At 39.7% G+C, this 114,223-nt stretch overlaps 3 protein-coding genes and 1 pseudogene across 4 annotated transcripts; all 4 read right to left on the bottom strand.

Moving 5' to 3' along the window:
* Positions 1–42,281: 42,281 nt before the first annotated feature.
* On the bottom strand, positions 42,282–43,710 carry LOC143540691 (ethylene-responsive transcription factor ERF043-like). The gene is made up of 2 exons (XM_077033680.1): positions 43,189–43,710; positions 42,282–42,779 (listed from the first exon to the last, which is right to left on the bottom strand). Exons 1-2 carry the CDS (start codon positions 43,678–43,680, stop codon positions 42,453–42,455), a joined length of 819 nt encoding a protein of 272 aa, XP_076889795.1. The 5' UTR covers positions 43,681–43,710; the 3' UTR covers positions 42,282–42,452.
* A 10,873-nt stretch (positions 43,711–54,583) lies between these two features.
* LOC143540682 (putative glycosyltransferase At3g07620) lies at positions 54,584–57,192 on the bottom strand. The gene is made up of 4 exons (XM_077033675.1): positions 56,576–57,192; positions 56,362–56,492; positions 55,904–56,252; positions 54,584–55,318 (listed from the first exon to the last, which is right to left on the bottom strand). The coding sequence occupies exons 1-4, from the start codon at positions 57,056–57,058 to the stop codon at positions 54,584–54,586; spliced, it is 1,698 nt and encodes a 565-aa protein (XP_076889790.1). The 5' UTR covers positions 57,059–57,192.
* Positions 57,193–57,730: 538 nt separating this feature from the next.
* LOC143540717 (sugar transport protein 14-like) lies at positions 57,731–60,610 on the bottom strand (annotated as a pseudogene). The gene is made up of 4 exons (XR_013136634.1): positions 60,453–60,610; positions 59,705–60,027; positions 58,477–59,102; positions 57,731–58,179 (listed from the first exon to the last, which is right to left on the bottom strand). The product of XR_013136634.1 is annotated as a sugar transport protein 14-like (transcript).
* A 6,157-nt stretch (positions 60,611–66,767) lies between these two features.
* Positions 66,768–83,982, bottom strand: LOC143540718 (sugar transport protein 14-like). Its single transcript, XM_077033702.1, has 4 exons — positions 83,766–83,982; positions 69,800–70,122; positions 68,345–68,971; positions 66,768–67,414 (listed from the first exon to the last, which is right to left on the bottom strand). The coding sequence occupies exons 1-4, from the start codon at positions 83,905–83,907 to the stop codon at positions 66,968–66,970; spliced, it is 1,539 nt and encodes a 512-aa protein (XP_076889817.1). The 5' UTR covers positions 83,908–83,982; the 3' UTR covers positions 66,768–66,967.
* Positions 83,983–114,223: the final 30,241 nt, after the last annotated feature.

Here is a 114,223-nt window from a genome sequence, read left to right on the forward strand (position 1 = left end):
AGCAAATTATTAGTACTGTAATATAAGCTAAAGTGACGTTTTGATGGCGCTCTTTACATGCATGCATCAACGCATCACCGCTACTTGCTTACAGGGTCGTTGGAGAACCGCATTTGTTTTAGGAATGGTATGACATCAGACGTAGGTTGCTGTTGATGAAAGTTAGTGTTGACAACAGTTTTAGCTGAGTGTCTTGTAACTTACCGTTGAGCTTAGTTCTTGATGCATGTGTGTTGTTTGATTTACTTAAATGCTTGACGTTTCTATTTGCTTTGAGAATTAAGGTGCTACCTTACTTGAAAATTAGAAAAGTTCATGAGACTTTACGATCCCGAAAAGTCGAAAAGACTTGAACAAGAATACATTGGTATTTCTACTTTCTAGCAATTTTGGCATCCTCATTTAAGGTGTAAATTCAAACTCGATTATCATATCCAACTATATGAGCTATTTTTGTGTTGTTGCTTGGATGTTTATATAGTTAGAAAAAAAATGTTGGTGACATTAATGACTAATAAACTAACAATAAACTTCCCAATAAGGAAAATATTCTCTTGTTCTTAACTTCTAACCTAAACTTTTTATTGACCAATCATTAATGAATATTGATATAAATCCAATAACAAACATTCAAACAAATTTGTCGAGATTCAGTTTTTGAGTTAGGATCAATTCGGTACGGCTTGATTTTTGAGGGAGACATAACCGAAATTGAACCTTAATTTTCGATTAATTTTCAAAGAAAACAAAACATAACAGTCGATTATTAGTTTGACTCAGTTGTTTTTCTTTTCTTTTTTTGTTTTTCGGTTCACGTTATCTGATTAAGACTCATTAAACTTTCCAACCAAGTCTAATCTTGCATTAAGTAGTCTAGTTACACTTAGTGGTAGACCTACACCAGGTGTCGAACGACTTTTGTGAAATTTTTTTTAAGTACATATATGTTAAAACCCGATCGACCTCTATAAAATTTTGACACCGACCATTTTTAAATTCCTATAAAGTTTTCTCCTAGCTAGGTCCGCCACTAATTACACTCAATATTAGTTCAACTCTTTAAAAGTTAATAATAATAATAATAATAATAATAATGATGATAAGATGTACTCCAGGAGATGATGAAGCTCCCTCCGTTCACCGTCATGTTGTTACAAAAACAAGAGGAATAGAATTATAGACGTCTGCACGTGCAGGTTGTCCTTTGAAAAACAGATACATGAATGTGTGGTATGTATTTGGCGGCAAAGGCCCGCCGGAAAACGCCAAGTGGTGGAGGACCCGACACTGTTCCCCACCGACAACCACCATATACATCTCTCTTATCTTATTCTTTGACCTTTTTTATTTATTTTTAGTCAAATTTGCTGTTCCAATGCATGATTTCATTGTCACCTTCGATGATCTCTCCCAATTTCAAAAGTTATTCATTGGAAATTAGTGTAAAGTGTTAACTTGTAATAATATGTCACGTTTAAGTCGGTTTGTTTGACCAACCATTTTACCACCTTGTAGTTTTTCAATTCTTCTATTTTAAGTGGTGACTTTTTTGTGTTTAAATTACTGCAGTTTTTAAATTTGAAGAGTCTCATTTTCCTACTCCCTGGCTAGACAATGTTGTCTTAATCGGGCTTACGTGACTACAGAGTTTGGCTTGGGCATTCCCCCGGGAAACCATACATCTGGTTGTCACTTGTCAGTCGTTGTGCCGGTAAACACACAGTGGAATGAAAACCCGGGCGGGCTCAGGATTCGAACTGACAACCTTGCACAAGGCCTACCTTAAATTCTTCATTGTCATAAATCATAATCCACCAAAAGTGATACAGGTAGGGATTGATCGAACTTGGGTCTCCATTCGAGAATCCAAACTTTCTACCACTAGGCCAAAAGTGATGGTAACTTTCAATTACAAATATTGTCCATTGGCTTTAAATTGACTACTTTAAACATGGGTGTTACGTGACAGAAACTCAGTCGGTATCAATTTACTACAGTATCGATTTGTACCATATTGAGAACATTAAGGGTTGTTTGCGCGACTTAATGAAAGATTAGGTTACCATATTAAAAAATGGTTAGGTCAATGGGGTAATTAAATGAAATGGGACATCATATGTAAATAAGTGTGGGGGTTAGCATATGAAAATTTTGTGTGAATAATTGTGTAAGTAATAAACACCGAAGGATACTATTTTTGCATGGGTTTCAAAACTACACTTTATTGCGGTTTTGGTCGTTATGGTTTCTTTCATATAGCTCATTCGGTCTAAAATACAAACTCATGACGAACTTTTAACAATGATCACCTTTTATCTACCAACTACAAATACTTTCCATTAGCTTTAAAACCGCGCATTACAGTGGAAACTTGGCTAGTATCGATTTTATTCGTTATGATACTGGTTTGGTTCGTGATGGTATCGGTTCGCGCCATATTAAAAACTTGCAGGGTTAAGGGCTACCAATAAAGTTGTAAGGTTAATTGTGTAAGTAATAAAACTTGAGGGTTACCATGTTAAAAAGTTGTTTGGTACCATATGTGAATAGGTGTGTACGATTAATTACATAATTCTTAAGGGTTAGCATATAAAAATTTTGTGTGGCTAATTGTTTAATGAATCTTGAGGGGTGTAGTATGCAAATATTTTTAAATAAATTTTAAACTACAAATCTACCTATACTAATACAAGAAAATAATTCTGACACATGGCATTCTGAGATTAATTCTCATTGTCAAATTCCCGTCAAAATCACTTTTATTCTATTGATGGAAAAGAAAAAAATTTTGATTTATTTTTTCCTTTTGGGCACAAGATCCTATGTTCGTAAAATAAACTCACCAAGCCATCCATGATTCATTTGACTTGTGTTATATTATAAACAGAAATTCATTTATTTGACTATTTAGCATCTAAATATTTAATTTACCTTATTTAGGGACTAATCGTTGTTTAACTACATGCCATTTTCACATGACTGTACTTTTATTAGTCAACCTAGTCTTACGAGCATCTCCAATAGCAAGTATTTAACTATTTATATATACAGACATCTTCACGTCATCATTGTATCGCCATCTTATCTCGTCTCTCTTATTTTATCGCACCATCTTTCTCCTCCACATGACTCTTTTTTCTCAACGTAGATTTCAAACACTTTACAACCTACCCGTTACATATCAACAGCTGTTAAAACCGCTTTTAACTTATCAGAAAACCGTTGATAAGTGATAACAACCTTTTTTTGTAGTAGTGTCTACATCAGCATTACATTTGATTTGTTCATTTCTTCTTTAACCAACCCTAAACTCTTAAAGAGTATATTTATCCTCACTCGAATCCTAAGTCATGATGGTATGAGTAATAAAGCAAAAGAATAAATCAATTGAAAGAGAAAATGTTTTTTAAAGTGTCACCCCATATAGACAGAGCATCTACGATAAAGACTTCCAAAATTATTAAAAAAAAACATGTCTAACCAACTAACACATCGTAAAAACATCTATTTAATTTAAAAACAACAAAAACTCACCTAATAAGTAATCCTAAAAATATTTAAAAACATTGTTACGTCATCAAATCACCCAAAAACAAATTTAACATTTTTTTTATTCAAGACCTGCAAAAATAATGATTTAGAAGTTCTTGTCAGACTTCCTTAAAAAATGTTAGATAAAAACTACTCACATAATAGATAAAAAATTAAAAATGAATGACTTGGGGGCTGTTTGTTTACATCTGAATGGAACCATTCAGATGTAAACATCTTATTCATTTAGACTTCAGACTGTTTGGTTTCAAAAAGTATAACATTTGAATAGTTAAAATTATGTCTGAATCATTCAGACTTACTGTTGTTGCTGAATAGGACAGATGCTCAATCAGATCTGACTCATTCAGATCTGAATAAACCAAACAGCCCTTTGGACAAACACCTAAAAACTCCACATAAAAATACTTATTTTGAGGATGCTCTTAACAAGTGATACTTTATCTTACATTTTCTTGAAATTCCGTGATCTAAAAATTTATTGTAATTCTCTTTTATTTATTATGTTTTTCTAAAAATAAAAAATATAATACTATAGATAACAAAATAATTATTTTTGTAATGTTTTTCAACAGTTTTCCAATGAAAATCATAAACACAACTGATAAATGTATTTTTTTTAATTGGAATTTTGTTGGAAAGTTGACAACAATTTTCCAAAAAAATATCGTATTGTTAATATTTTGTTGCAATACTGTAAAATCAGGTCTAGCGTTTTATTTTGTTTGAAATTTGTTGGAAATTTTCGTAAGACAATGAGCTGTTTTTCTAGTAGTGTTGCAGACCCAAGCTCCAAAAACTTAAGAAGTTACTCAGATTATTAAAATAGCTAGCCAATATGTTGGCGCACAAAGTATTGAAAATTAAGTACAACACCTAATATATGTTGTTGTTCTGATAAATAGCAGTAACCGTGACCGTATTATGACTACATGCGTTCCGGCTATACCATCTTTTTGTGGGCGCATTTAAGAAGCTACATTATAATTCATGAATAACGTGGCTTTTTATTTTATTTCTTTCATGCGTTTAGATGTGTTGTAAAATTGTAGTTGACTTTCTGGTCCAATGACATAAAGGTAATGGTTACGGTTTGGAATCTTAAAGTCTCAAGTTTGAAATCTGACTCAAGAGTTTTTCCCACAATGATATGTTTCCTTCTTGTTGATGTTCTTGGGTGAGTCATGCCTGGAGCATCAAAATCAATATGGACGATTGACATTACATCTTAGAAACACTCACCCGGGTATTTGGGATGGTTCCAAACAAGGCTCGAAAAAAATATAATAAAAAGAAATATAAGTAATCCCTCAGTGACACCACAATACCAGGGTATTGAGTATATAGTCGGGATGTCAAATCACCTAGGGGGCTAGACCAATATTATTTATGTGGTTTCACTGAGGAAATATACCCAATGCTCGGGTATATCCCTGACGAGTCAAAAATATTACTGGTTGACATGATTTGAGTACTGAGGGACCATAGAGGGATAGTAATGAGGGGTTACAAAGAGAAGGTTTAGCGACATTTTACCAATAGTTTCTCTATAGGGGTCACATGATTCTGTTGGCCTCTACAAATAGCGGATGTGTTCATACTACTCGCTCTCAAACCGACCCGACTTGTTTGGTTAATAAATATTGACTTATCGACCTTCTAGTTGCATTTAAACAATACACATTTGTGACTTATAATATCGCATTTTGAATTATTTATGCAATACATATAAGATAACTAACGTGAGTTGAAGAGGTAGGTTCCCGCAAAGCCCAGTTGGACCCACAAGACTCACCTTGAAGAGGTACGTCTACGCAAAGACCAGCTGGATGCGCAGAACCCACCATGCTCAGAGAGATGAAGACCTTACACGCAGTAAGCAGCTGTTCCCGCAGGAAAGCCTCCCTTGGTACAGTACTCTGCCTGTCCCCGCAGCTGTGGGTACAAGCCAAGAAGGAAGGCTACCCGCACTAACAGTAAGGCTACACGCATAAGGCACTAACTCTTATACTTCAGTAATGTCACCTGAAGAAGGAATGAGCAGGGCGGGAATATTCCCGCCCAAAAGAGCCAGTCCGTACGCTTCTAGAAGATCTTTTGTACTATACCTACCAAGGTATGGACAAATAGACAAGATCTGACAAAAGCAACCCATGAACCAATCACAGGGTGATAGCTCACTGACAATAGTACGAGGAGGAGCACGCTCCAGTACAAAATGTCACTATCAGCCGCTGCCTACCCACCAACTCCCATCGTGGCACGAACGTAGCCCATAGTTGGTGGAAAATGAATATTATATACAGCTGGCCGTACCTGCTTGGAAACCTACCTTCGGCTATAAATACTCCAACACACTGGAACGGTATCATCATCTTCTCTCTAGCTATTTCTCTCTATATACACTTATATTCAGAGCAACCTAGTCTGATTCTCACGCCGGAGGGTGGTCACAAGGAGGAACCCCCTCCTTCTTAGTGACGAGCTTACTGTGTCTGTTTTGCAGGTTGAAAAGAATAACCATCTTTGCAGGACCTAACCCTCATGGGAAACATCTACTTAACCCTAAGATTATCCTTAATCAGTCGGGGTCACTTAGTGTTTCTTCATTGGCGCCATCCGTGCATTAAGCTAGAACTTACTCTTCTTTCTCTCAGTTTTTTCAAACTTCTGGAAAGATGGTTAAGGTTACTCCGATGCCAAAGCCACCGGGTAACCAAGAAACTCCGGTAATCACTACCCCAGCTACTAGGGGGAACACCGGTGAATACACGATTGTTACGAACACTACCTCGGTTATCCAAGCCGGGGCAAGTGTAGTAAACAATCCTCTCCTGGGATTCATTGATACCCAGTTGGGGAAACAACAGACGAGACTTCCCCGACAAACACCAGAACAAGTTAAAGCTTGGGCGGAAGCACGTCAGAAAGAATTCCAAGCCGAGTTGGACGAACGTTTACGTTCACTCCAACAGGCCAATGACAAATTCGGAAGCACTCGACAACAGCTCAACATGAGCAATGATTGCGAGTATGTGGATGATGAAGATTGGGAAGAATCTGACAGTGACGCAAACCCACGTCATAAGGCGAAAGGGAAGCGTAAAGAAGCAGACTTCCACTCGAGAAGAAATTTCGAAGAAAATTTCAAACCAAAGAACACGGGGGGAAACCCACGTAACTTCTCCAAAACTTTCAGACCAACTGTTGCGAATGCGGGAACGTCCAAATTTGCAAGGGACATTGCGGAAGCAATCGCTCCAAGGAGTACCAAACAGATGTCCAACATAGGCACTTACGATGGCATATCTGACCCGGACGATCACATGAACAGATTTATAGCGGGGGCAACCGTCAGTAATTGGACGGAACCCACATGGTGTTACATGTTCCAAATGACGCTCGTCGGGGCAGCCAGAGCGTGGTTTGATCGTCTACCGGTCCACCACATCTACGATTGGGCAGACTTCCAGCACAAATTCAGCCAGCACTTCAGTCAACAAAGAAAATATACTGAAGAGCAATGGACGATCCTTAACTGCATCCGAGAAGAAGACGAATCTTTGCTAGACTTCATCACTCGCTTCAACTCAAAGAAGCTAAGTCTGGGCACTATTAGCGAAGATCTTGTTCGCGCCGCTTTCATCCAGGGCGCTGAGTACCCAGAGCTCATCCGCACGTTGACAGGTAAAGACGGCATGCCACCCACGTGGGATGCCATCATGACGGCAGCTAAACGCTTTACCGAAACGGAGAAGCAACTGGGTAGAAATCTTCCCCAGAGCACAAACCTCTACACTCAGAGAACAAGAGAAAATAACGTCCGTACCGCTCGACATAACAAAAGGAGGAAGCTTGATATTTGGCAGTCAAGGGTAAACTTTGACACCTCATCCAACTCCCGCCCTCTTTTAGGCGGAAGGGACAACATGCAGTCGTCGAACCGGAATCCCAGATGGACGCGACTCACCAAAAGCGTCACCGAGATATTTGCCACCGAGAAACTCCCATGGCCAAAGGCTCCAATAATCCGACAACGTCATAACGCTGATCATAGCAAATCCTGTGACTTCCACGGGACAAAAGGCCACACCACGGAGGAATGCACATCCTTGAAGGATGTCGTCGAAACATTCGTCAAAGATGGGAAACTCACACACCTCGTGGCGTCAATCAGGAACGGAGGGAGGAAAGACAATCAGTACAAGGGCAACGGACGGAAGCCCGTCGACATCAGCATTCACATGGTTGTAAGGCCCCGTTACCGGTAGCCCTACTTTCGTGTTGGATTTACTCATAAACGCAGTTCTAAATATCAGAGTTAATTAAAACATTCGCGGAATATAAAAGCTTTCATAAAACATTTCATAACAAAACACGTCTTGTCTTAAAACATCATTTTGTCTTTCAAAATAAACGAAATATTAAACTTAAACGTCTTGAGTCTTCCGATGCCAGCCTCTTAATAAGTGTCACGTGTCTCCTCAAGCGAGCTGCCTCATCCTACTCACCTGCGTGCATACTAAAAGTCAGCTACGCTGAGTGAGTTCTAGTTAATCACATAATCATACAATACCTTCTTACATTTCATACTTAACCTCTTAACTTCCTTTCATACACACATAATTGCATATACTTTCATTTTTACCTTCATACTTTCTTTACATACATAATCATACGTTTTAAAGAGCCTTTCGCCCTATAACCTCACAGATATTATAAGGGTCTGGTCCCTAACATCACAGATATTATAAGGGTCTGGTCCTTAACATCACAGATATTATAAGGGTCTGGTCCCTCTTTCCTCGAATATTAGTAGGGTTCGGTTCCCTAGTTCTCGAATATTAGTAGGGTTCGATTCCCTCTTCGTTACCATACAACCATACATCATACCTCGAGTATTATTAGGGCCCGGTACCCTCTTCGTAACCATACAACCATCCTTTCCTTCTTTTATTAACTTTATCACATTCATACACATAAGCATACATGTCATACTTACCTTATACTTAGCGTTACAACCTGACAGTACGTGCAATATCCGAAGATCGTTCACGTACCGTCAAGCCATCATTTATACATATCACATTATTCACATAAGGCATACACTTATCTCTTAGGATAAGCGTATTAACAAACATATCGAGTATGCACACAGCCCCGAAAACATAACACATAAATTGGGCTAGAAACTCACCTGAACTCTGCCTCTTCCTCCGATAGTTGTAAATCCCTTCTTTAACTGAGCTCGGCTGACTGTATAAGTTACACGTATCAATACTCGCCTGATCTAATCTGGCGGCCTAGTATTAGCTTACTTTTACTTATCGTTTATAATTTATTTTCTAATCGAACTCGGCTTTAGGCGAAGTTAAACCTTAGGCGAACTTAGCTTTAGGCGAAGTTAACCCTTAGGCGAACTTAGCTTTTAGGCGAAGTTGTCATCAGGCGAACTTAGCTTTTAGGCGAAGTTGTCATCAGGCGAACTTAGCTTTTAGGCGAAGTTGTCATCAGGCGAACTTAGCTTGCAGGCGAAGTTCATCAGGCGAACTTAGCTTGCAGGCGAAGTTGTCGGCTGCAGCTACTGTTCGTCCTTAATCATCTTCGTTTCTTAACCAAATAACTCGATTTAGGTATCCACGTAATCGTCTGACCAGCGCCTACAAACCCCAACCATCAAATCGGCCTAACATCAATGTTTAAGGGGTGCGATTTAGGCATATAGGTTACGGGTTCTTTTAGGTTAACAATTAACCTATCAAATGCTAATCAATTCCAGTAATATTTGCTGTTTTAGGTTCGTTTATAACAAACTAACACAGATCTATGATTTCCCAAATCAAACCGAACCTATACGAACGATTTCTAACTATAAACGTACCTTGAACGAGTCGAACTACGAACCCGATTAAGCCTTGATGTTGTTTTGGTCCGTCACGACGTTCCAGCACCAACAAGCTCGGGTTTTCGCCTTCGGATCTTGGTTCGGGTTATAAGATGGTGTTGTGTGTGTTTTGTTGGTGTATGGAATATATGAGAATGAGGATTAATTGGTGATTAATGGTATTTATATTTAGGGATCATGGGCTTAAGCCCATGGACTCTCCTTCCTTCTTTCATAACCCAAGTCCATAACCCATATCCATTACCCAACACTAGCCCGATCCATACCAACTCCTACTCTATTTATTTATTTCCCGATAACCCGAGTAAACTTTCCCTCTATTATTAAGTAATACAATTAATATTATTTTGGAAATTTCGGGATGTTACAAGTCTTCCCTCCTTAAAGAGGTTTCGTCCCCGAAACCTAACTTATTCCCTATAAAAGGAAAACTTCTTATATTTACACACTTTATTGAATCGCCTTTGCTTTCTGGGTTATCCCTCTTACTCCTGACTTGTAGTCATCGAGCGGTGATCATGTGTTTTAGCTATTACGGTAGCTTGTCCATGAAGCCCTCGATGTACCAAGTCTCGTATCGCCTTCCCGAGGAACCTTGTTGTATATAATAACGCTAACTCCTAAGGCGACGCTTTACCATCACACAACTATTTATCATAACCAACATGCATTCAAGATAAATTCATAGGTCGTTCATACAAAATCACAAGAAGTCCCAAGTACTTCATAACATAAAAGGAAATCATTCAAGCTTGTTAAACAAACATAGGTTCAACTGTAACATAAAACACTCTTCAACCACTAAACATAAAACAACTGTGACATGCCATTTATTCTCCGGCAACCTCCTCAGCAGCTAATAGACCATTCTTTCACGCGTCTCCTCTTCCTTCCCCCACTGCCACGGCTTCTCCACACTCCCTAGCTATGTGACCTGACTTACCACACTTGTAACACTTCTGGTCCTCGGTGCATTCACGGGAGATGTGCCCCTTCCTCCCACATCGGTAGCACTGATTTGGACCAGCCATGCATTCCCCCAAGTGCATCTTCCCGCACACCTTACATGCTTCCTTTCCTGCCATCTTCTGTGTCTTTCTCCCTGCACGCTCCACGGCATCCCTAGCTCTTTTAGTTCCTTTCCCTTCTTCCTCATCTTCCACTTCCACATCATCCGCCGCCAGATCAACATAGACCATCTCCGCCAGCTCGACCGCAGACTCAAAGGTAACAGGTTTGCTGGCCCTGACTAACATGCGGACCTTCTGGGGAAGTCCTCTAACGTAGCACTTGATCCGTTTCGCCTCGGTGTTCACCATGTCAGGAACCAGCCTAGACATGCGGTTGAATTCGGTGGTGTACTCACGATGTGTCATCATACCGGCCTTTAAATTTAGGAACTTCATCTCCGTCCTTTCAACCTCGGCATCTGCACACAACTTCTTCATCACCAACTCTTTCAGATCGTCCCATCTCAACGCCTTGATCTCATCCCTAGTCTTTCTCTGCTCCACACTTTCCCACCAATATATAGCTTCTTCCTCAAATGACTGAGTAGCATACCCCACAGCTTGGTCGGGACGACACTCGCTGATTCGGATAATTTTATCCATGGCGGTTATCCACTTAAGAGTAGCGATTGCGTCTCCTAAACCAGTCAGCTTAGGCGGGTCACAACCTTTGAAGGACTTATAGTTGCAACCGCCTCGGCCCCTCTTCCTGTCATCAACTTTCACAGACCTTACCTCACTTGAATCACCCCTTTCCCTCTCATCATCTTTCCAACCATTACCACCTGCCCCTTCAACAGTTCTTTCAAGGCTTCCAGCAGACCCTCCCGGAGTAATATTCTTCACAGAAGTGGCTACAGCTTGAACAATAGCTGCTTGAATTGCGGGATACAGTTGAACTCCTTCATTGTTTTCCGGGTTTCTTCCAGCTGCGCTTCCTTCAGCTTCGGTGTTGGAAGCTGTCTCAACCGAAGGTTGCTGGGCACGACGAGGCCTACCGCGTCGTCCAGTGCGACCTCCAGCTCCAACAATGTCTCCAGTTCCAGCCATCGTATTCTAAAAGGGAAAACACAAACATCATCACTCAAGGAACAATTTAGTACAAGGATAGCAAGGCTAACAGGTAATAACAGTGGCCAGCTGTGACTAGCTGATCACGTTGCTTTCCGTGTCCTATACACTTCCCTTTATGAGTCTATTTGTGCTGGTTCTACTTAAGCAGTTAGTCAAATCAAACAATCAATTATTCCTATCCCTATCATTCACATATCTTTTCTTTCTCATTAACATATAACATTTAATCATACGCTTTACCTTTACTGATCTTGCTTGAGCGACACATGGCATTCTTGAACTGGCATCTTCTTTCTTTTCTTACTTAAATTCCATTCTCTGTTCGAGTCTAAGCATGTAGGATGCTTAAATCTCTCGAACTTTGCTCTGATACCAACTTGCAAGGCCCCATTACCGGTAGCCCTACTTTCGTGTTGGATTTACTCATAAACGCAGTTCTAAATATCAGAGTTAATTAAAACATTCGCGGAATATAAAAGCTTTCATAAAACATTTCATAACAAAACACGTCTTGTCTTAAAACATCATTTTGTCTTTCAAAATAAACGAAATACTAAACTTAAACGTCTTGAGTCTTCCGATGCCAGCCTCTTAATAAGTGCCACGTGTCTCCTCAAGCGAGCTGCCTCATCCTACTCACCTGCGTGCATACTAAAAGTCAGCTACGCTGAGTGAGTTCTAGTTAATCACATAATCATACAATACCTTCTTACATTTCATACTTAACCTCTTAACTTCCTTTCATACACACATAATTGCATATACTTTCATTTTTACATTCATACTTTCTTTACATACATAATCATACGTTTTAAAGAGCCTTTCGCCCTATAACCTCACAGATATTATAAGGGTCTGGTCCCTAACATCACATATATTATAAGGGTCTGGTCCCTAACATCACAGATATTATAAGGGTCTGGTCCTTAACATCACAGATATTATAAGGGTCTGGTCCCTCTTTCCTCGAATATTAGTAGGGTTCGGTTCCCTAGTTCTCGAATATTAGTAGGGTTCGATTCCCTCTTCGTTACCATACAACCATACATCATACCTCGAGTATTATTAGGGCCCGGTACCCTCTTCGTAACCATACAACCATCCTTTCCTTCTTTTATTAACTTTATCACATTCATACACATAAGCATACATGTCATACTTACCTTATACTTAGCGTTACAACCTGACAGTACGTGCAATATCCGAAGATCGTTCACGTACCGTCAAGCCATCATTTATACATATCACATTATTCACATAAGGCATACACTTATCTCTTAGGATAAGCGTATTAACAAACATATCGAGTATGCACACAGCCCCGAAAACATAACACATAAATGGGGCTAGAAACTCACCTGAACTCTGCCTCTTCCTCCGATAGTTGTAAATCCCTTCTTTAACTGAGCTCGGCTGACTGTATAAGTTACACGTATCAATACTCGCCTGATCTAATCTGGCGGCCTAGTATTAGCTTATTTTTACTTATCGTTTATAATTTATTTTCTAATCGAACTCGACTTTAGGCGAAGTTAAACCTTAGGCGAACTTAGCTTTAGGCGAAGTTAACCCTTAGGCGAACTTAGCTTTAGGCGAAGTTAACCCTTAGGCGAACTTAGCTTTTAGGCGAAGTTGTCATCAGGCGAACTTAGCTTTTAGGCGAAGTTGTCATCAGGCGAACTTAGCTTGCAGGCGAAGTTCATCAGGCGAACTTAGCTTGCAGGCGAAGTTGTCGGCTGCAGCTACTGTTCGTCCTTAATCATCTTCGTTTCTTAACCAAATAACTCGATTTAGGTATCCACGTAATCGTCTGACCAGCGCCTACAAACCCCAACCATCAAATCGGCCTAACATCGATGTTTAAGGGGTGCGATTTAGGCATATAGGTTACGGGTTCTTTTAGGTTAACAATTAACCTATCAAATGCTAATCAATTCCAGTAATATTTGCTGTTTTAGGTTCGTTTATAACAAACTAACACAGATCTATGATTTCCCAAATCAAACCGAACCTATACGAACGATTTCTAACTATAAACGTACCTTGAACGAGTCGAACTACGAACCCGGTTAAGCCTTGATGTTGTTTTGGTCCGTCACGACGTTCCAGCACCAACAAGATCGGGTTTTCGCCTTCGGATCTTGGTTCGGGTTATAAGATGGTGTTGTGTGTGTTTTGGTGGTGTATGGAATATGTGAGAATGAGGATTAATTGGTGATTAATGGTATTTATATTTAGGGATCATGGGCTTAAGCCCATGGACTCTCCTTCCTTCTTTCATAACCCAAGTCCATAACCCATATCCATTACCCAACACTAGCCCGATCCATACCAACTCCTACTCTATTTATTTATTTCCCGATAACCCGAGTAAACTTTCCCTCTATTTTTAAGTAATACAATTAATATTATTTTGGAAATTTCGGGATGTTACAATGGTTCACGGCAACATCAGAGAAATAAAACGACGAACAACAGAGCCAAGTGCGTGGAAGGAAGCAGAAGTGCGCTTCCCGCGTGTGCCAGGGGGGGCAACAAAGAAGGCCCCATAGTCATCAAAAGCCAGCTGGGGCACTACATCACCTCACGCACCCTTTCTGGTAATGGCGCTTCATCAACGGTCATGTATAGGCAGTTCTTCGACAAGCTAGACGACGAAGACAAAGAACGCCTAGAAACAGTTTACGCCTCGATGGAAGGGTTCGACGGCAGCACAAACACCCCCTTGGGGATCATATCTTTCCCCGTCACTCTCACGGACGGGAAGTACTCTCGCACAGAAGACTTGGACTTCGTTGTAATGAGGAAGCCACAACACACATACGACATTCTCTTCGGGAGAGATGGGATGGCAAGATTTAATGCCGTGGTGTCTTCGGTCCATGGGATGATGGGATGGCCAACAGCCGAGGGCGTCGCTATGATCACGGGCATTCCCCAGGTATGCATCGCATCTGTCTCATCTAAACCCAAACCAAAAATGGCTAAACCAACCACCTATGAGCCAGAAGAATGGGCCTTCAATGACAAATACCCTGACCAGGCCGTTACCATTGGCCCAACGATCACTAATCCCACACGCACCTTACTCAAACGCTTGTTGCAAAAAAATGCCGACATCTTCGCGTGGACACCAGCTGACATGACTGGTGTACCTCGAAGTAAGGCTGAGCATAAGCTCAAGTGTGACCCGGCGTTTGCGCCGGTCATACAAAAACGTCGCGTAATGAGTGCTGAGCAGGCTAACGCGTGTAGAACCCAAGTCAAGGAACTCCTTGACGCAGGCATCGTACGCGTTAGTAAATATCAAACATGGGTTGCAAATCCCGTCATGGTATCAAAATCCAACAAACAATGGCGCATGTGCATAGATTTCAAAGACCCAAACAAAGCATGCCCCAAGGACTGTTACCCGTTACCCGAAATTGACCTCAAGGTAGATTCATTAGCACCGTTTCGCCTTAAATGCTTCCTTGATGCGTATAAAGGGTACCATCAAATCCACATGGCTGTTGACGATCAGGATAAAACCGCATTTCGGACGCCCGATGGCACATTTTGTTACCAAATGATGCCATTCGGACTAAAGAATGCCGGATCCACATACCAACGCCTGATGGACAAAGAGTTTCATGCCCAAATCGGGAGGAACTTGGAAGTTTACATGGATGACTTGGTCATCAAAAGTCTTGAGCCAGAGGCGATGTTGAAAGACATCGAAGAAACTTTCAACACGCTCAGAAAGATAAACATGAAGCTCAACCCGAGCAAGTGTTCCTTTGGGATGGAAGATTGGAAGTTCTTAGGAGTCATCGTCACCAAAGATGGCTTCAGAACGAACCCTGAAAAGGTTGAAGCCATTATGAAAATGGAATCACCTACTACCATCAAACAGGCTCAGACACTGAATGGACGACTAGTCGCACTTAACCGCTTTTTGGCAAACCATGCGGATAGGTCGTTCCCATTCGTGTCAATATTGAGAAATTGTTTGAAGAAAACGCACTTCCGCTGGACACCAGAAGCGGAAGCAGCCTTTCAAGAGATTCGGTCACGCATGATCGAACTCCCAACACTCACAGCACCAGAAGTGGGGGAGGAATTAATTCTCTACCTCTCCACCACAGACAGAGCAACTGGGGCAGTCTTACTAGTAGAACGAAAGGGCATCCAGATGCCTATCTACTATGTAAGCCGCGTCTTAACAGACGTGGAAACCCGGTACTCCACCCTGGAAAAATTAGTCTTAGCGCTTGTACAGGCTTCACGCTGGCTAAGACGATATTTCCATGGCCACCCAATCACCATTCTCACAAACTTCAAACTTGCAAATGTTCTAGGCAAACCCGAGTTGTCAGGGCGCCTAGCCAAATGGGCAATTGAGTTGGGAGAATACGCGATAAAGTACAAACCAAGACCGGCCACAAAAGGCCAGGTCTTGGCCGACTTTATTGCAGAAGTCCCCGCTTCGCGGGAAAAAGAGTGCCAGGAAGAGGCTCAACCCTCTCCAGCACAAGACATTAACGATGTCTGGCGACTCTATACTGATGGAGCAGCCAACAACGAAGGTTCAGGCGCAGGGTTGAAACTAACTAACCCAGCAGGCCAAGAATACACTTACGCTATTCGGCTGGATTTCCCAAGTACGAATAACAAAGCGGAGTACGAAGCATTCTTGGCCGGATTAAGAATTGCGCGTAAGATGGGGGTGAAAAACTTGGAAGCCCACGTGGATTCCATGCTAGTAGCCAACCAGATAAACGGGACGTACACGGCCGTGAACGACACAATGGCCCTGTACCTCGCACAAGCAAAAACCCTTATGCACGATTTCAACGATTGCAAAGTTGTGCACATCAAGCGAAGCGAAAACAAATATGCGGATGCGCTAAGCAAGCTTGCATCGTTAGCCTTCACCCACTTGGGAAAGGACATCCGCGTTGAACTTCTGGGAGCACCATCAGTCCCGCACAAGGAAATTTGTGTCATCCAAACCGGCATGGAAACATGGATGACGCCAATCATAAATTACCTTGCGACGGGTGTACTACCAGAGTCAAAGACACAGGCAAGAAAGATACGCTGTAAATCACTGAACTATCAACTTGTTGATGACATACTTTACAGGCGTAATTTTCTTGGCCCACTCCTCAGATGCGTTGACGACCAAGATGCCGACTACCTCCATAGGGAAGTACACGAAGGCATCTGTGGAGTACACGCAGGTCCACGAGCAGTTGTAGCTAAGCTAAACAACGCGGGATACTTTTGGCCGGGGATGCACACGGATGCGCTGGCCTACATCAGAAAATGTAGGTCCTGCCAGCTCTACGCACCCAACACGCATCGCCCGAAGAACGAACTCGTTCCAGTCACTTCTTCATGGCCATTCCAGAAGTGGGCCATCGACGTTACAGGCCCATTTCCCACAGCAGCAGGGAACGTTCAGTTCCTCGTGGTAGCCATCGATTACTTCACCAAGTGGATAGAAGCAAAACCCCTAGCCCAAACAACCGCAAAACATATCAAAAAATTTATTTGGGAATTTATTATTTGTCGTTTTGTACTTCCACAGAATTTGGTGAGCGATAACGGCACCAACTTTGCTGATCAGAAGCTACAAAAGTGGCTGAAAGAGCTTCAAATCACCCACACATTTACCTCAGTGGCACACCCGCAGGGTAATGGTGAGGTGGAAAGAGCAAACAAGAGCATCATCGACGGCATAAAGAAAAGACTCTTGGACCATAGATCCGGCTGGGTGGACGAAGTTCCACATGTCCTTTGGGTAAATAGAACGCTGAAAAAAGCAAGCACGGGCGAAACCCCATTCAGCCTCACCTATGGCACTGAAGCCATGGTTCCAATCGAGATTGGTCTACCCTCAACAAGAGTCATAACTCAACCAGAAGACAATGATGCGGAAAGACGGTTAGACCTTATGCTGACCGAAGAGCGCAGAGACTTAGCCGCAGCGCGTGAAGAGAACTATAAGCGACAAATGCAAAAGTACTACAACAAGCGGGTGAAACTCTGCAACTTCAATGTTGGAGACTACATACTGCGTAACAACGAGGCTTCGAACCAGGAGCGCCCAGGAAAGCTGGCCCCGGTCTGGGAAGGGCCATACATTATTAAAGAAATTCTGGGAAAGGGCGCATACCGGCTCGAAAGGCTCGATGGCACCCCCATCCCAAGAACATGGAATGGAGCTCAATTACGCAGATGCTACATGTAGATCAATTCCAAACTTGTAACGAACAGGCGTAGAGCCACTTCTAATGGAAATGATTCTCCTTCACACATTGATGCTGATAGCCTTACCTTTATACTTATGATCTGACCACACTGATATGCCGGTATTCACCGCATAAATAAGTGAGGGAGGAAGTAAGTCGTTGCGTGTGAAAAGCGACACAACCCGCATAAACACAAATAAACAGTAAAAATCTCTAAGGAAAAGATGAGGAAAACCTCCACGCAGGTCAGATATAGATGTAGTTTGGTCATCCTACTAAGTGAAAGTCACGGTCCTACCTGCACAATCATGATAGAGGAAACAGAACATTAACCTATTATCTGACACGCGTCGAAAAGTTAACTTATTCAAAACACTTAGAAAATTGCTAAGTTAAACTAAAATATGCATGAGCAAATCATATAATGTTTATAAGGCAAGACATTAAAAAAAAATTTATATTCACGATGAAAGCTGTTCAAACATTACAAAATGGCTAGGTATCTACCCGCCTACAAAAAGTGCAAATCTATCCTAACGGCGTGGAGGAATCTCAAGATTCAGGCTTCGGGACCACTCCCTCCAAACCCACTTGAACCCGCACCATCAGTTGGCTGCGGTTGTTCAAGGAAAGCTTTGAGAACAGCTAGCCCGTCATCAGCAGCAGCAACTTCATTCACCTTCTCCACGACCGGATGAGAGAAAGCAGCATACTGGTTCACAGCTTGGTCATAGGCAGCCTCAGTATCAACGTCGTGTAGAGGAAATCTGGAAGGCGAGATGCCTTTCTCTGCAAATCCTAGGCCAAGTAAGAAACCAGCTTTCTCTCCATCCTCATGAGAAGCGTTGAGGGCTGTGCTCATGGCATCATCATAGGATGTGTTCGCGAAAATTCGATGCACAACCTACAAAAAAAAAAAACTTTTCTAAGTATAAAAAGCAAAAAAAAGCAAAAAAGCTAAGAATATTTGAGCTATGCGTACCTGCGGCAACGCTTCTCGTAGAAGCCAGTCCTTATTGGACAGAGCCTCTTAAAGGGTAGCTTGTGCTTGATCGCGGGCGCGTTCGGCCTCATTCTTGTTTAGGTTGGCAAGCAACACTTCCTTGGCAGTAGCCTCCTCAACGCCTTCAAGCTTGAGCTCAGTGCGATCAAGCACACCCTTCTGATCCAAGAGCTCCTGTAGCTTCTTGGCATCCTCCAAAGCCAAAGCCTCATGAGCCTGCTGAAGCTTCTCCAGTTTAGCTTTCAGTTCTTCATTCTCAGCGCGTAGAGGCTCAGCAACAGCTTCAGCTTTTGTGGCCCTTTCAGTTGCATTACGCGCAGTTTCCTTAGCCAACCTAAGTTGCTCATTAACAACTTGGGAAGCCTTGGAATGGGCCTCGTGCCTAGCTTGCATGGCCTTTTCCCTCTCAGCAGCGGTGGCGGCAAGCTTCTTGTTTTCTTCCCTCAGCGATCGCACCTGAGCCCCCTCCAAGCTACGCGCAGTCCTTATCGTTTTCACGACAAAGTAATTCGACACGCGGCTGTATCCGGGCGAGTAGAATTCAGAGCTCGGTGGACAACCGGCCTTCCTGGTAACTAACCATTGCCTCCCCCAATGCACTACTTGGAGCGGCATGGCGCGTCCAATCGACGCAGTCTGCAGCCGTCCTGAGAGTTGTTCCTCGGCGGATATTCCACCTTGGAGCATAAACCTCATTGGAATCCGAAACTGAGAAAACAGAAAACAGTTAGGAAAAAATGACAAGGATGGATAACAGGCCAAAGTAACCCCACGCACCTGTAGGGTCGATAACAGGCCGATAGCCGCTAAACCCATCACCCGAACCTAAAGGATATCCATCCAAGAGGTCAAGGAGATGGGAAGGAGGTAAAGATCGGACCCCCTCATCAACAGAGGTAAGTCTAGAGGTCCCAACTCTAAACATACCTGAAGAACCGGCCAAGGACGAAGTAGTCGGTGACGCCGAATGTGACACCGTAGAAGCCACAGAGGTAGAGACCATCGGAGATGAACTCATTTGAGCTGAACTCATGACCGTTGCAGTCGCTGCAGATGAGCTCATCGCAGATGAGCTCATGGAGAAAGTCACCGCCGGTCCGGTGAATGACGTGGTAAAAATGGCACTGACGGCTGGCGAAGAAGTTGAACTGCTCAACGCAGCAACGAAAGTAGACGCCACCGTTGGCACAGCAGCCATGACAGACGACGTCATCACCGGAACAGTTGCTTCAACAGTAGAAGCAACAGAAACAGGCGCAGCCGCCTGGGTCATCGCCTCGGATAGGTTGACCAAACCTATCGTCGTGGGTCCTGAACCAACTCCTCCCACACCACTCGCAAAAAAAGATAAGTCTACTTCTGCATAAAAGAAAAACCTTAAAGATATCAAAAACAAAGGCGGAAGGAGATGCGGAAAAGGTACACAAAAAGTACACTTACTGGTTTTCTTGATCTTTAAAGCCCTTATAGGCGGAGATGGACCCGATGAAACTGGCCTCTTCACGCCAGTTACCTTCACAACGCTTGGCGCCTCGGAAGTGACAGCCGTTGTCTCAACCTCTGAGACAATGGTCTCGTCACCACCACCAAGGTTTCTCGCCGCCTCCTCACTCTCAGTTTCGGAATCAGACTGATCCCCCAAGTCAACGAAGGGAGCAACCTTCGTTTTGCCCTTCACGCTAGCCGCCTTCTTTTTCCTTACAATAAAAGGCCCATCTGCGGATCCCTCATCAGAAGATGACAAGATCAGAGGAATTCCAGCAGAAGTTTGAGCATGAAGAGGACGAGGATTAAAGAACTCATTACCTGGCCGAGTGGCGCTTAAAATCTCATGGCCTGGCGGGTAGACCTCTACGAACATATCCGCAGTTTTCTCCAAAACGGGCAACTCGTTCTCATCGAGATCACGAGTACCCAACCGCGCTGGACCACCAGTCTCCCGCGGGTGCAAAAGCGACTGTAAGTCGTTCCTTTCTGAAATAAAAAGGATAACAATGTTAGAAGGACAACCCTAAACCAATACAAAAGACGGGGCATACCATAAGGAATATAGTTCAAACCGTATTCAAGAACGGTGGGTATTTGCGGCGTCCCAGACCCGACGTCCTTCCACACGCGACTCATCCCAAGCATGACCATCCCAGATTCCGCGAAGCGATAAACAGGAGTCTGAATCTGGGAAATCTTGGTGAACCATCCCGTCTCCTGATAATTGAAAGCCGGAAGATTAGGAAGTGCCCTCCCATTCTTGAACGACATCGCGATGGGAACGAAAAACTCACGCTTCCAAGAGCGAAGACTACGCTCAGTAGTACAGATCTTCAAACCCTTGATCCGAGTAACAAGGGTATACCAACCCTGGACGCACCTCCAGGTATAGAAGGTCATCAGGCGGTCGACTCGAGGCTCGATATCCAAAATACAGCACACCCATTCGAAATGGCGAACTTTAGCAATTGCCATTGGGTGCACCTCCGTCAAATGAACACCGTGTTTCTCCAAAACACGGTATACGAACTTCATTAATGGGAATCTTAGATTCCCATATATGAAGAACGAAGCGTAAACCCCTATCTTGCCCTTAGGGGCGTCGTATACCGTCTGGTTGGCCTCCGGAAACTCCGGCTCATAGGGCTCCAACATGAATTTCTTGACGATGTAATGGTATACATCGACAGAAAGAGTACACTGACACTCGCCAGCAGTACTCTTATCGTCCTTATCGGACGTTGACGTCGGGTTATTAGGGAAAACGTCGGACTCTTCGACGTTAACCTCTGGGTCATGAGAAGAAGAAGACATTTTTTTTAAATGTTAAGGATGAAAGAAAGCGGTTTCAGGAGAATGCTCGCCGGAAAAGATGAGAATTCGCCGGAAATCGCTTAAAAGAAAAAGAAGAGTGAAGTGAAGGTAATGGACGAAATACACCCTCTCCACCTTATATACTCATCGCAATGAATGCGATGAATTTAATGCGGATGAGAGAGAGAGCGTAGGAGCAATGACACGACGACACGTGGATAGAGCAAGCTGGCAACAGATGTCAAAAGGGCGCGTGCTATAAAACTCGGCCCACGCGCCTGAAAAAGCATTCAGATTGACCGCATGCTGTCACGTCGTCACAACTTCCTAAACATCCTGAAACCGTCAGAAGACGCCAACGTCCTCTCAGCCGTTTGGACTGTTCTTATCCTTTCACCAACCCTCCGAATTTCAAAAAGATTCAAAAAGATTAAAAAATAAGAGGGAATATACCCCCTTACCTTGGAAAGCAAGAAACCATAAGACAAGTGCGGGTACAGTGTCAAGGCGAAACCCTTCACATACTTAGCACTTGCAGGGAATTGAAGCCAAGAAGATCGATCTTATGGGCCATGCTTGCGGAAAGAGAAATAACACCCCCGCATGGCGGGAACGTTGAGAACTAGATTGTTTGAAGCTTCAAGGTGGAATTGGTTGTTTAACATAACTGATCACTATTTCTAAAACTACCAAAACCTCGTGGAGAATCTACACAAGTGAAACTCAACGCTCCCGACTTGCGAAGAGGTTACATACCTACCCGCATCATACCCAAAGATCAGGCAGAAAAGTCGGGAATTTTCTGCAAGTGACATTAGGAAAACTGCGGGAAGAATCCCCATGGAGAACCTTAAAAAACGAAAACCCCTTTTAAAAGCCCCTTGCTTAAAGTCCAAAAGTTTCCCTCATTAACAATTCATGAGAAGAACAATGGACTGGGGGACTTGAAGAGGTAGGTTCCCGAAAGCCCAGTTGGACCCACAAGACTTACCTTGAAGAGGTACGTCTACGCAAAGACCAGCTGGATGCGCAGAACCCACCATGCTCAGAGAGATGAAGACCTTACACGCAGTAAGCCAGCTGTTCCCGCAGGAAAGCCTCCCTTGGTACAGTACTCTGCCTGTCCTCGCAGCTGTGGGTACAAGCCAAGAAGGAAGGCTACCCGCACTAACAGTAAGGCTACACGCATAAGGCACTAACTCTTATACTTCAGTAATGTCACCTGAAGAAGGAATGAGCAGGGCGGGAATATTCCCGCCCAAAAGAGCCAGTCCGTACGCTTCTAGAAGATCTTTTGTACTATACCTACCAAGGTATGGACAAATAGACAAGATCTGACAAAAGCAACCCATGAACCAATCACAGGGTGACAGCTCACTGACAATAGTACGAGGAGGAGCACGCTCCGGTACAAAATGTCACTATCAGCCGCTGCCTACCCACCAACTCCCATCGTGGCACGAACGTAGCCCATAGTTGGTGGAAAATGAATATTATATACAGCTGGCCGTACCTGCTTGGAAACCTACCTTCGGCTATAAATACTCCAACACCCTGGAACGGTATCATCATCTTCTCTCTAGCTATTTCTCTCTATATACACTTATATTCAGAGCAACCTAGTATGATTCTCACGCCGGAGGGTGGTCCAAGGAGGAACCCCCTCATTCTCAGGGACGAGCTTACGGTGTCTGTTTTGCAGGTTGAAAAGAATAACCATCTTTGCCGGACCTAACCCTCGTGGGAAACATCTACTTAACCCTAAGATTATCCTTAATCAGTCGGGGTCACTTAGTGTTTCTTCATGAGTATAAACCCATAAGTAAGTTTGAAAAGTTAACAAATACGGACTAATATAGTTAGAGTGATTTTTTTACAATAACGTATATATGATTTAAAGTGATAATGATTAAAAGGGTATTAATGATTATTAGCCATTATACATATTTTTACTAAAAAAAAGTAACGTGACAGAAAATATCTCCTAAAGGCATTACATTTTACAATAACCTTATATTGGGACATTTGATTATTTATTCTTAGATTGGGACTTATAATTATTTATTCTGCATCACTAATTTGGAGGAAAAGTGTGAATTATCTATGCGATTCCCTATTAATTCCTTCTTCTTGGTGATCAAAATGAGAAGGTCAACTTCATAATTAATGTCCACGTGTGAAATCCCCTTGTTATATGCTACACACAAAAAAAAAAAGAAAAAAACTGGTATAGTTTTTTATTGTAGTTCAAAACGTGAAATATAATAAACAAACTGGAACTATTTTTATAGAGTACTGATAAACAGATGTGAATAACATTCTATAATATTTTCTATGAATATTGGATTTTAAAAATCTTTATTGAATTGTATTAGCTGATAATAATCTAATTAATTTTATCGCCACTGGCGGTCCCAAATTCAAAAAGTTGGTCCACAATGGTCCCCCGTTAAATATGACTTAACGGCGTTATAGTTTTTTTCTGAATTTCAAACCAATGTTTTAGGGCTTTTGATCGTTAGGAGAATACGAGTCGAATGATATAAAACTTAGCTCCAAACAATGATTCAAACAACTTGATTTTGGTTAATTGTAAGTTTAAACACCCGAATTGAAACATTGTTTCTACATTTTGAAGCACTGTTTCGAACTAAGGTTTACACCAATCAACTCGTATCCTCCTAACGATTAAAAGCCTTAAAACATCGGTTTGAAATTCAGAAAAAACTATAACGCCGTTAAGTCATATTTAACGGGGGACCACTGGGGGCCAACTTTTTTGAATTTGAGACCGCCAGTGGCGATAAAATGAATAGGGATTATTATCGGCCAATGCCATTTAATAGGGATTATTAAAATCCAATATTTCTATTTTCTATGCTTTTAAACTTAACCTTAACTTCTGTTTTATTTAATTGGGTAAGGCTAAACATATTCTCTTCTCGGTACTTCTCATACCTCACCCTAAACATGTTATAGTTCACCAATTGAAAATTTTTAAACAGTATTCTTTACTTGGTTTATTTTTAATTAGAATAAATAATAGATTGTTATAAAACCGTATACAAAACAATCATTAGTTAAAAACTTCTACTTTTATATGAACGTGTCGTTTCGAACCATTTTGCTTTAAGAAAGTTCTAAAAGCATATTCTTATGATATCCTTAATACGAGTCTTTAATAACCTTGTTGATCAACACTAGAATTTGGACGTACCAAAATGTCAGGTATACGAAGTGACTTAAAAAAAATCTTTTAATGTTATCTACTATCTGATACGGAGTACTTGTTTCTTTACATGTAGAGTCACTTTGACCCATCACACAATTTTGAAGATAAATATGAGAAAAAAAAAATCTTATATGCGTTGAATTCCCAAAGAAATAACTATTCGATACTGAGAGTGTAATGAGAATATTATATAATTACCTTAAAGACTTTTATAAAAATAGTTGTTATGATGAATCTATTGAAGGAATGAGAATGCCTCAGATAGACAAGGACATTAATGTTTCCCACCCAATATTTTAACAAGATACACTCAAATAAAACATCTTCGGTCTCTTTAAATATAAAGTCAAAATGTATAGCGGGTTGTTTGGTAATTTAGTGTTAAATTAATAAGAGGTCTGACTGTTTAAGATATAGCCTATGAATCACGTGTCTCTTAGTATCTGAAACTTAACCATTCAGATATTTCAAGAGTCGTTAAGAGGTATAACCAAACGCATTCAACCACTGACCGATTTAAATGTAGCCTCTCAATATTACTAAGAGGCTACCAAACATAAGAGTGATTCAAATAAAGCAGTTATTATAACAACAAAACTGGCTAAATGCTATGGACTGATTATTTTACTCTCGTGCGATAGTTAGATTCGTTATACGTAACTTTTGGATAGGGTTATAACATTACTATGCATGAACCATTGGACACGACTAAATAACTCCATAGCCTTAGGCGTTATGAAACCAAAAGTTTCAAATGCGAAGGGTATAAACATGTGTTGATTGTCAAGACACGCATTCTCGTTTTATTTACTTTGCATAAAGCAGCTTTTATACTTTCTGAACAACTATGAAAGCGCTGCTACCCGAATCCATAAGAGGAAAGACCCCTACACAAATAATTTTTTTTGTCTAGGTAACTCTATATATACATATTTTTATCTCTTCATGAATAAATACAACTTTTAAGGTTAAATTCTTGATACAACAATCCATACAACACTAAATTTTATATAAATAGTTGAATTTATTAATGTTATTATTCATCACTATCATGGAGATTCGTCGGCATACAAGATGACACATTTGTCTTCCAAGTTTCAACCCTGCTACGAGTGTCACTATTAGCTTAGCTTATTATAATTGTTATTGTTTATATTTTAAAATGAGTGCGTAAGGTAGGCCATGTAATGAATCAAAATATCGGTTGTGTGACAAGGCGACCCGCTTGCGGGACATTCTTTTTTGAGCAATAGCTTTGTTAAACACCTCTCCCAGTTAGAAAATCGTGCATTATAATGATGAACCATGAACGGTAATATACAAATTGGCTTGTTATATGTATGTTGTAAACTTAGAATATTACACAACTTTTACCCAAATAAAACTATTTATTAAACAAATAAGAGGACTTTCAGTTTGGGGTAGGGACCCCTAATGGGGCAGAGGCGGTGCTTCACAGCGCGAACCGGTTTCTTAACTTCTTTCACGCGGACGGTTTTTTAGCTATGCTTACTGTGGACTTCTCCAACGCCTTCAATATGGTCGACCGCACAACCCTTCTCCGGGAGGTTCATCATCATTGCCCGTCTATCTATATATGGGTCCAGTTCCTTTATGCCCAGCCGGCTAGGTTGTACGTTGGTGATGACTGTATAGGGGCTACTACTGGGGTTCAGCAGGGAGACCCCCTTGGGCCCCTCCTCTTTGCCTTAGCATTACACCCTCTTGTTCTCCGGGTACAAAATGACTGTAACCTCCCATTTCATGCTTGGTACTTGGATGATGGGACTATTATTGATGGTGCCAACGAAGTCGCTAAAGCCCTAGACATTATCAGCTCGGAAGGGCCATCACTGGGGCTGCAACTTAATATTAAGAAAACCGAGGTTTTTTGGCCAGCGTGTAATGTGGTGAAAGTCAAAGATGGGCTTTTCCCTAGAGGGATTGGTAGACCAGAGAGAGGGGTAAAGCTCCTTGGTGGGGCTGTTAGTCGAGATCCCTACTTTATTAAGGAGTTGGCGAGGCGGAGAGCATCTCGTGCGGTTGATCTTATGAAACTCTTACCTTGCCTTAGGGATCCCCAGATTGAACTCCTCCTGCTTAGGTCTTGCATGGGGGTTGCTAAGTTGCTTTTTGGGTTACGAACATGCCACCCCCATATGATGGATGGTGTGGTATCCTGTTTTGATAAGGGGCTTCGAGAAGCCATCGAAGACGTAGTTGTATGTGGAGGCCCGTTCTTTGGTGATCTTCAGTGGCGACTTGCATCCTTACCAATGCGCTTGGGGGGTTTAGGCCTTCTTTCGGCTCATGATGTTGGGGTTTACGCTTTTGTAGCGTCGAGGGCTCAGTCTTGGAAGCTACAGAATCACATCTTAAGGAATAGCGGAGTTGTCGATCTTGACTCAGACTACGTGCAAGCCCTGGAACGCCTAAATGGCGCTCTCCCAGACTTTGACATTGGCGGTTTCTCTAATAAGGACACCGCCCCACCAAAGCCTCAAAAAACTTTGGCGAATGCCCTTTTTGGCAAAATTGCTCAGAGCCTGGGAGAAGTTTTTGAATTGTCCCCCCGACAGAAGGCGGTTATTGAATGCTTACAAGCTCCTCATGCCCAAGATTTTCTGACCGTTATCCCGATTGATGGCTTGGGCCAAAGCATGTCTGCGGTCGAGTATAGGGCCATTCTTAAGTACCGTTTGATGGTCCCAATGTACCCAGAAGACGAAACATATCTGATATGCCGTAAGGCTTGCCTGGATAAATTCGGAGAGCATGTGGTTCATTGCAAGGAGATGCCTGGGTTCAAATACCGACATGATTGGGTGCGGGACGTTCTTTGGGACATCTTAAGGCGAGCTGGGATATCAGCTAAAAAGGAAGCCCCCGTAAACTTCCTTACAGTCCCCACGGAAGGGAGATCCACTCTACGACCGGCATATTTGCTCGACTTTGGTTGGGCCGGGGGAAAACACGCTTGTGTTGACCTCACAGGGGTATCTCCCTTAGCTGGTTTGAGGGATAATGGGGGTTTGTAGCTGGGCAAGCAATGAAAAGGGCTGAAACGAAGAAGGTGGAGAAACATGCTAAAGCCTGCGAAGAGAACCAACATGTTTTTGTCCCTCTGGCTTTTGATACCTTTGGCTCCTTGGCACCGTGTTGGTACATGATGTCAGTAGTTCAGTATATAGTGTCTGTAATCGAGTCGTTTAGATTTGTATTTTGTATTAAGCGAAGTTAGCTAACAAGTTCGCTGATATAGGTGAACTTGTTAGATAAGCGAAGTTAGTGACAACTTCGCCTGAACATGCCAGGCGAAGTTGTCGTGGTTATATAGCCTTAGGTTACGGCTGAGTTAGTAACGAAGTTTTTAGTTTACGTGTTTACGAGTTGTGTAATCAGTGATTGATATCACGTGTTTCCAGTTGCAATATACAACGTGTCTTTGCTTATTGTAACGTGTGTTCGATCGTGTTAAGGTATATCGTCTTCTACGCTCGTAACGTCTTACGTAGGGATTCCGCACCTATATAGAACGAGATATTCCGTGTAGATCCGGCTGGGAACTTACAATTGGTATCAGAGCTGTTGCTCGTGATTGTGTGGTTCGGGATTATCACGCGGGTGTAGAAATCGTTTCGTTCGACTATTCGCGGGACGAGTTTACCGAGTTTTTGTGTCCTACTCACCTCCCACCATCATAAACAACCCATTACACCTTCACATACCTCGTAAAATCCAGAAATCAAACCTGCAAAACCATCGTGTTCATCAGGCGAAGTTGCCGTCACTGTTTGTAGGGTTTAGGCGAAGATATAAGGTTAAGCGAAGTTATCCACAACTTCGCCTACCTTCTCAAGTTCGCTTATCTCAAGCGAAGTTACCCAAAACTTCGCCTACCTCACAAGTTCGCTTACCTTAAGCGAAGTTTTACACAACTTCGCCGAATCAGGCGAATTTAAAAAAAAGGGAGCGAAGTTCAGAATCAGCGAAGTTCAGACTTAAGCGAAGTTATCCACAACTTCGCCTACAGTACTGTTAAAAATAAAATTTTTATTTTTCGGGTTTCTTTGTGTTTCGTGAAAGATGTCTTCAATAAATATTACGGAACTGGTGAAGATGGAAGTGGAAGCGGGTTCAGCTACTAAGGCACCGAAGATGCTTAAGGGAACCGATTTTGTGGCGTGGAAGGATCGGTTTGAGCAATATGTCAAATACCAATATGCTAAGATGTGGGTGTGCATACAAGATGGTTACATTCCACCAACTGCTGAGTATGAGGGTCGTGATCAGATTAAAAAATACAAAGAGATGGAAGAAGAAGAAAAGAAAATGTATGAGGCTGAAAGCAAAGCTCATGCAGCGATAACAATGGCTCTTCCACAAGAGATTCTTCACACCTTCAGGAAGTATAAAACTGCTAGAGAGCTTTGGGAAGCACTTGAAAACCGTTTTGAGGGTAATGTGGGGATTCGTGCATCAAAGATTAAACTACTTAAAACCCAATTCTCGGTATTCAAGTACTTGAAGAATGAATCACTTGATGATATCATCACGAGATATTATCATCTGATGACCGAACTCAGCAACTATTCCATTACTTACAAAGAATATGAGATCGTTGAAAAGCTTCTTGATGCTCTCCCACCGAAATGGGAGATGTACACTGTCTTGATGAGAGAAGACAAAGAGTTTGCCGACTATGACTTGGAAACATCAGTCAACAAACTAAGAACTTTTGAACTTAACATGGTTCGAAAAGAGACACCAACTGATCAGGTTCAGGATCCAGGAATGTATGGTGCAAAAGTTAACTCAAGTTCAAGTTCGAAGTCTGAATCGTCTGCTTACTACTTAAAAGGAGACTCGGGCGCTAACTCAACACATGAAGGTCATGTATCTCTCAACATGAATGGTGATGTGTGTTTTGTAGCTGGTGGATCAAATGCTTCTAAACCTCAAGCAACCAAGAGTAGTTTTTCCCCAAGTGTTTCGAACAACAACTACTCAAAGATGCCCATGAGTGTTAAATCTGCTGAACAGCAGTTTGCTCTCTATGCATCTTTCATTGCTTCGTATGAAAATTACATTCAAGGTAAGATTGTTGATCCTGCAACGTTAGACGAAGACTATGATCAGATCGATGCTGATGATCTGGAAGAGATGGATCTGCAGTGGCAGATGGCGATGATTGTGAGAAGGGTTAAACGGTTTATGAAGAAGACTGGTAGGAAGTTTGTTGGTGAAAGACCAGGTTTTAACAAGTCAAATGTGCGATGTTATAACTGTCAACAAAATGGACACTTTGCGAAAGAGTGCACAAATGAACGTGTAGAACGCATTCAGAACAGGTCTACACAGCAGAGTGGGGGTGGTAATGAGAATAAAGCCATGATATCCAGACAGAACGGGGAGTACAACTGGAATCTGCATGTTGAGGAAGTGTTTGAACAGGCTAATTTGGCGAACATCGAAACTGCAGAAAGTGAGAAGGTGACTGGAGAAAATCAAGCTTTCATGGCCGATGTGACAGATCAGCTCTCCGAGGTAAGTACTAAACTCCCTTGTCCTACATGTGAAAATCTGTCTGAACAATTGACAACTATAACTGATCAGTTTGTTAGTTTGGATGCTCAATTTAAAACATTAAAAGAAGATCATCATTTCACTAAAGCTAGAGAAAATAGTTACAAAGTAAAAATAAAAGCTAGTGAGAAAGATATCAGAAGTCTTAAAGCCAATTTAGCTGAGAAAATACAAGTAATTGATCTTAGTTATGAAGTGTTAGAAGAGAAAACCAAACTAATAGCTGAAAGGGATAAACAGATAGCTGATCACCAGGTGAAAGTGGTGGAACTTAACAGAAAACTTGAGCAATTCAGAAATTCCTCTGCTATACTTGATCACCTCGTTAGTGATCAAGGTTCCCCTGTTAAAAGGGGAGGAATTGGATATCATGAAGTTCCACCACCTTACAATCATAATTACACTTATGATCCTAGTAATCAGAAATCTGTTGATGTTGATTTTGGTCAGACAGTTCCGGTTAAGGTTACTATTAAAGAACCAGAAGTTAGTAAAGGCGAAACAAGTAAGCCTGTTTCTAGTGTTAAGATTTCTGTACCTAGTCCAGTCTCATCAAATTCGGACAAGACATCCAAGTCGAGTGAGACAAAAGAAGAGGCAGTGTTACCAAAAAGTGGAGAGAAACATAAAACAAATGAAAAGAATTCTCCACTAAACCCGTATGTCCCACCATATGTGAGACAAACGGGCAGTAATGCAGCCTCAACATCTAAAACAACTATTGAAAAGAAAGTTGAACACAGGAGTTGTTTCAGATGTAATCAATTAGGACACCTAATTGCAGATTGCCCTCTGAAGCAGAGATTCAGAGGTGTGAGGCCTTCGAAAACTGAGAACAGAACTAACCGTAATCACTATAATGGTAAAAATGAAAACTCATCAAAGTTCAGAAATAGGACTAATCCTGGTTTTCAAAGAAATCAATCTTAGTTTTTCAATACTAACAACCAAACCATAAGTAATAATTCATATAATTTACGAAGGTATGGATGGCCTCATAGTCAATCTACAAGAAGGTATCCTTTTAGGACTTACAGAAATTTTTCCGATACTAACTTTGGACAGCCAAAGTACGGGATGTATCGACCCAAGACCAATAGGTATTGGGTCCCCAGATTTTAATCCTCTGCTTTAATCGTGCAGGAACAGTTGAACAGGGCTGCAAACAATCTATGGGTTGTGGATAGCGGCTGTTCCCGGCACATGACGGGTAACAAGAGTTTGTTACACGAATGGAAACCTGTTCAGGGAGGAAGAGTGAGTTTCGCTGGAGAGAGCGGTGGAAGGATCACTGGAATTGGGACGGTGACTAACGGAAAGATGACGTTAGAGAAAGTAAATTTTGTTGAAGAACTGAAGCATAATCTGCTGAGTGTATCGCAGATTTGTGACAAAGAATACACAGTGCATTTTACCAAGAATGAAGCGATCGTGCTGTATCCTGGTTTCAAGATACCAGAGGATTGGATAGTTATGAAAGCTCCTAGAGAGAAAAGAATACGTATATTATGGACATGAGGTCGACTGAGATGGCAACAGAAGAATCGTGTCTTCTGTCAAAAGCAACTGAATCGGAATCCGAATTATGGCATAGGAGAATGGGGCATATTCATCTTCGGAAAATGAACTACATTGTCAAGAATGGGCTGGTGCTGGGTGTTCCCTTGAAGAATTTCAACTTTGAAGACCAATGCTTATCGTGCAAAAAGGGAAAGCAACACAAGAAATCCCATCACACCAAGAAGGTTAATTCAATAGTCAGTACCCTAGACCTACTTCACATGGATCTCTTCGGTCCCGTGAATGTAAAAAGCCTAGGTGGAACAACATACTGCTTGGTGATCACTGATGATTTCTCTCGATACTCTTGGGTATATTTCCTGAAGTCAAAAGATGAAACGGTCCAGATGGTAATAAATTTGATTACCAAAGTTGAGAATATTATGGGGAAAAGAGTTAAATACATCAGGAGTGACAATGGGACTGAGTTCAAGAACTATCAGATGGAGATCTTCTGCTTACAGAAAGGAATAGAGCACCAGTACAGCGCTCCGTATACTCTGCAACAAAATGGAGTGGCTGAGAGGAAGAACAGAACATTAATTGAAGGAGCCAGAACCATGTTGGCTGATTCGAAACTTCCTGTGGTGTTCTGGGCTGAAGCTGTTGCAACAGCCTGTTATATCCTTAATAGAGTTTTAACTGTTAAAAGACTGAATATTACATGTTATGAACTTATGCATGGGAGAAAGCCCAACTTGAGTGGTCTTGAACCATTCGGGTCCCCGTGTTCGATATTAAAGACAAATTCTAAATTTGGTGAAATTGCCGACGAAGGTATTTTAGTCGGATACGTTGTTGGGACTCCCAACAGACGAGTCTTTAATACATCGACCAGCAAGGTTGAGGTGGTGTGTAACACTGATATCACAAGTTACAAATCACCAAAACCAAGCACGGGACCCGCTGGGGTTTTCGACTATGATAGACTTTTTAAATCTTTTAACATACCTTACTTGGATTGTGCAGAAGTTGATGAAAGAATAGCTACGAAGATGATTTATGATGAGGAAGACAATTATGTGCAACGACCGAAGTATGATGAATGTCAGCCTTCCTCGTCAAATGCTGTTGATACCCTGCTGCCTCTACAGAAGAGGAATTCTTCAATCCGTTTCACTCTCAACAACAATCACCCATTGATGAGCTACCTTCGAACCTGGAAGACAATCTAGATGTCAGTTCGGTTCCGACTACGAGAGTTCACAAAAATCACCCTTTGGAAAACGTGATAGGTGATCTGTCCGACGGTGTACAAACAAGACAAAGCTTGATTGAGCACACCTGTGTTTACACAAGCATTAAAGATACGGGCATAATTAACGAATGCTTGTACACCTGCTTCATCAGCCAGATTGAACCAAAGAACTATCAAATGGCTCTCAAGGACAGCTCGTGGGTCGAAGCCATGCAAGAAGAGTTAGCCCAGTTCAAGAAAATGGAGGTATGGAATTTGGTTGCAAAACCGAAGAATGTGCATGCGATTGGCACCAAATGGGTTTTCAAATGCAAGAGAGATGAGAAAGGGATTATTATCAGGAACAAGGCGAGGCTGGTGGTAAAAGGTTTTAATCAGCAAGAGGGGATCGATTACAATGAGGTGTTTGCTCCTGTGGCAAGATTGGAAGCTATTCGATTGTTTTTGGCATTTGCTGCACATAAGGAGATGCAGGTATTTCAGTTAGACGTGAAGAGTGCGTTCCTTAATGGTAAAGTCGATGAGGTTGTGTACGTTGAGCAACCTCCGGGTTTTCCTGACCCAGACTTTCCTGATCACGTGTACAAGCTAAGTAAAGCACTGTATGGGCTACATCAGGCACCTCGTGCCTGGTACTCAACCCTATCCGACTACTTGCTTGAGAATGAGTTTGAAAGGGGAAAGATTGATAGCACATTGTTCTTTAAGAGAAAAGGAAGCGACTTTCTTCTGGTGCAAGTCTACGTGGACGACATCATCTTTGCTGCATCAAAAGTCGCCATGTGTCAGGAGTTTGAGGCCGTCATGAAAAAGAGATTTGAAATGAGTGCTATGGGTGAACTAACTTTCTTTTTAGGACTACAGGTTGATCAGAAGAAAGATGGGATGTTCATCCATCAGACTAAGTATGTCCATGATGTTCTCAAACGCTTCAAGATGGAGGACAGCACTCCATATGATACTCCAGTCTGCGTCAACCATAAATTGGGTGCTGATTCAGACAACGATGCAGACGTGGACCCAACCCAATATCGGGCAATATTAGGTTCTTTTAACTGCTTCTAGACCTGATATTATGTTTGCAGTTTGTCTTTGTGCTCGCTTTCAGACAAACCCAAAGGAATCTCACTTGAAGGGTGCGAAGAGGATATTACGGTATCTCAAGGGCAAACCTAAGCTGGGGTTGTGGTACACGAGAGGAGGAGACTTGGAGTTGGTCGCCTACACAGATTCTGATTATGGAGGGTGCAATCAGAGTCGGAAGTCAACAACAGGTGGATGTCAGTTTCTTGGAGGCAGATTAGTGTCATGGCAATGCAAGAAGCAGACCTCAGTCGCCATTTCAACATGTGAAGCAGAATACATGGCAGCATCCAACTGCTGCTCCCAGGTTCTTTGGATTCAACAACAATTGCGCGATTATGGTCTGAATTTCACTCATACTCCTATTTGCATTGATAACACTGCTGTTATCTCAGTAACTAACAATCCCGTAAAACACAGTAAAACTAAACATATTGACATCCGTCATCATTTTATACGGGATTGTGCTGAGAAGAAACTGATTGTGCTCAAAAAGGTTGACACGTTAGATAATTTCGCTGACTTGTTTACTAAAGCGTTTGACAAAAATCGTTTTCAAAACCTTGTTGAGCTGAATGGGATGATCAATCCCGAGTAACCGTGTTTTTGTCTTTATTAAAAAAAACGTCACTATCGCTTAGAATTATGTCGGTTGCCTCAGTTTGAAGGACATATCTTCGGATATGTTTGGTCCTCATTTCTACTTGTAGAATATAAGGATAGCCATTAACCAGATGACTGAAAGTGACCGGGGCGGTTTATGATGTGTTTTTATTCTTTCACTGAAAATTAGTCGATCATACTTAGTTAGAAGGACACATACTTGTATGTGGTCGGTCCAGCTGATCCATTGGATCTTCAGGATAACCGTTTACCTGAAAACTTCAATTTGATCGGGGCGATTGAAGTTAAATTTTTTTTTCGGGAAATGAAATTATTTTTCAAGTCTACTACTTCGTAAGAAGTTCCTTTACTATGATTAACAGAAAATTGATCCAACCTTGGAAAGTGATAGATATACTGATTCTGTGTGCTTAACTAGTGAAGTTATTAGGCCTAAAAGACTTTAGAACAGTCAATGTATGTCATGGTAGCTTTTTATGGTGCGTAAAGATGGAAGTGATACTAAGTAAATCTACTCGATTTTACGTGGAAACTCCTTAAGAGTTGTGCATGTCTCCATATATATCTTTCAGTATGATAGGCAGAAAAGCGATTACCCAGTCATACACGAGCCCGTGAGTGTTCTGATTCCCGTGAAGATAGCGTGTCAAGAAACTGCAGTGATCCAGATTCGGGACTTGCAGTTATTTACTACTCTGAAGTTGTGTAAATACATAAACAAAAAAAAAATGTGTGAGTTATTGAGACATTCTAGAGTTCATAATGTTAAGACTTCTCAATCAAGATACAAGATAGAGAACGGGAAGAAGAGTCTAAAGATCGAAGAGTAATTACTATTTAATCAGACATTACGGGTCGAGGTCAACTCGGGGTGACTTGGGGAAAGCCAAATACGCCTTGAGAATAGATAGGAGGCATCATAATCTCTGAGTTGTTGCCCATTTAAGTTTTGAGCTTAATTGAATCTAACCCTTATCACAGAAACAATGAAAACCATTCTAAGTTATTTACCTGCTTACAACCTGTTTCTTTATGTCATAATACAGCTGAACACGGATCTGTGTGACAGTCACTTAATTAGTATGATTCCTGTTCGGATCTTTTCTAAAACATGGTAGTCCCTATCGAGACTGAAATTTGATCCCGTGTACTTTATAGTTAAAATATTTTTCTACTTATGTAGTTGTTTGATTTTATACCTGGTTATTTGGTCTTGATCGTTTCATTTAACGCCTTAAAAGTTGTTTTAAAACTTAATTGCAAATTGTTCAAATTTTAGGGTTTGTTTTTGAAAATTTTAATATCGGCGAAGTTGTGCCTAACTTCGCCTGCAATAGGCGAAGTTATCCATAACTTCGCCGGTACAACTCTGACCCTATATAAAGGAAATTAAAGGTCAAACTGTTCATTATTTCAAAAACAAGCGAACTTATCTTTCGTTAACCCAGCGAACTTATTTCCTAAACCCTAAGCGAACTTATCGTATCGATCTCATCTGTGTTAATCTTTTTCGATTTCAACTCCGATTAAAGGTGTGTAGGGTTAGTGTGTCGAATATTCACCGTAATTGATGTTATTCAGAGGTCGTATCGACTCGTTTAGTGACCTCGAACTTTTGAAACCTTAACATCCGTTTTTAAACTTATTTTTACGTGGTCATACTCAACTTAATCGTCTAGATCGTCTTAAAAACGTGTTTTACGAGATCCGCGATCTCCAAATTGACCAAATCAATCCGTTCGAAAACCTAACCTGTTGCCGATTCATATTCGGCGAAGTTACAGTTTAGGCGAAGTTATCCGTAACTTCGCCTTATAATTAATTATGTAACTGTACTTGAGGCGATGTTGTGGTTAGGCGAAGTTATCATTAACTTCGCCTGGACCTTTTTACTTAACTATTATCCGGCGAAGTTCAAGTTGAGGCGAAGTTGTTCCCTTCGCCCCACCTCTAACTTCGCCTATACAGAATAAATCAAAACTTCGCTCATGGTAACAGGCGAACTTGTGATTTGCCTTGACGTTTATCTAACTTAGTCTGTTTGTTGCAGATATGGCTGCTGTAGCTGGAGCAGGCGGCGCAGGCGGTGATGATGGTGGTGACAACCAATGACAGTTCTTCCCGGGTCATAACATGTACATAACATTAGACCCGGAGGCGAGCGGAGTTGATGATTTCCGCAAAATCATCACGTTTCTTCTACGCTCGCATATATTCCACGTGATTACCACAACGCTGCCGATATCCTTGCCTAACATTGAGGATTTTTGGCAGACCGTGGAGTATGACTGTCGCGTCGAGCCCCCGGTGATGCGCGCAACGGTCAACAATCAGATTGTTCAGTTCTCATCTGAACAAATCCGGGCGGCTTTGCGTTTTGGAGATGAGACAAGAGACGACCCGACAGATTTTGTGGCTCCATTCCGTGATGGAGCGTTTATGAGAATGGGATACTCTGGTCCCTTGGGGGACACTCAGAGATGGAAGGGGTTCTTACTGGACCAGTGGCGCTTTCTCATGCATGTCATGATCGTGTGCATGTCAAGGAGAAAGGCTGGTACAGATGGCATGGGCGCGACCATGCAGTCGGCGATGACTGCTCTGACTTATAATAAGCGTTACAGCTTTAGTCAGATGGTCTTCTACGAGATCGATCGACAGAGAAGAGCGGTGGCGCGTGAGAGATTTATCATGTATCCAAGATTCCTCCAAATGATCTTGAATCATGTTGCTCCAACGCTACCTCAGCGCCGCCCAATCAGATACTTGGAAAGTGTGAGCAAGAGGATCTTCGCCCAATGCAGATCTTCCAGTGCGAGGAGTAAACCTGAGCTCCGTCCTCGACATACTCCTTTATTCGGGTACTTGATCAACCCAGAGTATGTGCCAGCTCGTGGGGACGAGTTTCGGGATCCTCAACCACAACAGGCTGGAGCTCCTCAAGCTATACCTGCTGCTCCTGTTGTGTCACCGGAAGAGAATGTAGACCTTGATGCTGCATTTGGTGGTCAAGGCTTCTTTGATATGGATCGGGTTGATCCTGAAGAAAATGTGCAAGTATCATTTGAAAGGGTTTCGAGTGTGAATGTTACTAGAGCACCTACAACGGTGGCTGACTCTGATTCTGAAGATGAGTTGGCTGAAGCGAGACGAAATTTGGTAACTCAAGAACGAACTCATGGGAAAAGGAAGAGAACTGATGATGACAGCGAGTCAGATTATGAGGAAGAAGTGCGTCACTTGATTCGGAGATCAAGAAGGGAACGGGCAGGTGCAGGTTCGGGAGCTGGTGAGAGCTCAAGGGTGGTACGTTTCACTCCACCAGCACTGTCCGGTATGACCATGGTTCCTTCTTCATTACCTGTTACAAGGCCAAGCGCCACGGATGTTCCCGTGGTAGCTACCTCATCTGCATTTGGCCTCCCACCCACTACATTCCAACTTTCGGCTCCTGAGATTGTATCGTTGCCACATCCAACTCTTACTCCAACGGAGGTCGTGGCACGATTTATTGAGTCGACAGTTGTGGCCACGACAGGGTTATCAGTTACGATACCACCTGCGGTTACGTTTACGCCTACTTCTGAGGTCCCAGTTACATTGGAAATCCCTCCTCAGTATACTCAAGATATATCACATCTGAGGTTTGATTTCGATGCAACCTTATCAGACTCTGAACGAATAGCAGCATTTGAACGGGTCGTGGCAGAACAATCAAGGGTGAATCTTATCCAGACCCATGCTATTCAACGCCTCGTTTCAGAGAATCAGATACAGTCGTCCCTGCTGATCGAACATGGCAAAATCATTGATGCTTTGAAGGTGTTCTTGGCATCTCAGGGGGAGACGAGCTGTAAGGGCGATGAGCTGAGGACTAAGAAGAGAAATGATCGAGACGATGATCCCAATGCATCGAAAGGTGCAGGTGGAGAGTTGCCAAGAACTGAACAAGCTCTTGGGACTTCCACAACTCAGGGGGAGTCAACAAGTGCAGCCGGTGGTGATGATGTGGTTGTAGTGGATGTTGAGGAGATGGATGATGAGTTTATAAGTGATGATGATGTTTTACCAGTTGAAGAGATAGAGAAGATTGGTGCAGAGATAGTTATTGATAATGATATTGAAGAGGGAGAGATTGTAGAAGAGAATGTGGAGCATGAGATTCCGGAAGTCGATAAGGCAGATATGAGTCAAGAGATTGGGAATGATGAGACTGAATGGGAAGAGCAGCCTAGATGGAATGAAGGCTATGCTCAGTGGTTCGTAAAAACGAAGAAACCAGCGGTCCCTACTATGTTTAAGAAGAGTTACAACATTAGAGGCTATGCTGAAGCGAGAAAGGGGATTATATGCTGGATATATGATGAGCAGTTGAGGCTCTTTGTGATTAAGAGGTATGATGGTGTTCAGTACTTCAAGAGGCTGTTGAGATCATTGAATACATTGCCAGAATGTGAAGTGAAAGACTTAGCCAGATTGGGGTTAATAAACAGAAGTGATGATAACATGGCTAGAGTCATTGGGAAGATTGTTTGGAAGGAAAGTATAAAAGAGAAGAAGTTCGAGCTGTTGAAACCACAAAAGGGAAAACTCATTGAAGACAAAGATAGAGGGATGAGAGCAGATGGCAAGCCTTGGATGATTATGAAGTATAAGCCGATCCGGTGTCTAAAAGAAGTGCCGATGAAACAAATGCCCAAGGATGTGCTGAAAGAGCTGAAGTGGTGGTATGTAGATTGTGAAACAGCTGAAGCAGTAATGGAAGACGAAGATGAACAAGAGCTGCTGAGAGTCTATGATCCGATGCATCTAGTGAACTTGTCTCAAGCTGATCTGCAGGTGCTGAATGAGAAGAAGATATTTTATATTCCTACTTGGAAAGACGAAGCGAAGAAATATCAAAGAATTGTATCAGTTTGTGTACGTGAAGGAGTTCATGCTTAAAGATGAAGATACAAGATTGTTGAAGATTACAAGACACGTGTTTGAAGATAAAGATTGAAGCTACTGCCAAGGGGGAGTCTGTTGGTACATGATGTCAGTAGTTCAGTATTTAGTGTCTGTAATCGAGTCGTTTAGATTTGTATTTTGTATTAAGCGAAGTTAGCTAACAAGTTCGCTGATATAGGCGAACTTGTTAGATAAGCGAAGTTAGTGACAACTTCGCCTGAACATGCCAGGCGAAGTTGTCGTGGTTATATAGCCTTAGGTTACGGCTGAGTTAGTAACGAAGTTTTTAGTTTACGTGTTTACGAGTTGTGTAATCAGTGATTGATATCACGTGTTTCCAGTTGCAATATACAACGTGTCTTTGCTTATTGTAACATGTGTTCGATCATGTTAAGGTATATCGTCTTCTACGCTCGTAACGTCTTACGTAGGAATTCCGCACCTACGTAGAACGAGATATTCCGTGTAGATCCGGCTGGAACCTACACACCGGAAGCTATTCGTTTCCTAACCAGGGTCCAACGGGTTGTGCATAGCAATGTGTCGACTCCAAATGGGCAGGGGTATGTCTTTAGCAGGTTAGGGTTTGTAATTCAGAAAGGGGTGGCGGCGCAGCTTGTTGCCCGCCTACCTGCTATGTTGATGTAATATCTATATTTCTATATAATGAAAGAGATTGAAGATTGGTTTAAAAAAAAATAAAAATAAGTGTTGTTTTACATTCTAGGTTATTTGCTTGATGACTTGCTAGATTTTGTGGCGATTCAGAAATGAAATAATTTTAGGTGGTGTCAAAAGGAAAAAGGTGAAATTATTTTGGAGTCTTTAATTAGATATTAAATATTGTGGTAAACTAGATTTACATTGGGTTGTTGATGGGTGAAAAACTGTCTTACATAATTGTAATAATTGTAGTTAGGGGTGTGCACCAAAAAAAAAATTCAAAACCGAAAAAACCAAAAAAACCGAACTGTAAAAAACAAACCGAATTAGAAATCAGCGGTTTGGTTTTGAACTTTAGCAAAAACCGAAATAACAAAAAGAAAATCAAAATAATCATAACATGTTAAACGTGACCATTAAAAGAAAATCTGCCAATGACTTTTTGTTTAGTTTTAACACATGGTTAATTACATATATATTTGGTGTCTACACATAATTACTAAATAATAATACCTGTACTTTTAGTTTTAATTTAAAATCTATCTTTTATAAGTTTTAATAATATTTGAGGTTCAAATATTATATATTCTATTAATCATTGGTTTAAATAAAAAACAATTATCATGCTCAATTTCATTATCTTGGGTCAAGTTTATTTTGGCCCAAAACGCTTTGCCTCGATTAACAAAACCGAAAAAACCGCATCCAAAACCGAACCGAATCCAAAAACCGAAAAACCCAAAACCGAACGGTTTTAAAAAGTCATAAAACCGAAAGTTTGGTTTTCAGTTCGGTTTCAGTCAAAAACCGCACTAAACCGCATCACGCACATCCCTACTTGTAGTTGGTTTAATCATTGGTTAGTTAATTGCAAACCAAACATCAGACCTCTGGTCAAATAGTCAGAGGGGTTTCTTTCTAAGAGGTTTTCGGTTTGTGTCTTAAACGTCAAACTAATAATGGACAACTGAAATTTCGTCTTAAAATTCGAACGTAATGTTTCTTATGAAACAAACTAATAATTATCAAAAGTAAGTTTTTCCAAGACAAGTAAAAATATAAACCTTTTTGGTTTCCTTTTTCGGTACTAACAAAGAACGAACTTCGAAGACATGTGGCTTTTTAGCTACGTGACAAATAAAAAGGTTTCAGTATTTTCCCGTTTCTGAAAGGCAACAAAAAGCAGTCTTTATGTTGGTGGTTCCTAAAAGAAACTTTCTTTTTTTCATGAAAAAAACAAAGTTTGGCTATTGATATTTTCTATATTCAGGAATGGTGTCTTTATTTGGACCATGATATATCATAATAAAAGAAAAATCGCATAAAATCTTACCTTTAAACCAAATATACTATAAACAAATGTGTAATAATAAACAATTATATATAGACTCATTTTTCATACTTAGGCCATACGTAATAGTTAAAACCACTTAAAGGTCATTTTCCTAAATCATCATCACTCATTCTAGCATATGGCAATGTTAAGACCTCGTTAAAAACGAATTTTATGTAAGTTAGCAGTTAAAAAAACAAAATATTAGGTGAATTTCATTCATAATTCTCAAAATAGAAAAAAATAATACAAAATTAGTGGGCATGGTTTCACTATTTTTGGAGAGAATCTAAAATAGTTATCTTAAGCAATAAATCAAAATGTTAATTTATCATAAACTTAACTTAGAACACTTATTTTTCTTCTTTTCTCTCTCTTTTTTTTTCTTCTTTTTTTTGTATTTTGATGTCATGATCATTAAAGATAATCAAATATAATATACCAAATTGCAAATATATTGTGTCAAATATAATCATAAATATATACAACTCACAGGAGTTAAGATGAAACAAAAGTGGAGCTAGCAACAAAAAACATGAAATCAAAATCAAATAAACAAAAGATGAAAAACACCAAACAAAAAGAAAAAAGAAAAGCACACAAAACCATCTTTTCTTTTTGAGTTCTTTTAATCTTTATTAATGTTGCCATAATAAGCCATCAAAGAACAAGCCACCGGAAGTAGACGGCGGCTCACCACCGAAATAATAATCTGACTGCCACGGCGGCGATGAGTGGTAGTCCCAAACCGAGTCCACAAACACGAAATCGTCCCTTGACTCAACCGAGTCGTAACTCGTTCCCAAACTAGGTAATTCAACTATCTCACCCAGATCATCAGCTGGTGCCGTTGATACCTCGTCCGATGTAAACAACGAGGTCGTAGATGCCGAGGATGTCAACGTGGACGCCGCGGAGTACGAGGAAGAGGATGACGTGGAAGGTGTAGATGGCGGAGTTGTTACCTGTTAGACACAATGTAATTAAACAAAAGTTAGATGTATTATTATGTAAATATGAATAAAGTATAATACAACTTTATACAATTATACATAGAGTCGTCTCTAAGAATTTAAATGTATTTATCTACATGTAAAAAAAATAGCCTTTATATATATATTTAAAAATAATTGATAATTGTAAAAATAATAAACAAAATATAGTTATTGTTATTGTGAACTTTACTACTTTTTATAAACATAAATATGATTAAGTTATTTATATTTTAAAAAGGCCCTAAATTTTTTAATTGTTTTATTATCTATATAAATAAATATTTAACTTTTTAAAAAAGTATTAGGCCCTGTCGAAAACAGGCTCTAGACGGTGGCTGAGCCCTGTATTTTTACACACACTTAAGAGTTTTAACTTTACCGTAATGGTAGGGTTGAGGTGTTCCATAGAGGCGGCTTTGGTAGCTGCGGCTTGAATGTCACATGGAGAACATGATTCGGGTTGTGGCAAAAGATGTTTGAGTTCGGGGAAATTAAGGATGGCTGACATACCCTTGATGGAAAGTTCGGCAACGTCGTGTGCACGTGCGGCCATTTCCGGGTTAGCAAACGTCCCGAGCCAGATCCGAGACTTTTTCTTGGGTTCTCGGATCTCAGACACCCATTTTCCCCATGCCCGCATCCGAACACCTCTATAAACCGGATGCTTACTATTATTATTGTTGTCGTTGTTGTTGCTGCTGTTTTTGTTTTTTGCCTTGTTAGAAGTAGTAGTACAAGTATTTGCATTTGCATTGTCATCCAAATCCTTTCGGTCTCTCTTCGCTCTTTTCGGGTTTGGTTCGACTACATCGGGTTGTTTAGCAAATGAGTCGGATGATAATGTAGTGGTGCTTGAGTCAGTTCTTGACATTGTGAGTTCTAAGAAGCTTGATCTAAGAGAAAGAGAGAGAGGGGGGGGGGGGGGGGTATGAAATGTAGGTACGAAAAATAAATGCACCCACAAGTATTACAAGTGTTTGGTGTGAGAGGAGTTTATATTATATATAGTGCATATAGTTAGAGATACGTGTATATATAAATATAGATATAGAGAGAGAAGAGGTAGCAATCAGAAACCGACCGAGGCAGCTCATAAAATTATTAAGGGTATGTGAAATGGGAATTGAACCAAAAAAAAAATATAATATTAACAAAAATATTTGAAAAATGAACACAAGAGAATAATATTAGATAGAAGAATAGAAGATGAGTTAAATATTTTTGTTAAGGATTATGTTTAGGTAAATAAATCACAACATTTACCAGTTTCTTAAATAATAAATCACAACATTAACCAGTTTCTTAAATAAATCTATGTGATATATATTGGACAAGATATTATTTTATATCCAGTAATTAAGTACCAAAACTAATTTTAGTTTATAATATTTATTTTAGAAAATATGTATTATTAACCTTTTATTACAAACTGACCATAACGATACGTCAACTTTGTATACTACCAAATTTTACGTTTGTAGTCGGACGGATTTATCTCTCCATTTGTGATATACATGTTTCGCCCTGATGACTTCTCATAATTTAAACTATTTTTAGTATAACCATTCCCTTATAATACATTTTTTAAGTGTATAAATTTGAATATATATTTAGTGTTAAGTTATTTGTGGTATTATGTAAATAACTTACAGAAAAATTTAATGCATTACATAAGATATACATGTTAAAAACTTATAATATTATTATTGTCATGAGTTTCTCTTAAAATTATTTCATGCTATTTTAATATTTTTGTTAATTATTAATCTCTTCTTGGTGTTTACTTCTAGTTCCCGAAATACAAACTGATGCAGGAGCATCTTCTTATTTAAATTCTGATTTTTATTATCATTTAATATTTTGTGTTTATCTTGTTTCCAAGTTAATCTCATTTTATTTTAGTATAAGTTAGGGTTTAAGATTATGTATTATTTAGTTTTGATAGTGAATTTGAATTATAAGAACTTTGTTCTTGAACCTTTGGTTCGATTTTATCGTCTTTGTTAATCATAAGTGTCTTGAGCCATTGATCGCTTCCGAAACTGCATCAAAGGAGGTGAAGAAGCCTGGGAACCCGATAGACCTACGTGGTACAAATTTAGATACGGGTGAGACGACCCATCAGGTTGAGGTGTTTGGGCGGGTTATTGTGTCAACAAATAAGGAGCGGGTTGATGTTCCTTTTGATCCAGGCGGGTATGTCCGAAGGCAAAACTCAAGGACGAGTTTTTCGAAGATGGGGAGTATGATGCAGGAGCAACTTCTTATTTAAATACTGATTTTTATTATCCTTTAATATTTTGTGTTTATCTTGTTTACAAGTTTATCTCATTTTATTTTAGTATAAATTAGGGTTTAATATTATGGATTATTTAGTTTTGATATTAAATTTGAATTATAAGAACTTTGTTCTTGAACCTTTGGTTCGATTTTATCGTCTTTGTTAATCATAAGTGTCTTGAGCCATTGATCGCTTCCGAAACTGCATCACAAACCAAATTAACAAATAATATTTATTTATATATATTTCAGTCGTTATCGTAAATGGTTCTATTATTAGTTAAAATTCTGGACCATTTATATATGGCCCCGATAATTGAAGTCAAATTTAGATCCCACCATAAGTTAATTTAGACAACTTAATCAAAGTTCAGATTTAGATATATTTTGTGTTTATTTCTTTCTTTAAAATTAAATATCTTTTAATTGTTTGTGAAATTACTTTCTCATTTAAAAACATATTTTAATCTATTTATAAAAAAACATTAACACTAGTAAACTAACAAACTTTTATCTATAATATATATAAACGAAGACACAAAAATCCTACGTGTCGTGATGTGGTCGCTCCCCCTTTCTTTGAAGTCACCAGATTTGCTTGGTTTTTAATGGAAGCTTCTCATGCATTTGACCCGAATTCATGGTTATGGGTCTTACCAAACCCAAATATTCCTTAAACGGGTTATAACATCTCATTAAATTAAAAACTAATCTCACCAAATATTTGATGTAAAAATCCTATAAAGTATGGATATATTAAAAATTAATTTTTTAATTTTTTTTAAAGATATGACTTATAATTAAATTAAAAGTTAAAATACCTTTATTGTGACAACTAACATATGTATGTAACGTACACAATATAACATATTTGCATATTGTTCTCTTATGGGCATAAACCCACAATAAAGGTGACAAATTTTATTTATGTAAAATAATAATACAGAGCTAATTTCCTAACGAGTCATATGATATTTTCAAATATATAAAATCTCATCTATGAACCAATGGGTTTTACCAATTTAATATAACTTTTAAACCGGGTTATAATATCTAATTTATTTGTGAAACAATATTCATCATCAAATTATAAGTATATAATTATTAACTTCCTTACAATACATAAAATTAAAATCAAATATATATATATATATATATATATATATATATATATTAATCTTAAAAATATATGAACAAAACCTTCATATTTTTTCTCAAGCCACCAGATTGCTTGATTTATAAATGATGGTTTCTTATGCATTTGACCCGAATTCACTGGTATGGGTCTTACCAAACCCAGATAGCCATTAATATCTCATTATATTAAAAATAAATCTCACCAAATATTTGATATAAAAATCCTATTATTTAAGGATATAATAAAAATAAATATCCAATTTTTTTAACAAAATATTATTTATAACTATAAAATAATTTTATAGTAAAAAATAAGCGGGTCATGGGTCTCATCAAACCGAGATAACTTTTAAACGGGTTATAAAATCTCATTTATTTGTAAAACTCTTTCATCATCAAACCCTAAGTATTATTATTAATTTACGTCCAATAAATAAAATTAAAATACAATAAAAATATATCAATGTTAGAAACGTAAATTGTAAACAAACCCCCATAATCAAACCCTGATTTAAATTTTCAATATGGATATAGTTACACGATTCTTTTCTCTTTTAAGTTTAACTTAAATGAAAAGTTTAAAAAAATAATATCCAAATTATAACAAATGAACATAAACAAATAAATATAAAAATTAAGTAGATAATTCATTTAACGTTTAATTAAAAATGAACAAACACAACATAAATTAATCAAAATAGGTTCAAGTATATTATTAACTTCTTACAATAAATAAACTAAAATCCAAAAAAATACATTCACAATATTAGAAACGAAAAATTAAACAATCCCCCGTAATACGGGGGACAAAAACTAGTAATATATATTTAAAAAACAATTCTAGCATAACTCACAAGTACTACGATAAATTCTAACAAAGGCCAACCAAGACCTCAATGCTATTTGCGTACCTCTAGTTGTTATATGCTTTATTAAAAACCAAAATATCACATCTACATCCCAAAATAAGTGTCACCAAACAAATATTCTAAGTTTCATGAATAAATAGTTAATGCATTATACATATAAGAGTTTCATGAATAAATAGTTACCTAAAAGTTAGAATGAATTACAATTCAAACTTTTACCGATTAGCTAATAATATTTGATACTGATAATGTGATTATTGGTGACCTTAGGCCCTTAGTATTCATTTGGGTGTGCAAGAAACCAGAGGAAAAAAAAACTTAATTAGAAACTAATGGTTTGGTTTTGGTTCGGTTTGGTGTTTGTGAAAAAAACGAACCAAACCTATAAAACCGATTTTTTGAATTACTTTTTTGTTAAATCGTCTATGTTTTATAAACTTGGATATATGTTTTGTTTTTAACATCAATCGGTTATGTTTTGTCAATTCGGAGGAGATTAAATTATTTTAAATGTCGTATCTCCAATTTCAAAATATTATGTGTCTTTCTTTGTCTCGAAACTACTAGCCCGATTGCAAAAACTGAAAAAACCGAATACATAGCCAAATTGAACCAGGAAATCAAAAAACCGAACCGAACGGTTTTGAAAAAACAAAAAACCAAAACTGCGGTTTACAAAATCGATTTTAGCTCAAAACCACAACACACACATCTTACATAGAAGTAACAATGGATGTTTTTAACTAACTACTGACTGGTTTTTATCACAATCAAAATGTTATAAATTGTAAAACAATATAAATAAAAGTTATATATAATATCATTAGTCATATTGTCAGTATGAATTATTATAATTCAGTGGACCGTGTAGTTTGAATTACTAAATTTCAATTTGTTTGTATATAATGGTTAGATGTTAATTTCATCTCTATTGTTAGCACATACTTTTAGAAAGCAAACACTATTAAGGCAAACTAAAATAGTAAGTAGGGATTTGCGTCGGGCTAAAACTGAAATGGACCTATATAAGGTGGGTCGGTTTCAGTCTTTTCCGGTTGTGCTTGAAATGAATATATATTTTCTAGGCTATGATGTTTCACATTTAGGTTATTAGTTTTTACCGTGACCGTGACAAATCCAAACCGGACCAAAGTCATTCAACCTCAAAAGTTACAACGAGAGCTAACCCAATATGCTTAATCGGTCAGGTCTCTAGTCACATCTAGTTACTTTATACGACTTGAATCATGCTCAACCCGAATGGTAAGAAGCTCTATAAATAGTTTTAAAACTGAATATTTTCTAAAACATGCTAAAATAAGAATAAGTTCACCTAGCCAAATTTGGAAACATTTAAATTTCCCTCTTAAAATATCGATTTTTGTGTGTTCCTCACAATACGGTGATGATCGAGATCTCAAGGCATAATGAATGGTGGTGCATAGGACATTAAATTACAATAAGGTTTGTACTGACCATGCTTCGGTTATAAATGAGGTGTACTCTTCCTTTTTATATTATATGTTTCCTGTGTTAGAATATATTTTTTTTACCTTTGATCCCTATCCTTCTTTAATGTAAAATAATATTTTATTTGGTTATGCCGTAATTTTTTAACTTAATTAAAATAATAACAATAACTTGAAAACTGGTATAAAAACCTATGTTTCACAACATTACAATTTCTTATATCTCGTACCTATTACACAAACTTTCTTTTTTTTATCACAAATATCAAAATTAATAATACCTAAAACCTAGAATTGTATTCACTACAAGAATCCTCATTAAAAAATTTGACATACAATTTTATTTTATGTATATAAGTTTAATGTTTTTCTCCAAAACATAATTACATTTTCCTCATGAGGGTAATAGAATATTTTGATAAATAATGTAAAAAGCATTATTTTCTTATGACAATTCAAACGGTCAGGTTTTTTTTTTTTTCGAAAAAATAAACAACTCGCTCACATAGCAATGCAGCCTCTTAACTTTCATTGGTTCCACAATTGCATTGCATCATCACAATCATTTGTGAATTGTACGTAGGTGATGCGAGACTGAATCATCAAGATAAGAAGTCCTTACCATGAAAGTGAACAAATAAACGCGTCTATGAGCACATCATCACTATCATTTGTGAATTGTTGCCACAAGGCAAATCCAAATTCATGTCTCTCCATGTAATATGCAACATGTATCTAGCATTCGTGTTTTGAAAATGAAATGCAAAACTCGTCTAATGTATGTTAATTTGGTAATAGATAATCTTTTAAAAATTAGTAATGGTTTTGCAGCTCCTAATAGGTCTAAGTTATTAAATGATAATATACTTTCAATTTTACCTTGATGGTGTTATATGTTAGGATTGTGCTATAAAATATGGTTGCAGTCTGTGATTATAGGTCAGCTAACCGAACCATGTAAACTCTCTTGTGTTCGTTCTCTTATTTATTTTCTTCTTTCGTGTGTCTTCGGTTCATGTGTGCCTTATTCCTAACATTATATGCATCCATTTTAATGTCATAATTAGTGAAATAAATACACTTTTCAAATATGTTTCATCGTGATACATATGATAACTTGCTTCCAGTAAAAATGTTCATATATGCAACATGAACTTTCGAATTTTGTTTCCTTATGTGCCATAAGCATCCAACTTTTGTTGTATTTCCCGAAAGGATTCTTTACTTCTTCACTTGGATGAACAGTAAATAATGAGTATCGAGTTTTTGGAGTGTTGGCATGATGGTTGAGTCATTATTAGACATGAGCCGGTGGATGAATAGCTAGTAACTTTGAACGTATTTTCCTCTAGTAAACTCATACTAACTGAAAAGTAACCTAGGATTGCTGGAGAAAAATACGTTCAAAGTTGAGAATGTCTGTCAGTCTGTGAATATTTACCTTCAAATACATATATATTGCTTTATTTACTTATCATCTACCCTTTGTTATTGAAATACAATTTTGATCCAAAAATTTATTTTAAGCTTTTATAACTTGATTGTAAAGAAAGTATTGTACCGTATATATATTTGCTTTATCTACTCACCATCTACTCTTGTTATAAAATATCAGTAAATAAAGCAATATATATATGTATTTCATCATAGTAACTTATATGCAACCTACTTATTAATTAATTATATACGTATGCATTGGGTCAAGAGCTATAATGGGCTAGTGAATTGGGTCCACTCCTACATAAAAAAAAAAAAAAAAAATTTCAGTTCTATTTCGTCGGTTTTTTGTTCGGTTTTGGTTACAACCTGGTTATGGCTCACCCTAAGCTATGATGTAGCTTCTAAATTGGTCTCTAGAATCTGTGTACTGTTGATGGGCTGCAAAACAAATTCAATAATTGCCAATGGGCCCGTTGTATTATTCAATTATTAAATATTCTTGTATACATAACTATTGCAATTTGCAACTACATTGGCCCAATTGATTTATTTGTGAGATACGTAATTTTATGGGCATTTTGCAAAGCCCGTCAGCCCCATAAAGCATATTCCATAAAAGTGGAATTTAATTTGATTATGTTATTTTTTTTATAAAAAATTATTTTAAAAGTAAATAAATAACATTTGGTTTTATAAGCAATGCAATATTTTGAATCCAAACACACCATCAATATTGAGTTTTTTTTAATGCAATAGATTCAACAGATTCAAGGGTGTTCAAATTTGGATATCCGAATTCTAAAAAATATTTATGATTTAATATTACTATAAAATACTTAAGAATTAAAAAAAAAAGATGTTTCGGATATCCGAAAATCTTGAAAATATTTGAAAATTATCTGAAATATCAAAGAAATACTCATTATATAGTATTATCTTCAAAAATTTCAGATATAATATCTGAAAATTTTCAAAATTACTATTCTAATCCAAAAATACAGATATCCAAAATTTTCGAAGAAAATTCGGATTCGTATTTTCAGACATGGATTAGAGGATTATTTTTTTTGAAAGCTACTAATTAGATCTTCATATCCTGTGTTTACGATTGTGTTTCTGATCTAGGGCCGATTTAGGACGAATCTTTATGTCATAGATTTGGGTGATAATTTTATGTTTGTTGTCTCAACGTGACTTACCCTACATGTTTATACAATCTAGAATTCATGATTACTTTTTTTCTAACTAAAAACTAGAGTGATGGTGACCACGAACTTGTGGTTGTGAATTAGTTAGCGGTGATGATGCGAAGTGTTATGGTCACACATTTATAAATAATGATAATAAATGGTAAGAGTTTATACTTTATGAGAGTAAAATTTTTGCAACTTTTTAGAATGTTTATATATATGGTCCTAGCTATTTCCTCAAACGTAAAGCATCTGGTACTTAGAACGAGCAGGTGTTTCGAAAATCTATTAAGTTCGTGTGAAATGACCAAATTCTTCTCTTTAAAGAAAAAACAAAAATAATTGTCTACTGACTAAAAGGACCAAAAGGGTCGTCAGTGACGAAGGTGAGGGTGGATTTATTTATTTATTTTAATAAGTTGAGATCACAGTGTAATTTCTTTAAAGTTACAAATACAATTCGAATATTAACACATAACCCATACGTATTAGGTATAGTTTACTTAGGGTGTGTTTGGGATTCCTTATTTAAGTTGAAAAGGACTTATTATAATAATTCAAAAATGACTTATGAATTTATAATAAGGAGTTTCCAAAAAAGTGTTTGGATAAATAAAAGTCAATAAATTGTTTTTTTAAAAAGTGTTTTTTTTAACTTATTGATGGAAAATGACCAAAAAAGGACACTTTTATATAAGTGGATAAGTTGTTTTTAAAAAGTGTTTGGGTGGAATAGAATGGTGAAATTGGTATTCTAAACTATAATGAGATAAGTTAGCATATCCCAACTTATTCAAAACCCATTTTTTGGCCTTATAAATAAGAAGAAAGTTAAAAGGACTTATTGGTTCCCAAACACTATATAAACATAAAAAGAACTTATTTATCCTACATAAGTCATAAGAAGAGGAAAATAATGAATCCCAAACACACCCATATTTATAAAATATGGTGACTTATGTTAGATTTTTAGCATATGCAACAAGGTCTATACATGATAATTGATATCTTTCATGTTAGATTATAATATTATTATATGCATGGGGTTCCTTTGAATAAATTAAGGGTTGATATTTGATAATGTGAGTAGAGTATGTGACCTCACCCGGCCCAATAAGCGACCCATTATTAGTTGGTGTAGGGTTCATTATTTTAATAGGTGTGGGCTGATCTCTAGAATAATACTACCAAACTAGTTTGCAATATAATTCCAAGTCTAATCATATAATACATATACTCAATACTTCTATTCATGATGTGTCCACCTGTTAATTATCAACCGTTAGTATTGAGGAGTGACAGACCCACATACATCATAGATTTACTGGTATGAGGACAGTTTTATAGCTTAGGGGTCGATGATACGGGCTGAAGCGACGCGTGACCGTGTATTAGTTGTTGTAGGGTTCATTTGGTTGATACGCATTGTTGTTTCCAAAATATCGACTATTTACTCGTCAAAACCTATGAAACACGGATTAGTGTTGCTAAAGAGCTAACAACATCATTGATCACTAAAGCTGGCTATATTGCAAGTGTTGCCTGTTTATCGTTTATACAGTTACATATCTACATGAGGTTTAGTTGACAGTAAGATTTGTCATTAAATTACAAACTATAATATAACGGAATGTATTAGGCGCTTTAAAAGTAGCCTGGGCTACCCCTTAGCTTTGACGGCAAAGTGTAAAATAGTACAAATTTTTTCTCTTCACCATTTTACGTATAAGATGCTCTCAAGCAAATATCAGAATATCCCTATATCCAAAATATTTTTTAAATACCTCTAATGCTTGGGGAAATTAATAGGGGCAGATAAGGGACATAATTAGAAAATCATTTAATTATTTTTGATATTTGAGAAAAAAGAATTGATTAAAACAATAAAAAAAATCGGTTGCCAAACTGCAAAACCAAATAATTTTTATGGTTTTGGTTTGTCTTTTTCTGAGTGTATAAGCCATTGAAATCTAATATATTTTACACATTTCTGACTCTTGTTTTATTTACTTGGTTCACAAGATTTATAAATAAAAAATGCTACAAAAGATAATAATATGACAAATTAGGCTTCTCCAAACAACTGTTCTATAAAATATCAATCAATATGAAAAGACATATATATGATTTTTTATAGTTGGTTTAATTTATTTACTTCTTAGTGGCCAGTAAATATAAAAACTAGCAAATACGTCAGAACCGTCAAATACAACACACTCGATCCACCGTGTAACGACAACACCCAAAAAGTCACCACCCAAGAAACAAAAACATACAGATTACAACCGAAATCCTCTCCAGTCTTCCCATGTCAACCCTTTTCTTTTGGACATATTTTTAACCCAAAGGAACCCCGTTGACTTTATCTCTTCAATCAAACTCGGTATCTGAATCGAAGTCCCATTATGAATTAACATGTTTAGCTTCCTCCAAAGACACCACATCGTAACCAAGCAAACCGCATGGAGTGCCGTAGCTTTATCTTTAGGAAATAACGAATATGACTGTAACTACACCAAATCCCGAACACTAAAGGCATAAATTGAGGAAACCTTACACCATTGGGAAATCAAGCACCACACCTTTTGAGCTACTTCGCATGAAATAAAAACATGATCAACCGACTTCTCTTCACTACCACAAGCTAGGCAAACCAAAGGTCTTGTCGAAATGTTTCTCCTAGCCAAAGCATCTAGCGTCGGAAACAATTGAGCATCGCCCTCCAAGCAACAAACCCCACTTTTTTAGGAATCCAAATACTTCAATCAAAGAATATTGAAACGGGTATGACCAAAGAATATTGACAAGGGATAAATGAAATTATATAGTTTCATTATCCATTTTAGATATTTCATATAATACATGATAAATGGTTATAAATAAAGAACAATCAAATTAAATAGTCGAAAAGCTAAAAAATCGCATCTAACGGGGTCTTAATCACTCAAAATCTTGTGAAGGATACAAGATACAAGTTATTGTATTTATTGTTTTCGCTGTCCCACACAACTTACATGCTAAGACCGCTGTTAGTGCTAGTCTAGTTAGACGAAAATATCACCATAACACCTTTATTCTCTCATATATATCTCTCTATTTGCTATCTTTTTCACAATGCTTTTTTTAAAGCACCCACACGTCTTCAATAAGCTCACACATCGTCTAGATTCAAAATAATGAGGGGACGAGTTGCATGAGTGATGGCAAGTCGAATCAAGTAAAAAATAGTCCGGGTAGAAAACATGAAGGGTCAAGGATAACAAATTCTTACATAAAACCCAAGTATAAACACCAATAAGCCCAAATAACATTAGTTAGTGTTTAACGAGTCTGCACTCCCGTGTCACCTAACTCGATTAATCACTGGCGTTATTATCTCGATCGACAAGTTAATCAAATACACAAAATATACGTCGATAACACAGTATTAGCAGTGATATTACAACTGTACAACTCCATCTAGGCTTAAATTGGAATAACCTATTGTACCAAATTGAGTGTAAGATCATATGAAATAAATCATACTTAACACCCTTAACATTCCATAAAAAATGCCTTTGAACTTTCTTCACCCCATGCTGCAATTCGCGATATCTTGCATCACCGATCGCCATAAGTATATTTCTCAACTCGGGTATATCTTTTTCGGTTACAACAACCGAAAACGATTCCCAGTTTAACACCTCAAAAAACGGAGGGACGAAGTTGTCCGATATAATTACGGGCACACACTCGTAAAATATCGCCTCTACGACCCGCGGGCTGTTTACTTTGTACCCTTTCGGGCAAATGCAAAACTTGCTGCTTTTCATGTTTTCAATGTAGTTCATTTTGCTAGCGACTCCGGGTGGCATCGGGCCGAGAATTTTTATGTCGGGATCTTTGTTGTTCCAGTATTCGAGTAAGATTTTACGTAAGTACCCGTGTATGCTTCCTGCGTAAAAGGCTAAAATCTTCCGCTCGGAAGCGGGTTTTCCGCCAAGGTCACGGAGCGGGTTTCGGGCAGACCTGACGTAGCATTCGGGCAGGGAGACGTCTCTCCCGATCTTGAACCCGGTGGTGACATCGGCGTTGCAGAGTGCTTTCATGCAGTGTTCCATATGGTGCCTTGTTTCATATGGAGCCTACAATGTACAAGTTATATAAAAAGATTCGGTTCAATTTCAGGTCGAACTTCAAACCCGTTTAGCTAAACGGGTTGTGTTCGTTTCAACCCAGCAGGTTCACGGGTTGACTTGTTTAATCCATTTATTATTTTATGGTCAAAATTTAAAACTTAAACGAGAAATTTACATAAGATTTTATAATTAAAATGTAATTGTTATATATACATATCTATTTTGTGATGCAAATTTATAATCTTAAACTATTAATATGCGAAAAAAAAAGTTAAAATTTTTCGGGTTAAACGGGCCGTGTTCGTGTCAACCCGCAAACATCTGTGTCATGTTCATGTCGGGTTAGAAACTTCAAGCTCAACTCGTTTAGCACCCCTACATAAACCATTATCATTTTTATCTTAAAACGGGCCAAAATTAAATTAATAGTCGAAACGAGTTGAATGGTTGCTTTATTGTATATAACTTTGTGAATCATTACCTTAACAAACTAGATTATTATTGAACTAGCTTGGGTGAACCCAATCTACCTGACCCGTCCCGGCCCGTTTTGCTACCTTCTAATCATTAATCAATGCACAAGAAACTCACCCAATCATGGCAAGCAACAAGAAAATGATCCGCTCCACCGGTTCTATTCCAAAATGGGTATTTAGAAGCGATTTTTTCTGCATAACCCTTCAAAAACTGTCTTAAAATTGTCCGATTGTGAGAATTACGAACATATAACTTATGTTCTAGCATCCGTGCACTAAATGGCATATAAAACAAGTGAGCTTTCCGTGGGTCTTTAACTACAAACCGTTTATTACCCTCCATAAGCTTCATAAACCACCCCTCAGAGGCATATAATCCCTTAAGTATCGGTTGATGAAATATTGGTTTATCCCCTTCTTTGTATACATACACTTTGAGCGTACGTTCCATGAGTTCATAGCTCCTGCGTTACACGTCAACACGTTAGGTAGTTGTACATTTGTATATTTGTACGCGCTATAACTAAATATATAGAAAGTGAGATTATTATTATTATTATTATTATTATTAACCTTTTGAACATTGATATGTTACGGAAAACAGGAGCATAAAGTTCCTGATCCGTTGCTCGGGAGGGCGTTTTGGTAATTTGCACCTTTGCAGCAAGAATGTCTTGGTCCCGTGGCGAAGACCATCTCGGCCTCTGCAAAAACAATATGATACCAACTACATAAGAACATTTTATACAAATTTGTTAAACAGATTCAACAAATTAAGTAACGATACCATAGCTCTAGACGACTTTCGGTTTCGGGTCAACAAACGGTCCATTTGGTCAATGTACATAACCGATTTCGGTGGCATCAAACACCTCATTCTCTTAACATCATCACCTTGGAACAAATTATACTTCTCATTAATCGGAAGAACCGGATGAAATCGATTAACAGACTTATCGACAACGGGCTCCTTAACCGAACTTACAATCTTCGGGCCGAAAGAAATATTATTATTTACAGAAACCCCATCTACAGATAAAATTTCCTGTACTGATTCATCATTTTTCTCCACAAAAACATCATCAAAATCTCTGCTTTGATCAAATTCAAGATTTTCTTGAAATGCTTCTAAAGTGTCATAATTTGAAGGGTTATTGTGACCAAAAGGAAGCATAAATAAATGGATTGCAGCCACTAAAACTACTAGCAAAACCCATTTTCTTTTTACAATTTGATGAATAATTTGGAAGTGAATTGGGGGTTTCTTCATACTGGATAAAGATTCAATTTTTATGATACAAATTCATTGTTAAAGCTTAAAGAACAACTCAGGAAGCTCAAAGTACAAACCTTGATGATTCTTGAATGGGATCTTGATTGAAAGTGTTGATGAAAGTGAGTGAGTAAGCAGAAGTGATTCTTGTTCTTGTTGTTGGAAAGTAGAAAATATTAAATTAATCACACGGGTGGGACCCGATGCATATTTGGAAACAACTTCAATAATGATATGGTCGTCAACAAGTAATTTATTAAGTAGTTGCTCTAAAACCGGATTCGGTATCAGTTTGCATCTTTACGGTATGGCTTTAACACCATGCATTAGATCCATTAGTTTTCAACGATTCACCCAGATGGATCAGGAGCATTAGCGACAACAATAGATTTAAGTATTAGAGTTTGAGTTTGAGTTTGAGTTTGAGTTTGAGTTAGTTTACTTAATTGTTTGAAATTATTATGGTTAGTTTATTAGGATAAGTTTCAAGGTGTTTGAGTCATAGTTGGTTTAGGTTTTGAGAATATATAGTATGAATAGTTAATGTAATTACTTGGTTCAACTTGATAAACAAGACACCAACTCATCATAGACTCGATGAGTCGATCCAATGGAAATTACATCCAACATAACTGATATATTTAAAAGTATGAATCAAGATATTCCAAATCCTTTATTTAGAGGAGTCCATCATTTAGTTGATCATCTTCAGGCTCACAATATGATTTCCATAACCAATGTTTTCGCCATAACAAATGTACCTCCTCAGTCAGAACTTGTTTGGTCTCGGGTAACAGGAAGTAGATGAAGCAAGTCATGATCCCAATCAACGCGGCAAACAACAAGAAAATGCCGTATCTAAGATAACATAGCGACACGAGGAAGCATTGTGCAACCAAAGCCGTAAAAAACATGTTGACACAAACCACCATACTTAGACCCGCCGACCTTGTTTCTAAAGGGAACAATTCACTTGGAACTAGCCAACCTAACGGCCCCCATGATCGCCCGTAAGCCAAAACGAAAATGCATATCATAATCACAAGAAAAATCCCAATTCCTTTTGGTAACTCAACACCTTGTCCGAACTTAAGAGCTAAGGTTATTGCCACAGCCACCTGAAAATCAAGAAAAAGTTTCAAATTTTTTGGTTTAATTTGAAAAAAATCACCAAAAATCTAGAAATTTTTCAAAAATGTAAAACCTATGAAAGATTGCCTTGACCACTAATCAAAATTAAATCAAAAACACAACTTTTGCAATTTTGTTGCCTCCAAAATGCTTCATTAACTCATTATATTCTCACGTGTTAACATCCTAAATGAAAAAAATGTTATCGAAAGAGCCCTAAAATTTAAAAATCCGTTTAGGCCTCCAAAAAGGTTAAGCAACCTCGGTAGAATAGAACAGATTACCATGCATATAGATCATTTCAATGCCAGCTTCCAAGAAAAATGCCCTTCTACCAAATTTATCAACAAACGCCATCGAAATTAACGTAGCAATAATAAGAATACCACCCGTAATTGTTGATGACCATAACGACGCGCTAGATCCAAACCCCAAGCTTTGAAAGATCACCGGTGCATAAAACAATATGGAGTTATTTCCGGTAAGTTGTTGAAATGCAGGTATACCCAAGGCTCCAATAATCAATTGCGGTCTATTTTTCCGCTTTAAAAGGTTTCTAAACGGATGTTTTATAGCTTTTGCAGCCTCACTTGCTAACAAGATCTTGAAATTCGGCTTCTATGTTCTTTGTACCTCTAACTTTCTCCAAAACACGTCTTCCTTCCTCTAATCTTCCTTGTTCGACTAAACTGTATGGTGTTTCGGGTAGGAAAATCCCACCGATAAACATTAATGTCGCTGGAACTGCGGCTAACCCGAGTGATAATCTCCATCCCCATGTGTGTTTCTCAGTTGCATTGTTTATAAAGTTGGCAATAAATACACCTAAACAAGTTGTTAACTGAAATAATTGGTTTATTGAACCTCTTATCTTTGCTGGTGCCATTTCAGACAAATAAAGAGGAACTGCCTACATAATCAAGAAACAAAAAAAAAAAAAAAAAAAAAAATTGTGAAAATCACCAAATTAACCATTTTGACTAGAAATTAGAAAAAAAAAAGTACTCATTTTTTTACTAAACTAGCCGTGGACCCCAATAAACTTGCGTTAATTTTTTTGAACGACCAACAAACTGGTTTATTATAAGTAAACCATCAAGAGACCAACAAGTAGCTAGTCCGCCTAAGTGGCCGCAAGATTTGCAAATTCCTACGCCCGTGGCATGTATTAAGTTTTTAAATAGTTTTAAAAAAATTTAAGCTTCTAATCATTTTTATAATTAAGTTTTAATACCGGAAAGTTTTTTAATTTTCAAAATTTTTTAAAATATTGAAACTTATAAGTATCAATTTTTTTTTATAATTTTACTTCTTTAACTGTCTTTTAAAAATGAAATTTTAATAGTTATTGTATATATTTAAAAAAATAAATTTTAATACCATTAGGTTTTAATTATTTTACAAAATAATAATAGCTACTAAACAACTTTTAATGGTTATTTAGTCATTGTTCAAAGGCTTTAAGTACTATTTCTTAGGCTTAATCAACAAGAACAATTTTATAAAACTTACTTGGTTCCCAAATCCGATTCCAACACCGAGAAAGCATCGGCCAATGATGAGCATTGCGATGTTTAGAGCTCTTGCGTTGATGATGGATCCTACGAAGAAGCTAAATGCACCCCACAGAATACTGGCTCTTCGGCCACTATTCCGTGTCACATGGGATGCTAAAAAGGTGGAAATGAGGGCTGCAAAATATAGTGAGGATGTGAAAAGAGTCAGGATTTGGCTGTCGTATTTGCAGTAATCGGTTTCGGTTAAATGTTCTTGTTTTCTTTTGTAAACTTCTGGGAAGAATTCTTTCAAGAAATAGTCCATGGATGTTACTCCACCTGTAAATCAACAATGGAAGAATTTGAATTGTTTTAGTTTGTATCCGCCTTCAAGTTTTAATAATAAATGTGTGCTAATATGGTCATGTTTCTAAAACCTTTATATAACTATGCACATTTTAATTAAATTAATTATCAACTATGTGTAACAACTTAAAATGAAACTATTGTATATGACATTACAAAACTAAAAAGCTTTTACTATCATTTGAAAAATCCTTTTATGTTCACATCCTTTTTAATATGTTGTCTTTTTCTTAAAAATAGAAAAACATCCAAATAGATTATAAACCTTTGCATCTAGATATTTATATTAAACTTGTATGTTTCTATCATTTATTTAATCTCCAGATGTTGGATGAACTTTATTTTCTTTTCTATGAGGCAAGTATTATGTTTTGCGGTCGAGTGATAGAAAGACTAACCGGATATTCCAAGATCATATCCAAACAAAGATCCGCCAAGAGCAGCAACGATGCAAGCAAACATAAAGTAGGAGGTGATCTTATGTTCGTAGAGTTCCGCCCTCACGCCAACCTTGTCGCTCGCCGTTCCACCACCGGCCATTGTGGTCACCGGATATATTATGACTTATGTCACACGATCAAATAAACGAAACTAAAATATCTATATATGTATGATTATGTATAGATACCAACTGTGTGGGTTGGAATGCTCTTAACTTTAACATTCAATTATTCATTGGTTGTTAGAAACTTAGAATTACATAAATAGTGTCTTGAATATTAATCAAGTAACATTTATAGTTAGTTGATTTTGAATACTACCTTTTTTAGTCCTTACATAAACTATGTATCAATATAGGTCTTTTCTTGAGAGACCAATAGTCTAATTGATTGTGGGCCTAAGAAAAACGTACACCCACATGAAATAAGATATTAAGATGAGGAGAATTTTAGACCATGCAATATCTTTCTATGTATATTTGAGACATGATGCAAATAATATCCGTATTCTTAAGGGAAGCATACGTAGGTTGTCAATCAAGAGAATGTCGGATTGTTGGCAGTTGCTACAAGTATGAAGTACCGTGTGGATGTGATTAAGACGATGAAAAGTTGTCGTCAAATCAATTGTTATTGGATTATGCTAACTGTTAAGTGTACATCATAGTATGAATTTTACTGAATGTATCTTTTTCCCTATTAAATCCGTTATATCATCTTTCTGCTTTTTTACTTACAGAGGAATACGTTCAACATTTGTGAGAAATGTTAGCCTCAATCATTGTTTTTGTCGTATTTTTTTTTTTACTTTACTCGGAGCAAGAATTACATAATTGGTGTTTTAAGTATTAATCAAATAACATTTATTGCCAGATGTTCGTTAAATACTACCTTTTTAGTCCTTATGGTTGGGGCCTAAGCAATAGGCCGAGCAATATTCTCTATTTTATATATTAAGTTTAATTACATATTTTGAAATATGATGCTTCTCTTATTTATTTATTTGTTTTGTTATGAGAAAAATATATGCGTTCTTAGTGATTCGTAAGTTTGTCATGAGGAGGTAAGAGTTAATGAAAAGCCGGTCACCAATAAACTACTAGCATCGCCCCGAGAGTGTTACACAAGCTACCGGATCAACTAACAGTCTAGCAGATGCAATGGAGCACGGATGTGGTTAACTAGTTAAGCTGTTGATAAATCCATCTATATCTTTTATATGTATGACATACGAGACATGTATAGATATAAATGTGACTTCTTATTGTTATTGTTATTAATTATTATTATTTTCTTTCTGTAGTAAGTGAAATAGCATCATCAAATAATGAAAAGCTGCTACCAAATAATTGCTGATTTGCTGCCATGCACTAAAACCTCCTATCGAGCATGAGCATTATTATTGTTCATAATGATTGTGTTTTTTTAATTTTTGACACAAAAGAATTGTAAACCTATGCACTTTGGTAGTTAAATGATACGCTACTAGAAAAAATGCCTTCAATGACACGCATTGTGTGTCATTAAAGGGTATAGATGACACGCAAATGCGTGTCATTGAAGCCCTGCCATAAATTGATTATGACATGCAATCCGTGTGTCATGTTCAATGACACGCATTTATGACATGTATGTATGTATGACGTGCATTTATGCGTGTCATCATATATTTTTTTATGAATTAAATAATATATATATACATACATATTGGATAATTACTATTATTTACATTAGTGACACAAATATAGCCTCAAAAATTATACATTTCATTTCTTAATAAATATCGTAAGTCAAAATATTACAAATATTCCGAATGCTAACAAAAATATTGGTTAATATTCAATATCATATACATATCACTACCAGAAAATAAACTGTGTCGCATAACTCGACCACCTTCTTAAACTGCATCACAATCTTCTGCCTTCGTGTATTTGTTTTGCCTTCACCAACCTGTGGCGAAAAAATAAACATAGAAAACGTTTGCAAAATTTAGCTGGGTCAAAACGAACCAATATATATATATATATAATCAAACAAGTCAAGTACACTTACATTGTTATTTACGAGTACTTAAAGTCCTTCACTAGCGGCCTCCTTCATGAAGTTTAAGATATAATAACCGCACTCGGTACTTTCCCGCCAAGTCGGGCACTACAAAATTACAAATAGTAAAAATTTAAGACATATAATTAAGTTGTCTAGTGATCTATGTAACATCCCGAAATTTCCAAAATAATATTAATTATACTATTTAATAATAGAGGGAAAGTTTACTCGGGTTATCGGGAAATAAATAAATAGAGTAGGAGTTGGTATGGGTCGGGCTAGTGTTGGGTAATGGATATGGGTTATGGACATGGGCTATGAAGGAAAGAGGGAAGGACCATGGGCCTAAGCCCATGATCCATTTATATAAACCTTAAATCACCAATTATCATTCATTTTTCATACTCCATACACCACCAAAACACACACTTAGCTCTCTCTCTCTCATCTTACTCTCTCTCTAAGCCGAAACCAAGAAGAAGAAGAACGAGAACCGAGTTCTGACCCGAGGTAATGATAGTGTGTTATTGTAGAGATACAAACCCGTTAGATTTAGTCACGAAACGACGAGCCGACACCGTTAAACCGTTTAAGTCATGAGATCCGGATGGAATCGGGTATAAACCGAACTTAAGATGAGCTTAGGGGTCACCTTAGCTCAGATTTGGATCGAACGGGACGAAAAACGGTGAAAATGGTGGTGAAACAAGCGAGATCTCGCTTTTCCGGCGAGATCCCGTTATTCCGGCAATGGCGGCGCCGGAAAGGCGGCGCCAGAGATTCTGGTACGAGGTTCAGATATTGTCAGGGAATGTTCTGACCTAACCCTAGTTCGCTAACGGGAAGTTAACGAACTAGAGGTGTTTCGCTAAGAGGTTCGCTAAAGAAAACCTAACGAATTAGACTTACGTTGTGTTCAGTTCGTTAAGGGAAGAAGATAACGAATTACCTTTAATTCGTTATAGCCATTCGTTAAAGAAGATAACGAACTAGAAGGGTTCAATTCGTTAAAGAAGGGCCATTCGTCAAGGGTCCCATTCGTTATAGGGTTCAGTTCGCTATAAAGGTCAATTCGTATTAAAGTAACGAATTAGCCAGAGATAGAAGTAACGAATGAGATCCAAATTGTTAAGGGACTGTAACGAACTAGAAGGTTAACCTAATGACAGAAATGGTCCCTGGACTTGGAAAGAATGAGATAATTACATAGTAGCCCTTGTACTTTGATAATTTATGAAAGATGCCCTTAAAGGATTAACGATTAACGATTAACTAACCGGGTAATGATTCAATGAAGTAAAATCGGCTTAGACACGTAAGACTAATTAAGTAGTAATGAGAATGGCTAGAGTAGTATTTGATATTCAATTATTAAACAGTTAGACGCGCACAGCTCGAGAAGAAATAACCAGTAGGAGAAGAAGTAACCAAATTCAGGTGAGTTTCTAGCCCCATTTCCTTGTTATGTTTTCGGGGCTGTGTGCATACTCGATGTGAAGTGTGAATACACTTACCTTAAGTGGTAAGTGTATGCTATAGATGTTATACGAGGTAGCTATTATATAATGTTTGTCGGTACGTGAACGATCTTCGGATATTGCACGTATCGCCAAGGATAGTGAGTGCCAAGTGGTTTTTAGTGTGTATGAATGCTATGATGTGACTTGCTTATTATGTAAATGATATGAAGCGTGCTGTAGACAAGTAGAGGTAGAGTGTGTTAGAAATGGCAAGAGTCTAGTAAAAGTGTTAGTGGTATGACGATAGTATGTGGTAGGGTAAGCCTATACGTGACTACGTTATTAAAGTGGCAAAGTGGCATAACGTTATACGTTATTAAAGTGGCAAAGTGGCACAGTGGTAGGTGTAAATAAGAGGCTAAGTGGTAAGGTGAGCAGGTTAGATAGTGAACTACGTGTCTTCGGATACGTATATGATGCATGTAGTGGTTGTATGATAAGTTGCTTGATTAACTAGAACTCACTCAGCGTAGCTGAGTTTTAGTATGCACGCAGGTGATCAGACCAAAGAACTAGCATGAGGATGGCACATGGCATGGATTGAACGGCTGGCATCTGAAGATGGAAAAAAAGATGTTTTAAATATAATGTTTTGTGTTATGGTATCAAAGAAAAGATTTAATGTTTTGTAATGAATTATTTAAGTTGACGTTTCCGCGAAAGTTTTAATTAACTCTGATTGTAAGAACTGTGTTTATGAGTAAATCCGACGCTAAAGTAGGGCTACCGGGTACGGAGCCTTACAATTTATAAACAAGAAGATAATTCTTATCGTATTAAAACTGCACATTGTTTCAAAATTTTAAAGCATTTAAACTTAGTTAACGGGTCAACCGAACCCGACCCGTATTTAAAACAGGTCAACCCGAACCCGACCCGTTTTTAAAACAACGTTTTAGCCAACCCAAAACCTTTTTTTTTTCATGTCGGGTTTTATAAAACTCGAGGAAATGTTAGGTAACTTTTTATAGTATATACTTGCAATTCAATCCTTGTGACTTTAGTTATAGTTTTATAAAAAAATTATTTTAATCTTGAATATAGAAATAAGGGTAAAACTGTAGGAAATGTTAGAAAACTTTTTGCCAGGGATAAATGAGTTTAGACATCATTCCATCTATGATATATATATAAATGAAAACATAAAAATCTTACGTGTCGCGAAATCTTACGTGTCGCGATATGGTCGCTTCCCCTTTTTTTGGAGTCACCAGATTTTCTTGATTTATAAATGGAGGCTTCTCATGCATTTGACCCGAATTTATGGGTATAGGTCTAATCAAACCCAGATATTTCTTAAACGGGTTATAACATCTCATTAAATAAAAAACTAATCTCACCAAATATTTGATATAAAATTCCTAAAAAGTAGGGATGTACTAAAAATTAATATCTGATTTATTTAAATATATATATATATATATATAATTTATAATTAAAAAACCAAATAAAAATAAAATAAACGGTTCTTGGGACTCATCAAACTTATATAACTTTTAAACCGAGTTATTACATCTCATTTATTTGTGAAACAATCTATCATCAAACCATAAGTATAGTATTAACTTTTATACAATAAAAAATAAAAATTCAAAAAATAAACAAATATTAAAAACAAGTACTCCGCAAGATGTGGTTGCTCCCCCGTTTTTTGGAGTCACCAGATTTGCTTGATTTTTAAATTGAGGCTTCTCATGCATTTGACCCGAATTTACGGGTATGGGTCTTAGCAAACCCATAAATTTTTAAACGGGTTATAACATCTTATTAAATTAAATACTAATCTCACCAAATATTTGATATAATAATCCTATAAAGTAGGGATATACTAAAATTTAATATATGATTTATTTAAAAAATATATATATCATTTATAATTAAAAAACCAATTTGTAGTAAAAAATAAACGGGTCTTTGGTCTCATCAAACCATAAGTATATTATTAACTTTCATACAATAAAAAAGATAAAAATTCAAATAATAAATAAATATAGAAACAAATAATATAAACTAACCCCCGTAATACGGGAGATAAAAACTAGTTTAAGTATAAAGATAACCTTTATCAAAAGTCTAATGCATGGATACTAATAACAATAGCAAATGAGCTACATCTGAATCAATTAGAGGTACGTAGAGTGTGCTTGGTTACTTTAAAAGCAAAATGTTAATGGTTTATTGAGCCACTTAATGGCTCAACATTTAAACCGAATGAATTCAACATTCATATAAAACCTAAGCAGTTAATGCGAAAAATTATCGGATATCGGTCAAGGATCGATATGAGATATCGGTTATCGCAGTGAGATGTCGGTGGGATATCGGTAATTTTAATATAATGTAAAATTCATTTATATAGCAATTTAACACTAACAATTTAGTATATTCTTCTACAATTAACAAATTAACCTTTTGCAAATTGCAAAACACTAATAATCGTAGCAATTAAGAATTGATTAAAATTTAAAACACTAACATTGAACGCTAAAAGTTGATAATTAAGACTTAAAACATTGATATCGGGAATATCGATGATATATCGGTCAAATATTAGTCTAATATCGGTCAATGTCGTTGATATTATCGATGCTGATATTCTAAACTGATATTTTGATTTATATATCGTCAAGGGACTGATAACCGATATATCAGTGATATATCGGTGATATCGGCTGCATAGCATAAAACATTCCAATCCTATTGTTTAAAGGAGTCCATCATTTAGTGGGAATTCAATTACATTAATAAAGAAACCAAACATGATAAAATCTGGTTAAATGGAATTTAAAATTCATTTCTATCAAATTCCATTGAACCAAATATGCTTTACATGTATCTTTAGAAGTACATACCACCACAAAAACAGAAATAAATTTAGCATCTAATAAAAACAATTAAAAAGGCTTAAACAGGTTTCATTCCTGGTTTTTCAGACTCGTCTTCAGGCGCGCAATACGATTTCCATAGCCAATGTTTTTGAAATAGCAAATGTATCTCTTCAATTGGGACTTGTTTGGTTTCTGGTAACAAGAAGTAAATGAAGCAGGACATGACCACAATCAATGCGGCAAACAACAAGAAGATGCCGTATCTGAGATGACATAGCGACACGAGGAAGCATTGTGCAACCAATGCCGTAAAGAACATGTTGACACAAACCACGATACTTTGTCCAGCCGATCTTGTTTCTAATGGGAACAATTCACTTGGAACTAGCCAGCCTAATGGCCCCCATGATCGCCCGTAAGCTAAAACGAATATGCAGATCAAAATCACAAGGAAAATCCCAATTCCTTTTGGTAGCTCAACTCCTTGTCCGAATTTGAGAGCTAGTGTTATAGCCACAGCCACCTGAAAATCAAGAAAATATAAAAAGATGATTTTTTTGCTATTATGTTGTATGTAGAGTGTCATGAATATCAAGAAAATGGTAGAATATAAACTTATAGCAAGATCAAGTCACCCCACTAATCAAGAACACAAAAGGTTATAACTTTATGCCAGTACTATGTTGGTTAGATAGTTCCCAAAAATATCTTTTTTTTCTAGAAAAAACCAGGAACAGGTAACTAACAACAGATCACCCGACACGACTAATCAAAAATTCAAAAAGATTTAACTTTTGCTATTAGCTTGATCCAAAAGTGCCCTGAAAGATAATTTTTGCAGTTATATTGGTTCCAAAGTGACATGAAAATCAAGAAAATGGTGAATAACATTGGCAAAGTTTAATTGGGACCCGGGGTGGCCCCGGCCCCCTGTCTTTGTGCGCATTAGTGTAAATTTACCCGTTTTCGGCCGAAAATTTTTATACGTGGTGTAAGTTTATCCTTTTCCGACCGAAAATTTGAGCCCGGCCCCCCTCGTTTGTGAAATTTTGAGCCCCCCCCCCCCCCCCCCCGGGTTGCCTCAGTCCAAGCTTCGCCACTGGTGAATAACATAGAAATTGTAGCAAGTTATCCCACCCAACTGATAAAAAACACAAACAAATAGTGTATTTGCTATTATGTTGGTTTTAAAGTCCCCCCTAAAATCAAGAAAAGTAACAAAACATATACATTGTAACAAATCACCAGCCCACTAATCCAAAACATAAGAAATCTACTTTTTTTTTTTTTTTTTTTTGCTAATATGGTTGTCCTTTAGCACCCTGAAAATCAAGAAACTGATCCAAGAATATAGAACTTGTAATAGATCACCAAAATCAACTAATCAAAAAATAAAAATAAAAAAGACTACTTTTGCACATACATATGTTAGTTCAAGAGTGAAATAAATTACCATGCATATTATCATTTCAGTGCCAGCCTCCAAGAAAAATGCTCTTCTACCAAACTTATCAACAAAAGCCATTGAAATAAAGGTAGCAACAACAAGAGTCCCACTAGTGATTGTTGATGACCATAATGCGGTACCAGACCCGAACCCCAAGCTCTGAAAGATCACGGGCGCATAAAACAAAACCGAATTCATACCAGTAAGTTGTTGAAATGCAGGTATACCCAAAGCTCCAATAATCAACTGCGGTCTATTTTTCCGCTTTAAAAGGTTTCTAAACGGATGTTTTATAGCTTTTGCAGCCTCACTTGCTTCAAGAAGATCTTGAAACTCGGCTTCTACGTTCTTTGTACCTCTAACTTTCTCCAAAACACTTCTTCCTTCCTCTAACCTTCCTTGTTCTACTAAACTGTTTGGTGTTTCGGGTAGGAAAATCCCACCGATAAACATTAATGTCGCTGGAACTGTGGCTAACCCGAGTGATAATCTCCATCCCCATGAGTGTTTCTCGGTTGCATTGTTTACAAAGTTGGCTATGAATATGCCTAAACAAGTTGTCAACTGAAACAGTTGGTTTACTGTCCCTCTAATCTTCGCGGGAGCCATTTCCGACAGATAAAGTGGAACCGCCTGCATAATCAAGAAACACGATAACAGAGAGAATATATTAGCTCGATTCAATTAGGTTCTCTTTGTAATTATTCTTATTGTATCCTCATATATATAAATATGCATAACTTGTTAATAATATACATCTTACAGAGCTTTTATTGGTTTATACACACAAACCAAGCCGCTCATGAGCTACTCGATATTGGCTCACACATACAAAATAAGCTTGTTTATTAACGAGCCCGAGCTTCACTTATTGAGCTCAAGCTGGTTTGCGAGCCTAAGCGGGCATATATATTATCTTTATAACTTCTATTTAATATATTAACTTGGGATGTGATCTTCATATACCACCCTCAGCTGACTGTACAGGCCTATACGGCTCGTATAGGGATATACGAGCACCGTATAGGCCACGCATGACTGACAAAGTGTACAGAAGGGACAAAAAAAGCCTTTTCAGTCTATACGGCCTGTATAGCGATATACGAATCATGTAGGTCTTCAGCTGCTCGTATAGAGCTGATACAAACTGACACAACTCAGGTCTTATACGGCTCGTATATCCCTATACGACCCGTATATGCGAAAAATGATATGTGAAGATCCTATGCCATTACCTATCTGTCTATATCATAACTGTTGTTCAACAAAATTTTTTTGTCTCTATCATAACTATTAGTCTATTATAATATACCAAACTATGATAAAACAACTCAATAATATATGCTATTGAATAAATGAAAACTACACTATATATAAATTAACTAATATAACAGCTCGAAATGAGTCAAGCTCGAGCTCTTATTATAGATGACAATTTTAATAAGCAAGCAAAACACTTACTTGGTTACCGAAACCAATCCCGACACCAAGAAGACACCTGCCAATGATGAGCATGGCGATGTTTTGAGCTCCCGCATTGATGACGGCTCCAAGGAAGAAGCTGACAGCACCCCATAAAATACTGGCTCTCCGGCCCTTATTCCGGGTGACATGGGATGCTAAAAAGGTGGAAACAAGTGCAGCAAAATAAAGTGATGAGGTGAAAAGTGTGAGGATTTGGTTGTCATATTTGCAGTAATCAGTTTCTTTGAGATGTGCTTGTTTTCTTCTGTAAACTTTTGGGAAAAATTCTTTCAAGAAATGGTCCATAGATGTTACTCCACCTGCATGGCATTAGTTAAGAAAATTTGACTTTTTTTAGAGTCAACTTTTAAATAGTCAAAATTAAATTTATTAGTGGAAAAATGAACGTAACATGTTATTGTTGTATTATTGATGATTTAATGGTAACATAGAATAGAAAGATCAAATGGACTGTTCATTGCTGTTAAGAGTTGATGATGACAGCTTAATATTGTTGTATGGTTGTTATTTTATAATCATGTAGTTGTATAGACTTATATGCATACTTTAGACTTGTTAGGAATAAAATTTATGGACTTTATCATACCATGCATTAATTAGATCCAGATGAATACTACTACAATATACATTTTTTTATGTAAATTAATAAAACTACAACTTAAAGGAGGCTTGAACCCTCAACTCATGTCATTTTAGCTGAGGACAGCTGAAGAGGTAGGTCCCAGCAGAGCCCAGTTGGTCCCGCAAGACTCACCTTGAACAGGGACGTCTGCGCAAAGGCCATCTGCTCCCGCAGGACCCACCATGCTCAGAGAACCTTACGCGCAGTACGCAAGCTGTACACGCAGGGAAAGCCTCCCAATGGTAAAGTACCCCGCCTGTTCCCGCAGTTGCGGATACAAGCCATCAGGGAAGGCTACCCGCAGACAGCAGGGCTACACGCACAAGACACTAGATACTTCAGTAGTCACATGAAGGAATGAGCAAGGCGGGAACAATCTCGCCTAAATGAGCCAGTCTGTATGATTCTGAAAGATCTTTTGTACTATACCTACCAAGGTATGGATAGGACAGACGATCTGACCAGAACAGCCCATGAGCCAATCACAGGGTGACAGCTCACCGACAACAGTACGAGGAGGAGCACCCTCTAGTACTGTTTGTCACTATTAGCCGCTGCCTACTCACCAACCCTTACTGTGGGGCATGCGCAGCCTACAGTTGGTGGAATAGTGTTACTGTTGGCCGTAACCTATTCACCAACCAGCATGGCCTGCGTACAATCCACAGTAGGTGGGACGTGCATAGTCTACAGTTGGTGGAATAGTGCAGCCGACTTTGTTACTGTTGGCCGTAACCTACCCACCAACCAGTATGGCCTGTGCATAGTCCACTGTTGGTAGAACAGGAATACTATTCAGCCGGCTGTACCTTCTAGGAAACCTACCTTCGGCTATAAATACTCCAACATCTTGGAATGGTAAGATCATCTGCTATCCAGTTATCTAGCAATCTCTTAATATACACTTATATTCAGAGCAACCTAGTCTGATTCTCACGCCGGAGGGTGGTCACAAGGAGGAACCCCCCCTTCTCAGTGACGAGCTTACGGTGTTTGTTTTGCAGGTCTCCTGAAGAACAGCCTTCTCAGCTAGATCTCATCCGTGGGAAACATTACTTAACCCCCAGATTATCTATAATCTGTACCGGGTCACTTAGTGTTTCTTCATTGGCGCCATCCGTGCATAAAAGCTAGAACTAATTTAGTTTTTTCGAATTTTCTGAAGAAATGGTTAACGTTACTCCGGTCCAAAGGCCAGTAACCGACCAAGAAACCCCGGTAACAACCCCAGCAACTGGGGGGAACACCGGCGGTTATACAATCCTTACGAACACTACCCCGACTACCCAAGCCGGGGCAAGTGGAGTAAATATTCCACTGGGGTTCACCAATACCCAGCTGGAAAAACGAACGAGGGCCCCTCGCCAAACACTAGATCAAGTGAAGGCGTGGGCCGAAGCACGGCAAAGAGAATTCCAAGCCGAATTGGATGAACGCTTGCGTTCAGCTCAACAGGCTGACGAATTCGGCAGTACTCGCCAACACCTCAATATGAGCAGTGACTGCGAGTACTCAGACAACGAGTTGGAGTCCGATACCGACGCGAACCCTCGCCATAAGGCGAAAGGGAAGCGTAAGGAGACGGACAGCCAACCAAAAAGGAATTTTGGGGAAGCCTTTAAACCAATCGTGGAGAGAAACCCGCGTGACTTCTCCAAAACCTTTAGACCAACTGCTACAAATGCAGGAAAGTCAAAATTCGCAAGGGACATTGCGGAAGCAATCGCCCCAAGAAGTGCCAAACAAATGTCCAACATTGGCACTTATGATGGTCTATCCGACCCAGACGACCATTTGAACAGGTTCATCGCGGGGGCTACCGTCAGCAACTGGACGGAACCCACGTGGTGCTACATGTTCCAAATGACTCTGGTCGGAGCGGCCAGGGCATGGTTCGATCGTTTACCGATCCACCACATATATGACTGGGCGGACTTTCAGAACAAGTTCAGCCAGCACTTCAGCCAACAGAGGAAGTACACTGAAGAGCAGTGGACGATCCTCAACTGCGTGAGAGAGGAGGATGAATCTTTACTGGACTTCATCACTCGCTTCAACTCCAAAAAGCTTAGTCTCGGCAACATAAGTGAGGATCTGGTTCGCGCCGCCTTCATCCAAGGCGCCGAATACCCAGAACTTATCCGCACATTGACGGGTAAGGATGGCATGCCATCAACTTGGGATGCCATCATGACGGCGGCAAAGCGCTTTGCCGAGACGGAAAAGCAACTGGGAAGGGATCTTCCCCAGAGTACACACCTCTACACGCAGAGGACAAGAGAGAACAATGTCCGGATCGCCCGGCAGAACAAGAAGAGGAGGCTAGGTATTTGGCAGTCAAGGGTAAACTTTGACACCTCATCCAGCTCTCGCCCTCTTGTTGGCGGAAGGGATAACACACACCCTTCAAACCGAAAACACCGGTGGACGCCACTGACGAAGAGCGTCACGGAGATATTTGCCACGGAAAAATTGCCATGGCCAAAAGCCCCATTGATCCGGCAGAAACCTAATGCGGATCAAAGCAAATCCTGTGATTTCCACGGGACAAAGGGTCATGGTACTGAAGAATGCACATCCTTGAAAGATATTATTGAGACATTTGTCAAGGATGGAAGACTTGCACATCTCGTGGCATCAATCAGGAAGGGAGGAAGGAATGACAACCGGTACAGAGGTAACGGACGAAAGCCCGTCGACATCAGCATCAACATGGTTCATGGTAAGGTCAGAGGAAGAAAAAGGCGAGTGACAGAACCATGCGCGTGGAAGGAAGCTGAGGTGCGCTTCCCGTGAGTGCCAGGAGGCCCCAGCAAAGAAGGCCCCATCGTCATCAGAAGCCAGCTGGGGCATTACATCACTTCCCGCACTCTTGCTGACAACGGTGCTTCGTCGACAGTGATGTACAGGCAGTTCTTTGATAAGCTGGATGATGAAGATAAAGAACGCTTGGAAACGGTCTACGCTTCAATGGAAGGGTTTGACGGCAGTACAGAAACCCCCCTGGGTATCCTATCTTTCCCCGTTACTCTTACTGATGGGAATCATTCACGCACAGAAGACGTGGATTTTGTCGTGATGAAAAAGCCACACCACACGTACGACATCCTATTCGGAAGAGACGGGATGGCGAGATTCAATGCCGTGGTATCTTCAGTCCACGGCATGATGGGATGGCCAACAGCTGAGGGTGTAGCGATGATCTCTGGCATTCCCCAGGTATGCATTGCATCTGTCTCATCTAAACCCAAACCGAAAAAGGCTAAACCAACCATCACTGAACCGGAAAAATGGGCCTTCAATGGCAAATACCCCGACCAGGCCGTTACCATTGGACCAACAATCGTTGATCCCACCCGCACATTACTCAAACGCTTACTGCAGAAAAACGCTGACATTTTTGCGTGGGCACCAGCTGACATGACTGGTGTACCCCGAAGTAAGGCGGAGCATAAGCTCAAGTGCGATCCGGCTGTTACGCCAGTCGTACAAAAGCGCAGAGTAATGGGGCCTGAACAAACTAACGCGTGTAGAACCCAAGTCAAGGAACTCCTTGACGCAGGCATCGTACGCGTTAGTAGATATCAAACATGGGTTGCAAATCCCGTAATGGTACCGAAGAATGACAAACAATGGCGCATGTGCATAGATTTCAAAGATTTGAACAAAGCATGCCCCAAAGATTGTTATCCGTTACCAGAAATTGATCTCAAGGTGGATTCGTTGGCACCATTTAGCCTTAAATGCTTCTTGGATGCGTATAAGGGGTACCACCAAATCCACATGGCCATAGATGACCAGGACAAAACCGCATTTCGGACGCCCGATGGTACATTTTGTTATAAAATGATGCCATTCGGACTTAAAAATGCAGGGTCCACGTACCAACGACTAATGGACAAAGAGTTTCATGCCCAAATCGGGAGAAACTTGGAAGTCTATATGGATGATTTGGTCATCAAAAGCCTCGAGCCAGAAGCGATGTTGAAAGACATTGAAGAAACTTTCAACACGCTCCGAAAAATAAACATGAAGCTCAACCCGAGCAAGTGTTCATTTGGGATGGAAGAAGGGAAGTTCTTGGGAGTCATTGTTACTAAAGATGGCTTCAGAGCGAACCCTGAAAAGGTCGAAGCCATTGTTAAAATGGAATCACCTACCACCATCAAACAGGCTCAGACACCGAATGGACGACTAGTCGCACTTAATCGCTTCTTGGCAAACCATGCGGATAAGTCGTTTCCTTTCGTGTCAACATTGAGAAACTGCTTGAAGAAAACGCACTTCCGCTGGAAACCAGAAGCGGAAGCAGCTTTTCAGGAGATTCGGTCACGCTTGATCGAACTTCCAACACTTACAGCACCACAAGCAGGAGAGGAGTTAATCCTATACCTTTCCGCAACAGATAGAGCAACCGGGGCAGTCCTGCTAGTAGAACGAAAGGGCATCCAGATGCCAATTTATTATGTTAGCCGTGTACTAACAGACGTAGAAACCCGGTACTCTACCCTCGAAAAATTAGTCTTAGCACTTATACACGCTTCACGCAGGTTAAGACGATATTTCCAGGGTCACCCAATTACCATTCTCACCAACTTCAAACTCTCAAACGTTCTAGGCAAACCCGAATTATCGGGACGTCTAGCCAAATGGGCAATTGAATTGGGAGAATATGCAATTAAGTACAAGCCAAGACCAGCCATAAAAGGCCAGGTCCTGGCCGATTTTATTGCAGAAGTCCCCGCTTCGCGGGAGAAAGAGTGCCAGGAGGAGGCTCAACCCTCCCCAGCACAGGACATCAATGATGTCTGGCGACTCTACACTGATGGAGCCGCCAGTAACGAGGGTTCAGGCGCAGGGTTAAAATTAACCAACCCAGCAGGCCAAGAATATACTTACGCTATTCGGTTGGATTTTCCAAGTACGAATAACGAAGCCGAATACGAAGCATTCTTGGCCGGTTTGAGAATTGCGCGTAAGATGGGAGTGAAAAACTTGGAAGCCCACGTGGATTCCATGCTGGTGGCCAACCAAATAAATGGGACGTACACGGCTGTGAACGACACAATGGCCCTGTACCTCGCCCAGGCAAAAACCCTCATGCGTGATTTTAATGATTGTAAAGTCATACACGTCAAGCGCAGCGAAAACAAATCTGCGGATGCGTTAAGCAAGCTTGCGTCACTAGCCTTCACCCATTTGGGAAAGGACATCCGCATTGAACTCCTCGAAGCACCATCAGTCCCGCACAAGGAAATTTGTGTCATCCAAACCGGTACAGAAACGTGGATGACACCGATAATAAATTACCTTGCAGCAGGAACACTACCAGAGTCAAAAACACAGGCAAGAAAACTACGCTGTAAAGCAATAAATTATCAACTTGTCAATGACATCCTTTACAGACGTAACTTTCTTGGCCCACTCTTAAGATGCGTGGACAACCAAGATGCTGATTACCTTCTAAGGGAAGTACACGAAGGCATCTGTGGGGTACACGCAGGTCCCCGCGCTGTTGTAGCCAAGCTAAACAACGCGGGATACTTTTGGCCGGGGATGCATACGGATGCACTGGCATACATCAGAAAATGCAGGTCTTGCCAGCTTTACGCACCCAACACGCACCGCCCGAAGAATGAACTTGTTCCAGTCACTTCTTCATGGCCATTTCAGAAATGGGCCATCGATGTGACAGGCCCATTTCCCACGGCAGCAGGAAATGTTCAGTTCCTAGTGGTAGCCATCGACTACTTCACCAAGTGGATAGAAGCAAAACCTTTAGCCCAAACAACCGCAAAACATATCAAAAAATTTATTTGGGAATTTATTATTTGTCGTTTTGGACTTCCACAGAATTTGGTGAGCGATAACGGCACCAACTTTGCTGACAAGAAGCTACAACAGTGGCTAAAAGAACTCCAAATCACCCACACCTTTACCTCAGTGGCACACCCGCAAGGTAATGGTGAGGTGGAAAGAGCAAACAAGAGCATCGTCGATGGCATAAAGAAAAGACTCTTGAAACACAGATCCGGCTGGGTGGACGAGCTTCCGCACGTCCTTTGGGCAAACAGAACGCTGAAGAAGGCCAGTACGGGAGAAACCCCGTTCAGTCTCACTTATGGCACTGAAGCCATGGTCCCAGTCGAAATTGGTTTACCCTCACCAAGGGTCTTGATCCAGCCAGAAGACAATGATGCGGAAAGACGGTTAGACCTTATGCTAGCCGAGGAACGCAGAGACTTAGCCGCAGTGCGTGAAGAGAACTACAAACGACATATGCAAAAGTACTACAACACGCGGGTAAAACTCTCAAACTTCAAGATAGGAGACTACATACTGCGTAACAACGAGGCTTCAAACCAAGAGCGCCCGGGAAAGCTGGCCCCGGTTTGGGAAGGGCCATACATTATCAAAGAAGTCCTGGGAAAGGGCGCATACCGGCTCGAAAGGCTCGATGGCACTCCCATCCCAAGAACATGGAATGGAGCTCAATTACGCAAATGTTATATGTAGATCAATTCCAAAACTTGTAAAGAAAATGCCTAGAGCCACTTCTAATGGAAATGATTCTCCTTTCATAATGTGTTTACCTTTATCCTTATGAACTTCCCACTAGTGCCGGTATTTACCGCATAAATGGGGAGAAGTAAGTCGTTACGTGTGTAAGGCGGCAAAACTCGCATAAACACAACGTTAAGGGAAACTTACACGCAGGTATGATGTAAGTAAAGTTTAGCCATCCTTGTAAGTGCAAGTGACGGTCCTACCCGCACAATCACGAACAAAGAAGCAAAATTCAACCTATCATCTACCACGTTCAAAGGTTATCCTAAAAAAAAAAAAAAAAAAAAAAAAAGAGGGAAACCTACACGCAGGTCAGATATGGGTAAAGTTTAGCCATCCTACTAAGTGCAAGTGACGGTCATACCCGCACAATCACGAAAGAGGAAGCAAAACTTCACACCTATTATCTACCACGTTCAAAGGTTAACTTATCCTCAAATAAGGTAAACCTACACGCAGGTCAGATGGTAAAGTTTAGCCATCCTACGTGCAAGTGACGGTCCTACCCGCACAATCACGGAAGAGGAAGCAAAACTTCACACCTATCTACCACGTTCAAATGTTAACTTATTCTAAACACTTGGAAAATTGCTAATTTAAACTTAAGTATGTAAGTCATATAACGTTTATAAAGCAAGGAATCCAATGAATCAAGCGGTCTTAGCCGCGCAAAGATTTACATTTCATAAATATTCGTTACAAGAATGGCCGGGTAACTACCCGCCTACAAGAAAGAATCTATACAAACTAAATCTATCCTAGTAGCGGGAAGGGATCTTCAGGATCAGGCTTCAGGGCCACTTCCACTTGGACCAGCGCCGTCAGTAGAGCGTGGCTGTTCAAGATAAGCCTTAAGGATAGGTAGCCCGTCATCAGCAGCAGCAATTTCATTTACCTTCTCCACCACCGGATGCGGGAAGGCAGCATATTGGTTCACTGCTTGGTCATAAATAGTTTCGGTATCTACATTATACAAAGGGAAGTTGGAAGGCGGGACGCCTTTCTCAGCAAACCCTAGACCAAGCAGGAAGCCGGTCCGTTCCCCATCCTCATGAGAAGCGTTGAGGGCTGCGCTCATAGCATCGTCGTAAGATGTCTCTGAAAAGACCCGATGCACAACCTGCATAAGAAAATATACAAGTGTCACCCTATCTACAAAGAAAAGCGTGAAGACATGAAGATAGACTTACCTGAGACAACGCTTCTCGAAGAAGCCATTCCTTGGCAACCAGAGCTTCTTTAAGGGCGGCTTGAGCTTGGGTGCAGGCGCGTTCGGCTTCGCTTTTGTTAAGGTTGGCAAGTAGCACTTCCTTTGCGGCAGCCTCTTCGACGCCCTTAAGCTTCCGCTCTGTATGGTCAAGCACGCCCCTCTGGTCCAAGATCTCCTGGAGCTTCTTGGCATCTTCCATCGCCAAGGCATCATGAGCGCGTTGGAGAGCCTCTAATTTGGCCTTGAGCTCCTCGTTCTCCACGCGTAAAGGCTCAGCAACGGCTTCAGCCTTGGTGGCCCTCTCGGTCGCGTTCCTCGCAGTCTCCTTAGCTAGCCGAAGCTGTTCGTTAACAGCTTGGGCAGCCTTGGAGCGGGCCTCGAGTCGCGCTTGAACCTCAACCTCGAGGGCCTTGAAGGCCTTCTCCTTTTCCGCAGCAGCTGCGGACAGCTTTTGGTTCTCCTCCCGAAGAGCCCGCGCTTGGGATACTTCCTTGGCGCGAGCTGCTTTCAACTTGTCATTTTCACGACAAAGCAGCTCGACGCGCGGCTGCATCCGGGCTTGGAGAACTCGAAGCTCGTTGGTTAGCCTACCCTCCTGGTAGCTAGCCATGGCTTCCCCCAACGCACCATGGGGAGCAGCGTGGCGAGCCCATTCCACGCACTCCACAGGGGTACGAAGGGTTGTTCCTCGGCGTATGTTCCATCGAGGAACATACACTTCATTGGAATCCGAAACTGCAGAAAACAAAAAGCAGTTAGGAAAAGATGATAAAATAAGTAAAAAAGGGCCAAAGGAACCCTACGCACCTGTAGGGTCAGTTACAGGCCGATAGCCGCCGAACCCATCACCTGAACCCAATGGAAATCCATCCAAGAGGTCAGGCAGATGGGAAGGTGGCGGAAAGATGCGAGAAGCCCCACGCGTACCTGAAGGACCGGCCGTCGTTGCCGATGACGGGGGCATGGTAGCAGCCGCCGTAGTCACCGCCGTGGTCGCTGCCGCAGAATCCGCGGCAAAAGTAACCGCCGGCTCTGTGAAGGATGCTGTAAAAATTGCACTCACAGCCGGCGGTGACGTCATCTCGGCTGGAACAGTTGGCTCAGAATGAGCAACTGAACCAGCGGAAGCAGGCGCAGGCGCCTGGGTCGACGCCTCAGGTAGGCTGACCAAGCCTACCGTCATTGGCGGAGAGGTTGTACTCGGCCCCTCACCCTGGAATGCGCCAACATCCACGCCTGCGTAAAGAAGAAAAGTGTTAAAAAGACGAAGATTAAACTACGAAGATAAAAGCTAAGAGAGTTGTACTTACAGGGTTTCTTCAGCTTGAACGTACGGACGGGCGGGGACGAACCCGATGGAGCCGGTCTCTTGACGCCGGTTACCGTCGTCGTCATTGGTTCTCCAGAGGTAACAGTTGTAGCCTCCGGAACAGTGGTCTTCTCACCACCGGGCTTCCCCCCCGCCTCTTCACTATCTGACTCAGTGTCAGATAGGAGCACTGGATCGGCTGTGGAGGCCGCCTTCTCCTTCCCTTTCCCGCCGGCAGCCCGCTTCTTCCGCACTAACGAAGGACCATCTGCGGATTCCTCAGAAGAAGACAGGGTGTAAGGAATTCCAGCAGCGGGTACAGCACTGAGGGGTGGAGGGGAGAATAACGCCTTACCTGGCCGCCGGTGGCTCAGGATCTCGTGGCCCAGCGGATAAACCTCCACAAACCGATCCGCTGTTTGCTCCAGGATGGGCAACTCGTTCTCATCAAGAGCACGAGTACCCATCCGCACAGGATCGTCAGCTTCCCGCGGGTACAGGAGCGACTCCAAATTGTTCCCCTCTGAAAGAAAAGAAACAGTTAGAAGACAAACTCATATCAGCAAGAAAGACAAGACATACCATAAGGAGTAGAGTTCAAACCGTATTCGAGAAGGATGGGAACCTGAGACGCCTCCTTCCACACCCGGCTCATCCCCAGCATCACCATCCCGGACTCCGCAAACCGGTAAACCGGAGATTGGACTAGGGATATCTTCGAGAACCATTCCGCCTCCTGGTAGTTGGGGGCGTGAAGGCTCAGAATTGCTTGGCCATTTTTAAACTTCATGGCAAGGGGGACGGCGCGGGCGGATATGTAGAAGAACTCCCGCTTCCACGATCGGAGACTGCGCTCGGTCGCACAAATCTTTAAACCCTTGATACGGGTTGTCAGGGTGTACCACCCCTGGATGCACCTCCAAGTATAGAAGGTCATCAGGCGGTCCACATGGGGCTCGATGCCCAGAATCCGGCACACCCACTCGAAGTGGCGAATCTTGGCGACCGCCATAGGGTGCAGCTCGGTCAAATGAACACCGTGCCTCTCAAGGACACGGTAAACAAACTTTGTCAATGGGAACCTAAGATTCCCATAGACAAAGAATGCTGCATAAACCCCGATCTTGCCTCTGGGGGCATCGTACACGGTCTGGTGGGATTCAGGAAACTCAGGCTCGAGAGGATCGAGCATGAACTTCCTAACAACATACCGGTACTGATCGCCGGGCAGAGCACACTGGCACTCGCCAGCAGTACTCCTATCATCGGTCGTAGGCTCGAAATCATGTGAAGACATCTTGCAAAAGGAAGAAGAAAACGATTTCAGGGGAATGCTCGACTAATTAGAGTATTCACCGGAAATCGCTGTAAAGATGAAGAGAAAATGTGAAAGTATGAATTGGAAAGGATCCTCCACCCCCTTTATATACTAATCGCAATTAATGCGGTGAATTTAATGCGGAGGAGAGAGAAATTGAAGGTGCAATGAAACTATGACGCGTGGCAAAAAGCAACCTGGCAACAGCTGTCAAAAGGACGCGTGCCAGTAATTTCGCGGCCACGCGCCCGAAAAATCGCGCCCACGCGCCTGAAAAAGCGACTAGAATGACCATGTACTGTCACGTCACCATAACTTCCTGCACGTCCTGACACAGTCAGAAGAAACCGTCGCACGACGTTTCAGATGTTTGGACTGTTCTTATCCTTACCAACCTTTCGAATTTCAAAATTCAAAATTCAAAAAGATTCAAAAGTAAGCGGGAAAATACCCCTTACCTTGGCAACCAAGTAACCATAAGACGGATGCGGGTACAGTGTTAAGGCAAAACCCTTCACATACCTAGCACCCGCAGGGAATTGAAGCCAAGAAAACCCCGGCAACAAAGTAACTATAAGGCGGGTGCGGGTACAGTGTTAAGGCAAAACCCTTCACATACCTAGCATCCGCAGGGAATTGACGCCAGGGGTACCTTGAAAGTAAAGTAACTGTAAGACGAGCGCGGGTACAGTGTTAAGGCAAAACCCTTCACATACCTAGCGCTCCGCAGGGAATTGAAACCAAAAAGGATCTTTTGGGCAATGCTTGTGGAAACGGAAATAACATCCCCGCATAGCGGGAACGTCGAGAACTACATTGTTCGAGGCTCCAGGATGGAATTGGTGGTTTAAACATAATTGATCACTATGTTCAAAACCACTAAAACCTCAAGGAGAATCCACACAAGTGAGACTCAACGCTCCTGACTTGCGAGAATGTTACATACCTACCCGCATCATACCCAAAGATCAAGCAAAAAAATCGGGAATTTTTGCAAGTGACATTAGGAAACCCGCGGGAAGAATCCCCACGGAGAACCTTAAAACTAAAAACCTTTTCAAAACCCCTTGCTTAAAGTCCAAAAGTTCACCTCACTTTATTGAACATTCATGAGAAGAACATTGGACTGGGGGGACTTGAAGAGGTAGGTCCCAGCAGAGCCCAGTTGGTCCCGCAAGACTCACCTTGAACAGGGACGTCTGCGCAAAGGCCATCTGCTCCCGCAGGACCCACCATGCTCAGAGAACCTTACGCGCAGTACGCAAGCTGTACACGCAGGGAAAGCCTCCCAATGGTAAAGTACCCCGCCTGTTCCCGCAGTTGCGGATACAAGCCATCAGGGAAGGCTACCCGCAGACAGCAGGGCTACACGCACAAGACACTAGATACTTCAGTAGTCACATGAAGGAATGAGCAAGGCGGGAACAATCTCGCCTAAATGAGCCAGTCTGTATGATTCTGAAAGATCTTTTGTACTATACCTACCAAGGTATGGATAGGACAGACGATCTGACCAGAACAGCCCATGAGCCAATCACAGGGTGACAGCTCACCGACAACAGTACGAGGAGGAGCACCCTCTAGTACTGTTTGTCACTATTAGCCGCTGCCTACTCACCAACCCTTACCGTGGGGCATGCGCAGCCTACAGTTGGTGGAATAGTGTTACTGTTGGCCGTAACCTATTCACCAACCAGCATGGCCTGCGTACAATCCACAGTAGGTGGGACGTGCATAGTCTACAGTTGGTGGAATAGTGCAGCCGACTTTGTTACTGTTGGCCGTAACCTACCCACCAACCAGTATGGCCTGTGCATAGTCCACTGTTGGTAGAACAGGAATACTATTCAGCCGGCTGTACCTTCTAGGAAACCTACCTTCGGCTATAAATACTCCAACATCTTGGAATGGTAAGATCATCTGCTATCCAGTTATCTAGCAATCTCTTAATATACACTTATATTCAGAGCAACCTAGTCTGATTCTCACGCCGGAGGGTGGTCACAAGGAGGAACCCCCCCTTCTCAGTGACGAGCTTACGGTGTTTGTTTTGCAGGTCTCCTGAAGAACAGCCTTCTCAGCTAGATCTCATCCGTGGGAAACATTACTTAACCCCCAGATTATCTATAATCTGTACCGGGTCACTTAGTGTTTCTTCAACAGCGACGAAGCTTGGATGAAAATGTTGGATGGCCGGACTTAGTACGTATAAAACCTTTCATAAACCAGGGTGACCAGACTCAAAATTTTCGAATGAAAAACGGGTTACAAGTTTAAAAATTTTCAGACAAAAACGTATAAATTTACGTTATTGAGAAGAGAAAAAAAGCAGCACAATACAAGCCTCCCACATGTTGGTAAGCATTTAAGAGTATATACATTTAGGATTTATTAGTAAGTTTGTTTGTTTGTTACTAACAAACTTTACTAGTTATAGTGTTACCAAAACTATTCAACTTTTATTTGGAGTCCAAATTATCCATTGAAACAATAAATTTTATAATAAATAGCCTCATAAAATCAACCTTAAAAGTTAAAACTGATAACAAAATTGGTAACTTATCATCATATTTTAAGCAACAAATAAACAACCCTTTTACAAAATTACCAAAATACCCATACAACAACTGTACAACACAATTGGTTAGATCGACTGACAACAAGTCAATGGTTCAGAAGATTAATAATATAATATTAATATAAATACTATTATTATATTAAATTTCCGATCTTCATGCTAAAGACAAAATCATCCATTGAATTAGTCAACCATTATTATTATTATTATTATTATTATTATTATTATTATTATTATTTTCCGGCGAGTGTATATATTATTGGCAACCGGAAAACCAAGTAACAAGAGTGTGACAAAACCATAAAATCATTAAAATAAAATAAAATAAAAACACTAACCAGAGACACCAAGATCATAACCAAACAAAGATCCACCAAGAGCAGCAACAATACATGCGAAAACAAAGTACGAGGTTATCCTATGTTCGTACAACGCCGCCCTAGCGCCGCCTTTGTCACTCACCATTCCTCCACCGGCCATTGTTAGATTAATATTAATATCTTGGTGATTATGGGTGCTTGAACATGAACATATATATGAAGATATATATATATATGTGAATATATGAATGTTACTGTGGATATAAATATATGAGTTGTATTGTACGTAGTTGTGACTTGTTAGTTGAATTCAATGATTATCCACAACTAGAATTACATGTATGGTGTCTTAAGTATTAATCAAGTAACCATTCTAGTCCTTTTTGTATATATTTATTATTATTTTAGTCCTTTTCTTTGTAGCAAATGATGGTGGGCCTAAGATTCACAAAGTGAACTTGATAAGATGAGGAGACTTATAGGCTTAGATATTGATTTTAACAATATCTTGAAATATCTTGAAATTGAAATATTAAGCTTATCTTTGTTTAAATTTTGTTTATAGTCAAGTGGAGGTATGTGGAATTGTAAATGAACTTTTAATGAAGTAGAATCGCGAATGAATAGGATGAGTATGACAGGGTTTGTTTAAGTTTGTTTATTTAAGGTTTACTGAATGAACTTGAACACTAAAATGACCACATTTTGTTCGTGGTTGCTTGTCAATAGGTTTATTTGGGTTTATTTAATAGTTAAAAAACGAATGTAAATTGACAGATATGAATGGAAAGTGTATCGAACGTAAATGGAAAAGTGGGAAGGTTGTGTCTTTTTATCCGTTTAACTAAATGACATTTATATACTTTGTTCAAGACGACTAATAAGCGATTTTTCCGGTTGAGTGATTTGTCGAACCTTTGATTCGTTTGCACTTGCTCCAAGTTCCCCGTGGACGAGGTTCTTGTTAGGTTATTGATAAAGTTTATTCATAATTTGATAATTTCCAATCTTCCATCTAGGTGGTATGATTTTGGGCACTTGTATCATTTAGGACTTAGGAGCCTGATTAATTTTGTTATCTTTTAAAGCCACAATGATGTGTAAGTAATACATCCGGTCCAAGCAATGGTGGACTCACGTTTGTGGCATGGGGCAAGCGATCCCACAATTTTCTTTATATGTGCAACTTGCAATATTGAAAGTCGAATGACCTCGCAGGTTGTCGAAGTGATGATGGATTACTTGCCTCAACATTGAAAGAACATATTTGTCTTTTATTATTTGTTTTTACCCTTTTAAGTGGAAGGCCTTGTTAAACGGCCAAATCACTCCTAAATTCATATAACCTTATCTATCATAGGGTTTGAACCATCAATCTTTAAAAAACAAAAACACCTATTAAACACCCATATATGACTGGACTAAACGTTTCTTTTTGGTGATTCTCCACAACCCCTCTAGACAATATTTTTCTCTAAATGAACTAATCAAGAGTCCACACTCCACACTACTAAACACCATGGCCCATTAGCCCATCCAATCATACTTCAAGGTCAAACTATCCTTTGTGTTCATACGTTTATCAGGATATTTATTTTGGGATATTATTTCATTTTTGGCTAGGATAACTGTATGACACATTTTTTGTGTGGACAAGGTCTTCTATAAAATAAACGTTACCTCATAATGAGTGAGCTCAAACTAGACTCGTTCAATTTAAAAGAGCTAAAGTTTAGCTCTTTTCAAATTCTATTTCTAAACCAGAACTCAACTCGTGAGTAACTCTTACTCGACCTAGCTCATTCACTTTTTAAGTTACCTATGAACAGACTTCTAAAAGTCAATCCCGAACCTTCGTCTTGATTAAATATTCTCAAAATCCATATCTTAAACAACTTACATGTATTTAGATTAAGATTTTAATCAATACACATTTCGTATTCATATACATATTAAGTACGTTGTTTTCTGTAATTGACTCTTGATTATACTCCATGGTTCATATCAAAACTCTTACGTCATGTTCTTGAGTTTTTTTAAAGGAGAGAAAGTAAAGGAAAACTAAGGATAGTTAAAAATGGGTGTTCTTGAGTTTTTTTTAGGATAGAAAGAAAAGAAGTAGGAGGAGTTATGAGATTAAATTAATGTATTTTTTCAATAAATTATCCTCCAAAAAATGATATGATTACTAAGAATAACTATTTTTTAACATAGTTATCATTTTCTTTCCTCTAATTTCATTTCAACTCAAAAACACACCTAATTAAAAAAAAATTCTTCCCTTCCCTTCCCTTTATCATTCCCTCTGCTTTCCTTTTCTTTCCTTAGTTAAAAAGCTCAAGAACAAGGCGTTAACCCTCGACCTCTAGGGTAGGAGATATCATTCACCCACAAAGATACCATTGGACTGAATGCCTGTCAACTTTTTGATATTTAATGAAAATATTTTAGTTGCTTTACGTGTTTGACTTACCAACTTTCGTAGATGCTTCAAGTATAGTCAAGATCTATATTTCTAAGATGTTTAATTTGCATGCTTTTAAGTAGAAAAACCTTCGTGATTGATTTTGGTTCAATACACTGATGTGTGGTCCCATTTACGATGTCTTGATTCAGAGATACGGTTTTCACCTTTATTTCTTCTACCAACATATATAGACTCACATGTGTTACTGTCACACCCCCATCTTAGGCCTAGGCGTGTGACTCGATAGTTGGTACCACATTTATAAATAAATCAGAGTTACGGTTAATTAGCGGAAGACTTAAAAACTTAAGGATCAAAGTTATAAAATATTTACATTACAAAAGATGGAAACAAGTTCCATTTGTGTTTACTTGTTTTAAGTTTACAAAACCACCATTTTAGTTATATTAACATTTAACAAAAATTATCCGAGCCATTGGATTCTTGAGCCTTCGTCCTTTAGCTCTAATCTTGGTTACATGCAAAATGTTATAAAAATACGCTAGCAACGAATGCTGGTGAATATGCTGACGCGAAAATATTTTCTTTTACTTTGTTACCCCTCGAGGGTTATGCATGTCTCGGCCCATCTTGGCTTAGGAATAACAAAGTTAAAACAATATCATTATAAACTCGAGCCTCTACCTAGGTCACCCCAGCAAGACACCGCAGCGTCCCGACGTACTTAGGTACCATAACTATACACAAGGTCATTCTCACTCGAACATACTTTGGTTCGGCCCATCGTGGCTGGAGGTCATGACCAAGCGTGGTGCAATGTGCCCACCGCATTTTTCCACATATGTAAGGATCTAGACAAACGTATACTACAGCCTAAGGGCTAGGCTTTCACTCTTATTAATAATGTTTTTGCAGACAATTAGTCTCATGTAAAGTTTTACACATAACACGTTTGTTTATTTGAAAACAAGTTTGTAAAAGTAGGGCGTATTCACCTTTGATCGGGATCGGTTTCCAACACCGTCCTTGCGTAATCTTTCTTGCTATCTCGCACTTATAGTACGAGTATAACTTTTATTAGTCGGATATACAATCCGGCTTAAGACCTTTAGTCTTATTATCTCGATGAACCTTTAGTTCATTTCTTTTACTTTAAAACCTTTAGTTTTAAAAGCAATATTTATAAACCTTTAGTTTATTATAAAAACCCGACGTTTTCTTCTTTTCTAAGAAACGTATTCTTTTTCTTTTATCATATAAGAATATCCCTATTACTTATATAATAATCATAACAAGGATTTATATATAATTCACACACATATATATACACTTCCATATTTCTTTCTTTATTGCTTTTCCTTGTTATATTACTTTTCTTTTTTATAAACATTGAGTATAATTCCGAATTAGGGCATTAAGCCTTTATAATATTTTATTATTATTTTAGTCGGGTAGTAAGCCTTACCTTTCCTCGGCTTAATATTTCCTAGATACTCGAGCAGCACTTCTACGCTACTTAATCTTTTCAACACTCGCTTTGATCGCCACTTCACTTCGGCACGCTTCTCGAGACACCAACTTTTCACGGCACGCACTTCTAGATGATCGTCGGGACGTCGGTACGGGATCACCTTCTTGATCGGAACGTCGTCAGGGAGTGGTACGAATATCGAGGTATGACACGTTTATCGAGGAATCGGGGCACGGATTTCGAGGTGGATCGTTGGCACGAATTTCGAGGTGTAGAGAAAAGTTTAGAGAGAGGATTGAGAACTGATTTTGGTGTGGTTTATGAAGACCTCGGACCTGCTATTTATAGGCAAAATCTTGGATCCTATCGCGATACGCGATAGGCCCCTAGTCACCCATCGCGTATCGCGATGTAGCTTTGCATCGTCACCACGTAGGTCTGCCACGTGTTGCTACGTGGCAGACGGTGTGCCACGTGTTAACACGTGGCGGACGATGTGCCACGTGTTGCCACATGTCGGGACACGTGGCGAGAGGTGTGCCACGTGTGGACGCGTGGCAGTCTTGTGCCAGAGGTGTCGGGACACGTCATCGCGATACGCTATGTCGTAGGTTCTACCAGCGATCGCGTATCGCTGTTGACCCCTTCCATAAGGTTTGACCAAGCCCCATCGCGATACGCGATGGCTTGTCCCTTGTCCCTATTGCGATACGCGATGGCTTGTCACTTGTCCCCATCGCGTAGCGCGATAGGAGAAGAAAACAGATTTTTCATTTTTAACTTTGGAGTTTGAATTTGGCAGGATTAGTCCATTAACTTTGAAGAGTTGTCATTTTTGGCCCAAAATTCCCGTGATGTTACATCATTCCCACCTTGAAATAAATCTCGTCCTCGAGATTGTTTCACGAGAATAAGTGGGGGTATTTCTTTCTCATTTCAAACTCGAGTTCCCAAGTATACTCGGGTCCTTGTCGGGAATCCCATTTTACTTTCACTATTTTCAAAGTTCGTCTTTTGAGCTTCTTATGTTTTGAATCTTCGATTTGAATTGGGCGTTCAACAAATTTTTAAGTTCTTGTTAATTTCAACATCTTTTAAGGGCATTGCATGAGATTCATCGACTAAACATTTACGCAGATTCGAGATATGAAATACATCGTGTATCCTTTGCATTTCCTCGGGTAGTTGCAACCGATATGCGACAGTACCAATTCGTTCAAGTACCACAAAGGGTCCAACGAATCGAGGGCTTAACTTTCCTTTCTTGCCGAAGCGGACTATGCCTTTCCATGGCGAGACTTTCAAAAGAACTTTATCACCGATACTGAATTCTTACGGCTTACGACGGACATCGGCGTAACTCTTTTGGCGATCACGTGCCGTCTTAAGTCGTTCGCGGATTTGGATGACTTTGTCGGTAGTTTCTTGGACTATCTCGGGTCCAGATAATAGATTATCTCCAGTTTCAGACCAACATACGGGCGTTCTACATTTTCGACCATACAACGCCTCAAATGGTGCGGCTTGAATACTTGCATGATAACTATTGTTATACGAAAATTCCATTAGGGGTAAGTGGTCATCCCAACTTCCGCCTAAGTCTATCACGCAAGCTCGGAGCATGTCTTCCAACGTTTGAATCGTCCTTTCACTTTGCCCATCGGTTTGTGAATGATAGGCAGTGCTAAGGTTTAACTTCGTACCTAGCGCTTGTTGGAAGCTTTTCCAGAAGTAAGACGTGAAACGGCTGTCTCGATCAGAAATAATGGACAGTGGTACCCCATGTAGGGCCACAATATTGTTAACATAGATACGAGCTAATTTTTCCATTGAGTAAGACTCATTGATGGGTATAAAGTGTGCGGACTTTGTTAATCGATCCACAATTACCCAGATTGCATTATGTTGTCGAGTCGTTTAGGGAGTTTTGTAATGAAATCCATGGTAATCAACTCCTACTTCCATATGGGAAGTTCGGGTTGCTGAAGCAATCCCGAAGGCTTTTTGGTGTTCAGCCTTGACTTTCAAACATGTTAAGCATTTCGCAACATGCGAAGCGACGTCTCTTTTCATTCCATTCCACCAATAGTTCTCCTTGAGGTTATAGTACATTTTGTCACTCCCGGGATGCATCATGTACTTAGACCTATGGGCTTCGTTTAAGATCTTCTCACGCAATCCTCCGACAGTTGGTACCCAAATCTTGTTTCCAAGTCTAAGGATACCATCGTCACCTTTGACTAGCGAGTCAATGGTGCCATTACGTTTTTCATCAGAGATTTGATTCTCGTTGATTGCTTGAGTTTGGGCGGATTTGATTTGGTCAACAAGATCGATTTGAAGTTCTAGCCTTAACGCTCGGACTCTCTTTGGCTTTTCGTGCTCTTTACGACTTAAGGCATCAGCCACAACGTTGGCTTTACCTTCATGATAAACTATTTCGCAGTCATAGTCGTTAAGAGTCTCCATCCAGCGTCGTTGGCGCATGTTGAGCTCGTTTTGATCAAAGATATGCTTTAAGCTCTTATGATCAGTGTACACGGTAAATCTTACTCCATAGAGATAGTGCCTCCATATCTTAAGTGCGAAGATTATAGTGCCTCCATATCTTACTCTAGAACTCGCATTTCGAGAACTTGGCGTACAGTTTCTCGGCCCTAAGAGTTTCAAGTAACGTTCGAAGGTGATTCTCATGATCGGCCTTATACTTAGAATAAATTAATATGTCGTCGATGAACACGATCACAAACTTATCTAAGTAAGGCTTACAGATACGATTCATCATGTCCATGAACGCAGCCGGCGCATTAGTAAGTCCAAATGGCATAACGGTGAATTCATAATGGTCGTACCTTGTTCGAAACGCGGTCTTTGGAATGTATCAGATTGAACCTTAAGTTGGTGATAGCCGGAGCGGAGATCGATCTTGGAAAAGAAGCTAGCACCTTGGAGTTGATCAAATAAATCGTCAATTCGGGGAAGTGGGTATCAGTTCTTGATCGTAACTTTATTGAGGGCTCGGTAGTCTATGCACATTCGCATGGATCCATCCTTCTTCTTGACAAAAAGTATCGGCGTTCCCCATGGCGATTAACTTGGTCGTATGAATCATTTCTCGAGAAGCTCGTCAAGTTGTTTATTCAGTTCTTTCATCTCGGTTGGTGCGAGGCGATATGGAGCCTTGGAGATCGGAGCAGTGCCGGGAATGAGATCGATTCTAAATTCTACCTCGCGATCGGGGGGAATGCCGGGGAGTTCGTCGGGAAAGACATCGGAAAAATCGGAAACTACAGGAACGTCTTTGATTTCCTTGGGTTTAGGTTCTTCGGTGACGTAGGCCATGAATGCTAAGCATCCTTGATTTAAACATTTGTTAGCCTTTATCATAGAGATTAGGCTAACTTGGCCAGCGTCCTTATCCCCTTCGATTCGTATGGTACGTTTGTCCGGGATTGGAGTTCAATGGTCTTGCTATTGCATAGGATACGGGCATGGTTGTCGGATAACCAATCCATACCCAACACAACATCAAAACTAGCAAGAGTCATAGGTAGCAGTTGAATGGGTAAAATGTAACCGGCTAATAAGATTTTTCCGTTTTCTAAAGCTTCGGATATTTTAACAATTTCACCACTAGCGGTCTCGACGCTTAGAGTTTCATTAAGTTTGATTAAGGGTTCGTTTAATAGACTACAAAACTTATAATTTATAAAACTTAAATTGGCTCCTGAATCAAACAAGACTCTAGCATAGATATTGTTAACAAGAAACGTACCGGTAATGGTTTCCGGTGTGTCGGCCGCTTTCTTCGTATCAAGGACGAACACTCTTGCATTGCCCTTCTTGGGCTCATTATTCTGACCGCTACCACCCGCACCACCAGTCGCGGGCTTATTCTTGGGGCACTCAAAGCTAAGGTGTCCCATCTCCTTGCAGTTGTAGCAATTCATTTTCTTCTTCCAGCAATCGGTCGTGGCGTGGCCAAATTTGTGACATGACTCACAAGGACGGGGAGTTAGATGGCATCGACCCCTATGGTATTTCTTGCAAGTCTTGCATTGTGGGATGCCGGAGTTGAAGCCCGGCCTTCGTTGGTCGACTCCCTTACCCTTGAAACGGGTATTTCCATCCTTCCTCGTATCTTGCGTCGACACGACCTTCTTATCTTCTTCTTTATTGCGGATCATTCCACCCATTAAGTATCCGGCCAATTCCATCGCGGAGTCAGCGGTTTGAGGCAAGTGCGACCTCACCATGTCACGAATTTCCCACGGTAGCCCCCATATTAGCGTGTAACTTTGCTAGATTCCGGGGTAACCAGCCGGGGCACCAAGCGGCAGTACTCGTGGAATTTGGTATTATACTCACGAAGGTTCGTTCCGAAGACCTTGTGAGCTAGGAACTTGGTTTGGATTTGGTCCGTTTCATGCATCGGACAGAATTTTGACATTAACAGTTCCTTAAACTCGCTCCATGACAACCCATACATTGCCTCTCTTCCTCTACTCATGATTAGCGTGTTCCACCACTCTAGCACTTCGCCTTTGAACATCCGGGCGTTGTATTGAATTTTCTCCTCTTCCGAACACTTGCTCGTGATTACAATCGTTTACATCTCTTCAAGCCACCTAACAGTCGCGATGGCTCCCTTATCGCCGTGGAATTCTTTCGGCCCATAATACTTGAAGTCCTTGAACGTACACCCACCAATCTTAAGCCTCTTAAATTCTTGACGAACGCCTCCATCGGCGTTTGATTCATGTACACTCTCATCTAGGTGCGAGGGTCTAGAACGGGGTTTGGAAACAAATTTTCGGGACAGATTAATCGAGTGAGAGTGAGAATGTTTCGTTTGAAGAGATTGGGACCTAGCCATGGATCCTTCCCTAACAGCGTCTTTAATCATCTTTTGAATTCGATCCATAAATTTTTCAGGAATTGGATCTTCTTGTTCTTTTTCAGGTCCTTTTCCTTTTTCTTTTTGTTTCTCGGATTCTTTTTGGGAAACCTCAACGTTATTACTTTGTTGAGACATTTATCTTTTCTTTCTATTCTTTTATATCTGAAATTTATCGAATTTCTTTATTAAACACACATTTATTTCATCATTTGTATATACCATGCATGGTATATACAAGGATTATTACAACACACACTTATATATATACATTCATATCCGATGTATATATATTTTCTTATCCATACAACACATTACAAACAAACTACATTACACACATATATTTGAGCACACACACGCTTCTTCTCTTGAAACACACCATTACCACCATCATTTCAGTCCTTCAGAAATTTCTTGACAACCCTTGTCAGTTTGTTGCATTTGTGAAGAAGCTTCTCTTCTATCTTCTTCTTCTTCTTTTTCCCTTCCTCAGCCATCTTCTTCTTCCAGTCATCCGTCTCGTGCAATGCGCGATCAAGGTGTTCCTCGTACGATTGTGGAATGACGTCGGGGTATCCGTATTGTGGTGGTGGGTCACGGTAACCCAGCGTCACCATCTCGAAGTGGTTTCTCGGTTCAGGATACAGGACGTAAGTCTGATCAGCTGCAAGGTAGAGGTATGTCTCGGCGGCTTGATTTTGCTCACGAATCTCATCAGCTTGTTCTTGAATTGAAGGAATCCTTCCTTGAAATGGCGGGAAGCTTGATGAAGCTTGGTTCCTTAACTGCTCAAGGTACTGCACATACGAATCGACAGAACCGTAACTTGGATTGTTGGAAGTGAGTGATCCATCAATGGATGTTGATATCTCATTAGGGTTGTCGGGATGCTCTTCTTCCGGTTCGGTTTCTTCCATAGGATCCTCCTCTTCGGAATCCTCCTCTTCTTCCTCCATAGGCTCTTCCTCCTCTTCCATATACTGAGCGGGTTCGTTGATTATCGCAGGCATCTTGAAACTCTCGTAAGGCATCGTCACCCTCATTCTTGGTTTACGGGATGATCCTTCGCCATTGTTGGGTTGTGAGTTGACTTCATGAGGGGTAGAGCTTCCAGTATGCCACCTTCGCTGGTCGGAGTGGCACTGCATCCAATCGGAGGATGGGGATTTTGGTTCTTCCTTTATGGGTCGGTTTGAAAGGAAGGTATAGGATGGGTGTGCATTTGGAAAATATCCGGTTGGGTAGTATTGTGGTACTTGTGGTGGTTGGTAGGTGGGAATTTCCGAGGGGTATGCTGGTTGATACATAGGCATTGAGGGTGGATGATAGCTCGAGTGTCTTGAGGGTTCGATTCTTTGTGGTGGCGGACTATCGGGTAGTTTGATTGGGCATTGTTCAGTCCCTGGGAAGTACACCTGTTTGGGACGTTCAACGTATTGGTCTCGGCTAAAGAAGGACTCAAAGTAATCTTCATCCATGACGTCTTTTGGGAACTTGTAGTATTTTCTTGATCTTCTTGCTTCACGATCATAATACTCCATTACTTTTTCATATGACATCTTTGGGTGGTTTAGAATGTAGAGAGGGAAAGAGAAGGTTACCAACCAATCTTATCCCTATTCAAATAAACAAGTAAATATTTTCCTATGCTTGGATCGAATCTTGGGTATTGTTTAATGACACCCAATTCGCTAAGATCGATGGCTCTGATACCTACCTGTCACACCCTCATCTTAGGCCTAGGCGTTTGACTCGATAGTTGGTACCCCATTTGTAAATAAATCAGAGTTACGGTTAATTAGCGGAAGACTTGAAAACTTAAGGATCAAAGTTATAAAATATTTACATTACAAAAGATGGAAACAAGTTCCATTTGTTGTCACACCCTCAAAATCCACTAACGGAGTTTTACCGTCAGAGGGTGTGAACTAACAGGATCGGAATCATTAGTTATAATCAAACCATAAAAACGTTTAGATGAAATTAAGTGCGGAAGCGTAAAAACCAAAAGGCAAAAGTTGCGTCACGCAGGATGACTTGAAACCCCATATCAACAGTTAAAAATCAGTTTGCATAAACAAAAGCGTTTCAGATAATGCATGATCCTATACCGCGCGCCCGCCTCGGCTACCTGAGAATAACATACTAAAAGTGTCAACACGGGGTTGGTGAGTTCACAAGTTTATATAAAATAAAGCGTTTAGCGTTTTGCGTTTCAGCGTTTTGCGTTCAGCGTTTTGCGTTACCAGATAGTGTTATGTCAATTATATATCTATAGGTAGCTAGCCTATAAAACAAGTATTACTAAGTGTTCGACACCGAAGCTGACTGTTTATCATTTGCCTTGCCACCAGGTCTATCCCGACCATGGTATGTGTTTAGCCAAGATTACACCCACTCGACCTCCAGTCGAGTTTAGCGTTGGGTGGGGTTTGTCAAACCCAGTAGTACTACTCAACAATGACTCGCTATTATCCAATATTAAACGGTTCGATGTGAATGAAGGACTTTAGTTAACGCGTTTTCCACTTAGTCTTTACAAGTGATATATAATCTAAATTAACAAAATCTTAAATGCGTTTTCGGAGTATGTTATCTCCCCCAAGTGAAAAGCGTTTGAAAACAGTTTAAAAAGGGGTAAGTGAACTCACTGTTTGCGAAGTATTCCCAAAATAGTTCACCAAGATGCGCGTCACAGAAAAACTCTCTCTAGCGTTCTAAAACAACAAAGAGATTTTTCAAAGTGTCGGAATATTATCGAGTCTCTAGACCCGGCACATAATACCTATGCACACAACATGTTTCGTGTTTCGTTTGTGAATCGTGTGTGACTTTAACAAGTGTATTTGTGATACGTTACATGTGTGAGCAATTATTTACGTTTCATGTATTCATAATGTACATCACTAGCAATTACTCCCCGTAAGGGCAATTTGGTCAACACATAACAATTAACTAGCAATTATTCCCCACGAGGGCAATTTGGTCAAATCATGACAATCAATTAGCAATTATTCCCCGCAAGGGCATTTTGGTCAAAACACGACAATTAATTAACAATCATTCCCCTCAAGGGCAATTTGGTCAAAACACGATAATAAATTAGCAATCACGTTGTTTCATGCAACTTTCACAAAATTCAGCAACTAGTTTCTTAACGACAGAATTCTACTTGAAAAAACTAGTCTACCCCACCGATCATAGCATCACAATTAATTTACCAAAAATCATCATAAAAGCATATATGTCTTAGCTTTCCAGAACATATTTTATTATATTTTTATTCCACATAGGTTTCTCACAATAATCAAATCATTACAGCAAACTCATAACAGTCAAATTCATGCGCAACAGAATGTTATTTGAAATTCCCGTTAAATGAAAAATACAATAAATGCAAGACCACTTGGGTTAGGTTCCTAACTCAACAAGTCAACTTCCAGAAGTGGAACCAACCCAATTGGTCTCGTAGTTCATGAGATATAACATTTACAAAACAACCTAACAGCAGGTCTAACAACTCAGCTTTGCACAACGTTTTTGTAAAATCATAAAGGTTAACTTTTACACGTCCAAAAATTGCAAATTTATATTATTTAATAACTAGACTCAACCTAGTTTACTGTAGTATCAATAATCTCAACCAATTTTCACATTTACACCCCGTTACAGTCAATTGAACATCAACAACACAATCTGTCCAGAAACTGTTTGCAACAAAACTCAACATATTAACCATTTATAAACCATAATTCCTTCATATAACATCCTAGACACCATAATCACTATCCATGCACATCAATTACACATTACATCCATGGTTAGGGTTTTATTTGAATTCAAAATCAAGAGCACAACGATTAACATGTAATAATACCAATTCTAGTTATCATATCACAATCAATCCATCATCAAAATCAAGATAAAACATATGAACACATATACATATGAAAATCGGACCTAGGGTTTACAATTATACCTTCAAAAACACCAATACAAGCAAGAGGAAGGTAGAAGGTGGCTAGAAACGGATGTAAGATGCTTCAATTGTGAAAGACCAAGATCAAAATCAAGCAATATGTGTGTGTGAGCCGATCGTGAAAGGGAGCAGGGGGGGGGGGCTGCCGTCGTTTGATGTGAGGGAGAGAAAGAGGAGAGTTATGGTTTTTACATATTAATAATAATATAATACACTTTGGTCCCTCAACTTCTAGTTTGTTCTTTCCTAGCTTAAATTAACTAGTTTGCATATTGAGTTGACATTGTAATAACATGTTATCACATAACACATAAGTCTAACACAAAATTATCACATAATTATTGTTTTGACGTTTTTTGTTTATCCACCAATTGTTTGCGTCAACTCGTTTGCGTTTCGGTGCAATTCCCGAAAGACTACACATGTAGTAAGTGTCAAGCGTTATTTAAACCCTAGTTTAAATGTAATGAGGTATGCGTTATAGATTCAATGATCTTAAGTTTGAATTGACGGAGTTGAGTTAACGGAGTTAACCTGAAATTGACGATTGTCACATCATTCCCATGTTAAAGAATTTTCGTCCCGAAAATTTGAGTCAAGTCGTGATGAGTGTCTGAAAAAGTAAGAAAATTTTTTTCAGTTTGTCATATCATCCCCTAGTAGAAAGAAATTTCGTCCCGAAATTTAATTCATACCTCCGGTGATTTCTGACGGTTTGTCGGGTTTCGCGGTTTTCTGTGTTTGGTCAGCCCTTCAAAAAGGTGAGGATACTTTTTCATCATTTGATCCTCGCGTTCCCACGTGAACTCCGGTCCACGTCTTAAGTTCCAACGGACCTTAACGATTGGAATTTTGCTGTGCTTGAGTGTTTTGGTTTCCCAATCCAAAACTTCAACTGGTTCTTCAATGAAGCGTAGCTGTTCATCAACTTGCAGTTCGTCCAAAGGGACTACTTGGGTTTCATCAGATAGGCATTTCTTCAAATTGGATACGTGGAATACATTGTGTACACTGCTGAGTTCCGCTGGTAAGTCCAGCCGGTACGCCACTGGACCAACGCGTTCCGTTATCCGGTAAGGACCAACATATCGTGGGTTGAGTTTGTTTCGCTTTCCAAAGCGAACCACACCTTTCCAAGGTGAGACTTTGAGTAACACTCGATCGTTCACTTGAAATTCGAGAGGTTTTCGGCGCTTGTCGGCGTAACTCTTTTGGCGATCTCGTGCTGCCGCCATGCGGTTTCGGATTTGAACAATCTTTTCCAAGGTTTCGAGTACCAGTTCTGGACCAGTGATTTGGCTGTCACCCACCTCTGCCCAGCAGAGAGGTGATCGACACTTCCGTCCGTACAACGCTTCAAACGGCGCTGCTTTAATACTTGCGTGGTAGCTGTTATTATACGAAAACTCTACCAAAGGTAAGTGAGGTTCCCAACTTTTTCCGAAATCCAACACACATGCACGCAACATGTCCTCTAAGGTCTGAATAGTTCGTTCACTTTGCCCATCCGTCTGAGGATGGTATGCTGTGCTCATATCAAGACGGGTGCCTAGTGCGCTTTGCAGTGACTTCCAAAAGTGCGAAGTGAAACGGGAATCTCGATCAGAAATGATTGAGACAGGCACTCCGTGTCTAGATACTACTTCCTTCATGTAGACGCGAGTCAGTCTTTCCATTTTGTCCGATTCCTTAATCGCTAAAAAGTGTGTCGACTTAGTCAACCGGTCAACGATCACCCAGATGGTATCGCATCCCATCGGTGTCTTAGGTAATCCCGTGATGAAGTCCATTGAAATGTGTTCCCATTTCCACATTGGAAGTTCCGGTTGTTGCAGTAGACCAGATGGTTTCTGGTATTCTATTTTGACTCTGGCACAAGTCAAGCATTTGCTCACGTAGGTGGCAATGTCAGCTTTCATGTTCGGCCACCAGTAAAGTGCCTTTAAGTCATGGTACATCTTATCTGAGCCAGGGTGGATAGAATATCGGGACTTGTGTGCTTCGTCCATCACTAGAGTTCTCAACTCTCCGTATCGTGGAACCCAGATCCGGTTCTCAAAATATCGGACCCCGTCCGATTTGGTTTCAAGTTGCTTGTTCATGCCCCGCATGAGTTCTGATGGAAGATTATCATCTTTCAAAGCTTCGAGTTGCGCCTCGCGAATTTGATCGGGTAAGTTGGCATGAATCGTGAGTTGCAATGCTCGTACTCGCCTGGGTTTATCAGTTTCTTTCCTGCTGAGAGCGTCGGCCACTACATTGGCCTTGCCAGGGTGGTACTTGATGGCACAATCATAATCCTTAAGCAGCTCGACCCAACGACGCCGTCGCATGTTCAGCTCCTTCTGATCGTAGATATGTTGGAGACTCTTGTGGTCGGTGTAAATGGTAAACTTGGTACCGTACAAGTAATGCCTCCATAACTTAAGGGCAAACACCACAGCTCTGAGTTCCAAATCATGGGTCGTGTAGTTCTTCTCGTGAACCCGTAGTTGTCGAGAGGCATAAGCTATAACCTTCTCGAGTTGCATCAGCACACAACCGAGACCTTGTATCGATGCGTCACAGTGTACCTCAAAATTCTCTGTTCCCTCGGGAGGGCTAGAATAGGGGCGCTACGGAGTTTGGTTTTCAACAGTTAAAAAGCGGATTCTTGCGCGTCACCCCAATTGTACTTAGTACCTTTGTGAGTCAAAGCGGTGAGGGGTTGAGCTATCTTTGAAAATCCCTCGATGAAACGCCGGTAGTAGCCGGCCAGTCCTAGGAATTGCCGCACCTCAGTCGGAGTCTTAGGTGCTTCCCAGTTTTTGATGGCCTCTACCTTACCGGGATCGACATGGATACCGTTCTCGTTGATCACATGTCCTAAAAAGTGAACCTCGCGAAGCCAAAATTCGCATTTCGAGAGCTTAGCGTACAGTTTCTCCTTCTTCAATAATTCCAGAATTACCCTTAAGTGCTCTTCGTGGTCAGCCTCGTCCTTGGAGTAGACGAGAATATCATCAATAAACACAATCACAAACTTGTCGAGGTACGCCTTGCATACTCGATTCATAAGATCCATAAATACGGCTGGTGCGTTGGTTAGGCCAAAAGGCATAACCGAAAACTCGTAGTGACCATACCGTGTTCTGAAAGCCGTCTTTGAAATATCTTCCTCGCGCACTCTTAGTTGATGGTAACCAGACCGCAGATCGATCTTCGAGTAGTAACTCGATCCTTGGAGTTGGTCAAACAGATCATCAATTCGGGGTAAAGGATAACGGTTCTTGACCGTCACCTTGTTCAACTCCCGGTAGTCGATGCACATGCGGAAAGTCCCGTCCTTCTTTCTGACAAATAAGACAGGGGCTCTCCATGGCGATGAGCTAGGTCGGATAAAACCCTTATCCAACAAATCCTGCAACTGAGTGGACAGTTCCTGAAGCTCCGCCGGTGCGAGCCGATACAGGGCTCGTGCTATGGGTGCTGCACCGGGTGTCAACTCTATTTGGAATTCTACTTGACGAATAGGAGGGAGTCCGGGCAAATCCTCCGGGAAAACTTCCGGGAAATCCCGCACAATCGGTATATCTTCAATTCGTTTCTCCTCCGCGGGTTTCTCAACAATATGCGCTAAAATTGCCGGATGACCCTTTCGTAGATACTTCTGCGCCTTCATGAGGGTAATGACGCTGGTGGTCATGCCGCTTCTTTCGCCTCGGATCGAAATGATCTCGCCGGAAGGGGTAGTAATGTGGACTATCTTGCCATAACATATAATCTCCGCTCGGTTCTCGGATAACCAGTCCATGCCGACAACGACATCGAAACTACTAAGCGTAAAAGGAATAAGGTCGATATCAAAAACATGACCTGACAGTTTCAACTTACATCCCGCAAGTACATGAGTCGTTACTATAGTCTTACCGTCAGCTAATTCAACAGGAAACTTAGCATCTAACGGGGTTGGAGTTAGGTCTAAGAGTTGACTAAAGGCTTTCGACACAAAACTCCTATCAGCTCCAGTGTCAAACAATACAGAAGCAAAACAATCGTTCACAGGTAACTTACCAGTCCCCACGTACGGATCATTGCGGGCTTGACCCGACCCAATAACAAAAGCTCTTCCTTTACCATTGTTTCCACCACCACTGCCACTTCCATTACCTCCATTGTTGTCGTTCTGTTCCAGCTTAGGGCAGTCTTTCTTAAAATGTCTCTCTTGTCCACACTCAAAACATCCCTTGGTTGTCATGGGTGGTTTAGGAGCACCCTTTGCCGCAAGGTCTCCTCTACATTCCTTTGCTTGGTGACCCATCTTTCCGCATCTCAGACACTTGACACGGTCACACGGGCCAGCATGATGATAGTTGCACCTGTTGCACTTCGGATATTTCCCAGCATATCCGCTCGAACCCTGCCCGCTACCGTTGTTATTGTTGTTGTGACCCTGATTGTTGAAGCTCCGAATGGGTTCGGGCTTACGGTAGTGGTGTTGCTGAGGGGGGTTCGTGGATGAGGATCTGGTGTTGTCAAACTTTCTCTTTCCATTGCACGGGTTGTTGTTGCTGTTGTCAGTAATCGGGTTGTCACGGGCTTTAGTGGTTGAACCTCTAGGTGGTAACGCACCTTGGGTCACTGCTTGATTCGTCAGCTTGTGAGCTAACCAGATCGCTTGTTGTATCGTGGCTGGTCTGGATGACGTCACCATGCCCTGAATCTGCGGTGCTAACCCATCAATATACATTTCAATCCTCTTACTTGGCGGGTCTACCATCAGCGGACACATCACAGCTAACTCGTGAGAATGGGTAGTGTAGGCTTCGATTTCCGAACCCACCATCTTCAATGACCAAAATTCTGACTCCAACTTTGCAATCTCCTCTCTTGGACGGTACTCTTCTCGCATCATGTTTTTGAACTCCTCCCAGTTCATCGCGTTAGCTAGTTCCAATCCAAGAATCTGTACGTTCGAATTCCACCAAGTGAGGGCAGAATCTTCAAGTGTTCCAGCAGCAAATTTGACCCTACTGGCAAATGCCGACTCGGCCTTCTCAGCCTAATGCAGGAAGCCTATAGCTCCCTCAGTGCCCTTAAACGTACTGGGCTTGTAGTCAAGGTAATTCTTGAATGTACACGTTCCTATTGGACCTCCAGCCTGGTTCTGTACATGTGCGGCTAGAGCGGCCGCCGCGTGGTCATTCAGCAGAGTTTGGAGTTCTGCTGCAGTCAAGTTGATGTTACCACGTCCGCGTCCAGCGTTTCTTCCTGCCATTTCCTAGAATCACAGCATAAAATGTTAAACATGAATTTTTCTTTCATATGCAACACGCCATAGGCGGGAAATTTCCTCCGGTTCCTCCTTAGGCTCTGCCTCAGGTTCGGCTGCGTTCTGAGCAACTTGCATTTGTAAGACGTCGCAACGCTCTAAAGCTATCTCGGTTCGAGTCCTTGCTACTTGGAGTTGCTCTTGCAAGTCTATCATCTCGGCTCGCATCTTTCATAATCTTCATCTGTTGATCACTAGCCTCTTGCATTTCCTTCATGGCCGCTGTCATGCGGGAAATTTCCTCCTTAGTCTCGGTTCCATCTTTTTAACAGTCCGGAAACGTTCGCTCTCGTATAGCGCATGTAACCCACGTCACGCTCCAAGCATGAAACAACAACTGCGAGAACTCGCTCTACAGGTTCGGTTATGGGTGGTAGGGTGTTGGGGTAAGCAGGATGGTTCGGGGGTGGTAATGGGGGAACTTGTTCACGATAGATCATACGTCTGATCATATTAGGGTACCAATCCCAGCTAACTTCGTTTTCGTACATGCCTCCGGATAAGCGATACCTCTTCGGTGCAGGAGCTTCGAGTTCCGGGACTACACGAGGTGGCGACGAGGTAGTTAATTGCGATTCCTTCCCATGAGCATGAGTCATCTGATCGGATGATGATGATGATGGCATCGACATCTCTACAGGTTAGCCGTGTATGCGCGCGTATGAGTGAAAGGGGTAAAGAGATAAGATAACAAAGACTACACAAATCTATGCAGTGCGTATCATTATAACTAATGGGTCGTCGCGGTTATAGTCTAGTATGCATGCAGCTTCTAGTTCGCTATAACCAATGGCCCTGATACCAATCTGTCACACCCTCAAAATCCACTAACGGAGTTTTACCGTCAGATGGTGTGAACTAACAGGATCGGAATCATTAGTTATAATCAAACCATAAAAACGTTTAGATGAAATTAAGTGCGGAAGCGTAAAAACCGAAAGACAAAAGTTGCGTCACGCAGGACGACTTAAAACCCCATTTCAACAGTTAAAAATCAGTTTGCATAAACAAAAGCGTTTCAGATAATGCATGATCCTATACCGCGCGCCCGCCTCGGCTACCTGAGAATAACATACTAAAAGTGTCAACACGGGGTTGGTGAGTTCACAAGTTTATATAAAATAAAGCGTTTAGCGTTTTGCGTTTCAGCGTTTTGCGTTCAGCGTTTTGCGTTACCAGATAGTGTTATGTCAATTATATATCTATTGGTAGCTATCCTATAAAACAAGTATTACTAAGTGTTCGACACCAAAGCTGACTGTTTATCATTTGCCTTTCCACCATGTCTATCCCGACCAAGGTATGTGTTTAGCCAAGATTACACCCACTCGACCTCCAGTCGAGTTTAGCGTTGGGTGGGGTTTGTCAAACCCAGTAGTACTACTCAACAATGACTCGCTATTATCCAATATTAAACGGTTCGATGTGAATGAAGGACTTTAGTTAACGCGTTTGCCACTTAGTCTTTACAAGTGATATATAATCTATATTAACAAAATCTTAAATGCGTTTTCGGAGTATGTTATCTCCCCCAAGTGAAAAGCGTTTGAAAACAGTTTAAAAAGGGGTAAGTGAACTCACTGTTTGCGAAATATTCCCAAAATATTTCACCAAGATGCGCGTCACAGAAAAACTCTCTCTAGCGTTCTAAAACAACAAAGAGATTTTTCTAAGTGTCGGAATATTATCGAGTCTCTAGACCCGGCACATAATACCTATGCACACAACATGTTTCGTGTTTCGTTTGTGAATCGTGTGTGACTTTAACAAGTGTATTTGTGATACGTTACATGTGTGAGCAATTATTTACGTGTCATGTATTCATAATGTACATCACTAGCAATTACTCCCCGTAAGGGCAATTTGGTCAACACATAACAATTAACTAGCAATTATTCCCCACGAGGGCAATTTGGTCAAATCATGACAATCAATTAGCAATTATTCCCCGCAAGGGCATTTTGGTCAAAACACGACAATTAATTAACAATCATTCCCCTCAAGGGAAATTTGGTCAAAACACGATAATAAATTAGCAATCACGTTGTTTCATGCAACTTTCACAAAATTCAGCAACTAGTTTCTTAACGACAGAATTCTACTTGAAAAAACTAGTCTATCCCACCGATCATAGCATCACAATTAATTTACCAAAAATCATCACAAAAGCATATATGTCTTAGGTTTCCAGAACATATTTTATTATATTTTTATTCCACATAGGTTTCTCACAATAATCAAATCATTACAGCAAACTCATAACAGTCAAATTCATGCGCAACAGAATGTTATTTGAAATTCCTGTTAAATGAAAAATCCAATAAATACAAGACCACTTGGGTTAGGTTCCTAACTCAACAAGTCAACTTCCAGAAGTGGAACCAACCCAATTGGTCTCGTAGTTCATGAGATATAACATTTACAAAACAACCTAACAGCAGGTCTAACAACTCAGCTTTGCACAACGTTTTTGTAAAATCATAAAGGTTAACTTTTTCACGTCCAAAAATTGCAAATTTATATTATTTAATAACTAGACTCAACCTAGTTTACTGTAGTATCAATAATCTCAACCAATTTTCACATTTACACCCCGTTACAGTCAATTGAACATCAACAACACAATCTGTCCAGAAACTGTTTGCAACAAAACTCAACATATTAACCATTTATAAACGATAATTCCTTCATATAACATCCTAGACACCATAATCACTATCCATGCACATCAATTGCACATTACATCCATGGTTAGGGTTTTATTTGAATTCAAAATCAAGAGCACAACGATTAACATGTAATAATACCAATTCTAGTTATCATATCACAATCAATCCATCATCAAAATCAAGATAAAACATATGAACACATATACATATGAAAATCGGACCTAGGGTTTACAATTATACCTTCAAAAACACCAATACAAGCAAGAGGAAGGTAGAAGGTGGCTAGAAGCGGATGTAAGATGCTTCAATTGTGAAAGACCAAGATCAAAATCAAGCAATATGTGTGTGTGAGCCGATCGTGAAAGGGAGCAAGGGGGGGGGGGGGGCTGCCGTCGTCTGATGTGAGGGAGAGAAAGAGGAGAGTTAGGGTTTTTACATATTAATATTAATATAATACACTTTGGTCCCTCAACTTCTAGTTTGTTCTTTCCTAGTTTAAATTAACTAGTTTGCATATTGAGTTAACATTGTTATAACATGTTATCACATAACACATAAGTCTAACACAAAATTATCACATAATTATTGTTTTGACGTTTTTTGTATATCCACCAATTGTTTGCGTCAACTCGTTTGCGTTTCGGTGCAATTCCCGAAAGACTACACATGTAGTAAGTGTCAAGCGTCATTTAAACCCTAGTTTAAATGTAATGAGGTGTGCGTTATAGATTCAATGATCTTAAGTTTGAATTGACGGAGTTGAGTTAACGGAGTTAACCTGAAATTGACGATTATCACATTTGTGTTTACTTGTTTTAAGTTTACAAAACCACCATTTTAGTTATACTAACATTTAACAAAAATTATCCGAGCCATCGGATTCTTGAGCCTTCGTCCTTTAGCTCTAATCTTGGTTACCTGCAAAATGTTATAAAAATACGTCATCAACGAATGCTGGTGAATATGCTGACGCGATAATATTTTCTTTTACTTTGTTACCCCTCGAGGGTTACGCATGCCTCGACCCATCTTGGCTTAGGAATAACAAAGTTAAAACAATATCATTATAAACTCGAGCCTCTACCTAGGTCACCCCAGCAAGACACCGCAGCGTCCCGACGTACTTAGGTACCATAACTATACACAAGGTCATTCTCACTCGAATATACTTTGGTTCGGCCCATCGTGGCTGGAGGTCGTGACCAGGCGTGGTGCGATGTGCCCACCGCATTTTCCACATATGTAAGGATCTAGACAAACGTATACTACAGCCTGAGGGCTAGGCTTTTACTCTTATTAATAATGTTTTTAGGACACTTAGTCTCATGTAAAGTTTTACACATAACACGTTTGTTTATTTGAAAACAAGTTTGTAAAAGTAGGGCGTATTCACCTTTGATCGGGATCAATTTCCAACACCGTCCTTGCGTAATCTTTCTTGCTATCTCGCACCTATAGTACGAGTATAACTTTTATTAGTCGGATATACAATCCGGCTTAAGACCTTTAGTCTTATTATCTCGATAAACCTTTAGTTCATTTCTTTTACTTTAAAACCTTTAGTTTTAAAAGCAATATTTATAAACCTTTAGTTTATTATAAAAACCCGACGTTTTCTTCTTTTCTAAGAACCGTATTCTTTTTCTTTTATCATATAAGAATATCCCTATTATTTTGTAAGGCCCCGTCACCGGTAACCCTACTTTCGTGTTGGATTTACTCATAAACGCAGTTCTAAATATCATAGTTAATTAAACATTCGCGGAATTTAAAAACTTTCATAAAACATTTCATAACAAAACACGTCTTGTCTTAAAACATCATTTTGTCTTTCAAAATAAACGAAACATTAAACTTAAACGTCTTGAGTCTTTCGATGCCAGCCTCTTATTCAGTGCCACGTGTCTCCTCAAGCGAGCTGCCTCATCCTACTCACCTGCGTGCATACTAAAAGTCAGCTACGCTGAGTGAGTTCTAGTTAATCACATAATCATACAATACATTCTTACATTTCATACTTAACCTCTTAACTTCCTTTCGTACACACCTAAATGCATATACTTTCATTCTTACCTTCGTACTTTCTTTACATACATAATCTTACGTTTTAAAGAGCCTTTCACCCTATAACCTCACAGATATTATAAGGGTCTGGTCCCTAACATCACAGATATTATAAGGGTCTGGTCCCTAACATCACAGATATTATAAGGGTCTGGTCCCTAATATCACAGATATTATAAGGGTCTGGTCCCTAACATCACAGATATTATAAGGGTCTGGTCCCTAACATCACAGATATTATAAGGGTCTGGTCCCTAACATCACAGATATTATAAGGGTCTGGTCCCTAACATCACATATATTATAAGGGTCTGGTCCCTAGTTCTCGAATATTAGTAGGGTTCGATTCCCTCTTCGTTACCATACAACCATACATCATACCTCGAGTATTATTAGGGCTCGGTACCCTTTTCGTAACCATACAACCATACAACCATCTTTTCCTTCTTTTATTAACTTTATTACGTTCATACACATAAGCATACATATCATACTTACCTTATTCATAGCGTTACAACCTGACGGTACGTGCAATATCCGAAGATCGTTCACGTACCATCAAGCAATCATTCATACATATCACATATATCACATATGGCATACACTTATCACTTAGGATAAATGTATTAACAACACATCGAGTATGCACACAGCCCCGAAAACATAACAAGGAATGGGGCTAGAAACTCACCTGAACACGGTTACGTTCACCGTTAATCGTAATCCCTTTCTTCAGTTGTGCACGGCTGACTGTATAACAAGTATACGTATCAATTAACTATCACTACTCATATTGTATTTCTATCTTTATATGACCCACAACGAACGGGGGTCCGGGGGCAGCGCCCCTGGCAGCGGGGTTTAGGGGCGGCAGCCCCTAGCAGGGTCCAAGGGGGAGAGCCCCTGGCTGGGGTCGAGCTGCCAGGTCAGCTTGGAAAAATTTTATTTCCATTAACTGTCTTAACACATTTTTCATTAGGTTTTTAATTTATTTCCTAATCGAACTTGACTTTAAGCGAAGTTAAACCTTAGGCGAACTTAGCTTTAAGCGAAGTTAAACCTTAAGCGAACTTAGCTTTAGGCGAAGTTATCAGTTAGGCGAACTTGGTCGTAAGCGAAGTTATCAATTAGGCGAACTTGGCCTCAGGCGAAGTTACCAGTTAGGCGAACTTGGCCGTAAGCGAAGTTATCGATTAGGCGAACTTGGCCTCAGGCGAAGTTACCAGTTAGGCGAACTTGGCCGTAAGCGAAGTTATCGCTTTGAAGGCGAAGTTGCCCAGTTCAGCCGCTGTTTGGTTTCTATCAAGCATTTTTGGCGATTTTAACACCCTTATTATGGTTCGACATCACCCACTACGCTCCCCAACCGTTTTCGGTCGTATAAACACTATAAAGCTTGGATCTTTAAACTTCAAAGATCAAGAATCATACCTTTTTGTGCTTGTTTGGATCTCGTTTAACTTGTTTAATCACAACTAATCGCTCACTCTCTCTCGGATCTCGCTCGATCCTCTCCCTCGGCCGCCGGCGGTGCGTGTGGTGCGGGTGTGTTTTGGAGTGTTAAAGAATAAGATGGAATGAGTGATGTTTTAGGGTTTAGGGGTTTATATCCCTTAAAGCCCATGGACCTAAGGCTTAACCCATCTCAGTTAATCTAAGTCCATGATCCGCTCCTTACTCGATATTAATTAATCAATAACGCGAAATCACTAAACATAACTTTCTTTATTCAACATTAAAATTTTAGGATGTTACATATTTATATAATAATCATAACAAGGATTTATATATAATTCACACATATATATATACACTTCCATATTTCTTTCTTTATTGCTTTTCCTTGTTATATTACTTTTCTTTTTTATAAACATCGAGTATAATTCCGACTTAGGGCATTAAGCTTTTATAATATTTTATTATTATTTTAGTCGGGTAGTAAGCCTTACCTTTCCTCGGCTTAATATTTCCTAGATACTCGAGCAGCACTTCTACGCTACTTAATCTTTTCAACACTCGCTTTGATCGCCACTTCACTCCGGCACGCTTCTCGAGACACCAACTTTTCACGGCACACACTTCGAGATGATCGTCGAGACGTCGGTACGGGATCACCTTCTTGATCTGAACATCGTCGGGGAGTGGTACGAATATCGAGGCATGACACGTTTATCGAGGAATCGGGGTACATTTTTCGAGGTGGATCGTTGGCACGAATTTCGAGGTGTAGAGAGAAGTTTAGAGAGAGGATTGAGAACTGATTTTGGTGTGGTTTATGAAGACCCCGGACCTGCTATTTATAGGCAAAATCTTGGATCCTATCGCGATACGCGATAGGCCCCTAGTCACCCATCGCGTAGCGCGATGTAGCTTTGCATCGTCACCACGTAGGTCTGCCACGTGTTGTTACGTGGCAGACGGTGTGCCACGTGTTAACACGTGGCGGACGATGTGTCACGTGTCGGGACACGTGGCGAGAGGTGTGCCACGTGTGGACGCGTGGCAGTCTTGTGCCAGAGGTGTCGGAACACGTCATCGCGATAGTCGTAGGTTCAACCAGCGATCGCGTATCGCTGTTGACCCCTTCCAGAAGGTTTGACCAAGCCTCTCGCGATACGCGATGGCTTTTCCCTTGTCTCCATCGCGTAGCGCGATAGGAGAAGAAAACATATTTTTCATTTTTAACTTTGGAGTTTGAATTTGGCAGGATTAGTCCTTTAACTTTGGAGAGTTGTCATTTTGGCCCAAAATTCCCGTGATGTTACAGTTACTATTGTTGAAAATCTTAATGTTGCGAGCTAGCCAAATGAACCATAATATGTCATGATAATATTGTGAGCTTAAGGGTATAATCTTGATTTTATATATAAACGAGGGTTAAGCATTGAACAACCAAGAAATATATGGGATGAATAAATAAAATATTTAAAGATAAGATTAGATAAATATTAGAGTTTAAATTAAATAGTTATATTACATTTATGAGATAATTGTTAGAATTAGAGATAAAGTTTATTTATTATGTGTTTGAGTATTGAGTATTATTTGAAGTAGAAAACAAGTTAATGTTAGTATAATTCATGGTATATAGTTATTGTATTTTGTGTTGTTTCCATTAGAACATTGAAAAGGTTGTGATTAGTTACCACAAAAATATCGATGTTGTTCGTGTTACTCGATTCAACATGAACGAGTTTTTTAATTATAGATGATCGGGTGAGTCAGATGGCCTTAAAAACATGTTTGAATTTTTAAAATTTTAAATTATACTATTACATCCACTAAAAGTTGATAGAAAATAACGAAGGTAGAGGATATGTGGTGATTCTATTATTAGGATTTTGATATAAAGAAACAACTCAACAAGTTGCGGCCATTGAGGAAAAGATGCATACACTTTTTGATACATAACGATATTCCCGCTTGGAATTAATGCATACATTCTTCGTCTTTTTGTCTTTTATTCAAATTAAGAAAGTAAATCATACATTATTTATATACTTTGGAATCATAAAATTCATTTCAACTTTTCTATAAAAAAAGTAGTTAAAATTGAGTAATCAGGTCCCGCCCGGTGTAAGTAAGTAAATTTAAAATCATAAACTTTTCTTACCTTTGTAACCGTATTCTTTGGCTTACCTCTTGGAAAAAAAATGAAACCTGAAACCAATGGAATACCTGGAATATTTGGGACGGATATAAAGTCGAGTAATCGTATGAGACCTTGTAAGGGAGGGATGTGGGATTCGGTGAGGTGCTCGTTTACACGAGGTGATTACTCAATAACATATACCAGACATAATTTTCTTTTTATTACAGAAAATGAAGTATAAGTATATTTGTACATATCGTACTAAGTTACTAACTACTATCTTAATATCAGAAACTCAGTGGGTAATTACCCGATAGATGGGCATGATATGAAACAACTTTTTATAATCAGGTATTCATTAAACCTTACCCATTGCCATTGCCCATTCGTGTTGGGTTGCTTGCCAATAGTACTAGATATAAATCATTATCAATTTATAATTGTTGCTCTTTAGAAAAATACGAAAAGGTCTTGATACGATTGGTTAACTGATTATCTATCATTGTAGGAATAGCTGACACGATAGAGGTGCAAAACGTTTATGTGAGAGGTTTTGGGTTTTATCTCAAATAAGAGGGAAAATTGGTAAATTTAGAAGCAAGTAGAGTTGGATGTATCGTTTACCACTAAAAAAAAATCTTATAATTAGATGAAAATGTATTTAGTGAAATAAACTTCCGGCAAGGAGACTATATCGTCATGAAATCCGTGAAGTTATTATCTTCAGCCTGCCTATTTTGACTAGAATAGCCTTCTTTGACATTTTTGAAAACAATTTTGACTTTTTAGCCTACTTTTTTTTTAACAACACTTTTTAGCCTACTAACTATTTTTTTTAATTACTTTTTAATAAAAACAGCCAATCATAGCAAAACACGTATCCCCATATCGTCATCACATAAGACCGTCTATAGTGGCATGGAACACCGTCGCAGGGTGTTTCGGGGACGTTTTGAGCTTTAAAAATGCTCCAACGTTATAGAGAAAATGCCGGATGAAGAATATAGTGGGGCCAATGAGAGAAACCATCCGATGGGATGGTGGTGACGTTTTAGATGTTGTGACCACGGTTGGTCTAACAAATTAAATCTTCTGTGCAAATTTTACTACGCCAAGTGATACGCGGCGTAAAGTAAAATGATTCGTTAGCTCTGCTACAACAAGGTTATCTTATATAATATGGTATTCTAGTTTAAAATATGTTATGCTAGATTGAAATATGTTATGCCATATCATATAATTAAGCATTAGTTTAACAAATAATTGATTTAATAGCACATGTAATAGTACTAATAAGTGGAACTAGTTTTATATATATATATATATATATATATATATATATATATATTGATCGAATTGATCCGAGCTGTAATTATAATATAATGAAATATTTAAGAAAAACAACTTTTAATAAGCACGTGAACAATTTTTGTAATATACCGGGCTACATACTAGTTATATTACAAAAAAGAAGTTTATGTAATACATAAAGGCAACTTGTTCTCTTTTTATATATGTTGACAAATTAAATTTGGGCAAGGTTTAAGTAGTATGATCATCACGTACTAATAGTTTAATACCAAAGTGTTTTAAATTTGGGCAAGGTTTAGGTAAGTTTGTATGTCATCATTTTAATATTTTTATCATGCAATAATTTGTTTTTTTGTTTGATGTTATTATCAATCCAAGTAGAATAGTACTTCCAAACTAATTTAAAAAATATATATGGGAAAGTTTTAAACAACGGTCAAACTCAACCACATGATATAATAGGCATATTTGTCTTTTCATGCAAGTAAGTTGTTATTAATGTGCTGATAAACAAATTAATGGTGATTAACCAATTGAATATGATGTTTCCTTAAATTACAATATATTAATTATAGGGGCATCAATAGAATTCAGTATAAGTTATACACTTTATTTGTTTGTTTTAGGAAAATTGGTGAAATCGAAATGTAAATTCGAAGGATGAAATGTTCGATTGAATAACAATTAGAAGAGAGCTAGTAATGAATTCACTCAAATTACTTAAACAAAGGAATTAAATAAATCAATTGAACTGAATAAATTTAACATGGAAAATTACTATCTTTTCCATATTCGTTAAATTGCTAAACAGGAGCTTGAAGTCTAGCTCTTGATTTTTTAATTCCAACGTCTTACGCTAGAATTGTAATTATAATTATAAATGAGTCGAAACAGACTAAAACTGGAGCTCATAAAGTTACTTATGAACCGAGATGTAACATCCTAAATATTTTAATAATAAATAGAGAATGTTGCGTTAAATTGTCGTGCGTTTAATGTTACTAATTAACGTCTAACGAGGAAAAGATCATGGACTTGGACTAATTAAGATGGATTAAAGGAAATGGGCCTTAGGTCCATGGGCTTTAAGGGATATAAATATCCCCTAAACCAACCTTAAACCCTAAACCATCATTCATTTCCTTCTTATTCTCCAACACACTCCAAAACACACACACCACACACCGCCATATACGGCCGGCGGCCGAGGGAGAGAAACGAGCAAGATCCGAGAGAGATTAAACGTTAGTTGGTATTAGATCTTTATTACACGAGATCTAGAGTGCATAAACAAGTTAAACGAGACCCAAACGAGCACTAAATGTATGTTCTTGACCCTTTAAAGTTTACGTTTTAGTAGCGTTTAGCATTGAAACTTAGAACGAGAGTAGATCGGGTATAAACGAAAGATAAAGTTGTAAACTTGATAGTAAATATGAGTGTAATGAACCCGGAAATGGAAACGGCTCGATTAAATGAACCCTTAAACTAGTATTGAACGTTTCGAGCTTAAAGGTCCGGACTTTATGCGTTTTCGGGCCAAACCTTATTCAAAAACGACCATAGGGTTGATCGCGAGTTGGTTAAATATCGTATCCAAAGATTTCGCGTTAAAACGGTGATGGTTATGGGAGTTTTGGATGAGCCGTAGTCACTGCTGAACAACTTCGCCTGCAAGCTTAACCTCGCCTGCAAGCTAAGTTCGTCGAGCCTTAACTTCGCCTGAGTTAAGTTCGCTGAATGCTTAACTTCGCTGAATGATAAGTTTTCTTAAAAGATAAGTTCGCTTAGATAATAAGTTCGCTTAACACTAAGTTCGCTTACACTAAGTTCGCTTAATGTTAAGTTCGCTTAACACTAAGTTCGCTTACAGTAAGTTCGCTTAATGTTAAGTTCGCTTATTGTTAAGTTCGCTTAATGATAAGTTCGTTGGAGTTAGCAAATTAGAAAGTAAATTAAAAACCTAATGAAAAATGTGTTAAGACAGCTCGACCCCAGCCAGGGGCTCTGCCCCTTGGACCCTGCTAAGGGCTGCCGCCCCTAGACCCCGCTGCCAGGGGCGCTGCCCCCGGACCCCCGTTCGTTGTGGGTTATATAAAGATAGAAATACAACATGAGTAGTAGTAGTTAATTGATACATGTAAATATTATACAGTTAGCCGTGCACAGCTCAAGAAGGGAATAACGATTAGCGGAGAGCGTAACAGGATTCAGGTGAGTTTCTAGCCCCACTTCCTTGTTATGTTTTCGGGGCTGTGTGCATACTCGATGTGATAGTTAATACAGTTATCTTAAGTGGTAAGTGTATGCCTTGTATGATTTATGTATGATGATTGTTTGACGGTACGTGAACGATCTTAGGATATTGCATGTACCGTCAGGTGGTAGTTAAGATATGATTGATAAGTATGATGAAAGATATGATGTATGTATGAATATATGATGTATGCATAATGTATGTATGTTATGATGATGGTACGTGAACGCTCTTCGGAGATTGCACGTATTGTCAAGGAAAGTATGTATGAACATGTACGGTACAGTTACACGAAACAAAGGGACCAGACCCTAATAATATCTGTGATGTTAGGAACCAGACCCTTATAATATCTGTGATGTCAGGGACCAGACCCTAATAATATCTGTGATGTTAGAGACTAGACCCTTATAATATCTGTGATGTCAGGGACCAGACCCTAATAATATCTGTGATGTTAGGGACCAGACCCTTATAATATCTGTGATGTCAGGGAC

Source organism: Bidens hawaiensis, unplaced genomic scaffold, assembly GCF_021521415.1.
Source record: "Bidens hawaiensis isolate Kalapana, Puna unplaced genomic scaffold, B.hawaiensis_p1.1 tig00012327_1, whole genome shotgun sequence".
Taxonomy (NCBI): domain Eukaryota; kingdom Viridiplantae; phylum Streptophyta; class Magnoliopsida; order Asterales; family Asteraceae; genus Bidens; species Bidens hawaiensis.

Excerpts from the sequence above, each read along its gene's own strand:
- LOC143540691 (XM_077033680.1), bottom strand. The coding sequence starts at position 43,680 with ATGTCAAGAACTGACTCAAGCACCACTACATTATCATCCGACTCATTT. Across the intron at positions 42,780-43,188 it reads ACCTCAACCCTACCATTACG|GTAACAACTCCGCCATCTAC; the intron begins GTAAAGTTAAAA and ends TGTGTCTAACAG.
- LOC143540682 (XM_077033675.1), bottom strand. The coding sequence starts at position 57,058 with ATGAAGAAACCCCCAATTCACTTCCAAATTATTCATCAAATTGTAAAA. Across the intron at positions 56,493-56,575 it reads GAAAGTCGTCTAGAGCTATG|AGGCCGAGATGGTCTTCGCC; the intron begins GTATCGTTACTT and ends TTGTTTTTGCAG. Across the intron at positions 55,319-55,903 it reads TTGTTGCTTGCCATGATTGG|GCTCCATATGAAACAAGGCA; the intron begins GTGAGTTTCTTG and ends TGTACATTGTAG.
- LOC143540718 (XM_077033702.1), bottom strand. The coding sequence starts at position 83,907 with ATGGCCGGTGGAGGAATGGTGAGTGACAAAGGCGGCGCTAGGGCGGCG. Across the intron at positions 70,123-83,765 it reads TTATGATCTTGGTGTCTCTG|GTGGAGTAACATCTATGGAC; the intron begins GTTAGTGTTTTT and ends AATGCCATGCAG. Across the intron at positions 67,415-68,344 it reads CTGAAATGATAATATGCATG|GTGGCTGTGGCTATAACACT; the intron begins GTAATTTATTTC and ends CTTGATTTTCAG.